This window comes from Schistocerca nitens, chromosome 10, assembly GCF_023898315.1.
Source record: "Schistocerca nitens isolate TAMUIC-IGC-003100 chromosome 10, iqSchNite1.1, whole genome shotgun sequence".
Classification (NCBI taxonomy): Eukaryota; Metazoa; Arthropoda; class Insecta; order Orthoptera; family Acrididae; genus Schistocerca; species Schistocerca nitens.
Window position 1 is genome coordinate 74,975,993 of NC_064623.1, and position 135,674 is coordinate 75,111,666.

At 39.6% G+C, this 135,674-nt stretch overlaps 1 protein-coding gene across 5 annotated transcripts; it reads right to left on the reverse strand.

The window, feature by feature from the left end:
* Window positions 1-23,100: 23,100 nt before the first annotated feature.
* LOC126210137 (zinc finger protein 235-like) lies at window positions 23,101-108,940 on the reverse strand. Of its 5 annotated transcripts, XR_007540617.1 has the most exons (9): window positions 108,071-108,919; window positions 88,568-88,630; window positions 69,169-69,228; window positions 62,760-62,861; window positions 55,575-55,624; window positions 45,771-45,976; window positions 45,548-45,664; window positions 42,164-42,224; window positions 38,504-38,637 (listed from the first exon to the last, which is right to left on the reverse strand). XR_007540617.1 is itself a non-coding variant. In XM_049939287.1 (6 exons), the coding sequence occupies exons 1-6, from the start codon at window positions 108,437-108,439 to the stop codon at window positions 23,638-23,640; spliced, it is 1,434 nt and encodes a 477-aa protein (XP_049795244.1). In that variant the 5' UTR covers window positions 108,440-108,940; the 3' UTR covers window positions 23,101-23,637. The 5 variants fall into 5 exon arrangements, 2 of the variants coding, with proteins under 2 accessions (XP_049795244.1, XP_049795243.1); XR_007540616.1 differs by having other exon boundaries at window positions 45,548-45,976; XR_007540615.1 differs by lacking the exon at window positions 45,771-45,976 and having other exon boundaries at window positions 108,071-108,910.
* Between the last annotated feature and the right edge of the window lie 26,734 nt (window positions 108,941-135,674).

Sequence of the window (135,674 nt, forward strand, 5' to 3'; positions counted from 1 at the left end):
TAAGACAAGTCGTAGGGTCAGTATTGCCTCACGTGTTCCAACATTTCTACGGAATCCAAACTGCTCTTCCCCGAGGTCAGCTTCTATCAGTTTTTCCATTCGTCTGTAGAGAATACGCGTTAGTATTTTGCATCCGTGACTTATTGAACTGATTGTTCGGTAATTTTCACATCTGTCAGCACCTGCTTTCTTTGGGATCGGAATTATTATATTCGTCTTGATGTCTGAGGGTATTTCGCCTGTCTCAAAAATCTTGCTCACCAGATGGGAGAGTTTTGTCAGGACTGGCTCTCCCAAGGCCGTCAGTAGTTCTAATGGAATGTTATCAACTCCCGTGGCCTTGTTTCGACTCAGGTCTTTCAGTGCTCTGTCAAACTCTTCACGTGGTATCGTATCTCCCATTTCATCTTCATCTACATCCTCTTCCATTTCAATAATATTGTCCTCAAGTACATTGCCCTTGTAGAGGCCCTCTATATACTCCCTCCACCTTTCTGCTTTCCCTCCTTTGCTTAGAACTGGGTTGCCATCTGAGCTCTTGATATTCATACAAGTGGTTCTCTTCTCTCCAAAGGTCTCTTTAATTTTCCTGTAGGCAGTATCTGTCTTACCCCTAGTGATATAACCCTCTACATCCTTACATTTGTCCTCTAGCCATCCCTGCTTAGCCATTTTGCAGTTCCTGTCGATCTTGTTTTTTAGACGTTTGTATTCCTTTTTGCCTGCTTCATTTACTGCATTTTTATATTTTCTCCTTTCATCAATTAAATTCAGTATTTCTTCTGTTACCCAAGGATTTCTACTAGCCCTCATCTTTTTACCTACTAGCCCCTCTGCTGCCTTCACTACTTCATCTCTCAAAGCTACCCATTCTTCCTCTACTGTACTTCTTTCCCCCTTTCCTGTCAATTGTTCCCTTATGCTCTCCCTGAAACTCTGTACAACCTCTGGTTCTTTCAGTTTATCCAGGTCCCATCTCCTTAAATTCCCACCTTTTTGCAGTTTCTTCAGTTTTAATCTACAGTTCATAACCAATAGATTGTGGTCAGAGTCCACATCTGTTTTGCAAAAGTCTTACAATTTAAAACCTGGTTCCTAAATCTCTGTCTTACCATTATATAATCTATCTAATACCTTCTAATATCTCCAGGATTCTTCCCTGTATACAACCTTCTTTTATGATTCTTGAACCAAGTGTTAGCTATGATCAAGTTGTGCTCTGTGCAATATTCTATCAGGCGGCTTCCTCTTTCATTTCTTAGCCCCAATCCATATTCACCTCCTACGTTTCCTTCTCTCCCTTTTCCTACTACCGAATTCCAGTCACCCATGACTATTACATTTTCGTCTCCCTTCACTACCTGAATAATTTCTTTTATTTCATCATACATTTCTTCAATTACTTCGTCATCTGCAGAGCTAGTTGGCATATAAACCTGTACTACTGTAGTAGGCGTGGGCTTCGTGTCTATCTTGGCCACAATAATGCGTTCACTATGCTGTTTGTAGTAGCTTACCCGCACTCCTATTTTTTTTTATTCATTATTAAACCGACTCCTGCATTACCCCTATTTGATTTTGTATTTATAACCCTGTATTCACCTGACCAGAAGTCTTGTTCATGCTGCCACCGAACTTCACTAATTCCCACTATATCTAACTTTAACCTATCCATTTCCCTTTTTAAATTTTCTAACCTACCTGCCCGATTAAGGGATCTGACATTCCACGCTCCGATCCATAGAACGCCAGATTTCTTTCTCCTGATAACGACGTCCTCCTGAGTAGTCCCCGCCCAGAGATCCAAATGGGGGACTATTTTACCCCCGGAATATTTTACACAAGAGGACGCCATCATCATTTAAGCATACAGTAAAGCTGCATGCCCTCGGGAAAAATTACGGCCGTAGTTTCCCCTTGGTTTCATCCGTCCGCAGTACCAGCAGAGCAAGGCTGTTTTGGTTAGTGTTGCAAGGCCAGATCAGTCAATCATCCAGACTGTTGCCACTGCAACTACTGAAAAGGCTGCTGCCCCTCTTCAGGAACCACACGTTTGTCTGGCCTCTCAACAGATACCCCTTCGTTGAGGTTGCACCTACAGTACGGTTATCTGTATTGCTGAGTCATGCAAGCCTCCCCACCAACGGCAAGGTCCATGGTTCTTGGGGGGGGGGGGCGGGGGATTTGTCTTTATCAATAGATAAATGTCACTTCACACAAAGTGAAGTGAAGTACCTTGGACATGTTGTAACCAGTGAAGGTGTTCGCCCTGACCCAAAATTAATCGAGGCTGTCAAAACTTTTCCTGAACCACAAGCAGTCAAAGAACTATAGTCATTTTTGGGTTTATTGAATTTCTATCATCGCTTCATAGCCCATTATGCAGATATCGCAAGGCCAATGACACAGTTACTTAAAAAAGGAGCCATATCCAATTGCTCAACAGAATGCAAAAATGCTATGGAAAAACTGAAAACTGCTCTAACCACAGCTCCAGTTTTGGCCTATCTGGATTTCAGTAAGCCCTTCCTTCATCCTCTCCACAGATGCTTCAAATTTTGCAGTTGGTGCTATTTTGTCCCAAAAATTTAATGGTCAAGAACGACTAGTATCATTTGCTTCCTGGCAATTAAATAAGGCGGAATGTAACTACACTACCACTGAAAAGGAACTTTGTGCTCTGGTCTTTGGTATCAAACAAAACAGATATTTCTTAACAGGAAGAGAATTCATTGTAATCACAGACCATGCCGCACTTAAATGGCTGTTGAGATTAAAGGATCTCAGTTCGAGACTAACAAGATGGGCATTAGAACTGAGCGCTTACCAATTCATAGTTATCCATCGTCCTGGGAAACAACATGTGAATGCTGATGCGATGAGTCATAAGGTTCGTGTTTGTGTCACCATAAGGCGTGAGGAGGCATTAAAAGCAGCCCAAGAAGAAGATCCATAATGCAAAATATGGAAAAATGATCAACGGCTCGTTGAAATAGATGGATTGCTGTACAAAGTTACAGGGGAATCACCTAGTTATTCCAGGAAGCATGAGAGAGCAAATCCTAACTGAACAACATGATTCCTTACTATCAGGACACTGCGGTAAAAAGGCGATAAATATCAAAGTAGCTGAAAAGTATTGGTGGACAAGTCGTAAGGCTGAGGTATTTGAGTTTGTCTCACAATGTGATTCCTGCAACAGACGGAATAATTCGGGAAGAACTAAGGCACCATTACAAGAACTGCCGGAGACTAGTGAACCTCTTGAAAGAATTGGATTAGACGTCGTCGGTCCCCTGCAGAAGACTATGGATGGAAACAAGTACATATTGACGATATCAGATCAGTTCTCCAGATATCTTATGATGGTACCAATACCTGGTCAAAGTGCTGAAACCATAGCTAAAGTTTTTGTGAAGGAATGGATTCTGAAGTTTGGATCACCATTAAGCATTATCAGTGACCAAGGGACGAATTTTATGAGTGATTTACTTAAACAAACATGTAAGCTGATACAAATAATGCAGTTGAGAAACACAACAGCACACCTTGAAGGCAATGGTCGCGTCGAGAGAGTACACAGAACCATCATTAAAATGCTTAGCCACTATGTAAGCAGCAAACACGATAATTGGGACGTCTGTTGTAAATGCCTACAACGCTAAAATGCACTCATCAACGGGCCTCAGTCCCTATGAAATTGTATATGGACGGAAGATGCATTCACCCTTGGATTTTGCACGATCGGCAGCTGGAATCAGCAATGAACACGTAAGCGCGTTGGCTCGCAAACTGAAGGATGGAGGGGAGTGAAACAGCGGAATCATCAGTCCTTCCTTCAGCAAACCAAGCAACATGATTGCCAAGCAGTCGCGCCACAGTATCGAGTGGGAGACTTTCTCTACCTGAGCAACGTAGTGCTAAAGAAGTCGCAGGTCAAAAAGTTTAAGAGGTTTCGGAAGGGACCATACCCGATATTGGAGTTGGTGTCACCTGTCACTCTAAAGCTCCAACTGCCTTTTCGTTCGGTTGTCGTCCGTGTCAACCGTGTAAAGCCCTACCCGGGTAGATTACCTGCAGCAATGCAGGACGACGACGGGGACTGACCGAGGGTCAGACCAGCTGCTCCAAAATCCAGGAGTCGAGCACTGCGAGTTCACAGTCCAGACTTCGAGCCCGAGGCGTCGCTGCCGCCAACCCAGCGATCCAGCCCAAGGCACACTTACAACCTCCGTAAGCGTGCGTAGTGTGAGTGAATGCAAGGTGTGTTGCATTATAGCCGAGTGCGTATGTGAATGTGCTGTGCAACATCAAATTGCAAGGTGCTCGAGTGTAAATAATATCTGTTCCACAGGTCGCCGAAGACGCATATTTCTTCTTATTCATTGTTTAATTCTAGTGTGTAGACTTTATTAACTATGTTTACATCCATCCTTTGTTATGTAGTGTGTTCCATTAATGCTGTAGACGTAGTATCACAGAATGCAGGTGTATGTTTGAACCACAATCAGACATGGCAGTCTCAACGCACAGTGCTACAATTGTGCTTAAATATAATTTGTCTGAGATTCACCAAAAATTTGATTCTGTTAAAAAACAAATTGATTTGATCCCTTCGATTAAGAATAATGATACAGTCTTGGAAACTGGAACCTCTTGGTATAACAACTGGATTACTGCAAAAATGCAAGAAGAATCCACTTTCACTAGCTATGAGCAAGAGCTAACTGTTTCTTAAAACTCTTGCCACATAGAAGCTTGATTAGGCGCAAACATGCCGGGTTTGATTTTGGAGGTAGAGTTCTTCGTACTGTATTTGGTGCCTTAACTAGCCAAGATCTATTGGACATAAAGGTTAAATACTAGCTCTAGAGCAGCAATCTAACACAAATTCAACTAACCTTTGTAATGAAATAATTGTGTTAAGAAATATGCAAAAGACCGTTACTAACCACGCATTGTTTATTGAACAAATTGTGAAAGAGTTCATTACACATTTTAACACAATTCGTGGTAAAATGAATGCAACCATCCGCGAATTATATGCAATTTTTCAAGCTGTGAGTGCACATTTAGATTTAAACATCCTACTGTTAAGAATTACTGACAGTTTATCGAACGCTAGATTTGATGCTCTCAATTTAAGAATAGCCTTATAAAGTAGTTCAAATGATTGCTTGAATAGTGTTTTATTGCATCCAGACCAATTTTTACAAATGTTGGCCTTGATTGAACATAAGCTAGATGATCCATCTACCATGATTTACCTGTCAATTCCTCAAATTATATGCTTATTTCAGATTAACTACCACATATTCTTTAACGGTTGACGATCAATTGACTGTAATTGTTTCTATACCGATTGCCAGATCCAAGCATAATTTTTAAATGTATAAAATTCATACTTACTCTGTGAAATGGAGCCAAGTAGGTATTCATGCAATGTATCAGCTAAAGGATTATTTGTTAATCAGTAAAGATAGAAGATATTTTGTATCCCTGAATGAGCATGATGTTCGTAAGTGTAAATGTAGTCATCAGCTAATTTGCCCAGAGACGGCAGTATTCTTAGATACTAGAGTGTACAGTTGTGAGAAAGATTTGTTTATGAACAATCCGCCTAGCGGTGATTGCCCTAGGATTCTAATGGATCTTCATCAACCATTCCTTAAAAGATGTTATGAAGGTATAATATATTCGTTTAACTCAACTCACGAAATCACATTTACCTGTAAAGCATTTGACTCACCTGAAGTACCTTTCACATTCAAATTAACTGGTAGTGGATTAATTCTGAACGTTACGCACTGTGATTTATCATGTGATCTGTTTGAAATGCCTTCTGTATTACCACCCACCTTTCATGCAGATGCAAAATTCCCTTTAACAAGGATGTTACCTGTTTATTACAATGAATCATACTTACTGACCTATGCAAATCATTCTCTGTCCAACTTACAATTTAATTGCAGATATACATGAAAGTGTAATAAATACTAATAATGAGTTAAATTTCTTAGAAGTAGCAACTAAAATTAAGTCTATTGAATCTTCCAATAATGCTATTCTATATTTGATTGTCAGTGTTGTGTTCTTTGTGCGTTTATTGATGTCTCTTGTATGTACAGCCTATGTAGTGTATGAAATTGTTGCCCTGAAAACCCGCTCGTTAGTGCCCATCGTCACTATGTCAGAAAACAGAATACATGTTGAAGTGCCCCCCAACGCCGTCATTGGCGAGACAAACGCATGACGCCCAGGAGGTCGTCTCGAGCAACCTTCGGTAGCTCATTTCCATGAGGAAGGGTAATTGTAACGGTAGAATTGTACGGCGTAGCGGACAGCGCCAAAGTCGCCATGCTGTTCCAACGCCACCTAGGTGGCGTTGGCTGTGCGCTTACGCCGAATGCTGACGGGAAATGCAATCCGAATCGCGCGCCGTGGGTGTACACATCCACCGGCTACGAAGAGCAGTCTGAGACCGGCCAGTTGCGAACATGTATCGCTCTCGACACAGTGATGACGGGTTACCAGACGCGCGTAATGCATTGTCGCACCGTCTTTATTAATAATGGTAAAACTAAGTTTTCCGTGTTCCACATTCTGCAGTACCCGGAACTACCGCCACGCATCACATCCTAACAGCAAATGGACGCAATAACATTTTACTTGGCCGTCCAAAAGACCCCGTTAGATCAAAGTAATTGGAGAGGGTGAAAGTGACTGCTTTTCTAATCCAAAGGTAGAGAACAAGCCGTGGGTGGCAAAATGGAGAAGGGAAGACGCAAACAAAACACTCCAGCCAGGCTATGCAGTTGACTGTTTGTAGTTTTGCACTCCAGAAATTTTTCCTACCATTAGATCTTTGATGCTAATCTTTTCTTCTCTTCCTGTGTCAATTTCAACAGCAGAAAGACCTTCTTGACACTCAGACTCATTAAGATTTGCTTGGGACACCCTAGTGGGCGAAAACCACTTGACAGTGCTTGCTTTGTCAACTGTCCAGAGAGACATCATTATTACGAAACAAAAAATAGATGGGTATACTGAGAAGGTCAGAAAGAAAAGAAAAGACATATTTTCCTAAGTACAGATAATATTAATGTAATGTCAGTTGTTCTTTTGTGATGTAAAATGATTGAGCAATTAGCACTCACACACTCGGATTACAATTTTGTATAAAAACTGAAAAAAGAGCGAGTCGGAGGTTAATATGCATGAATTATGCCAAATATACACTGTATGTGTAGAGAACTAAAATGAAAAATATAAAACCGATTGTTTTTTGTAAAAGATCTTTGCCAAATTTTAACCACATAGTTTATTAAAAAAACCATATTCGTTTCAAAACTATGGATTTATGTGCATGCAAGTAAGCTTTGCGCTATTGTCATGATGTAATATCATTCTCACTATTTACATCATACTTCTTTGGAGGTAGTAGTCTCAAATGCATTGTTTTGATAACATATTTAATGTTGATATTGCATTTTTATTCCAACTACGTTTCTTTAGAAACGAGTATCATTGTGAATTGTATTGAAAATAAAAATTCGAGAAAAATATTTGAGTATCTATTCAAGACTTACAAGCATTATTTTCAAAATATAAGAACATGGATAATTATGAACTAACCTGGCAAAAGAATACCTGTCAACAAATTAAGAACTACAGTTTTAAAAGTATTAGACTCTGATTTCAGTTTATTTGCTTTTAATTTGCTTATGAACTCTGTGTAAACAAAACACTTATGAGCTTGTTGCTATGTGTTAACAATTATATAAAAGAAGTTGCTCAGAAAAAGGATGTGAATGCTACACATTTCAAGAAATTTAAAACTTTTTTATCTAAAATAAAACACATTCTTGCAGTTGTTTGATATGAAAAAAGCTTGAAACAGTAGTTTTTGAAAATTTTATCCCCTCAGCTTCCAAGGAGAGCACCTCTGGATCTTCTTTCTCTTGTAGGTAACTCCCCCAGTCCGCAAAACTTCATTAATCTGCCTCCACGATGACCATTCATTGCAGCTTCGTCTTATGTGCTAGATTTATGGATACATAATTTTATTCGTTTGCATGGGACAATATATTGCTGTATGGCTCCCCCATTTGTGCGAAGGAACACATCTGTGACTGTACTACTTTCTATTCTAGGATTTACTTTGAATGTTGACAATTTAATAAATATATAGTTCACATCAATTACGGATTCAAAACATATTGGTATAGAATTTACATAAATATTGTATGCAGAAGCAGTCTTGTGAAGTTTTTCAAGTTTTAAGGTATATGTTTGGTTTGAACAGTTACTTTTTCTCGATATATACAATTGATTTTTGATAGATGGGACAAGAACAGTTACAACACTAAATGTTAGCAGTGATGGTTACACATCGGGAACGCAGTTCCAAGAACACCATACAATTGCTGTTCCACCAAATGCGTAACAATACCTTTTCTGGGTGCACATAGGTCTCCCTATGGGGAGTTGCTGCTTTATTTCGGCTCTTTCATTCCTTTCTTTTCCCGATATTAGTGTAAAGTCGCTATTTCTCCTCGCCTGTAACAATATAGTATAGGAATGGTCACTGTCATTCATGAGCCAATTAACGATGAGCAAGCAGAGATGCACATATGGCCACCTGCTGATTCTGTGAGTTTTCCTTGGAGAGCACTATGTACGTACACACACACACACACACACACACACACAAACACACACACACACACACACACACACACACACACACACACACACACACACCAGATTTTTGAACTTTTCCTGTTGCACGCAAATGTGGAATGATCACAGTTCATCACATCTGCCAGTTCTCGAGTACACTGATGTGGATCACTGTGGATTAAGGCATTTAAACAATCTTTGTCAAACCCTAAGGTCTTCCTGAACATAGATAGTTCATAATCTTAAAATGATCCTACTTGAAATGAGAGAACCATTTTCTTGCTATGCTCTGCCAAGTAGTGTTATCCCTGTACACAGCATAAATGTTTCTGGCTGCTTCCACAATTGTCACCCATCTATCTAACTCAAACAGAAGAATATGTTGGAAATGTTCAGATTTCTCCACTTGGCTCTCCATTTCCTATTGTCCACAGCTCCACTCACACTCTCCAAGGAACAAAATGACAGTGTGTAAATTCAAACAGCAACAGTGAACTACAAATAAAAAATGAAAGTTTATAAATAAATCTGTAGAATACCAACATGCAAACCAAAAGTGCTATGGCCTTATGCACCAACCTAATAAAATATCTTGGCGGAACTGTTGTACAAACCATAACTTTATAGATGTTATATGCTCACATTGCCACAGTATTGGCTCTATTTTCTTTCTTGTTGCAAGAAGCTGTGTATCTCGTTTTGTTGCGGTGACTGGGAAGTACGAAATTGGCTGGCTTACCACATGCCTGATCCCACACTCTATGGCTACGTTACACCAGGGAAATCACCTTTACCACTTTAGACATGGAGGATCATGAATGTGATGTGGAACTTTCCGTGGAAGAAAATTAAGAGACTACAGGGCCTTCTTTGAGAGGGCACACCCAATTTCCTTCCCCATCCCTCCCTAATCCAATGGGACTATTGACCTCGCTGTTTGGTCCCCTTCCTCCAAATCAACCAACTATCCAACTATAGGGCCTGACGATGCGGTAGGAAGTGCGGGATGATTGTTTGGAGAGTAAAGAAACCAGTTATGGTAATAGTAGCTGTACCAGTGATAGTGCGAATGATAATGTTATTTGGGGTGAAGGTACTATTTTCATTATTTTTCTCAAGGATATGTAAAAGTGATGTACTATTTATAGGAAACAATGATTCGCAGTACTGATTGCATCTAACTTGGAACTGTGTAACTGGATCAAAATTTAAGGGTGTTTCTTGTTGATTACCTCTGTGTACAGACAGGAAAACCATGAAAATGAATAATGCAAAAATAAAGTGAAATTAGTGGTTTTTAGAAAAATTGGCAACTTTAACAACATATTGCAAAATTTTTAATGTGCAGTGTATAAAAATGTTGTAAAAATAAGGATGGCAATTTACTAATATCCGTAAGTGATAGTTACCAAATCTTAAAACTGCATTTTGGCTTCTAATCCCCTCAAGGCTGTGTGTTTGTGTATGACCTTAAGCTAACAGTTCATCTCTTGCATAACAAACTTTTATTTGATGATATAAATCATACCAAAAAAAGCACCGCCAATGCCAAATTTGGAAAAAACACTGAATTTGGAAAGAAATGCAAAATTTGGCAAAAAAGAACCGAATTTGGTCATTAACTAGAATGATTTTTTCTTGTCTCTGCCTATGTATTTCAGTTAACTGCCAGATGCTGTCTGATGCTGTGAAACCAAAAGTATTTATTTTTATAACATTGCTTCTGTACTGGTTTTTCTGTAATATTCAGTACTGAAGGCAATACAAGATTGCATTTATTTTGCCACACACACACACACACACACACAAATATATATATATATATATATATATATATATATATATATATATATATATAATAGAAAGAAACATTCCACATGGGGAAATTATATTAAAAACAAAGATTCCATGACTTACCAAGCGGGAAAGCGCTGGTAGATAGGCACAATAAAAAAAAACACACAAACACACACACAAAATTTCGAGCTTTCACAACCCACGGTTGCTTCATCAGGAAAGAGGAAAGGAGAGGGAAAGATGAAAGGATGTGGGTTTTAAGAGAGAGGGTAAGGAGTCATTCCAATCCCGGGAGTGGAAAGATTTACCTTAGGGGGAAAAAAGGACAGGTATACACTCGCACACACACACATATCCATCCACACATATACAGACACAAACAGACAGTCAACCAGGGGATTGGAAAGTTTTTTGAGGTGGAGGGTGGCATGCTGTTCTAATTTGGGGTTGGCCTGTAGGAGTATGCTATGAACAGCCCCATTGTAGCTGGTTACCAAGCCCCCACAGAACATATCTCTGCCTATGTAGATCAACAACTTCAACCCATTACATGCAGTCTCCCATCCTTCATCAAAGACACCAACCACTTTCTCGAACGCCTGGAATCCTTACCCAGTCTGTTACCCGCGGAAACCATCCTTGTAACCATTGATGCCACTTCCCTATACACAAATATCCCGCACGTCCAGGGCCTCGCTGCAATGGAGCACTTCCTTTCACGCCGATCACCTGCCACCCTACCTAAAACCTCTTTCCTCATCACCTTAGCCAGCTTCATCCTGACCCACAACTTCTTCACTTTTGAAGGCAACACATACCAACAATTAAAGGGAACAGCCATGGGTACCAGGATGGCCCCCTCGTATGCCAACCTATTTATGGGTCGCTTAGAGGAAGCCTTCTTGGTTACCCAAGCCTGCCAACCCAAAGTTTGGTACAGATTTATTGATGACATCTTCATGATCTGGACTCACAGTGAAGAAGAACTCCAGAATTTCCTCTCCAACCTCAACTCCTTTGGTTCCATCAGATTCACCTGGTCCTACTCCAAATCCCATGCCACTTTCCTTGACGTTGACCTCCATCTGTCCAATGGCCAGCTTCACACATCCGTCCACATCAAACCCACCAACAAGCAACAGTACCTCCATTATGACAGCTGCCACCCATTCCATATCAAACGGTCCCTTCCCTACAGCCTAGGTCTTCGTGGCAAACGAATCTGATTCAGTCCTGAATCCCTGAACCATTACACCAACAACCTGACAACAGCTTTCGCATCCCGCAACTACCCTCCCGACCTGGTACAGAAGCAAATAACCAGAGCCACTTCCTCATCCCCTCACAGAAGAACCCCAAAAGTGCCTCACTTGTGACAGGATACTTCCCGGGACTGGATAAGACTCTGAATGTGGCTCTCCAGCAGGGATACGACTTCCCAAATCCTGCCCCGAAATGAGATCCATCATTCATGAAATCCTCCCCACTCCACCAAGAGTGTCTTTCCGCCATCCACCTAACCTTCGTAACCTCTTGGTTCATCCCTATGAAATCCCCAAACCACCTTCCCTACCCTCTGGCTCCTACCCTTGTAACCTCCCCCGGTGTAAAACCTGGCCCATGCACCCTCCCACCACCACCTACTCCAGTCCTGTAACCTGGAAGGTGTACACGATCAAAGGCAGAGCCATGTGTGAAAGCACCCACGTGGTTTACCAACTGACCTGCCTACACTGTGACGCTTTCTATGTGGGAATGACCAGCAACAAACCGTCCATTCACATGAATAGACACAGGCAGACAGTGTTTGTTGGTAATGAGGATCACCCTGTGGCTAAACATGCCTTGGTGCATGGCCAGCACATCTTGGCACAGTGTTACACCGTCCGGGTTATCTGGATACTTCCCACTAACACCAACCTATCCGAACTCCGGAGATGGGAACTTGCCCTTCAATATATCCTCTCTTCCCGATATCCACCAGGCCTCAATCTCCACTAATTTCAAGTTGCCGCCACTCATACCTCACCTGTCATTCAACATCATCTTTGCCTCTGCTCTTCCGCCTCGACTGACATCTCTGCCCAAACTCTTTGCCTTTAAATATGTCTGTTTGTGTCTCTATATGTGTGGATGGATATGTGTGTGTGTGCGAGTGTATACCTGTCCTTTTTTCCCCCTAAAGTAAGAATTTCCGCTCCCGGGATTGGAATGACTCCTTACCCTCTCCCTTAAAACCCACATCCTTTCATCTTTCCCTCTCCTTCCCTCTTTCCTGACGAAGCAACCGTGGGTTGCGAAAGCTCGAAATTTTGTGTGTGTGTTTGTGTGTTTTTTTTTATTGTGGCTATCTACCAGCACTTTCCCGCTTGGTATATATATATATATATATTCTGACATCTGGTTAATGTGCTCAGTATGGGGTGTGAACACCTCTGGAAGTAACACAGGCCTATCAGTGACAGGGCATGCTGTGAATATCATCATCACTCTCTTGTTGTGGGAATAACGCCCATTCTTCCTGCAGAGTTTCTCGCAGTGTGGGAGAGTTGGTGGATGCTGACATGATGCAAGCTGTCTGCCTAGTGTGTCCTAGGCTTGCTGCATGGGATTCAAATCAGGAGAGTGAGCAGGCCACGCAATATGTGCAGTATCTTCTGTTTCCAAGTAAAACATCAACGACACGTGTTTCGAGGTCTAGCATTATCGTCAACCAATACAAAGTCTGCGCCCACAGCACTTCCCTGAGAGTAGTTAAACCTTGCCAACTGACCCGTACAATTTCATGAAGATACGTTCGAGTAGTAAACATAATCCCTGCCCACACCATTAGGTATCCTCATCAGTACCAGTCTCTTTCTGTAATGTCCGGGTCCCAAAAGCGTGTTTCACGTTCCCTCCGAATGTGAATCGTTCGAGAATTACACTCCAGACTAAATTGGGACTCATCTGTAAAAAAAAAAAAAAGTTTTCCCATTGTTCAACCATCCAGGTGACTTGTTGATGACTCCATTCTAGACATTCTCTTCTGTGAAGGCGTGTCAGGGGTAGACATACGGCAAGTTTAAAGCAGACCAGAGATGGGAGTGTGTGCAGTGTTATGAAGAAATCATCCACCATTTTGAAGTGGATGAAGACGGCTTCCTTGCAAGGTATTTGATGATAGACATAATGTGGGTTCACCACTTTGATCATAAGACAAAACAACAGTCACAGCAATGGAAATATTCTTCATCCCCCACCCCAAAAAAATGCCAGGTACAAAACTCGGCCAGTAAGATGATGGCATAGGTGTTCTGGGATGCGGAAGGAATAATTATGGTGGTTTACTTGTAAAAGAGCATAACTATCAGTGCAGCATAATATTGCACCCTCCTGCTCTGTTTGAGAGAAGAGGTAAAGAAAAAAAGGTGCAGAAAATTGGTGCATAGAGTTCTTTTGCCTCAGGACAACGCACCAGCGCACAAAGCCCTCTCAGCACTGGAAACTCTGCAAGACTGCGGATTCAAATTGTTACAGCACCCACCATATTCTCCAGATTTGGTTCCGTCGGACTTTTTTCTTTACCCAAACCTAAAAACAGACCTCAAAGGATGACAATTTGACAACGATAGTACAGTGACTGATGCTGCGAACACTTGGTTGGACTCGAAATCAGAGACCTTTTATTTGAATGGTTTGCAGAAGTTATCTGAGTGTGCCCGCAAGTGTATTGGTGTACACAGGTATTATATTGAAAAATAAATTAATATTAATAAATTTCTGTCATTCTGTATATGTTAGACTAGAAACTTTTCGACCCCCTCATATAAGAGGCAGCAACTGCTGATGGTCTGGCGGTTACCGTTGACTAAGGGTGACAATGTTAAACTGGTCTGCAAGAGTCACACTCCCCCTTGGCTGTCGAAACTTGGAGTTGCTTCGCTAATCTTCTTTCAGGATAACCGGCTGCGGTATTCTGTTCCGCATCTTCTCTGAAGAATAGATGCTACTCTGGAGGAATTTTCTATACACTCTACACACTTTTCGATGCACTCGATATTACTTTAAACACTGTATTTTCATACCATGCAGCAGTTTTGATACACTAAACATTTATGTAAGATCAACACCTTCCGGAGCGACAGACTTTATTACAACCATCTTTCTATATGTACAGTTTATAAGTCTCTCCAAGCTAAATAAGACAACTATCCAGTCTTTATGACAGTAAGTGAGAGAATGAATAAAAGTCTTTTCTTTCAACACCCATCAAATGTTTTATACCAACAATGTTTTATATTTCACAGTGTATGATGCGTTTACTCCATGGGCGGTATGTGTAACTTCTTAGATGGGCTCATTGACTACCTGCTCGCGCCGATCGTCCGTCCGATACGCATCCATCCTGTACGCACATAATTGTGGGGCAGTAGACATAGTTCTAATTCACCACCCTTATCTCTAAAATAACGTGTGTTCGAGACAGTGAAAATACGAGTGTGTCTAGAATTTACTCCGAAATTCTCGAGGCACTACCATGGTCTGCTATTTGCTGCCACAGAAATATTGCCTTACTACTATATTTCACTGGCAGCCTTTTTGTGTTTTGTTGTATGCTGTTTATGGTCTCCCAGTTTCTTCTATTTTTTTTATGACAGCCACTGTGGAAGAAAAAGGTAGTTTAGTGAGCCATAGATGCTGCTGTCACACCCATGTTGTAAGCATGAAATGGCTGAGAAAATCCCACATTGGTGATGTTTTAATATAATTAAATTAAATGAGTATTGTGATGGAAGAAAACATTTCAGATTTTGCATCCACAGTGACAGTATTAATAAACTTCTGATACAGGAGTTTCTAACACACAGATGTGGAGAAGATAGCAGACACTATTCAGGACGTACAAGTACACCAAAGAGGTTAGAGAATGCAATATATTTCTGACACTCAGACCTCATACATTCCATCACGTTTCTATTGTTGATGTATTTGCATTCGTGAAAATGTTTTCAGAATGTTGCAGTGTAACCTGACCTGCACAGTTATTCTCAGAAGTGCTGAGTAATTAATGATTTGGTATGATCAATAAAGAGAACGACACACTAAGACTGTAAACTGAAGGTGGCGCTAGACAGTCACACTGAATTTTGCTGGATATCCAAACTTTTAAAGACATCACTTCTAACTTCTGTGTATTTTGGATGGTATATTGCTTGTTGAACGTGTAATTATTACTTCCCTGACAATATGGCACCATCTATATGGTCACAGTTTTGTTGTTAAAAGAAGAGGAAGAAAATAGCCACCATAGTAAGCCTAGTGTCTTTTGTTTCCACTGTTGTTTAGTTTATCTGGAATTACGGATACTTATATTCAGCTTGCTGGTGTTGCTCTAGTATTCACTGTCACACCATGATGGTACTGTATGTCCAGCAGAAGCTGAAGGTATCATTAAAAACAAAATTGTCATTAGTTGTGTCTTACTTTCCTGACAGTAACATGTGATTATTAAGAACAAGAGAGTAAAATTATGTCACATAGTCTAGGTACATCAAAGTGAGAGTATCTGTAGCATGTACTAATGCTTTCTATGCTTATGTAGTATTATTTTTTTACTTGTTAAAGCAAAATCTGTGATAATCACTTGTTACATGTTGCCTATTGCCCAAGTATCAAAGTGTTCACAGTAGCTACAAAGTGTTATGCTGTTTCCTGTGTGTTCTGTTGATTCTAACATGTAATGTTCGCCTTACTGTTGTAACTAAAACTTGATATTGGCTGTGGTTATAATGTTAATGTGTTAAGTTTGCTTTCTGTTTTATCAAAAGCTTTAGCAAGATCACAGAATATTCCAAGTGGTAATACCTTTGGATTTATTGATTCTAATATATCATCTGTGAAAGTGAATATAGTTTGATCAGTTGGCATTCCTTTCCGAACTCAGGGTGCATATGTGGACGAGGAAAAAAAATTCCCGGATTTCCCAGTTAAAAATACACTTTCTCCCAGATGAAAATACACTTTTTCTGTGTTAAGTAACAGTATACTTTTCCTTGGAACTGTAAAGCATATCAATCCTTTCAATGGTTGTGGTTTTATACACCAGTGTAGAATTTCCCGGCACTTTAGAAAATGAAACTCAGGGGGAAAAAACATGTTTTGAAAAGATGTCTGATGTACACTGCATATATCATATTACGAAAGTATAAGTTCCCGCATGAACCATGGACCTTGCCGTTGGTGGGGAGGCTTACGTGCCTCAGCAATACAGATGGCTGTACCGTAGGTGCAACCACAACGGAGGGGTATCTGTTGAGAGGCCAGACAAACATTTGGTTCCTGAAGAGGGGCAGCAGCCTTTTCAGTAGTTGCAGGGGCAACAGTCTGGATGATTGACTGATCTGGCCTTGTAACAATAACCAAAACGGCCTTGCTGTGACGGTACTGCGAACAGCTGAAAGCAAGGGGAAACTACAGCCGTAATTTTTCCCGAGGACATGCAAAAAAATGGTTCAAATGGCTCTGAGCACTATGGGACTCAACTGCTGTGGTCATAAGTCCCCTAGAACTTAGAACTACTTAAACCTAACTAACCTAAGGACATCACACACATCCATGCCCGAGGCAGGATTCGAACACGCGAGCGTAGCAGTCGCACTGTTCCGGACTGCGCGCCTAGAACCGCGAAACCACCGCGGCCGGCGAGGACATGCAGCTTTACTATATGATTAAATGATGATGGCGTCCTCTTGGGTAAAATATTCCGGAGGTAAAATAGTCCCCCATTCGGATCTCCGGGCGGGGACTACTCAAGAGGACGTCGTTATCAGGAGAAAGAAAACTGGCATTCTACGGATCGGAGCGTGGAATGTCAGATCCCTTAATCGGGCAGGTAGGTTAGAAAATTTAAAAAGGGAAATGGATAGGTTAAAGTTAGATATAGTGGGAATTAGTGAAGTTCGGTGGCAGGAGGAACAAGACTTTTTGTCAGGTGATTATAGGGTTATAAATACAAAATCAAATAGGGGTAATGCAGGAGTAGGTTTAATAATGAATAAAAAATAGGAGTGCGGGTTAGCTACTACAAACAGCATAGTGAACGCATTATTGTGGCCAAGATAGACACAAAGCCCATGCCTACTACAGTAGTACAAGTTTATATGCCAACTAGCTCTGCAGATGATGAAGAAATTGATGAAATGTATGACGAGATAAAAGAAATTATTCAGGTAGTGAAGGGAGACGAAAATTTAATAGTCATGGGTGACTGGAATTCGTCAGTAGGAAAAGGGAGAGAAGGAAACATAGTAGGTGAATATGGATTGGGGGGAAGAAATGAAAGAGGAAGCCGCCTTGTAGAATTTTGCACAGAGCATAACTTAATCATAGCTAACACTTGGTTCAAGAATCATAAAAGAAGGTTGTATACCTGGAAGAATCCTGGAGATACTAATAGGTATCAGATAGATAATATAATGGTAAGACAGAGATTTAGGAACCAGGTTTTAAATTGTAAGACATTTCCAGGGGCAGATGTGGATTCTGACCACAATCTATTGGTTATGAACTGCAGATTGAAACTGAAGAAACTGCAAAAAGGTGGGAATTTAAGGAGATGGGACCTGGATAAACTGAAAGAACCAGAGGTTTTAGAGAGTTTCAGAAAGAGCATAAGGGAACAATTGACAGGAATGGGGGAAAGAAATACAGTAGAAGAAGAATGGGTAGCTCTGAGGGATGAAGTAGTGAAGGCAGCAGAGGATCAAGTATGTAAAAAGACGAGGGCTAATAGAAATCCTTGGGTAACAGAAGAAATATTGAATTTAATTGATGAAAGGAGAAAATATAAAAATGCAGTAAATGAAGCAGGCAAAAGGGAATACAAACGTCTCAAAAATGAGATCGACAGAAAGTGCAAAATGGCTAAGCAGGGATGGCTAGAGGACAAATGTAAGGATGTAGAGGCTTGTCTCACTAGGGGTAAGATAGATACTGCCTACAGAAAATTAAAGAGACCTTTGGAGAGAAGAGAACCACTTGTATGAATATCAAGAGCTCAGATGGCAACCCAGTTCTAAGCAAAGAAGGGAAGTCAGAAAGGTGGAAGGAGTATATAGAGGGTTTATACAAGGGCGATGTACTTGAGGACAGTATTATGGAAATGGAAGAGGATGTAGATGAAGATGAAATGGGAGATAAGATACTGCGTGAAGAGTTTGACAGAGCACTGAAAGACCTGAGTCGAAACAAGGCCCCGGGAGTAGACAACATTCCATTAGAACTACTGATGGCCTTGGGAGAGCCAGTCATGACAAAACTCTACCATCTGGTGAGCAAGATGTATGAGACAGGCGAAATACCCACAGACTTCAAGAAGAATATAATAATTCCAATACCAAAGAAAGCAGGTGTTGACAGATGTGAAAATTACCGAACTATCAGTTTAATAAGTCACAGCTGCAAAATACTAACGCGAATTCTTTACAGACGAATGGAAAAACTGGTAGAAGCGGACCTCGGGGAAGATCAGTTTGGATTTCGTAGAAATGTTGGAACACGTGAGGCAATACTAACCTTACGACTTATCTTAGAAGAAAGATTAAGAAAAGGCAAACCTACGTTTCTAGCATTTGTAGACTTAGAGAAAGCTTTTGACAACGTTAACTGGAATACTCTCTTTCAAATTCTGAAGGTGGCAGGGGTAAAATACAGGGAGCGAAATGCTATTTACAATTTGTACAGAAACCAGATGGCAGTTATAAGAGTCGTGGGGCATGAAAGGGAAGCAGTGGTTGTGAGACAGGGTTGTAGCCTCTCCTCAATGTTATTCAATCTGTATATTGAGCAAGCAATAAAGGAAACAAAAGAAAAATTCGGAGTAGGTATTAAAATTCATGGAGAAGAAGTAAAAACTTTGAGGTTCGCCGATGACATTGTAATTCTGTCAGAGACAGCAAAGGACTTGGAAGAGCAGTTGAACGGAATGGACAGTCTCTTGAAAGGAGGATATAAGATGAACATCAACAAAAACAAAACGAGGATAATGGAATGCAGTCAAATTAAATCGGGTGATGCTGAGGGGATTAGATTAGGAAATGAGACACTTAAAGTAGTAAAGGAGTTTTGCTATTTATGGAGTAAAATAACTGATGATGGTCGAAGTAGAGAGGATATAAAATGTAGACTGGAAATGGCAAGGAAAGCGTTTCTGAAGAAGAGAAATTTGTTAACATCGAGTATAGATTTAAGTGTCAGGAAGTCGTTTCTGAAAGTATTTGTATGGAGTGTAGCCATGTATGGAAGTGAAACATGGACGATAACCAGTTTGGACAAGAAGAGAATAGAAGCTTTCGAAATGTGGTGCTACAGGAGAATGCTGAAGATAAGGTGGGTAGATCACGTAACTAATGAGGAGGTATTGAATAGGATTGGGGAGAAGAGAAGTTTGTGGCACAACTTGACTAGAAGAAGGGATCGGTTGGTAGGACATGTTTTGAGGCATCAAGGGATCACAAATTTAGCATTGGAGGGCAGCGTGGAGGGTAAAAATCGTAGAGGGAGACCAAGAGATCAATACACTAAGCAGATTCAGAAGGATGTAGGTTGCAGTAGGTACTGGGAGATGAAGAAGCTTGCACAGGATAGAGTAGCGTGGAGAGCTGCATCAAACCAGTCTCAGGACTGAAGACCACAACAACAACAACAAATTCGAATTCCACCAAACACTGCATGTTACTTTCCGAAGGATTGAGATCGAGATTGTGATGCGCTTTTGTAAGCCAGTCGTGGCTCATGTCAAGCGATCTCGCCAGCTGTTGACAGCGGATATTCAGAGCATAGGGCACGTGATGTAGTCAGCCAATAGCAACATCACTGTTAAGTAGCGTGAACAAACACATAGGGAAAGGTAATGGTTTAAATTAATATACATAGTGCTGCTAAAAGAAAAGAAAAGCTTTCATGTAACCTATAATATTTGCCTCTCAGATTAATAAGCTGCAAGAGAAGCTAAGCTTTCACACATAGTGTTGATCTTTTTTGCACGTGTTACACTTTAAGGTACATAACACCAATGTGCCAGTAACAGTTTTAACAACGACATAAATGTCTGATCTTCTGAGCTCGAAAATATTCTAAATGGTCGTTCTCAAAGATTGGAATTTTGGATGAGAGTCAAACGCTCTGTGATTTAAGAAATTCATCGGACATTGGCGGACAGAGTTCATCTTGTGTAAAAGGAAATTTATTTGAAAGGAACACTTTTCAAACAACCATGCGGCATATTTTCCCGCGATCTGCTAGAAATAGATTTGTTTCAGCAGTTGCGCCAGATGACAGGCGTCGCCGCGCTTGTGCACCTATGATGACGCAGGAAGCCCGTATGTTCATACGTGTAAAACATTAAAAGATCTTACGTTATGTCATAAAAGAAACAAGACTTTAGAGGATACTCCAAGAGCATGGGAATTTTGTGAACCCTACTAAAATGCATAATTTGGCTTAAAGTGCACATTCGTATGTCCAGATTCAGATGTAAATTTTCTTGGAGTACCAGTACCGCATTATCTCATGTTTGGTTCTTCATTATGGCATAATGCCATACGTACTAGACGATGAAAACGTGAACTTGAAATGTAGCGAACAGTAGAAACTAGTAATAGTATGGAATTAAACACTTTGTTTCAAATAAATTGACTGCCTCAGCAGAAAAGATTAATAACAGTCAAAATTCTTTAACAAACCGACAAAGATAACTTCATTGCTCTGCAAGGCCATTAACGCTTGACTGTCAGAAAGATAGAAACAAAATAAAATCTAAAACTAATAATTTATTTTAGCCTTCCGTAATTATGTGAAATTATTTTAATTCAGTTGATAGCTCCCAACCACAGAAATCCGTTTTGTTTTCATTTGACGTGAGAGCAATAAACGAAGAGGAAACAGCAAAATCACTTAACGTAAACACGAGTCACGTGGAGACTACCACCTCCCGTCTACAACTCAGACTACTCTGCGCATCAGGTCCGGATCTACGATATTTCCGAACCGGGCCAATATTAGATAGTGGCGCTATCCCTCCCTCGAGCGTTTGAGGTAGGAAGCCAAAAATTTAAAAAAATCGACTTTTCAAAAATATCTTCATATTGTAGCGCACATCTTTCTGAAGAGTCTGATACATAAAACATATATGATCGAGGGAACATAAGACATGTTATTTGGTCTTAAGTGTGCTGAAGGGCAGTGCCAGGCCTATTTGCTTTCATTAGTTTCTTAGGGCAGCAGTTTTCAAGGTGACCTTGACCATATTAGAGAAACAGTTATATTTTTCATTCATCCCTGGTGAATTGTATAGATCTTTCCAGTCTGTATTCCTCAAACAGTTTTTTATACCTTCAATTCATGTTTCATTTATCATTCGTATAGTTTCCCACTTCCTGTTATTAGTTGAATCAGACCCCACTATATTAAATGTAAGCAGCTGGGCATCATGATCTCAAAGGCCATTAAATATTGGATTTATACTACAATTTATCTATCTCTTATAAAAGATCAATGTGTTGGATGCTACTGCATGGTCCTGTTAGAAAGAGAAGTAAGATGTGTTAAATCAAGGTACTAAGTAGATGGGAAAATTTGCTTGTAGACTCCTTTCAGCTACGACAATGTCCTACCATTAATTTGTAGTACTGAATCATATTATGTGCCCTTATTTAGTGTCTGTGTCTTGAAATTAAAATGAGGAAATACTGTAGATCATTCGAACCCATCATCTAGTGTAGATTAAGCAGTGTTTATTTCTAAAGTTTTATGGTCAGACACAGAAGAAATGCCTGTATCTAGTTGTGTGCGTCACACATATGTAGATATAACCCATATTAACTATTATACAGCCTGTTAATTCAGTACAGTCCAAGATGAAACGTCAGTTTGATGCACCAGTAAGAACAGAATTTGCCTTGCTAGGGTATCCTGAGGAACTCGTATTAATATATTTTGCTTCTGAGAAATGTTTTGCTAAAAGTTTAGGCTTACATGAGGCATGTGTCATCTCTCCTCTTCATACATTATATCTATGGAGGCAATGAAAACCTCGTAACTCCATTTTGTTAAATTTTGCAGGTGAAGCAAAAATGGTTCCTTAAAAATAATATAAAGTGATAGAGAAAGATGCTAAATATGTAACTATATAGTAGAAACCTAGTTATTGATAGATTGGAAAAATCCATGCACTTTCAAATCTCTCTTTGATTATGGAGTTACTGGTTACTGAAATTAAGAGTTGTCACAGACAGATGGAGTTATGCATGTTTCTTTGCATACCAAGGGTATGCTTGGTATGATCAGAACCACTCATATGCTACACCACTTGTTCCTAAAGCTTCTTGCTTATTTAGTAGACTACTATAGTCAAAAAGTATCAAAAGACTTAGAAAGTTCTAGAAACGTACCTGTGATACACTGATACACTCATCTTTGTCAAGAGCGCAAAGTACTGCACAACTGAAGATATGTAAAAAAAAAAAAAAAATAATTACATAACTTTATTTTTAAGATGTGTTAGTGAAAACTTTATCACTATCCATCATGACTGTTCAGGAAAGACAGACATACCACCCTCACTAGATGTGAGATCTCACGTACACTATTGAGCCTATTCTGCTCTTCATCTTATAATGGCACAGTCATATCAATAGCAATATTCACCAATGTGCACTTGCAAATGAATTTTCAGACAGTTTTGATGGGTACTTGAGCAAAAATGACAATGATGATTGGTTTGTGGGGCACTCAACTGCATGGTCATCAGTGCTCGTACACAGTCCAATTCTTTTTACACAGTCCACTCTAACCACTGTCACAAATGAGTGTGATGATGAAGACAAAACAAACACTCAGTCCCCGGGCAGAGAAAATCCCCAACCAGGCTGGGAATTGAACCTGCGACTCCATGATTCAGAGGCAGCAACACTAGCCACTAGACCATGAGCTGCAGATGTGAGCAAAAATGAATGCATCTACAGTCTGTAACTCATTGCCAATCTTTATGAAAATACATAAGATGGGCATTACCTCATGAGAGAAACTATCCTCAGGTTGCTGCAATAACAGAAATCCTATTGACAAATGTTGCAACATTGTGGTTTCCACCAGTGTGCAGCAGCTGCGAGTGTTCCTTCAACTTGCTGATGCTCTTGAATCTCTTATGACACGCTTCACAGATTTAGCAGTTTTGTTAGTGTGCAACTGTGAATGCCTCTTCAGCTGACTATTTCGCATGAATGTCTTGTTACATATGCCACAGCTGTATGTGCATTCATCAATGTGTACCCGCAAATGCTCCTTCAGTTCAGTATTTTGGTCGAATGTCTTCTTGCAAACGACACATCTGTATGGGCGTTCATCAGTGTGCAACAGCAAATGCTGTGTCAGTTCACTGTTTTGTATGAATGACTTGTGACAAACATCACACTTGTATGGGTGTATGTTCGTGTGCAACAGCAAATGCCGCTTCATGTCACTATTTTGTATGAATGACTTGCTGCAAACACTACAGACGTAGGGACGTTCACCAGAGTGTAGCCTCGAATGCAGTTTCAGATGATAACTTTGTGTAAATGTCTTGCTGCAAATCCCACAGACGTAAGGGCGTTCACCAGTGTGTAAGAGGAAGTGCCTCTTCAAACTGCTACTCACTGTGAATGTTTTGTGACAAACACCACACAGATGCAGAAGCTCACGCCTCTCCAAGTGAGCGTGCTTCTTCATTTCCTGCAACTGTGCGAATGTCTTTTTGCAGATGCCACGTCTGTGGCCCACATGCACTGTATTACTCTTATTCCCAAAGGGTGTATCCTCCTTGGTGGTGCATTGTATCCTGTTGCCTGTTCCTGCACCCACAGAAACGTTGGAAACCAAACTGCTGCTGTCATCATTATGCTTGATGTTCTCCATGCCAACAGGGAGAGCACTGTAGAAAATTGGAGACAACTGTATTAGAAATTATTGTCGTAACAGTGCAACTATGCTACTACAGATGTGAGTAATTATACGAGGTGTTCAAAAAGTCTCTCTGCAGTGCCGTGTGATTGTTCACCTGCCTGGGTTACTTCCCTTCAAGTGGACTCTCCCAACATTCCATTGTTTCGTTTATCTCAGCCAGCGTCAATAGTACCGTTGGTGTGTGTCGTTACGTGTTGACGTGAACGTTTAAGTTTAGTTCCTTTGTTCGTTTGTTACGTTTTTGTCACTGTTAAAATACTAACCATTGAAGAACGTGTGTTTTTAGTCGAACAGGTGGTCAAAGCTGGCGGTAAATACACAGTTTCAGCTCGTCAAACATTTAATTCGGTTTTCCTGGAGACAACACTCCCACACCACGATACTGTGCGAGATTTGATTAACAAATTTCGAAGTACCAAGTACGGGTTCAGTGACAGATGCACCGAGAAGTGGTCGTCCTAGCGTTTTGTCTGAGGATAAACTATGCGATATTTCCGATAAAGTGTCCACGAGTCCGAACAAGTCAGAAAGAAAACTCGCCCAGGAAATCGATGTTGGTGTCGGAACGGCCCACACAACTGTAAGGAAATAATTAGAACTTTTCCCATACAAAGTGACGGTCGTGCAAGAACTGAAAAATACTGAACATGGCAAGAGACTGCATTACCGTCAATGGTTCAAAAATTTCGTTCAACAAAGTGGAAGGGATAGTCTTAATGAAAAGTATTTCACTGATGAGACGTGGTTTCATTTATCCGGGTACATGAACTAGCAAAATTCTCGTATGTGAAGTACTGCAAATCCATTGTGTATTAATGAGAAACCACTTCATTCCGTGAAAACAGGAGTTTTGATTGCAAATTCTAGACATCGGATTGTGGGTCCCATATTCTTCAACGAAACAATAAACGCACAACGATACTGCAGTGATATTCCGTACCCATTCATAGGAGAACTTGTGTTAAGTGAAATACTGAACGGTTATTTTCAACACGATGGTGCAACCGCGCATACAGCTTGCGTTTGAATGTCACTACTTGTTGATGTTTTTGGTGATCGCATAATTTCACAGGGACTTTGGCCTCCACGATCGCTTGACCTACGATCGCTTGACCTACCACCACCTGACTTTTTCTTCTGGGGTGCAGCGAAAGCAACTGTCTATAAAAACGGTCCAAAATCGGTAATTTCCAAGAACGATTGCCAATCGAAATCGCGGGGTCCAAATGATACATATCGAACGTGCGATCGTAAATCGATCATCGGACTTAGGTGGTGGGTGTTGTCAATTATTTGTGATCGTCATTTTTATCTGTTTTCCGTTGTTCCCTTAGTTGTTCTAAATTAGATACCTCCGCGAATTGTTTATGAGTTGCTAAGGAAACCCAGACGACGTATGTCCTTAGTGACTGGGGTGTCTGGTGTTCTTGACGTTTCTTCGGCGGATTCTCTCACATGGAAAAATCTAATTCCATGTTTATCCAGCGTAGAAAATTGTTCGGCTTTTCGTCGCAAATATGGAGTACTACCGGACGAGGAAAGATGGGACTGTGTAGACAGTGGTGGTGCGAAGTGTGTAAAACCTCGTATGAGCAGTTTCGATGCTGAAATACCGTTACAATTTCATTGCGGACTGTGTGAAAACGAACGCGTATCAGGAAGAATATATGGTTCGACTCATCCAAATTATCCATCCACACCACCGTAATGGACTTTCACATGACGACAACACCGGCACTTATGCAGTTTAGCAGGTACGGAAAAAATTTTTCATTTTTTTCCAAAATTTGATCGATTATAGTCAAATGTGATACGCCCCAGTCAATTATTTACATCAAAAAAATTGTTTTAAATTTTTTTTTAAAGTTTTTTTATTTTTCAATATTTTGTCGATTACAGTATACGTTCATTTTAACGGAACGGTAGGTATGTATTTTTACTAATTAGCCACAATCAAACGCCAGTGCAAAATTAACAAACTTTTAACTAAATTTAGCAAAATAAAAATAAAACGTAATCACTGTGCTGCTTCGGGATACACTAAACGAACGTGCTCAACCAAGTTATGAAATGCATCCTTTTGAAAACGCTGACGCCACAAAAATTCTGCCAAATAGTTATCTAGCATAGTACGATGGGTACCGAACCTGCGTTTGTTTTTTTCCTTGGCTTTCTGCCAAACAGATTCTACGTGATTGGTTGTAGCGTGAGTAAGGGAGTCAACGAAATTAATCGAATGGTTTACAGTCAAATGCTGATATCCCAGATTACCCACTGTGTTGTATGCTGCCCACAAATCCGAGACAACAGTAGTACCAGGGAGCACGAACTGTTGCAAAATAGGCAACAAAGTGCCAGCATCCCGTCTGTCTACAGTCACCATGAAACTTTCCTTTGTTTCCACATCGAAACCACCAAAAACCCATTGTTCTCTACCGCGATGACCACGTTCGTACTTTCGACGAACAAAACAACTTTCGTCGATCTCCACAATAAGACCTCTGCCTCCCAGAAGGATCGGATTGAGCAAAAAATATTCGTGACAAATGTCCCTACAAAATTGTTTCCAATCAACAATCGTATGGGCACTTCCGATTTCCAACTCCCTCTGTAAAAAGTCCTGCTTATCTATATCATAAGCCCACAGATACATCAGTTGCAAGATCTTGGAAACTTCAATATGGCTTCCTGAAAAGAATGAAAATTTTCGAATTGATGCTTGTTTCCTACAAACTCGACCTGCTGAACAACGCCAGATGACACCATCCATAGAATTATTGTTTTCTAATCGCATTTCGTTGTATCCCACGCACTTGCCATCACCAATCATCACACTTTTCAACAATCCGTGTTGTTGAGCCCACTTAATCGCCTCCCTATTAGTGGCCGATATTTCGAATAAATTTTTGAGGCGAAATTCCGTAAGATTTGGAAATCTATTTGCCATATTCAAATGAACCTTTCAGTATATTGTCGAATAGCAAATCGTGTTCAAAGCAACGAATTCGACACGACAGTTCATTTGTTTCAGTTTAAACCTTTTCTTAGTTTAAACCTTTGCTTAGCGTATCCCGAAGCTGTAAACTAATCCGTTTTGTTTTTATTTCTACTTATTTTCGTTTACAATTATGAGCATCATATTCTCATCATCAACTCATTAAATGAAAATGGATGTTATATGGTGAATGATCACCAGTTCAATATTTTCGAATCATAGGCGGCCGCTGCCGCGGCCGCATTCCAAAAAAGAAAAAAAAAAAAAAACTCCCAACCTAACCTCAAGTGGGCTACGCTACAGATGTGTAAATATACAGTGGGGGGAGTTTATTAAAAGTTTGTTAATTTTGCACTGGCGTTTGATTGTGGCTAATTAGTAAAAATACGTACCTACCGTTCCGTTAAAATGAACGTATACTGTAATCGACAAAATATTGAAAACTAAAAAAAAAAATTAAAAAAAATTTAAAACAAATTTTTTGATGTAAATAATTGACTGGGGCGAAAATAAATATCGTATTCGTAATCAAATTTTGGAAAAAAATGAAAAATTTTTTCCGTACCTGCTAAACTGCATAAGTGCCACAACACCGACGACGAGTAAGGTAAGTCGTCTCCTTTACAATTACAAGTATTTTTGTAACGCTCTTCTTTTGTCGTTGCTGTACTGACCAACGTAAAAATACTCGTAACAGCCGCCAACTCAGTCGCATGATCGATTTACGATCGCACGTTCGATATGTATCCTTTGGACCCCGTAACTTCGATAGGCAATCATTCTTGGAAATTACCCCAAAATCCATCGATGAATTGAAAACTGCAATATCCACTTTCACTGCTTCTGTTACAGAAGAAATGTTACGGCTAGTTTGTGTTTGGAAAAATGGAAATACAGAAGCGTCCGATCTTACCCGTCGGCTTTGACCCATGACGTCACAAATACCGCGGAAACGACCATAAACAACAATTCCAATATGGCGGATATAAAAACATCGAATACGTATTGTAAACACTGAAATACACAAGTTTCACAAAAAGCCTAATGACTGTAACGGGACAAGCGTGGGAAATTGGGGGTTTTTGGGTGGGGAGAAACTAAATATGTCGTTATGCGGTGGGGGGAGTCTGCAGTGCCCCTCCATAGGCTTCATTAGTGTCAAATCAATATTTTCGAATCATAGGCGGCCGCTGCCGCGGCCGCATTCCAAAAAAAAAACTCCCAACCTAACCTCAAGTGGGCTACGCTACAGATCAATATGTTCATCAAATTGCTTCATATTACGTATACATGTTCTTTAAACAAGAGTACATCAAACCATGTATTAGGTTTTCCGCGCCGTAATGACGTCACACACCACAACACGCTTACGTCACGGGTCAAAGCCGACGAGTAAGATCGGACCTTTCTGTTGACCCGGAAAAATGATTAGGCAAATTGAACTGTGTATTCAACAACAGGGGGGACACTTTCAACATTTAATGTGAAAATTTGTAAGTAAAAATGAATATTCAATAAATTAAAAATTTGTATTTCACTGAGTTTCATTTCGGTATTTTCACTTCGGCATATGGCTGCGGAGAGACTTTTTGAACACCCCCGTATTAATGAATACTTGGTCACAAGAGGTCTTTTAAACTATGCTATAAATTAGTAGCACATTGCCTTGAATTAAAATAATCCTTAGGCTTTTTTCGAGACACAACAGAAAGGGAGAGAGGGAGGGAGGGAGGGAGGGAGGGAGAGAGGGAGAGAGAGAGAGAGAGAGAGAGAGAGAGAGAGAGAGAGAGAGAGAGAATTTGGATTATTTAGTGTTTGTTGGATTACTGCAAAGTGAAACATCAGAAGGAAAAAAATCATTACTCATGTACATGTAAAACGTTAACTGATAGGGAGTGCAAAATTCTAATCCTACTGTGTGAACTACATCATCATCAATACTCCCAAAGTCACTTATTTGTAAGCCTTGCAGATGCCTGGAAAAATGTATTTAAATGACAATGGGTGGTTAGAACACCCTACAGTCCTGATCTTTTCCCATGCTATTATTAAGCCTTTGGTTTTCTAAAAATGGCCTTTTAAGGTTTGACGATTCCTATGAGACGTGTATGTGCAGAGGCAGTTACGAATTTCTTCATGCAGCGTGAAATAGTATTTTACCGAACGAGTATTTTAAACATGGTGTGTCAGCACGGTAATTGCGTCACTCCTCATGGCAAATTTGCCTGATTGGCATACCGATTCTCAACTGTATGACCTTCGAACAGAAACTTTTTGGTCGCCCCTTACCGTAACTGATCCAGTAGCTGGAGAAGTCTCTCTCATAACCCATACATCAATGATTCCATGTGGTTTATAGATTCAGTTTAAGCTATGGTAGTTAAAACTAACTGCAAAAAATAAAACGAAACCGCACATTTTCATAGCACAGCACAACTATTTCTGCCTCACAGTTGGTTTTAACAGAAAACTTCTACATTATTGTTTCCAAAATCTAATATATAACACTGTATGTTCATCTGCATGTTTATTAGAGTAATGTGTAAAAATTTTAAGTACACTGGTCAAGAGCTTTTCGACATTTCTGCTAACAATGTTCCCCATTATACATTAGTACGCATCTTAAGTATACAGCCTATGTCTATCCGAATGTTTATTGGAGCATCATGTAAAAATTTGTGGTAAATTGAACAAGACCATTTATAAATTTCTGAAACAACAATTGTCCTTTATCATTTTTAATTTTCTGACCTAGTTCCAATCTCGTTTATTCAAAATCTCTCCATATTTAACAATAATTCGAGGATTGCTATGTAATTCTTAGGTTCAAAGCCCCAACCTTGGCAAATTTGGAACCAGAGGAAACCCAAACATTTTGTACCATGCTAAGTTCCTTTTGCTATGCACATCACAGTGGTTTCCCGAGTATCTATGGACAAGTAAAATTGACATTTCTCTGTAATTCTGATGGCCAAGAAAGGTCTCATGAAGCTGAGTCTGAGTCTGCATGCTAGAACCATAGCTGACTACTGAGTGAAGCAGGTTTGTCTTGGTAATAGATGTAAATGTGTCTCTCCAATACTTAATCATTAATTAAGTAATATTAATGTAGATCTTCTACTTGCTTTCTGAACATGGGTCGTACGAAAAACTTGGTGAAGACTAATATTCAGCATTAGCAGATGAGTTCATATCTTCTTCTCTATTATGACGAAATTAACTGCCTTTTGTAAATACATAGGCTACCAGCTGCTGTGAACTTCTACATCTACCTCTATACTCTGCAAATCACTGTGAACTGCATGGCAGAGGGTAAGCCCCATCGTACCAGTTATTAGGATTTCTCCCCGTTCCATTAACGTATGGTGCAAGTGAAGAATGATTTTTTTAAATGCCTCCGTACTGGCTGTAATTAATGTAATCTTGCCCTCATGATCCCTACAGGAGCAGTACACAGTGGGTTGTAGTGTTTCTCCTTGCTATCAGCCATTTGCAGTACCGGCACAGCAATGCAGTTTTGATTCATGGCCATATCACTCCATCATCCAGATTGTTGCCCTGAACTACTGAAAACGCTGCTACCCATATTCAGAAATCACAGGTTTGTCTGCTTCTCAATAATCCCCATTTGTTGTGGTTGCATCAAACAGACACAAATTTATTTGCATTTAGATAGTGGGATGCATCTACAGTATGAAGTATCCCACATTGTGGAGGCATGCACCATAGACTTTAATGATATATTGTGTCATACTGCGTGACGTGACGAATGCCATGTTGGATGACATGATGCTATATATGACATGACATCATGTATCATGGTACCTTACTTGACACAATGCACTATATTACATTATGTGTACTAATACTGACAAGTAAAAAAGCATGAATATGTCAAGATGATTTGATTTAAATCTTCTTTCACATTGCTAAATCTGCCCAGGACATATTCACCTTTTTTTGTGCTATGATAGGAGCACTTTTCATTCTGGTTTAATATCTGTTCAGAGAATGTCTATCAATTATGTTGACGTATACACACTTTTGAGGCATTACCGAGTATGTAATGGCAGTACCAGAAAACATGACAGGCCGATGAAGTGCAAGCTCTAGATGGTGATTAATTCTTAAAATAAATTACGGAAGTGAGCGATAAGCTACACAATTACGATGCCTATTGAAACAGTCATCACCTTATGTTGCAGGGGGGGGTCTGAAGATGGTGGATTTTATCCCCTAAACTGGTTGCAATTAAACAAATAGAAACACCAACTAGTGTTGTTATTGTTTCTGTTGCTGCTGCATAATCTATAGCATGAAACTTATCCCACATATATATACTCCTTCTTTAATGGAACACATTTGCAATTGTGTACTTTGCATAAATTAATTTTCGTCTGTTGTCCTATTATCCATTACGAGATGGGCATAATGAAATTATGCTATAGTATGGCCATGATAAGTTGGCATCAGCCCATAAGTACTAATCATTAAACGTTGGCACTATTCAGAGCTCATCATGTAGACTGTGGTCTTGTTTGGGATTGTTGTCAGCCTCAGCGATCTGACAGTTGTGACACTATAGTTGCGAGATGAAATGTTGTCGGTTTCACTGTGTATGTGAATGAATGATTTTGATTTATTATAGGACTTCTTTGTACTCTTATTTAAATGTGACATCTTCACAAAAGCTTGATAATGTTTTAAATGTCAGTTGCATTGCATTACAACAGCTTTAACTAATTCAATATTCCTTGCTACAAACAAGTACTGCATTTGAAGAAGACAACCATAATGTGCATTCACAAATCCATATTTTTTCCATGTCAAAATTCATACCATACCAGCTGATTGGTATAAGTTGCACAAGCCCGTGTGTTCTGAGAACTGGGAGAGGAAAAAAAACCACCTCTCACATCCTCTAACCTGACAGTGGTCAAGCTACTTATTCCTTTGACCCTGATGTAATAGGCCAAATTTATTTACCTCATGGCTGAATCCATCGCTGTCAATTGAAATACAGCAAATTTTAAAATATTACTCTCTCTGAAGATATTTTTGCTTGTTACTGAGCACAAAAACTACACTCTTAAGAAGCCCTTAGCAATAACTGATGTTTCTGGATTTGGGTGGTTCCTGCTACGTGCAATGTTATAAAATACGGCAGACGACAGTACACCACACATATATGTGTCAAACAAAACTGGGCACAGAGTAAGATCACTTTTATATTTGTATGACAAAAAGTGTGCTGTACAGTGGGTTGTGTAACTCATCACTCACATCTGTAATTTCATTTAACAACTATTTGCCATTTAGAGATTGCATTTAATTCTCCTGCCACGTTTTTTGGTACTGTCGTTACATACTTGGTGATGTCTTGAAAGAGCATGTGTCAGTAGTGGCATGATGGTGCCTGAGGAAACTCTTGGCATCGAACTGAATTGCAAATTAATTAAACTGATTAATCAAGTGTCACCCCCTCATGATGTCATGTGTTTTCCACAGCTGGCATATGCATCATCGTCTGCTCCCCCCCCCCCCCCCCCCCCCCCCGTGCTGGTGGAAATTACAAATTTTGTTGGGAATTTCGAATTTTGGCGGGAATTTTATTGTCCTAGGGCTGTACTGACGTCCCACCCAATCCACACCCCCCCCCCCCCTTTCCCCCAACTCAGGAACTGACAGGAAATTAAAAATGGCGGTACTTCAGAATGGAAAGTCCATGTACATCCTGCAACACGTGGAAACTGTCCAGATGCAGGAGACTGTCCAGATACATGACATCATGTATCATGGTACCTTACTTGACACAATGCACTATATTACATTATGTGTACTAATACTGACAAGTAAAAAAGCATGAATATGTCAAGATGATTTGATTTAAATCTTCTTTCACATTGCTAAATCTGCCCAGGACATATTCACCTTTTTTTGTGCTATGATAGGAGCACTTTTCATTCTGGTTTAATATCTGTTCAGAGAATGTCTATCAATTATGTTGACGTATACACACTTTTGAGGCATTACCGAGTATGTAATGGCAGTACCAGAAAACATGACAGGCCGATGAAGTGCAAGCTCTAGATGGTGATTAATTCTTAAAATAAATTACGGAAGTGAGCGATAAGCTACACAATTACGATGCCTATTGAAACAGTCATCACCTTATGTTGCAGGGGGGGGTCTGAAGATGGTGGATTTTATCCCCTAAACTGGTTGCAATTAAACAAATAGAAACACCAACTAGTGTTGTTATTGTTTCTGTTGCTGCTGCATAATCTATAGCATGAAACTTATCCCACATATATATACTCCTTCTTTAATGGAACACATTTGCAATTGTGTACTTTGCATAAATTAATTTTCGTCTGTTGTCCTATTATCCATTACGAGATGGGCATAATGAAATTATGCTATAGTATGGCCATGATAAGTTGGCATCAGCCCATAAGTACTAATCATTAAACGTTGGCACTATTCAGAGCTCATCATGTAGACTGTGGTCTTGTTTGGGATTGTTGTCAGCCTCAGCGATCTGACAGTTGTGACACTATAGTTGCGAGATGAAATGTTGTCGGTTTCACTGTGTATGTGAATGAATGATTTTGATTTATTATAGGACTTCTTTGTACTCTTATTTAAATGTGACATCTTCACAAAAGCTTGATAATGTTTTAAATGTCAGTTGCATTGCATTACAACAGCTTTAACTAATTCAATATTCCTTGCTACAAACAAGTACTGCATTTGAAGAAGACAACCATAATGTGCATTCACAAATCCATATTTTTTCCATGTCAAAATTCATACCATACCAGCTGATTGGTATAAGTTGCACAAGCCCGTGTGTTCTGAGAACTGGGAGAGGAAAAAAAACCACCTCTCACATCCTCTAACCTGACAGTGGTCAAGCTACTTATTCCTTTGACCCTGATGTAATAGGCCAAATTTATTTACCTCATGGCTGAATCCATCGCTGTCAATTGAAATACAGCAAATTTTAAAATATTACTCTCTCTGAAGATATTTTTGCTTGTTACTGAGCACAAAAACTACACTCTTAAGAAGCCCTTAGCAATAACTGATGTTTCTGGATTTGGGTGGTTCCTGCTACGTGCAATGTTATAAAATACGGCAGACGACAGTACACCACACATATATGTGTCAAACAAAACTGGGCACAGAGTAAGATCACTTTTATATTTGTATGACAAAAAGTGTGCTGTACAGTGGGTTGTGTAACTCATCACTCACATCTGTAATTTCATTTAACAACTATTTGCCATTTAGAGATTGCATTTAATTCTCCTGCCACGTTTTTTGGTACTGTCGTTACATACTTGGTGATGTCTTGAAAGAGCATGTGTCAGTAGTGGCATGATGGTGCCTGAGGAAACTCTTGGCATCGAACTGAATTGCAAATTAATTAAACTGATTAATCAAGTGTCACCCCCTCATGATGTCATGTGTTTTCCACAGCTGGCACATGCATCATCGTCTGCTCCCCCCCCCCCCCCCCCCGTGCTGGTGGAAATTACAAATTTTGTTGGGAATTTCGAATTTTGGCGGGAATTTTATTGTCCTAGGGCTGTACTGACGTCCCACCCAATCCACACCCCCCCCCCCCCTTTCCCCCAACTCAGGAACTGACAGGAAATTAAAAATGGCGGTACTTCAGAATGGAAAGTCCATGTACATCCTGCAACACGTGGAAACTGTCCAGATGCAGGAGAGAAAGGTTAGGTTGGTGTACTTTATTTATTTTGGTTGGGTAAAGATTAGTCTTAACTACATAATTTATCATAAAGATCAGTCCTAATTCCACAACTATATGCACAGCGCTAATCAAGGTGTGCCAAAATCACAATTCAACTCAAAAATTGATGACTTACAACTGGCGTTATCCTGCTAGGAAAAGAAAATTTCACAATAGCACTCGAAACTAGTTGCAGACGTACTAAAACTCTACCCTTCACCTACAAGCTGGTGGGGAAAAAGGCTGCAGTGGAAAGTACTATCTTTATTTTTTGCCGAAAAATACATTCAACTCACTCACCTGTAAGCATACGGTCGAGGACTGTATCTATCGCAGTTTGATGTCAGAGTTCGCTACAAGTGCCTCCCTCTGCAGCCTTGCTCGACAGTCATGCTATCACAACTGATGGAAAATGGTTCACTATTCTAATCAAAAATTCAAATAGTCGTGAAAAAACCAACACTCGTAATCAACAGGTCATAGTGCAAGATGTACTGGGAACTAGGGACATTCATCGCACCAAAAAATTGCACCAGGAGGGAGGGGTGACGACTACACATATGTTCCCCTCGATGTGCGGTCATGAACTATCGAGCTTAAAGCCACTCATCCCTCCCTCTCCTCACTGTAGGTGGGTATACAGGCTTTTTCAAATGGCCAGTGCCACTACTTCTGTGCGGCTCATATGTTATCGCAACCTCCCGCCTTATCTGGTGGCATCCCTGAAGTTCAATCCAGTGGCTGTAAGTAAATTGTCATGCATGTGTGAATTACAAGGATTTTAGACATGTGAAATAACTTTGCAGAATGCAACCTTTTCACACCATTTGCTCGCATCTCGGAAAAAATACAATGATTTTTACATTCAACAACTACAAGCTATAATTCAAGAGGACAATGTTTTGTATACTATAACAGGCCCTGTTTTACCAATGTGATGCTATATTGCACTGGTGTTTATGAAACAAATCATGAGATTCTGTCTTGTACTAGAACCTCCTGAAGTCACCTAACAGAGAACCGTACAAGATTCCTCTGATACATCATAAACAAATACTGTATGCGTGGTGAAGTCTGATACTTTGGTCCATAACTCGCATCTGCGAGCTGTGTATAAAGTTTCTGCCATCAGGCAAAAAATCATTAGCAATAGCAGCAGATTCCTGTGTTGTAGTTTTGTAAGCAATTTGGTCATTTCAGAACAGCCTATTTCACATAATTTACTAACATGTCAGGAATAACACTATCATTTCTAGGTTCCATAATGAGCTATAATTCAAGTGATGTCTACTTTATCATTAGAGGTAATGAAGTAGGAAATAACATCTATTTTAAACACACAATCAAGATGATAATGATAAAAGCTTTCGTGATTCCATGAAAATAGATACAGCTGATTAGTTTTACAAGCAAAATTGATGCAGTTTGAGAGCATTCGACATTTTCAAATTACAAATTGTCATGCATGAGAGCATTACACTCAATTTCAGACATATGAAATACGGATACAGATTAGCATCTATACAGTCATTTATTACATTCGAGAGCACTCCTCACCATTATTTGTAACATCGGGAAGAGGCAAAGAACTATGAATTATCTGCATCCAAACTTAAACCACTCTTAACTCTCCTTGTAATGGAACCTACTATAAGACTTTACCAGGTTTCTCTATTCCGATATGTCGAAAATAAGTACCATATGCGTGTTGACATTGAGCATGTTGCGTATACATGAATTGCTCCATTGGAGCAGGTGACCAGTGGATCTAATTTGTTTGCACAGACCTGAGTAAAGTTTTGCCACCTGTGCTGGAGGAAGACCATATCCAACAGACTATCAATCACAACAGAGAGTTCCTGTGTTGTTCTTTAACAAGCAGTTTAATACATTGTTTTTCAGCTGTAACACCTCCAAGCAGTGTATGACTACAGCTTTGCACAATGCCATAAATTCTGTTTTTCTACCATGACTTAGAGACCTCTGTCAGGTGCTACACTGACATTAACACGTTTCAATCCATCGGCTCAAGCTGAACCTTGCATGGTGTCAGCTATGCTGGTCCCACAACACGCAGGACAATAGAAACAAAACACAGAGGTGATTTTTCTTATTGACAAAAATATGGAAGATATTGCAACAAATGGAAACTGGATCAGTTTGCTGCATTGTGGACCATTTCCAAACAGCTGTCTGAAGGTGGTGACCTGTACAACTAACCTCATATTTCACAGTGACAGGGTAATGGATGTCTAGTATTCCACCAAGACCTTTCTAGTGTTGTAAAACACAAGGGTCTGGCACTATATGATACAGACACCAAACGAAACATGTACTGTATTCCCAGTCAAGTGCCTTAACTACTATACCACAGAAACTAACTCCCAAACAGAGCAACATAACTGACATTCAGATCACATGAATTTGACGATCAGGGAGCAATCATCAAACAATAGTGAATTACATGATTAATGATCAATGTGTGTGTGTGGGTTGATGGATATCTGAAATGCATTGAAAAGTGCTAAAGCTCTGTTTACTAACTTCGACTGAAACAAGCATGGGCATTCACTATACTGGTCTGACTCTGTCTCATTACAACACATGGCACTGCACTCCTAGTGAAAGTGGAGGAGTGAACTTCAGAGTAAGGATGGTGCTATAAACGTATGCTGAAGAACCACCGAACGTCTTCAAATTGTATGACGGACAGACAAGTCCTTCGAAATGGGATCTGATGGTTGCAATACTTTGGCATAATTTTGAGATGGCAAATATGTGATTATATTCTCTCTCTGATTACAATACAGGTCAGTTGGTGAAGTGAACTAGCTCTCTGTAAAAAAACTCTATTACAATCCAAATACAAAGTATGCATGTTAATGTTGGTATAGCAGCTGAGAGTGGCATCAAAGTTATAGTGCAAATTGAGAACATATAGTAAGGTACGAAGGTGGGAATCATTCAAATAGATTGGGAGAAGCCGTGCAGCAAAGTGACACAAATATTGAAGGCACTTGGCAGCTAAGTAAGACACATTCTGTCTCGGCATTCCCGTTGTCGGCAGCAGCAGTGTTAGTAAAGCATTTACTTACTGTGCTTGCTGTTGCTATGATGAAATTAACAGCTCGTGATCCATTACATGATGTATTTCTAAAGGATCAAACACACATGGTTTGCAGTGGTGTACATTGTGGTCTCAGACTAATGTTGTAGAGGACGTTAGGTATGCGAGAGAGAGGTCACAAAAAAATAAAAGCTTTTTCTATAAAAATATTGTCCTTTTAATCTATTTTTACAACTTCACACAAACATTGTACATTATTCTCCTCATCCTCAGGCATTAAGTACCACCTTGGTGGTTCCTGTGGTGGCGGCAGTGGCGGCGACAGTGATACCGGACTATCTGGTAACGCTTCTGAAAAATAATAAAAATGTAATTAGTGCTCTCTCTCTCTCTCTCTCTCTCTCTCTCTCTCTCTCACACACACACACACACACACACACACAAAGCATAGCTATGTACTGAAATCCACCACGACTTTTCTGTGTATTTGCAAATACCACCACAGATAATTGGTCATAGAGTGTTAGACAATATAACTTTTATGATAAATCTGAATGGTACTCATAACTGCAAAGAGCACTAACAAATACTGCATGTAAGTGGTATAAAACAAGGCGTATGCACAAACAGGGGACATTGCTTGAGTGAAATACAGCATGGATGTTAATGAGAAGAAAGCGTGATTAATACACATCTGAAAGGCATTAAGTACATCACCAAGCCAGGAACTTGATGCAGGACATCGAATGCTCAACCAAAATGAAAGTAACTTGGGTATGCCATTAGTAAGCATAACACTGCAGGTAAGGTTATCTATCTCCATGAAAAATTTATATGACAGATCCAGAAGCGTAAAGTATTGCCTGCAGCCACAAGTGAACTAACATAACTGTTAGATTTTTTTAGGAATCAAGTGCTGTTGACATACATTGAAATAACAATGTATAACTTGATTGAATTTATTGCCAATAAGATGTGTAGGGAATACATACAGAATGTTTTTTATTTAGGGAAAATAATGATAGTATCAGTTTAACTATCCAAACACGTTTAAAAGATCGAATCAAGGCTCCGTAAGTCATTAGATGGCTATCATAATATTAATACATGAAACTGAACACTGAAGTGCAGATTTTTAATATGAATTACACAAGGGAGCCAATGACCTTATAGAATTTTAAACATACTTTGCCATAGACATGCACAAAGAAAAAAATTGTGTGGGTATGTAGCTGTTATGAGTCATAAAAGGAAATATATGCATTCATATTCATAACTGATAATATCTTCTCTATGATGCATTAGAATCACCACTACATGAAAACTGGAAATTCCTATATCTCAATTCGCTAATATTGGTACCAACACTAATCAGGTGCTGTGGTTGAAATGACACATGAACGTAACAACATTTAGTGAAATTGAAACCTTGGGACATACATACAGGGCAGTTACAGTGCAACATCTGTTAAGCCGATGAAGTTCCAGCACTGGAAATCAAAATATCATCGTAAAGAAGTCTGTAAGTAATGTTTTATGCTGTTGTGATTTCTATTGCTTTTCTGTAGGAGTAACCTTGAACACATTTACTTCCGTTACAAGAAAATTTAAAGTAAGTTTCTAATTTTCATTTCTTCATTTTGAATATCTGTGACTTCCATCTTCCCTTATTACATGGAAACCAAGGTTGTTTTAGACTATGCTTTGAAGGATAACAATGACGGGTTGGAGCTAGAGCGGGACGGGACAGAATGGCAGCTGGGTACTTGGAGATTACAAGGTCTGCCTGAAGGAGGGCAGTGACAGCGGTCTGCAGCGGGCCCAGGATGGGCCACATTTGCTTCCCACCTGGCGTACCAGGGTCTGGGCGAGGCGTACGTTGCAGGAGGCGTGACAGTGCTGTGGCAGCACCGGAGACGGCAGTGGGTGTTGCCATCCGGCAAGCACCACTAGCGGCAAGTTGCGGCACGGCGTCCAGGAGGGTGCGGGTTCGAGTCCGGTCCTATCCTGGGAGCAGGGGCGGCCTGAGGGCCACGAGTGACCAGTACATCCACCTTCATCGCCTGGTCGGACAGAGCAGGCTAAACGAGGCGGAGGGCGGTGGGGACCAGGGACTGTAACAGTCTCCGGAATCGCAGGCACCTACGCGGTGCAGGATGCGATGCCTCAGCAGGCGGCGACCGGGCAGAGCATTGCTGACTCCCAGATGAGCGACTTTGATGACGGAGCAGCAGCATCAGCATACAGGAGTTGCTGGACTCACGGGACAACGCTGCGGGTGGCATGACAACACTACGCTGCTCCCATCGAAGTACTGTAAATTATGTGAATAAAGCAATGCTGCCAAATACCGCTGTATCACTGCCCCTTGACGCTACTGAACTTGCTCAGCCTCCTGATAAGAAACGGCATGGTGGGTGCCAGCTTCAGCTCGGCCATCTGGAGTCCCGGGTTCGATCATTGACACCCCGCAACAAGTAACTTTGTGCTCATTTACCTCCTTTGCCATAAAATTTGAAGTAATTTCCCAATTTTCAATTCATGTACTCTGAATAGCCATGACTTCCCTTATTATTCAGGAACTATAAGGTGGGTAGATCACGTAACTAATGAGGAGGTATTGAATAGGATTGGGGAGAAGAGAAGTTTGTGGCACAACTTGACTAGAAGAAGGGATCGGTTGGTAGGACATGTTTTGAGGCATCAAGGGATCACAAATTTAGCATTGGAGGGCAGCGTGGAGGGTAAAAATCGTAGAGGGAGACCAAGAGATCAATACGCTAAGCAGATTCAGAAGGATGTAGGTTGCAGTAGGTACTGGGAGATGAAGAAGCTTGCACAGGATAGAGTAGCATGGAGAGCTGCATCAAACCAGTCTCAGGACTGAAGACCACAACAACAACAACAACCTGTTTTAGATTATGCCTCGAAGAAGAACACTAACAAGGTGGACTGAAAGACAAAGACCTAAAGATGCACAACTTTTGTGTAGACAAAGTAACAGCAATAATGTGGATGCTGTTAATAATAAATAATTCTATTGCTGCAATGAAAGATAAATTTAAATGATCACCTCAAGTAATTACAAATAATTTGTGGGTTATAACTGCTGTTTGATGAATTTACGGTGCAGATCCTGTAATGCATATAATTTTGCATCCAAGGTTACTTTAAAGATTAAATGGCATTCACACTACACTGTCATAAGGGAAATTTAATTTGTCAAAATCAGGTCCATTGAATCATTTGATCGAATGTCAAACACAATTGATACTACTCCTTATTAGTATGTGAAGCTCGGTGTTTCGTCCTCGAAATTTTTTTTAGACCTTTCATCACAGTCTAATATAAAGCAAATCAATAGAGAACTTACAGCAGCTGAGTAACATTTTGTGCTGTGTATGCTGATAATGCCACTGGACAGTGAATGGTAAGAAAATGGATTCTCATTTTCAGCATTACTGGCTTGTTAAGTTTTGACGAAGATTATTTTAACGCATTAATCTACGGTCATATGTGTCGGGGTACTCGAGAACTAGCACATGTAATGAACTGTGGTCATTCCACTATCATAGAACATTCCCTAAGCACCATGTGAAGCGGTCAAGAGCACAGGGACTGGGATCACTTCACAGATAGAGCAGAGTGCTGATGGTGATAGCTGGAAGTATGCAGTGCATCGTCAGTTGTCAATTGTGCTGGTGGAGGACAGCGAAGATTTTACACATGAATTTCAAACTAACACCGTGGACAGTCAATTACATGGGTGATGATGTGTGTGTGGAATATCACACACACATTCACTGTACCAATCTGACCATTCAAGTTCCATCTGCACCTCAAACATCTCTGCTTATGAACACTGTAATGCACTTACCATCTCCATCTCCTCTTCCATCTCAAGCTCTTCAATTATGCTGTCGATCTCTGCTCCTCATCTGTGGATAACATCAAAACAATGTATAAATCATTAAATTTATTGAAAAACTTGCATAATTCGAAATACCTAGAAGTATTTTCAACTACATGGAAAGCATGCAAGATCAAATTCTTTGGTATCAAACACTGTTTTGGTAACATTAAGAGTGCAACCGGGATTCCACTGTCAAATACAGAGGAGAGAGCAGATAGGTCGAAAGAGTACACTGAAGCCCTCTACGAGGGGGAAGACTAGTCTGATCTGATAGAAGAATAAACAGGAATTCATTTAGAAGAGATAGGGGATCCAGTATTAGAGTCAGATTTTAAGAGAGCTTTGGAGGACTTAATGGCAACAAATCGACTATTCACTTTAGCGTGTACAATGCACGAGTCTGGTGACATACCATCTGACTTTCGGAAAAATACCACCCACACACTTCTGAAGACTGCAAGAGCTGAAAAGTGCAAGAATAGGGTATTTGACTGTTTTAGGAAATCATCTTAAATGGTTAATTATGCCATTTTATGCTTGGAACATGTTTTTTTTCCTTCTGGAATTTCAGTACTCTTTTATAAAAATGGAAATGAAATTCAAATAATTTGAAAGCCCACTAAAATGCTCCTTTCGAGTCATGTGATATCTGTGACATCACCGGCTAGCTCGCTGCTTCTACTGTCATAAAGGTAATTCACTGTGGTGTCTTGTTTTGGAATTTACATTTCAGAAAATGGATTACAAATGGCATGTAGTACCACGCTGTACAAATACACCCATAAAAACTCTTGAAAAATTGTTTCCGAGTATTTCAGAGAATGAGAAGGTGCATAAAAATTGGTTGCACTGTACTGGCAAAATGCCACAACGTTGATGCTCTAGTTCTCTTACTTAGTTAAAAATGTCTTGTGCTCTAAAGTTAACATTAATTACACAGAAGGATGGTGTCAGTAGATGAAATTAAACTCTTATTAAAAATTATCACGATATCCATTTCTTTAATACTATTGGTAGCTCAGTTGGTAGTGTGGTGGACTGTTGGATATTAAAAGATGATATCCAGAAGTTCCCAGCTCAAAACTACATAGCAACAATATTTTAATTTATTTATAAAACAAAGTGACAGTACTTTCATATGAAAACTAAATCACAATTACAAAACTTCACTGCACCGATTAAAAAAAAAGAGTTTTATTGTGTTTTCCTTAGCATTTACATGCGCTTAAATTTTCTATAGCTGTTTTACAAATGTCATGTTTAAAAATATATTTTCTAGTTAATGTGACCACACACTTTTTACTTTATTAGAAACAATTTTTTATCTTTGTACAGTCGAGCTAGGATCCTTATTATATAAGATGGAGTTAAGTCTACTTCAGACACTGACATGAGTTTACACTCACAAACAGCACAGCCCTTTCCTTTATGTTACCTGCATGTTACACAATCCTCATCTGTCCATTTCACAGACTAAGATTAATGTAAAGCTACATACAATACATCCCACCACAGAAACAACTGCTACAATGAGTTCGAGTTCTTGCTAATGCTCTTTTCATATTACATGTAAACTTTCAAAAATTTAAGACCCTTGCAGGATTGGAACCTACGTTCCCCTTATCTGTAGTTACATGCACTATCTGTTGCGCCACAGCGCCCATGCTCCACTTCTGTCTCTGCTGAGTATCTTGTATAGCAGAAATCAGCACTACGATTTGCCAAGAAAAATTTTATTGTGTTTTGGGTCGTATTTCATGACTGATAGTCGACAATTTAGATATAAGATACAGATCCATTTGCAAAAGTTCTTCAATTCCTTGGTTTTGAGTGGATGTAAGGATTTTGCAGGGTGCAGGGAAAACAACAATATCCATCCTTGTACATATTTCCGCTATAATTAGTGGAGCATAAACGTACCAATTTTTGTAGGGTTTCCACTATCAGCACTCACAAAATTCCTTTGCATTGTTACTTAAAAGTTGTAAAGGCGTTTTCCAGCACTAAATAGCTAAATTATTTGCAGAAAAAGTATGTAAAAAGCTAGTAACTATGGCTAACACTCCTGTAACACTCCATACCTTCAGCTTACTCGTAGTTTGTGATGTCACCAAAGCATCAGCCAATAAAAGAGCATTTTCTATCATGTGGCATAATCTTTATATTTAATGATTTTTTAAGCTTGGATTACAAAAAAATTAGATATATTTTGTAAGAATATAGACCGTAAAAGCAACTTGAATCTTATAGTCACTCTGAATAACAACAATCCAAGCCATATTTCTAACATAGGAAAATAGCCTTTTATCAGACAATCAGCTTAACAGTTCATGCATCCAAGTTGCTAACAAGAACAATATACAGAAGAATGGAAAATAAAATTGAGGATGTGTTAGATGATGATCACCAGAGGCAACTCTGACCTTGTGACTGATAACAGAAGCATCACTAAAGTAAAATCAACACACATTCATAGGATTTGTCGACCTGGAAAAGTGTTCAACACTATAAAATGGTGAAAGATGTCCAAAATTCTGAGAAAAATAGGGGTAAGCTATAGTGAGAGATGGGTAACATACAATATGTACAAGTGTCAAGAGGGAATAATAAAAGTGGACAACCAAACACGAAGGACTCATATTAAAAAGGTTGTAAGATAGGGCTGTAGCCTTTTGCCCCTACTGTTCAATATATACATTGAAGAAGTAATGATGGAAATAAAAGAAAAGTTCAGAGGTGGAATTAAAATTCAAGGTGAAAGGATATCACTGATGTGATTCACTAGTGATATTGTTTAGTGAAAGTAAAAAAGAATTACATTATTTGCTGAATGGAATGAACAGTCTAATGAGTACAGAATATGGATTGAGAGTAAATTGAAGAAAGATGAAAGTAATGAGAAGTAGCAGAAGCCTAGGGAGGAAAGGAATATGTGGAAAACACTGACAATGAGAAGGGATAGGCTGTTAGGACACCTATGAAGACATCAGTGAATGACTTCCATAGTACTAGAGGGAGTTGTAGAGGGCAAAAACTGTAGAGGAAGACAGAGAATGGAATACATGCAGCAAATAATTGAGGACATTGGTTCCAAGTGCTACTCTGAGATGAAGAGGTTGGCACAGGAGACAAATTCATCAAACCTGTCAGAAGATTGCCAACTAATAAAAAATAAAAATGAGCTCACCATCAGTCATGTCTCCCTCCATTTCCACTTCTTCCTCCTCTGCCTGATATAGGAGCTACCCTCGCAGATAGCAACGAAAACACACAAAGTTACACTGCTACATGTTATTTATTTGTAATTATCTATCAGGTGACTGAAGATGCCACAACTAGGTTACTTACCTACATTGGATTCCACAATGTCTGCTGTGGAGATTACATCCCCATCCTCCTCCTCCTCAGCTACAACCATACACATAAAAGTGCGGGGAGGGGGTCTTTCATCTTCTTCAAATTGGGCTGTAACAAGATGAAAGAATCACTATCACAGTCTTTTGGACTACATACGTATGCGGATGAATAAACACATGGAATCCATAATAATTAAGGAGAAAGAGGGACTTACAGCAAATCCTGGGGCTCATCATAAGCTCAATGATAACGCCAATCACTGACTGAATCGTGGTGGTTATTGATGAGAGAGAGCCATGGATGGCCGGTTGGTTGGGGTAGGTTGAATACATCCCTATTGGACGAGTTGCCTTGAAACTACATGACTAGCTGCATGTGGGTGTGTTTCGTCTGCCAGAATACATCAAATGGACTTATATCCTGTAGCAGTACAACAGACCTTATTCACCAAATCTGAAGTGATAATACTAAAAGACAATGCGTACATTGAATTCAATGAAATGAGAAGCGTGCAATCGGGATGCCAACATGTAGAACGAGAATCTGCAGTTAGGGGCTGCTGCAATTGCTCCTACTTAACTCAGCATTAGAGCTACTTGTAACTGACAAGCACTCCATAACAAGTAAATTCACTCAATCAGAATGCCTGTAATTTACAGAAGCATTAAGAATAGTGTTGATGAACAGTGGAAATTGTATAATTCACAAGTTACGTAGTCTGCTTACTTATACACTTCTACACACAGGAGTCTCAAATGTTTCAGTGGTGAATTTCCTTTAGTGTTGAAAATATGTACAGAACACACAAGGCCCCGCCAACTACTGACCACAGGGAGAAGCATCACTTTCACACATGGAGTAGCCAAATAAGAAACAATCAGCTCATAGCTGTTCTAGTCCACCAACAATGAGCCCAGTGCTTTGCTCAAGGAAAACATTGTTTGTTTGGTGTCAGGTCATGTTAGAGAGGTCCACCTGTGATTCTTCACAGCTGACCAGAACAAATAGTCATCATTCTGCTGCTCCCCCACACAGCCAAGTGGTGGGTGTAATGCGGGCACCCGTGCTGATCATTAACTAAGACAGGGAAATGCATTCACTTCTCTCTGCGTCTACTGCCAGCCCATCATTTGGTGAACAGTCCTCAGCCATCGAATTCGCCTGATTTGAATCCCAGTTATGCTGCTCTGATTACAGCACCTGGAAATGCAGTGCACATTTCGTTCGGTTCCATATCATGTAGTGCCCCGACACTTGTGTTTCGGAACACTAGTTTGAGAAAGTCTTGGTGGAACACTAGACATCCGCTACCCCGTCACTGTGACAGATGAGGTTAACTGTATAGGTCACCACTGTCAGACGGCTGTTTGGAAACACTCCACAATGCTGCAAATTCTTCCAGTTTCCATAAGTTACAATGTCTTCTAAATTTTTGTGAATAAGAAACATAGCCTCTGTGTCTTACCATCCTGTGTGTTGTGGGAGCAGTACAGTTTACACCACATGATGTTCAGCTTTCTATGAGAGCCAATGGATCAAAATGTGATCACCTGACACAGACGTCGAAGTTATAGTAGAAAAACAAAATGTTCGGTGGAGTACAAAGCTGTAGTCATACACTGCTTGGAGGTATTACAGCTAAAAAACAATGTATTACACTGCTCATGAAAGAACAACACAGGAACACTGTTGTGATTGGTAGTCGGTTCGATACGGCTTTCCTCCAGTGCAGGCGACAAAACTTTACTCAGGTCTGTGTGCAAACAACTTCGACCACTGTCCACCTTCTCCAATGGAGCAATACGTGTATACGTAATAAGCTCAACATCAACACGCACACGGTATTTGTTTTTCGATATATCAGAAGAGAAAAACTTGGTAAAGTCTTATAGTAGCTTTTATTACAAGGAGAGATATGACAGGTTGAAGTTTGGATGCAGATAGTTCACAGGTTTTTATCTATTCTTGATGTTACAAATAATGTGAGGAGTGCTCTTGAATGTAATAAATGACTGTATAGATACTGATCTGTATCAGTATTTCATATGTCTGAAATGAATGTAATGACCTAATGCATAACAATTTGTAATCTGAACACGAAGAATACTCTCAAAGTACAACGATTTTGCTAAGTAATAGAAATCACCTGTATCTGTTCTCATGGAATCATGACTGCTTTTAGTATTATCATCACGATTGCCTGTTTAAAATAGGTGTTATCGCAAGTCTCATGTTATTTCATACTTCATAACCTCTAATTATAAAGAAGACACCACTTGAATTACAGCTCGTTGTGGAACCTAGAAATGATAGTGTTATTCCTGACATGTTAGTAAAATTATGTGAAACAGGCTGTTCTGAAATGACCAAATTGCTTACAAAACTACAACACAAGAATCTGTTGCTATTGCTAATGATTTTCTGCCCGATGACAGAAACTTTACACACAGCTCGGCAGATGTGAGTTATGGACCAAAAAGTGTCAGATTTCATCACGCATACGGTATTTGCTTACGAAGTATTGGAGGAATCTTGTACGGTTCTCTGCTAGGTGACTTTAGGAGGCTCTAGTACAAGACAGAATCTCATAATTTGTTTCGTAAACACAAGTGCGATATAGCATCACATTGGTCAAATGGGCCCTGTCATATTGTACAAAACAACACTGTCCTCTTGAATTACAGTTTTTTGTTGTTGCTGAATGTAAAATGATTGTGTTTTTTCAGAGCTGCAAGCAAATGGTGTGAAAGGTTGCATTCTGCAATATTAGTTTACGTGTCTGAAATGTTTGTAATACACTCGTGCATAACAATTTACTTACAGACACTGATTTGAATGAGAGGGATGCTCTCAAGGTGTGTAATTTGTCCGTTAAGCGGAAATAAATTGCTTAACATAGACTTTTTTCTTCAGAGTTTAAATTCTCTCTTTTTCTTTACTCTGATGATGGTTTCAAAATAACGAGGACATTCTGCAGTGATTGGTAGCTTTTGCAGCTAAATAGTAGTAGTATCTTTCCCTTTTTTCCGATTTTATGCAGGGTGGAGATGTATTGCAGATGTGTAGCCCGGCCTCTGCAGTTCGTAATCTGTAATTGGCGACATTTCTGTAGTGTTTTTCCACTTCATTGGATGTTGCAAAATAATGGGGTGCAGGGGGAGAGGGAGATGCAAATTGTATCCTTCAGTTGAAATTAGAAACCAGTTGAAATTAGAAACTATACAGTTTTTGTTAATAAAAGTAAAACAAAATGGACTGCACCTATTTCGTGGAAAGATGGCATTTATTACTGTCAGGATTGTGTTTTCTTTTTCTTAATAGATGATCACTTATAGGAGGTATGTTGACATTAAATAAAAGTGTTCTCTGCTGCAGATTGCCATGCAATTGTGGGTGGGAGACAGGCTGAGTGTGTGGTCACCCAAGGCAGCTGGGGGCTGTGCAGCGTGGCTGCATTTTATACAAAGAATTTGCTCTCAGGGTGGCCGTCATTTATCTTGCTTTGTTCAGTGGTCATTATGGCCTTTTGTGTATGCTGGTATCGTTAAAACAGAGTGGCTGGTAGGACAATGCAGCCATGTGCACACCGAGGACGGATGAGGATGGGGAGATCAACATAGGTGCCACACAGAAGTGGTAGCAGCTGGCGATTTGAAAAAGGCTGTAGCCTCACCCATGGTGAGTATGATGAGGAGAGGGATGAGTGGCTTTTAAGTTCAGTAGTTTGTGACTGCACATCACTGAGAACATACGGGTAGTTGCCACCTCTCTCTCCTGGTGCAATCATTGGGACAACGATTTTCCTTAGGCCACAGTACATGTGTTGCATTATGACTCCCCCCCCCCCCCCCCCCCCCATGACTATTTCAGTGTGTAATTTGAACAACGAAGCATTTCCTATCAGTTGTGGTAGAGTGTTGACTTTACTGAATTCCAATTACCTGAGCTGCAGGGTGATTGTCAAGCAATGCAGCGCAAGGCATCTGTAGGGAACTCTGACATCAAACAGCAATACATACAGTCCTCAGCTGCATGTTTACAGGTTATACACTTAATAAACTCCTTTCTGCCCAAGACCATCATCTCGTCAGTTGAAGATATTTCCCGCCAAAAAATAAAGGTAGTATCTTCCACTCTAGCCTTTTCCCCACCAACTTCTAGGTGAAGGACAGAGTCTGAGAGTATGTCTGCCACTAGTTTCGAGTGCTATTGCGAAATTTTTTCCCAGCAGGATAACACCAGTTGTATGGTATCTTCAATTTTTGAGCTGTATTGCAATTTTAGGCACTCCTTGTGTAACAGTACGCATACAGTTGTGTAATTAGGAGTGTTCTTATGATTCATTACATAGTTAAGACCGATCTTTACCCAACCGAAATAAATAATGTACACTAACCTAACCTTCCTCTCCTACATCTGGACAGTTTCCACGTGTTTGGGGATTCACTTTGGCATTCCATCCAGAAGTATCAGAGTTCAAGTCCTGGAAAGCTCACTGCCATTGTTAATTTTCTGACAGTTCCTGAGTGGGAGGTGTAGTGGGACATCAGACCATCCTGGGATAATGAAATACCCATCAAAATTCTAAATTCCCACCAAAATTCGAAATTCTCACTGATAGGGTATGTGGGGGAGGAGGAGGTGGAGAGAGAGAGGTGGAGGGGGATGGGAAGGAGGGAGGGTTGGGAGCGATAGCGGCTGGGGCCTCATGTGCCGGTTGGAGAAAACACAACATGTCTTCTGGGGAAGGGGTGGTAATTAATTGGTCAATTTAATTAATTTGCATATGAATTTGATATCAAAAGTTTCCTCATGCTGCCATCATCCCACTATTTATATCAACAGAATTGTTAGATGTACAATGCATAGATATTAAACCAAAATGAAAAATGCTCTTATTGCAGCACTAAGAAATGTCCTGGGCACATTTAGCAATGTGAAAGAATAACATACAGAAAAATGGAAAAGAATATTGAGGATATGTTAGACGAGGATCATTTTGGCTTTAGGAAAGGTAAAGGCACAAGAAAGGTGGTTGACAATGCAAGCAAGACTAAAAAAAATCAAGACACATTCATAGGATCTGTTGACCTGATGAAGAAAGTGTTTCACAAGATGTTCGAAATTCTGAGAAAAATAGGGGTAAGCTACAGGGAAAGATGAGGAATATACAATGCATATGAGAACCAAGAGGAACAATAAGAGTGGAAGACCAAATACGAAGTGCTCGGAGTGTAAGACAAGGATGTAGTCTCTCACCCCTACTGTTCAATCTATACATCGAGGAAGCAATCACAGAAATAAAAGAAAAGTTCAGGGGTGGAATTAAAATTCAGGTGAAAGGATATCAATGATAAGATTTGCTGATGACATTGCTACCCTCAGTGAAAGTGAACAATAATTACAGGATTTGCTTAATGGAAAGAACAGGTTAATGAGTACAGAATAGGGATTGAGAGCAAATCAAAGAAAGACAAAAGTAATGACAAGTATCAGAAATGAGAACAATGAGAAACTAAACATGAGGGCTGGTGATCACAAAGTAGATGAAGTTAAGGAATCCTACTACCTAGCCAGCAAAATAATCCACGATAGATAGAGCAAGGAGAACATAAAAAGCTGACTAGCACCTCAAAAAGGGCATTCCTGGGCAAGAGAAGTCTACTTGTACCAAACAAAGGCCTCAGTCTGAGGAAGAAATTCCCAAGAATGTACATTTGGCCTACATCATTGTATGGTAGTGAGACATGGACTATGAGGAAACCGGAAAAGAAGAGAATCGAAGAATTTGAGATGTGGTGCTACAGAAAAATGTTGAAAATCAGGTAAAGAATGAGGAGGTTCTCCACAGAATGGACGAGGAATGGAATATGTGGGAAACAGTGACAAGAAGAAGGGGCAGGATGGCAGGACATCAGTTAAGACATCAGGGGATAACTTCCATGGTACTAGATGGAGCTGTAGAGGGTAAAAATTATACAGGAAGACATAGACTGGAATAAACATAAAAAAGGCTAATGAAAGAGTAAGGGATATGTATCAAAGAAACATAGGTATTAGCTACCCCTGCCCATAACTTGCCGACCTTTCACTTTATGGTACTCAATGCAAGTAAAACCAAAACCAAAGGAGGTATAACGGAGCATCACTCACACCATTTCTCATAACAGGATTGCAGCCATATGGAAGTTAATTTGGTGAAGAGTGTGAGAGATGTGGTGTGTTTTAGCAATGCTTATCAAATATTGTTTGGCTCATAAGCACATTTGCCCTAACAGTCTACCGTCAAATGAAATCTTAAATTTTAGTGTGAAATATATAATTTGTGTCTATCTAATTACTGAGTAGTAATATTACAGATTTTTTTAGGATTAAAAATTGTACTTAAGTATATAATAAGTGACTAAATGTTGCAGAAAATATATCCAGGATATTACAATAAAAAAAACTGTATACTGATTTCTTTTATTTGTGAAGAAAAGAATTTTATTTACGGGTAATGAATTTTATTAATGTGTAATGTACCCCCATGTTCCTTTCTAATTCACAAATGCCATTCTTGCTATCAGTTTTTCAGCTGCTGCACCATCATCATAGGCCTATTATCAATTTCAAAATATCACGACGACTGTCAATAAAGGTAAGGAGTACGCAAAGTAATGAAGTTGTGTATAAACACTAGTGTATGCGTTTTTCCTCTTTGAAATCTGGTCAGACTACTTCTACATCTGTTGATGACTCCCCATCTGAGATAACATGCTGTATCCTCCCTATCAAAAAAACCATCAATTCACACAAATTTCATTCCTTACCCCATATGATAATACTTTCACGATGTACGTAGATGAGGTACCAAGTCAAATGCTTTTTGGAAATCTAGAACTATTTCATGTGGCTGACTGCCTCGATCCAAGGCTTTCAGTATACCATATGAGAAATATACAAGTTAGGTTTCACACAATTAATGTTTTCGGAATCTATGTTAGATGGCATGGAGGAGGACATTCTGTTCAAGATACTCAATTATGTTTAACATCAGAACATGTGCTAAGAGTCTATAACACACTGATGTCAAGGATATTGAATGGTAGTTTTGTGGATCACTTCTACTATCCTTCTTGTAAATGGATGCGGTTTGTGCTTTCTTCCAGGTACTGGATGCAGTTTCTTGTTCAAAGGCCCTACCGAGTGAGGTGGCGCAGGGGTCACACTGGACTCGCATTCAGGAGGACGACGGTTCAATCCTGTGTCCAGCCATCCTGATTTAGATTTTCCATGATTTCCCTAGATCACTTCTGGCAAATGCTGATTTCCTTACCAATCCTTCCCTAATCCGAGCTTGTGCTCCGTCTCTAATGACCTCGTTGTTGACAGCACATTAAACACTAATTTCCTCCTCCTCCTCAAAGACTCTACAATAGATTATAGTTAAAAGAAGGGCTGACAGCCACAAATTCAGTGATCTTCCGGGCAAACCAGAGAGAAAGATGGTAAATTGCACCTACTTAACTTACATAGTGATGAGGCGAGCCAAGTACGAATGAGTACATGGCGATCAATGTGGAAGAAATACGACACGGGTGGCAGACATATTTGCTACCATGATACGGTAGTGAAGGATGTTGTTTCACGATTCCGGTCAACTTGAGTACAGTACCATTGTCAACAAGAGTTAATTACTCCCAATGCCCGACTCCACACTCTGTCAAAATTAAAATCGTCATCACAATAACTTAACTCACTCATCAAATTTATTTTAATATCTTCCCTGAAAAATGAATCCCAGGAGGATGAAACAGATGTTGAAATCAGCATGTTCTTGCTCCACTGCATAGCTTGCTCAGTACAGTGCACAGCAGACTTCATCCTTGAACTATACATAAAGTAAGTCACAAATACAACAGAGAATTTTATATATGCTAGCCTTCTGTAGAATCCAGTCCTCCTTCACAGAGCCAAGGAGTGTGGCTATCTTTGTTATTGCCAGAAAAAATAAGCTTGACTATGTTTAGAGAGGATACAAACTATTTTAGAAGACAGATTCCCTGTGACCAATAGAAAGGCCATGGACATCAACCTTTCCTCTTCAGCCTCTTGAGGTGAGACATTGACCTTCCGTTTTAATTGCAAAGCCTTGTGGATCTTCCACAGTGGACAGGCACTATCTTCACTGACTTTTTTTGAGGTATTCGAGTTCTTCCTGTAGACAGCCCTCACCAGTAATCAAATCAAATGTGCACTGTGTTCAAGTGTAATGGAGTCTGCACTAGAAGATGAAAACTTTCTGCTATATGGTAAAGATCTGTATTACTAAATGCAGGAGCACTGTGTCCCAGGATGCTGCTGGTTTTATGGTGAACCAAGACACCCAAGAAAAAGAAGCATTCATCCTTTTCCAGCCACATAATGGATCTAGATCCTCCCATGAATGTAATTCGGATAGTCAAAAAGAACTGATGATGTTTCTCCTCACAGTGAGGCCACTCTACAACAGTGTCAACTGTGTACCTTCAACAGATGCAGAGTCCAACATCTGCCCCTCAGAATCTTCATGAAGATTCAAAGTTTTAGCAGAAGTTTGTGTGACTAATCTTGAAATGGACATGCTGCATGCTTCCGATGGTACAGGATTACACGGCTGAGCAGGCCACAGCAGATCACAAGTGTGAACATTATTGGAACTGGTCTCTAGCATTCAGTATTCCACGTGCCAAAACGTTATGACCACCTGTTTAATAATAGCGTGTTGTTCCACCTTTGAAACACAGTACAATAGGGATTCTGCACTGCATGGATTCTACAAGTCCTTCATATGATTCCAGAAGTATGTGGCACCAGATGTCTATGCACAGGTCAAGCAATTCCCACAGTATTACAGGATGGCGGTTAATGGACAAGAAGCTGGCACCCCATACGTGTTCCAGTGTGTACAGATCAGGAACTTTTGCTGGCCAAGACATCAATGTGAATTCACTACAATGCCCCTCAAACAACTGTAGCATGATGCTGATCTTGCAACACGGACAGTTACCCTGCTGAAAGATGTCATGACCACAGGGGCAGATCATGAAGTGAGACATGTGGTCTGCAATAATGTTCACATTGTTCACTGCTGTCATGATACTTTCAATTACCAATAAAGATCTCGTGGAAGCCCAGCTTAGTGTACCCCATACCATAATTCTGCCTTCACCAGCCTGTATCTGTTGTGTGGTGCATGTTTTGTGCAGCCATTCGCCTGGATGACGGCGTTTAAGGACCAAACTATCGACCTGGTGTAACAAGAAATGCGATTCATTTGACAGGTGACATATTTCTATTGATCCATGGTGTAAACTCAGTGATACTGTGCCCATTGCAATCATAAATGACAATGTTGTTGGGTCAACACACAAACACATAGGGGTCATGTGATGTGAAGCTCCATGTCCAACAATGACCTTTGAATGGTGTGCTCCAAAACACTTGCACCTGCAACAGACTTGTGCCTGCAACAAAATTGTACTCTGTTGTCAGATCTGCAACAGATTGCTGCCTATCCTGGATTACACAGTGGGGGAACCTTCGACCTCTATGTTTTGTGATGAGATGTGGTTGTCCAATATTATTGGGCCTACTTGTTATTTCACATCCTTCAACCACTTTTCATAGTGCTCATAGCAGCAGTTTGCCGACAGATGATCAATTATGCCATTTCAGAGATTCTCGTTTCCAGCCGCAATGCCACAACAATGTGCCCTTTGTCGAAACTGCTTATACCTGTGGATTTCCGCATTTGCCGCATTTGCTATAATGACTGCCCATTCATCTCTCTTCTGCTTACATTCTTTCCTTACTGCATCATGCAAACAACACAATCAGGAGGCATTCAACCTCCCAGTGGACAGTGGCCATAATGTTTTGACTCATCAGTATATGTCTAGCCTTACATTCTGGTGGACCATTTCATCAAACATGAAGCTCCGAAACAACCCATGCACAAAATGAAAAAGAAAAGACACAAACAACTGCACATTACCTTTCTTGTTCGCTGTCACTACCTACTGACTCCACTTCATGCTTGACCACCTGAAACAAGGATTAAGAGCATCTATAATGATAATAATGATAATAATAATAATAATAATAATAATAATATCATCATCAAGAACAACAGTAATATACAGTGATATATATGTGATGCCTTGTAAGAGCAGAGAGGAAGCGAACTAGTCTACAGGCAGAAGAGACATACTGCGAAAACACTCATGACCAAATTATAGCAAGTGGCAAAGTGGTCAGTGTCTGATCACCAGAGGTATGGCTGGTTTTCTTATTCTGGAACTAACAATACAGCCCTAAAAACTGGCCAGCACACTAAATACAAATAGACTTATGAGCAGGATTGTTGCATGAACTAGAACAAACCCTAAATGGAAAAAAATACAAATACTGGCACTCTAAGAAACAAGACTGACTGGCCAATGGATTTTGGGAACCACAGACTTTTCAAAAGTAAAGCAGATAATTGAATACTGAAAAAAAACACCACTTTTATGGGCCACTTTTGCAGTCAAGAAAGACACACTCACCTCCACAACAAACTTAATGCCTGTAAAATAGACTAATGACAATAACTCTGAAGTATGGAAATAAAACACGTTAAACAGTGAATACATACCAATCTATGTTGAAAATAGAACCAATAGTGAAAAGGTAGACAAAGCATGGGAAATGTTACCAGAAACAATATCTAAAATTCCACAAAATCAGGTCAGAATCTTACTAAGTGATATCAAAGCTCAGCTAGGCAAAAGAAGAAAGCACAGGAAAACAACCGGAAAATTCCCAGCACATAAATGGATCAACCAAAATACACGAAGATTAGTTGAACTATGCACGATATTCAACCTTAAAATTGTATCAAAACCCTTCAAAAAGAAACCATCAAAACACGTGACCTGGAGATCACTTAACACATTCATTGCTAAATTCGAAATTTACCATGTAGCAGTCTCTTATTGAAACCATAGAGAAATTATGAACGTCCATGTCAGAAACAGTGCAAACATAGACTATTAACTGACAAGAATACAACTATATTTAAAGCCTCAGAGGTTCACGAAAAAGAAGACATAGATCCCCAAATTTGAAATTAGTAGAATCTATCCACTTCTTACGGAAGAAATAGAGAAAAAGCAGTCAAACAATTGGCAATAACTCATAAGAAAACTGATAAAAACCACACATACTTCAATTCCTCTACATAAAAGGAAAATGCATCCTTCATGGAATGAAGAATGTGAATATGCACTTCAATCTCGACAGTATGCTTACAACAATTGGACTGGCAATAAGACAGGAAACAACTACAAAACATTATTGATAGTGATGGAAGGTACTGTGAAATTAATCAGAAAGGCAAAAGAAAATACGAAAACAGGCAGATAGTTGAAATGAAGAGAGACTTTGAAAAAAGCAGCACATGAAATTTCTGTGAGAACTTCATAGGCTATCAACCACAAAGTCTCCGCTACAAGAAAGAAAATGGGTGATTGGATCTACTGGATCTAGAGAATCAAGAAAAGTCTAAGGAACTTGCCAGGTATGCCAAAGAATTAGTTAACTGCCCAGAATCCACACAAATATATACTTGTGTACTCAGTGCAAGCTGCTTCATCTCTGAATAACTAGTGCAACCTACATCCTTCTCAATCTGCTTTCTGTATTTATCCCTTGGTCTCCTCCTACAATTCTTAACCCCCCCCCCCCTCCCCAACACACTTCCCTCCATTAACCAAAGTGACGATTCCTTGATGCCTCATGATGTGCCCTATCAACCGATTCCTGTTCTTAGCCAAGTTGAGTCATAAACTTCTTTTACCCACATTTTGAGTCAGTAGCTCTTCATCAGTTACTCAATCTACCTATCTAATCTTCAGATTTTTTCTGTAGCACCACATTTAGCTTCTATTCTGTTCCTGCTTCAACTGCTTATAATACACATTTCACGTTCATACAATATTGCACTCCAGACCAATAACTTCAGATAAGACTTCTTAACACTTTAGGCATTAACAAATTCCACTTTTACAGAAAATTTTGTCTGGGCATGGCATCTCCGTTTTATATCTCCTCCTCATTACTTTTGCCATTGTCAGTTTTTTGCGGCCCAAACACCAAAACTCATCAATGTCTAATTTCTTAATCTAATTCCCTCATCATCACCTGATTTAATTCGACTACATTCCATTGCCTCTGTCTTACTTTTGTTGTTCATCAGACAACCTCTTCTCAACACACTATCCATTCTGTTCAACTCTACTTCCAGGTCCTTTGGTGTATGTGAAAGAATTACAGTGTGAGTGTGACAAATCTCATAGTTTTTAATTCTTCTCCCTTAACTCTAATTCCCTTTCCAAATATCTCCTCGGTTTTCTTTACTGGAGTTAGGTAGCAACCCTATCTCGCTCCCTCTCCACTACGCTTCCCTTCCCAAGTCCTTCGATACTTATAACTGTTGTTTGGTCTCTATATAAATTGTAAATAACCTTTCATACCCTGTATTTTATCCATGCCAGCTTCTGAATTTTCAAAGGGTGTATTCCACTCAACATTGTCCAAAGTTTTCTGTAAAATCTACAAATGCTATAAATGTATAAGGGGCAGTCAAATGAAAACAAGACAGATGGAAAAAAAGCAAGAAAACTGTTTATTATTTCTAAAGTAACCACCTTAACTGTTAATACATTTATCCCACTATGAGAAAAGATGGAATTTATGGAAAAATGTTTGTTGCTGCCTAAGAAACCACGATTGTACCCAGGTGTCCTCTTTGTCCAAAGCAAATCAGTGGCCACAAATGTCTTACTTCAGGGCTCCAAAAATATGGGAATGTATGCAGAGATATCAGTACTGTGTGGAGGATGTGTAAAGGCTTCCTGGCATGACCACATGTTTCACAGCTTGTTTTGACTACACTGCACAAGTTCCGCTGGAAAGCCATAACACATGACATCCTTTACACAGTCCTGATCTCTCCACATGCAATTTCCATATTTCTGAAGTCCTGAAGAAAGACATTCATGGCCCTCAATTTTCTTCAGATGATGAGATGCTTGCCTTGGTTCACTCATGGTTCTGTACGCAACTGCAAAAATTTTTTCACGAAGGCACTGACCATCTTGTCTCACAATAGGATAAATGTAAAAGGGTTATTTTTAATGTAAGAACCGATTTGTAATGGAGTAAGAGCAAATTTATTTACAAATGTAAATTGTTTCACAAACTATGATATGCAAATTTTTCACTTTTTAACATAAGTCACCTTGAAAATTTTAACACTTCTCAGGTCGTGGACCAGCTTTCGGATCCCAGCATCAAAGAACTCTGCAACCTGACCATGAGACCAGTTAGTGCCAGTTACTTTCAACATGTCATCATTTTCCAATTGCTTTTCATGTTGGATCATCAGCCGCAATGTGACTCAAGAATGCATCACCATCCTTGTCACAGCACTCCAAAGTGGACAAAGAATGTTCCATTCGCTTTGTTGTGTGTTCTTCTGTTGACATTTTCGGCACCCATCTTGTACACATTTGTTTGTAGTGAAATTTGTCAGTAACAGTGTGATACACTACTAATCTTGAAACTTGTTGATATGTCTGATGCAGTTTGTCAATAGTGAAGCTGTCTGTTCTGGTGAACTACCTCATCAACTTTTTGTGTCAAGTCTTTATTCATAACAGTGGGCCGTCCAGAGCAATCCTCACTATGAACATTTTTCTTCCTTCATTAAACACCTACACCATTTATACACATTTCCACCATTCATTACACCAGCGCCATAAACTTCAATCAGCTGCCAGTGAATTTCAGCAGGACGGATTTGTTTTGCATTTAAAAACTGAATAACCAAGCACACTTCACAATCGGCAGGATTACTGATTGACATGGTGACAAAGGAAGCAGTTTAACCATGCAACTAACACTGGCAGAAATGTGAAACGTATTGGCAGCATAGTGAGAGACTGGCTAAGAATGGCTGACTGGGAATGGCTGTCATGTGACACGATGCGTGCACAAAATGAGCTGTCAGTTCTGACTTTAAAAATGACCCTCGTATTGAGTTATAGTGATTACTCTCGAAATAATAAACAGTTTACTTACATTATTTCTATTGGTCTCTTTTTTAATTTGATGCCCTTTATAGCTTTGCCTTACTTTAATCTATCTTCTAAGATAGGTCTTAGGGTTAGTACCCATTTGTGTGTTTCTATACTTCTCTTGAACCCAAACTGATCATCCCTGAGGTCGGGTTCCACCAGTTTTTCCAATCTTCCGTAAATAATTTGTATCAGTATTTCACAACTTAGATTTATTAAACTGATAGTCTGGTAATATTCACACCTGTCAACCACTGCCTTCCTTGGAATTTGAACTATCACACACTTCTCACCTTTCTCGTATATGTTGCAAAGAAGGTGGAATAGTTTTGTCATGCAGGGCTTTCAAAGGTTCTCAATAATACTAGGGAATGTTGTCTACTCCAGGGGCCTTGTTTCCACTTAGGTCTTGCAATGTTCCATCATAATGTTACTGCAATATCCATATCTCCCATCTCCTCTTCATCTACTTCCTCTTCTCTTTCTATAATACTGCCCTCACTTCCCTTGTATGAACTTCCATTTTCTGCAGAGATCTCTTTAATTTCCTATATGCTGCATCTATCTTTACCGTAGACATGTAAATTTTTACAGTCTGTCATTTAGCTATTCTTGCTTAATCGCTTGCACTTTCTGTCAATCTCATGTTTTAGACATGTGTAATCCCTTTCACCTGTTTCATATGCTGCATCTTTATATTTTTCTCTTTCCCCAATTTTTTTTTCCTCCTGTGTTATCCAGAGATCTCTACTGCAACTTGGCTTTATACCTAGTCAACCATCTTCTGCCTTCATTACTACTTCTCTCAAAGCTGCCTATTTGTCTTTTATTATCTTCCTTTCCTACGTATCTCGAAAGAAAATACAGTTATGCAAACAAGTCTCTTTTTTATCACCATTGTAGACCAGTGAAGATGCCATTTACCACTATTTGAAACATGTTTTGCAACACAAATACCGGTAGCAAAAATTCAGCTGCGAAACAGTAAGTTAATACTTATCCACAAGATAACAGCTTCTCCAACAGCAGAGGTAATCAATCACACACAAATTTGTAATAAACAGCACCTGTTGATTTGTCTGGTAAAGTGTCTGTCACTAACAATTCCTCCCCATACACTGATACTAAAGTGAACCTCGTACCTTGCTTCTACAATCACTCAAAGATTTGCAGATGCCCACACACGATTAATGTGGCAATTTATCATCTCAATGAAAGTGATTCTCTTCTCATCCATATATAAAATGCAAGCTGTGAACTGTAGACTGTGGCCTGGCGTGGTGGTCTTGAGGCCTGAGAGCTTGCACAGGACTTTCATGCAAAACTGACCATGCAAGAGCATGGTTTCAATTGTACACCCACTTGCCTCTGCATCATTTTCTCCTAATCAAAACATTTGCTCCTCCAAATCTGGTGTGTAAACTGAGAGGAGACTACAGCAATTCCTTATCCTTATTGAAAATGATCGCATGTCGGGAAGTCACTCAAAGAACCTGCCACACATTTCTTCAGATACAATGTGGTATCGAAAATGTCACCCGACATACACAAAATGTACCTGTTCGTTAACACAATTAGACAAACCATTCCAGAATACAATGTCTGCCATTTCTCACATTGAATAATAGGGTTCTATTTCAGTGTTTACACTGTTCACACTTCACAGGATCATTAATCTTATGCTGATGTCAATGGACTAATTTAGAAGGCAAGTGTAAGTGCCACTGCCTGACAACGGCATTACAATCAGAGCACTGACAAGTGGACCTAATGGTCATATTTTCTTTGATTGTGTTCATACCTATAGGCTTTATAGCTCAATACCAGTGCATTAATTTCCTGTAGTAGTATGCCACAATTCTCAAATAAACTAAAAAAATCTTTAAAAATTAGAAGATTTTTGAATTAAAGTAAAAAACATTTGTGATGTGTTAATTCAGTCATCAACAGTCAAGCACATAGTGCAAATTACTATAACTGTACAGTTGGTGGTTCAAATATTATTATTTTTAAATGTTTTTTAATTTTATTTAAATTTAAGTAGAAATACTTATGAACAAACACTGAATCATAATTTTTTAATAAAACTATGTTTTTATTTTAAATTACTAACTGCAAGAAAAAGCTAGTATTAATAAGTAATTGCAATTTTGTTCAAAAAATGAAAACATCAGATAGAAAATAAAAAGCTTTTATATTTATAGAGGCTGAAAAGTATTGTTGAAGTGTACAATAGTTTTTTTTCCATTTAAGAATAAGGCATTTTGCATGTCTGTGTAAAATTTAACTTATTTTTAGAATACCAGTAGTTAAATGTAATTAAATGTTAGTTTTTTATTAAAATGTTATTTAATACTTCATAATTAACATTTCTATTTGGTAACAAGTGAAGAATTTATTTAAAAGTTAAAAAGTATTTGCTAGCAAGATTTGAGCCAGGAACTCCACAATTTCTAGACTTATACACTATGCACTGAGCTACCACTGATTATGATAATCAATCATAGGTGTTTTGTGCTTAACAGCATTCACAAATTTTCTAGTCTTTAAAGATGATTTTATTGAGTTATTTCAGTACTGCTTTGGGAAACATTTCTGGGCAATGAGCTTCAAACCTTACACAAGCATGAAGCAAATTGAAAAGAGCCAATCTGGAAGCTGCCCTTTAAGCAAACAGACAGACTAAACCAATCAGAAATGAGCAATGAACATCAAAAGGGGGAAAGCCTGCACCACCGAGTACTGACTGCTCCAGGAACAAGTAAAATGGCTCATACTTAACAAGCATTTGTTTCCAGACATAGCTTTATAGGACCTTTCCTTTCTAGTATAGATGGTACTATCTACTGCAAGAATATAGAAATTTATTTTTTAAAACACAGTGTATACTTCTATATAAGGAGTATATGGCATTGGGTGGTGCACCTATTTGTTACTAAAAGTTCCTTCCCACTAGACTATCTTAGCCTAAAGGTTCACAACAAGCAAATCTAACATTCTACATGGCACTACTTGACTTTTACATGGCAGTCAACAACACATCAGGCCAGACAACTCACCACAAAGTCATCCTCACTCATTGCCTCCTCATCTTCGTCATCCTCTGTCTTTCCAGTATTGAGTGTTCTAGGCCCGAGACAATCATCTGAAGGTGAACATGCCTGGAACAGTTTTGAAAAATGCCGCATAAGACAAGATAGTAAAGCAAAAGTAATACAATGCACTATAATTCTATCGGGTGACCCCGAGGGAATTAGATCAGGAAATAATTCAGGCTGCAGTAGAGAGAATATAAAATGTACGCTGGCTACAACAAGAAAAGCATTTCTGATTTCTTTCCTTCTCATCCCATCTGGTAATCCTCCCCTGATCTGGGGTTCTGAGCGACTTTTAGTCTTCCCATTTTCTAAACCTTGCCAGTCCCTTTCTTTCATTCCTGTTCCTTCCCCTTCAATGCTTCTGCCATAAAAGAAGCCAATGGCACTGAGAACTTGCACATTTCTTTAAATGTGATGTCTGCTTTCTCCTATCACCATTTGATGTGCTGACTGACTGAAACATCATTGCCCAGCCCAAACTGCTAAGGACAGAAACTTAGAGAAAGTATGGATCTTATACTATAGGCATTGTTTACAAGGAGATTTTTCAAAATTCCAACCCTAAGAGGGTGCAATAGGGTGTGAAGCACTTTTTTGAAAAATATCACTATTAAGGCAATTCTGACACAAGATCTACGGAAATTGGTATTTGGTTTCTCAGTCAGAAATAAAGAAATAATTGAATTTTATCCATAGTGGATGCTGTTGAACTCAGTGACTATTCCTTTATAGGGTGTAGAAAAATTTCTGCTACCAGTCACAATAAAAGATTATTTATTCGTCACACGACCGGTTTCGGTCTTGTGCCCATCCTCAGGTGTTTATACTATCACATCATGCAAGATGTTTACATTTATTACTTTATTGCTATTAACTCTATTTGCAACACTTTTTGCAGACAACATCCACATATGCCACCGAATGTACCTACAAAAATATAGCATTGTACGACACGTAGTTCCGGAAATATGATGTCAAATGTGTGAAAAACTGCCGCACCCTGCACAACATGTAAATTTATTACTTCTTTGCTACTAACTCTGTTCAGGACACATTTCTCAAGTGGCATACATATAAAGTTGCTGAATGTACCTAGGAAAATATATCTTTTTATGACACACAGTTCTGAAGATATGACATCATAAACACTAAGACGCATCCGTAACTGCCACATCAAGCGTGATATTTAGTTTATTACTTCTTTACTACTGACTGTATTCACAACACGTTTTTCAAATAGTAGGCACATATAACCACTGGGTGTACTTGCAAAATTTTATCATTGTACAGCACATTGTTCAGGAGATATGACAGCATAAACATTAGGCTGCATAAAAATGGAACTGCACAGAGAAATTCCCTGGACGTACAGGTGAAATGTCTGTACAGATATGTGTGAAATTAGTTAAATATATCTGACAAGTGCATATGCAGCAACACCAGAGGTAAAATGTTCATCCTAAATCCCTGGAACATTTCCAATCAAATCTGGTGCATATATTAGTTGAAATCTGGATAGAAATACCGTAGGAGCCAGAACCATCAGCCTCTTATTGGAGGCATGATAATCTGGAAAGAGAAGGGCAAAGGAGGAGATGCACAGACAGCGAGGGGGAAGGAGAAGATGGCATAGATAGGAGGAGGAGAAGATGGGCTGAGATGATGATGATGAGTCCCATACTTCTTTACAGAGCGTAGGGGAGCGATGCGGGAGACTCGTGACGCCTTACTAGGCAAGGTCCTAGTGGAGGTGGTTTGCCATTGCCTTCCTCCGACCATAATGGGGATGAATGATGATGATGAAGACGACACAATAACACCCAGTCATCTCGAGGCAGGAAAAATCCCTGACCCCGCCGGGAATTGAACCCGGGACCCCGTGCTTGGGAAGCGAGAATGCTACCGCGAGACCACGAGCTGCAGACATGGGCTGAGATAGGAGAGGGGAGAATGGTCAGAGAGAAAGGACAGGCAGAGCTGGACGGGGAAAGGAAAGCAGTGAAGACGGAAAGAGATGGGAGAAGAAAGAGACAGGCAGAGGCATGGGGAATGAGGAGATGAACAGACAGAGGGAGAGGAGGAAACTGACATAGAAAGGGAAGAGGAGGAAATGGACAGAGAAAGGGAAGAGGAGGAGGTGGATAGAAATATAGGAGAGGAGGAGACTGACAAAGAGAGGGGGTGAAGAGATGGAATTTAAGGGGGAGGAGGAGATGGACAGAGAGGGGAGGAGGAGATGGAGACGGGAGGAGGAGATGGACAGAGAGGGGAGGAGGAGATGGACAGAGAGGGGAGGAGGAGATGGACAGAGAGGGGAGGAGGAGATGGACAGAGAGGGGAGGAGGATATGGACAGAGAGGGGAGGAGGATATGGACAGAGAGGGGAGGAGGATATGGACAGAGAGGGGAGGAGGAGATGGACAGAGAGGGGAGGAGGAGATGGACAGAGAGGGGAGGAGGATATGGACAGAGAGGGGAGGAGGATATGGACAGAGAGGGGAGGAGGAGATGGACAGAGAGGGGAGGAGGAGATGGACAGAGAGGGGAGGAGGAGATGGACAGAGAGGGGAGGAGGAGATTGACAGGGGGGAGGGAGATGGTCAGAGAGAGGGGCAGGAACAGACAGAGAGAGAGGGAGGGGTGGATTGATGGAGTGAGGAAGGAGGAGGGGTGCATAAAGATAGAGATGGATGAAAAGAGAGGGGATGGGTAGAGAGGAGGAAGCAAGAAGTGGATAGAAAGAGAGAGAGAGAGAGAGAGAGAGAGAGAGAGAGAGAGAGAGAGAGAGAGAGAGGAGATGGGTAGAGGAGGGGAGAGAGGAAGTGGATAGAGAGAGATTAGATGGGCCGAGAGAAGGGGGGGGGGCAGGAAGTGGATAGAGAGAAGAGGAAGGAGGAGATGGACAGGGATTGGAAGGGAGGGGGGGTTGGAGTGGGGGCCAGAATGAGGTCATGGACAGAGAGAGGAGGGAGGAGGAGATGGATTAATAGGAGAGTGGCATAAATAATTACCTGGGCAATGCCGAGTTTCTCAGCTAGTATATCGATAAAAGTGCTCAAATAATACAGAAATAAAATACAGAAAACAACACAGTACAAAAGCAATGAGAATTATGAATTCTTTTTGGTAGGACAAGAACATTTCCAGCAACAATAAGAAAGGGATGTGTTGGCTAATCTGTCCAAACCTATGGGTCACAACTATGGACTTTAAATGCTAACTTCAAAAGAAGACTGATAACCATGGAAGTGGATTATTTATGAAGGAGCAGCAGAATACCAAGAATCAAGATAAAAATTGGTGATGAAGTAAGAGCTAGAATGAAGACAAATGAATCAGTGATAAATAAAACTGAATGAAAATCATTAAACTGGTATGGAAATATTGTTGAAAATGCCATATTATTGGTGGTCAAAGAAAATTTTTGAATGGAAACCTTATGGTAGATGGAAATAATTGAGCATTGTGGTGTACACAGGGAGGAGGCACTGAATGGAGAGGCTTGGCTGAAGATACCAAAATGGTGGAATAATGTACTGTAGATCAGAAGGCTACTTACTAACAAATAGTTGTTGCAGGCAATTCGTTAAAGGAGATGGTGTGGCAATTTAATTTAGTAAACATACAGCAGCTTTAAAAAAAATAGCTTCTTGAATACCACACCATACCATAGAAGGATTAATCAAAATGACGAATGCTGTGCTCGACAGTAATGATCTTAAGTTAGCAGAGCATGACGTGATTGAGTTATATTTCTGACCAAATGCTGATGTAATGTGCTTCATGGGTAGACTTTGTAGTCGCACTGATAATACTGTATTCGAAGAATTTAATGTAGTTTAGCAAACATGAAATTCCCTGATCTATTAACCTCACATAGTCTTTTAAATATACTAAGCTCAGACACTAGAGGAGCAGGCACTTGCTACACTAGAGCTGTCTTCTTCAGATGCTGCAAGTTTGCCTGGACTTCAGGTAGATGTCACAATTATTTGGCAAAGGTTTCCATGTTTGGAAGTGTTCAAGTGCTATCAAGCATCAAATTTGTTTGTGATGGATGGTGACCACTTAAAGTGTGGAAATAGGGGTCAGTATAAGCAAGTTTTCTATATGCACTGTGACCTAGGGATCTGTCCATTCTTCTTTTAACATGTTGAAGAAAGATAGGTAGCCCTCTTTTTCAAATTCCACAGTGAATTTTATATTACAGTGGATGGAGTTTAAATGTCCCAGGAACTCTGAATACTTTTACAGTACATTTAGCCACACTGAGTAGCACCAGTGCATGATGGGAGTGGTGACTGGGTAAGAGTAAGGAGGAGGCTGGGGCGGGGAGGGGGAGCGATAGTGTGGTTGGGGTGACGGAGAGTGAAGTGCTGCTGATTAGACAGAGGGCAGGGGAGATTGTGTGTTTGGGAGGGGGGGGGGAGATTGTGTGTTTGGGAGGGGGGGGGAGATTGTGTGTTTGGGAGGGGGGGGGGGGGAGATGGCAGAAAAGAAGAGAAATAAAAAGACTGGGTGTGGTGGTGGAATAATGGCTTTGTGGTGCTGGAATGGGAACAGGGAAGGGGCTGGATGGGTGAGGACAGTGACTAACAAAGGTTATGGCCAGGAGGGTTATGGGAACATAGGATGTATTACAGGGAAAGTTCCCACCTGTGCAATTCAGAAAATCTGATGTTGGTGAGAATGATCCACAGAGCACAGGCTGTGAAGCAGTCACTGAAATGAAGGATATCATGTTTGGCAGCGTGTCCAGCAACAGGGGGGTCCACTTGTTTCTTGGCCACAGTTTGTCAGTGGCCACTCATGTGGACAGACAGCTTGTTGGTTGTTACTACTACATAGAATGCAGCACAGCAGTTGCCGCTTAGCTTGTAGACCAAATGATTGGTTTCACAGGTAGCCCTGCCTCTGATGGGATAGGTGATGTTATTGACCGGACTGGAGTAAGTGGTGGTGGGAGGATGTATGGGACAGGTTTTGCATTTAGGTCTATTACAGGGGTATGAGCCATGAGGTAAGGGATTGGGAGCAGGGGTTGTGTACAACACAAATCACCATTTTCCTTTTCTGAATAATTAATTAAGGCAGTAATGACAAATAGCAGCATGGATGTGAACAAATTTGCAGTTCATCACACTATACTATAGGAGATGGCTAAGGGATGAGCTATGAGAATATGCTCCATAGCATTAAGTGCAATTTTTGTTTTTTTTTTTTCTTTTTTAATATATAGTTTCATGCGGGATTGTACTCGGAGTAGCGAGAAACCATAGCCCAAAGGTCAAATTCTACAACCTCCAGCACCCCAGGAGTGTTGGCGCCCCAGGAGTGTTGGCACCGCCAGGGCGGCCTACAGTGGCAAGGCTTTGATGCCGCCCGACAGGCGGCAAATCCCCCACTACATATTTTTTGAGTGTAGGACGGAGGAGTGGAATGTATCCATTTAGACGCTGGTGACAAGGGAGCATCTGGAAAGTTCTTCAAATGAACAGCGACTCCCACAGGCGACCACAATTGGCCACATTGACGTGACATAAGCGGTGTTTCCCGTGCATTCACTGTCGAGTGGGAGCAGTGCTCATTGGTGAAAAATTTGTTAAAATGTTGCAATTGGACAACCACACCAGTGGAGTGGCATGCTGCACTAGGGTTTTGGTGGAAATGTAGCACAAGCATTTCAGCATCCGTCAAATAAGGACGGAGTACTATGTGCTGTGCGATACAGAATAATTGCGGAGTAGCTGTGTACCTTACCTGGAACTCCGGATAATTTCGCGGAATTGTGTCGCATTCGCGTGCCACTATGGTTGCAGACACATCGCACCTGATCGGCACAACAACATGACACGAACAGCCGGCTGGGGACCTTATCATTGAGCAGAATAGGTAATATACACTGCTCCGGTCGTAGCACAATCAGCCTTGCAGTAGATAGAAGTTAAACAGTTGGCCATTGACCTATTGGGCATAGCAGCACATTCTTGCATTATTTCTGTGATTAGATACAGATGTAAAGTACGTGACCTAGAACCTTGTGCTCTCTTTCAGTCAAGGGGAAGTGCCAACCTGCATCGCTAGGTTTTATAGTTGTAAATTAGTGGTGTACTCCTTTTTCTTTATTAAGAAATTAATCTGTCCACACTCAAGTGTCATCACTTTATTAATTGAATGTTAGTAAATGTAATTGTCAAATGGATTAAACCTGATTATTTTTCCTGATATTTCAGACTACACATATATCAAAAAGCCAAGCCTTTCCTAAAACCGAGTCACAAATTTTGGTGGGGTTAACTTCCTGTTAATAATTTACACAAAAGTACAAAAATATAATTATAGAATAATGCAAAAGTAAAGGTATACTCACCTCTTTAACGACATTTAGTGGCTCCTGTGTGCTAACGTGGCCATCAGGCACCTCCCAATCCTGAAAAGGAGTAAATGGAGTTACACTTGTGTGAGCATAAATGCTCAAGCCATAGTCACAACAACCACCCAACATTCTGCCCCTCCCCTTCAACAATGTGCAGCAAATGATGCATGTACAGCCAGCTGTAGGTAATCTGGTGCCCTTTGCTATTATTACTTTGTTTAAGTGAGGCTGGGGGGCTATTGAATGTAAGGTTTAACGTTGCGTTCCTTATACAGATAATATAATCATCTCTACCTCAACTGGAAGAAGAACTGAAGCTGTCTGAGCATGATGGCAAAGATACTTGCATTTTGTGGGTACCCTGTAGTAGTTAGACAAGAAACAGAATTTCACTCAAACATAAAAGAAAACTGCTACAGTTTAAAATTATATTATTATAAAAACTTCCATTAACTGTTTTACATCTATAATCTATACGTGTAAACAAATAAAATATCATGTAACATTTCACGGACCCACTGAATATGCCTTACTAGAGCGAAACGTGTTTAGGATCACAAATAAATTATATATTTACAAAAAAGTGCAGCATGCAAAGAGATTTGTCTTTTAAATTACTGTAGTATATATACACCTCCTGTGAAAAGGGCAAATACAAGGAACTTAGTGTAAAAGAAAATACTTTCAGATTCTGCACCCACATGTGCCTATTACATCAGATGTTCCAGAGTTCTGGCGAAGAACAAAATAAAGTGTTTTCAAAAATAGTGCAAAAAATAGTGTCAGTTCAGCTTCGTGATTTCAAAACTAGTGTGTGACCCAGTGACAGGCTGAACATAAAAAGCATTATATTTTATCTTCTCTTATGCTTTGCTGATTAATTCTACTGTCATGCAAAAACAATGCCACAGAAAGTGACAGAAATATAGAAATTATGTACTATAGGTATGTGAGACGTGCGGCACATCCTCAGACATCAATAAGAATGCAATAATCCCAATTCCAAAGACAGCAGGTGCTGACGGGTGTGAATACTATCAAACTACAAGCTTGATAAGCCACGGTTGCAAAATACCAACACGAATTATTTACAGAAGAATGGAAACAAGCCAACCTTATGGAAAATCGGTTTGAATTCTGGAGAAATGTAGGAACACACGTTGCCATTATTACTGACCCTGTGACTTAGAAGACAGATTGAACAAGGGAGAACCTTCATTTAACAGCTTTTGTAGTTTTGTAGGAAACTTTTGACAATGCTTATTGGAATACATTGTCTGAAATTCTAAATGTAGCAGGGATAAAATTCAGGAAGCAAAAAGATATTTACAACCTGTACAGACACTGTACTGCAGTTCCAAGAGGAGAAGGACTTGGAAAGGAAGCAGTAATTGAGAATGAGTGAGGCTGAGGTGTCACCTATACTCAGTTTTAGTCAATCTGTACACTGAGCAAGCAGCAAAGGAAACCAAGGAGAAATTTGGAATGGGAATTGAAGTTCAGTGGGAGGATATATAAACTTATAGGATTTACATTGGCATTTTAATTTTTTTCAGTGACAGCAAAGAACTTCACAGTGAGGCTGAATGGAATGGATAGTGTTTTGAAAATGGTAATAAGATGAACATCAATAAAAGTAAACTAGGAGATGCTAAGGGAATTAGTGTTGGAAATGAGACTTTAAAAATAGAGCATATGGAAAAGTGTAGCAGATATAAAATACAGACTGGCTAAAGCTAGAAAATTGTTTCTGAAAAACTGGAATTTGTTAATGTCTAATATAAATGTTAACCTCACAAAGTCTTTTTTGAAGATAAGAAGAGAATGGAGCTTTTCAACTCTGGTGCTACAGAAGAAAGCTTAAGATTAAACGGATAGACTGAGTACTGTAACTAATGAGATGGTACTGAAGCACACTGTGGAAAAAAGAAAATTTATGGAACAACCTGTCTAGAGGAAGGAATCGTCTATTTGGTAATGGAGCAGAGCAGAGGAGGGAGGGGTAGGGGTAGGGGTAGGGGGGAGGAGAGAGGGGGAGAGGGGGGGAGAGAGAGGGGGGAGGGGGTGTGTTTTGGGACGATGAGGGGTTATTGTACAGGGAGAGCAAGGGATGAATACAGTAAGCAGGTTCACACAGATGTAGGTTGCAATAGTTACTCAGAGATGAAGAAGCAGTATAGAGTACAGTGGAGTGCTGCATCAAAAGAGTCTTCAGACTGAAAGCCACAACAACCCTCTAACCAAACAACTAAGTACATGTAATCCATAAAATTAAGTGTGCCAAACAATGCAGAGGCCTCTTGAACAAAGCTGACATCATTTGCTCACACGTGTCACTACTGATGAAGAAAATGAATGACAAATGAACTAGATCAAGTCCTCCTTAAATGAAAACTGATGCTGGTATGAGCAAGATGCTCAATTCTCAGACTACAGTAAAATACTGTTTTACACAGTTGATATCTGTAGTGATTCACTGACTACCAGCATTTATGTTGCCACTCAGTGCCATAAACAGACATACAGTTTGTTCACAATGTCCTGATTAAGTCCTCAGCAGTGTGGGGAGAGCAGAGGAAGCAACCTCTGCCTACCAAAATGCATAACTGCAGGGGGTGTGGCAGTGTGTGTGCGTGGGGGGGGGGGGGGGTTAACTATGTGTTTACTTCTTTTACTTATGTAGTGTTCACATTACACATTTGCTTACTGGTTCAGTATGGACCGGCATGACATCCACTTTGTAATGGCTCTAGCACAGACAGATACTGTATTTTTAAGCTGGCAACAACCAGACACAAAACGCCCATGGCCCAAAGTTGACTGATTTCTACCAAACTTAGCCAATACAGAACTAGGGAGACCTAATTACATGATGTTCTGAACAAGCTATATTCTGAATGTGATGACATGTTTCTCTAAACGGGAACTGCACTTACGAATGACAAGTGGTCTACTTTGAAAGCACAGATACATGTAGATGACAACAGATATTGGAATTTGGAAATAGTGTTGCAAATAACTGTCAATGTCCTGCAGAATATACACAGTAAATATGCCTTCAAAATTTTAATGCAATAAGATGACCATAATTTTTAGTTACCATATGCAGGTACAAAATCACAAAAATTATTAGCTTATGTTGAAAAAAATCACATTTTGTGTGGCTAGGGCATCCTGACAGGTAGACCGGTCTCCTGTTCCCAGAATGAGATTTTCACTCTGCAGCGGAGTGTGCGCTGATATGAAACTTCCTGGCAGATTAAAACTGTGTGCCCGACCGAGACTCGAACTCGGGACCTTTGCCTTTCGCGGACAAGTGCTCTACCATCTGAGCTACCAAAGCACGACTCACGCCCGGTACTCACAGCTTTACTTCTGCCAGTATCTCGTCTCCTACCTTCCAAACTTTGGTCTCCTGTTGCAAGTCTGTTTAGGCAACACCGCTTCAGTGACGTGTGTTGCATTAGCTTACTTTAAAGAAATAGTTATTCTTGTTATGTGGGGGTTATCTAATGAAATATCACTATTTACTACCAATCCAATAAGTTCTGCCGATTCTGTAAGTGACGAAGTTTATACACAGAAGTAAATAAACAATGCCATGTAATGATGAAAATATAAATTACATGAAATTAGGCAATTCTTATCAGTTCCATTATGATGATAAAGAATACCATAAAGAAAATTAAAACTTAGTTGTGGCTTTTGTTTTACACAAATTTTTGTCTATAAAGGAAAACAGACGATATTTATTGCCAACATATTTACTTCTCCAGATTGGTAATGAGCTTGTTTCAGTTACAGTATGCTTATTCAGATGGAAGGGTCTAATGTAAATATGGAATGCTTACTTGGAGTCATCAAGTAGAGTGAAATTCAATGGCGGGTATATGGTGACCTTCAGCCTGTTGCACTTTTACTAGATATGCAACTGGTAGACACTAAAGTCTCTTGCAGCTCACTACACCAAAAGCAAATTACCTTAGAAAAAAATTCACTTCATCTCAGTGGGAAGAAAGCTTACTCGAGCCACTATTCGATCCTGCATCCTTTACACATAAAGTTAGGTCACATGGAAAATTTCATTAAAAAAGTGAACAATAATGCCAAAGTCTACAAGCATTTGAGGGAAAAATTCCCACGACTGAGTGAACCAAATATCAAAGGGGGTATCAATGTTGTTACTGATTTGAGAGCTTTTCAAAGACAAACAAGGTAAAGAAATATTATATGGTAATGCGAAGATTGCTTCGGACAGTTTTAAAAAATGTTTATTGAACAGTCCACGGGTGTACTGCTACTCCACAGTGTACAATGGGCACAATATTTCAGTGATCAGACATGTCACCATCATCAGGTGGGTTGACAAATTGAGCTCCCGAGGCTGACTTACACTCCTCCCACTGCAAGCCATTGCCTCTGCAATACACGCCCAAGGGTGCAAATCGGCAGTCGTACAGCCACGAGCGTCAGCATCTGTGGTGGCGTCGATGTAGGTGCTCTGTCTGCCCGTATTACCAGATCATTGTGTTTGCTGAGCATCATCTTACATAGACTCATTGCTGATTCCCATACCTTGCTATGGTTGCAAATTTTTATCACTTCTGTAACGACAGTAACCATTGACTTGTCAGGGTACATTAGTCAAGTGTGCTGCTGGTGTTCTTGGCATCGATCTTTGACTGTGCGCACTGTTTGTCCAATATACGTCTTGCCACACTGGCACAGAATTTGATACACCCTGATCTTCCACAAATCAAAGTCACCTTTAACAGCCCCAATAATGCCCGCATTTTATTGAGTGTGAAAAGGGCAACTCTTACACAGTGCTTTCTCAATATGCATATGACTTTTTTTGGTAGTGCACCAGTGTACGATATAAACGCTGTGGCTTCATCTTGCTCCATGGTTCCTCCCATCTCTACAGATTGTACTGTAGTGGTGGGGTGAATAGTGCACTTAATCAGCCATTCAGAGTATCTGTTTTTTTCAGAACAGTTTTGAGGTGTTCCAGTTCCTGGGGTAGACCTCTGTGTCCAAGATGGTATGCACCCTGTGTAGTAGTGTTTCTAGTACCCCATTGTGCACAGTAGTGGCAGCTATCAGCTTGCAAACACTGGTCAGTGTGCATTTTTTCTGTGCCAGTGCGACAAGATATATATTCAAAGAACAGTACTCACTATTGAACATCAGTGCCAAGAACACCAGTGGCACACTCGACTAATGTACCACTACAAGTCGGTGGTCACACACACAGCATTGTTTGTCAGAGAATCGTGCGATGGAATACAAAAGCACCAGGATTTTAGCATAAACTTTCTAATACTGGGACAGTGTCATTAGAGAAGCCATTGAAATTTGCATTGAAGATAATCTTATGACTCGGGACTGCAGCTATAATCTCAGCAAGGCTTGGGATCGAGCAGTGGGTCTAATTAAGAAGATGCTCAGCAAACAACAATCTGGCGACTAGGCCAGAGAGAGCAACTGTATCGACACTACCACAGGCAACAATGCAAGCATCTCCATGACTGCCGACATGCACCATAGAGGGTGGACCGTGGAGGGCACGGCCCGCAGTGGGAGGGGATACAAGTCGGCTGCGCACCCTCACGAGTGAAGTCTGTTGGACAATAGGGATTGGCAGCACACCAGTGGACTGTTCAATCAATAGATATGCCGGGAGAAGCTGAAGAATCATGTCAAAAATGTTTGTTTAAACCTGTTGGTAAATAAGAGCACAGAATTATATTGAAATTATAGGTGAAATCTTGTCATATTATGAAAACCTTGGCTGTAACACGTCTCTGAAAATACAATTTGTCCATGCTTACATCAACTTCCTGCCCGAAAACTGCGGAGCAGTTTGACAGACTTGATTGATTTCATCAGTATATTGCAATCATAGAGATGAGGTGTGCAAAAAGTGAACTCCTGTTCTGGCATAATACTGTTGGACTGTTGCTAGGGTGCTCCAAGTGCAACCTAAAAGCGACGAGCCAAGTGGAAACACACACCTCATTTATAGTTTGTTCAAAAATTCTTCAATAGGTCATGTCAGAAACAGCCAACGTAAAAAGTATTCATATTACTAAATAAAATAGTACCTACTGGTATTTTCTGTATTCGTTATAAATTATTGGATAGCTTGTGTATGTTTAACAATTTCTATAAGAAACTGAAAAAAATCCTGGAAAATTCTTACATTCATTTTGGTTTAATTTAGTAGTTTGGTGAGTTAATGTTTATCAGATCTTATCAGTATGAGTGACTTCACATTCATCACCACCTCCAGGGATTCAGAATCCAGAATTTCTTAAAATTTCTATTATTAAAGGTTTTGGGTATATTGCTAATCAAATAAGTATCCAGGCAATTCCATGTCAGTTCAAAGCAGAAGAGTAACATTTTCAAGTCAATCACAACAGATTTGATGCTGATGACAATATTTATAGTAACACTCTGGAGCAATGCAATATACTTTTTCAAAAAGCTTGAAGGTGGTGTGTTTTGAGATATTCAAGTTCAAGGTCAATGATCTTGCAAGCGAAAATTCTTAAAATCCCGCCACATTGCACGCCAATGTAGTAGAGCTCTACTCTTCAGTTTTACAAAGGTATATGTTACATTACTGTCTCTAGAGTGGAACCAGAGTTATCATCATTTGTATTGAGACAGATGAGCATACATTTCACACAGTTTCCAAACTTAGCCAGCCTGTAACTTTCTTTACAACTGTCATGTATCCATTTATCTGGAGCACTGAATGCACAAAATGTAAAAGGAATCTGAATGGGTCAAGCAGTGCATTGGACTGACAAGGAATTACCCATGCATTATATTAATGGTATAAAACTGAACACATTTCTTAAGCTGGAGCTAAGTATTTCATTCAACAGCTATCTTTCCATGATATTATATCTAAATAAATGCAGAAATCCTAAATTTAAGTAATTCACAAATTTTCAGGGAAAATTTGTTCCACAGTGTAATCCACACTCACATACAGACTGATCAAAGCTTTTTGCCTAATTGCTATATGGTGGACACTGCAGGTGACAGGAGTCTGCAGATGTGTGTGTGATGGTTCTGTCTGCACTCTGAAACCATTATTCTCCATCCAAGTTAATGCAGCATAGAAACAATTGAGCAGTTACATGCGTCACCAGTTGCTTTAACAATAACTTGTAAGATCTGATAACAAAAACAAGGAGGAACAGAACAATAGCAAAACAACAGACACTCAATTGTGGCAAGTCCTGTTGTAATAATAATAATAATAATAATAATAATAATAATAATCTCTGCTTAGTGATATCAGACTCTCTAAATTAACATACTTTGGCCGTTTGCATTTTCTAATTTGTTTAAGCTTAAGTTTCCGGGGCAGCATACCAATTACGAAGAAAACTGGACAGCCCAACACTATGACCACAACTCTTAAGTTCATATATTCTCTATGCAGTGAAGACATTAGATTTGCTTGCTACAGAAATTAATGTGCCCAACCGACAGTATCAGCATTTCTCTCACTGCAAGCGACATAATGGAAAGTGGAAAACATTACATATACCAATAAGTCCATATCTTCCATTTGCACATCCAGGAGGTCACTGAAATATTCTAAGATGGGCCACACAAATGTTTTACAAGCAATTTCCTTTGCAGGGTAGTTGTGCTTCCCTAACATTCTGCCAATAAAATGAAGTCTGCCACGTGCTTCACCTATGACTGAACCTATGTTACACCCAGGCATTTGTATGAGTCAATCAGTTCCAGCTGTGACTCAATGATATTGTAATCATCTTCATTCTTAAAGTGAAAATTTTTACATTTCTAAACATTTAAAGCAAGTCGCCACTCATTGCACCACTTTAAAATTTTGTCTGCAAAGAGTCATGTAACATCAACAGTAAGGATCCGAACATACTTAACTGGGTCACAGCTGAAGCTGTTTCTACATTTGTTGATAACTCTTTATCAAAGATAATATGCAGTGTTCTTCTCCCTACCAAGAAATTGTCAGTCACAAATTTTGTTTGTTACCCCTTTACGGGTGTACTTCAGAAAATAAGTGTAGGTGTGGTACTATGTAAAATATTATTTGAAAGTGAAGGAATACTACATCTTCCTCACTGTCTCAATTCATGGCTTTAGAATGTCGTGAGAGGCAAGCACGGCTCATGTTTCATGGATCAATGTTTACCCAATTCATGTTGGTCATCATAGAAGAGATCATTCAGTTTCAGACACCTCTTTAGATTTGATATGTTTTAAGATTCTGCAAGCAATGGGTATCAAGGATACTGGATAGTAGTTCAGTTCTCGTCTTTCTTGCAGGTGGGTGTGACCTGTGCTCTCCTCCCTGCATCTACCAGCTCTTAAGGTTAAAGCATAATGAAAATGGTTTTAAAATAGGGAGTTGTGTTTTCTCTACAACCTACTAATGTCACTGACCCATAAAGCTCTGCAACTGTATAGAGGAGTCAAAGTCTGAAGGCTAACGATTTAAAGGCTACAGATGCACACAAGTTGCTGATGAACCAACAATGAGTTACACATCAGCAGATTCACAAGAGACACAAATAAACCAGAATGAGACCAAAAAAAGATCAAGTTACATGTTGCCCAGCCATAAACTGAAACTCTATCAAATAACTCCACATTATACTGGCACAAAATTTATGTCAGTAGGGTGAAAGAGCCTGAAATACATTACACACTTAAAGCACAATATGGCACAGTGCCAAGCCATATAGGCATTTATGTGTGTGTGTGTGTGTGGGGGGGGGGGGGGACGTGCATGCTCTGGCAGGCATGAGGGTGGGTGAGTCTCTGTTGCCTACTTTTGACACAGGCCTTGTTGGACGAAAGATTATTGTGTGAAAGCTCTTTTGTTGTGCCTATCTGCAACACTCCGCATCTCTGCTATATGGTGAGTAGCAACTATCCTTTTCGTAATATTGTTGCATTCCAATCTGAATTTTCCACTGTTTTATTTACGCGAGGGCTGTCCAACCACACTGAAGCACAAAATTCAGCCACAGAAAACACAAAACTGAGCACCAAAGTTCAAAACATATCTGCTAATGCTCTCCAGTTAGTACTGCAGACTTCCTGGGTTAGGTTGTTTCATTTCCTTAATTTCCAAGACATTTTTTCAAGATGCTTCCTGAATATAGTGTCCTATCAAACGTAATTCCAAGATAATTACGGTGACTCTGATAGGGAAGTACTGTGTCATTCATATAGATCTCCAGTTTATTTGTTGTTTAAACTGATACTGCTGAGGGTTGAACTCTTTGCACTGAATCGCAAATACTAGATTGTCAGCACATCCAAACCTCTTTGCACCAGTTTCAGGTATGTCAGAAATATAAAGGTTGAAATGTACATGGAACAATACTGACCCCTGATATAGTTTTATTTAATTTCCTTTCTTTGCTTATGAATTTAGCTCAGACCATCTTTAAGTACATGTTCGAGAGCATGTTCCAGATAAGTCCCAACGCGATTTGACAAAGGATGACTTCAATATACTATATGCCGAATATCCCATGAAATCTATATCAATAAATTTAAGAATCAGTTATCAGGACAGAATGCACAAATACTTATCACATGCCATGTACATATGCTGCAGAGGCAGTGGAAATAAAAAAGCTAATAGCAGCGAAAGGCATATCTGCAACCATTTTACCCAAATTTCATCTGTGAATAGAATGAGAAGGAAAGCTCATGCATCACTATAAAAAGAATCTTTTACAACACATTTAATCATGTTTACATACAGATGTAGGTATAATTTTACAGCAAAGCTCTGATAGACTGTAAGTACCTTAGGAGTAAAGGAGATACAAACTGAAAAGCAGATATATAAAGTTGTTGACTGGCACACACAAAAAAGAAAGGAAACTTTCTACCTTTCAGAGTAATCCCTTTTTTTCCCCCTCAGCCAGAGTGCACTCATTTTTGTCTTTCGCTGTGTCATTCCTAAAGTATTTAGATGTAGATATACAGATATTTTCCTTTCACACTTCTGTGGGTCTTGTGACAACTCATTATGAGTACTGTATGTCCTGCATTTCGCAGTTGTCTACAGAGTATGTATATAGATGACTTTTCAGTAGGTTCACAGATAACACACACTTTGCTTACCCAGCCATGGTTATATGCTGACCATTTACATGACTATCTTTTTTTAATCTTAATCTACCATGAAATTTGAGAACTGTAAGCCAACCACATACAGACAATATCCATTCAGTTACCCATCTGTGGAGTGGACGGATTTGTAGGCAGAAATGATTTCAATTTGTTTATAAAGCTTTCATTAAATGTCAGTACCATTGATTCATAAGGGCAATGGTCAAATATTTTTGTTCTTAGTGTTATATTTATGAATGCTGCTGTTATATCCAAATGGTGCCTCAGTGAACTTTGTGACAGATTAAAAGTATTAAGGCCTAATCTTTTAAACAGTTGCCTACATGAAGTTTGAGGATGGACACCAGATGACATCCTTACAGCAAATCTAAGTGTAATGAATACTTTGTGTCTGTGCATGGAATTGCCACAAAGAGCTATTCCATTAGAAATCAGTGAATGAAAGTCTACAACATAAGCTAATTTTTTATTGTTTTCATCAGCAAATCAGCAGTTACACACGGAGCAAATGTTTCTAATGCAAGTATTTGAGAAATTCATTTCACATGGTCTCAAATACAGGTTCTTATCAATATGAAAACTCAGGAATATTTAAAAATCAGTTTCACATACTTGCTTTCCCAGTGCACTGTTGATTAGCAAAGTTGCTAAATTTCAGGCAAAATCTTTTATTAGCCAACTCTGAAACTAAACATTTGCAGACCTATGTTACATGAACTTTCTTCTTTAGTTTTACTTGTAGAATAACACATTAAACTATTTACATATCTTCCTGAATCACCCTGTATAAAACTTACATTGTATTATTCTTCACATTTCCTCATGTAGTGAAGCCTTGAGAAGTTCTTATTGCTACCCTTAATATTTCTCGATGAATGGAAAATCCAGGATGGAATAACGACAATGTTAGGAAAAGGATGGATTGCTACTCACCATACAGAGGAGATGTTGAGTCTTAGACAGACAGGCCTGTCTGCAACTGGACATCTCTGTTATATGGTGAGTAGCAGTCTATCTTTTTCATATTATTGAATATTTCTTAGGTATTCAGTCTGGTGCCTTTAAGCTGCAATATTTCGGCAAGCCACTTTCTCACCACCTTCAGGCATCCCTGACAACTGATGGATGCTGCACCAGCAGAGATATGCATTCACCACCAGCCACAGCACAACTGTGGACCCTAGATAAACTTCTTAATGTCGCAGTTCCCCAAACCGATGGACCAGGTTTGCACCTGGAGGCGGCCGGCTGGAGGCTGTGGCGAAGGGAAAAGGATATACAAGCAGAACCCAGCAGATATCAATCTACCATCAGGAATGCTTGAAGATGGCAAGAAATCAGTCAGCAGAAATATCATGTCTTCTGGGTGATGCCACCCAGATGAGTATCCGCATGAATACATACACACACAAAAAATAAATAAATAAAAAATAAAAAATTTGCAGCACCTCATTTCCAAAAGTTCCAAAACTGTACAGAAGATTGGAATAGAGATCAACATAAACATCATTTCTGCCCTTTTTATCATTCCTGAAAACTACACATTGCATGTTGTACCACCATACAGCGAGACCTCCAGAGGTGGTGGTCCAGACTGCTGTACACACTGGTACCTCTAATACCCAGCAGCACATCCTCTTGCACTGATGCACGCCTGTATTTGTCGTGGCGTACTGTCCACAAGTACATCAAGGCACTGTTGGTCCAGATTGTTCCACTCCTCAACGGCGATTCGGCATAGATCCCTCAGAGTGGTTGGTGGGTCACGTCGTCCATAAACAGCTGTTTTCAATCCATCCCAGGCTTGTTCAATAGGGTTCATGTTTGGAGAACATGCTGGCCACTCTAGTTGAATGATGTCGTTATCCTGAAGGAAGTCATTCACAAGATGTGCACGATGGGGACGCGAATTGGTCGAAGGACGGCATTCATGTATCATACAGCCATTACAGCGCCTTCCATGACCACCAGCTATGTACGTCGGCCCCACATAAAGCCACCCCAAAGCAGCAGGGAACCTCCACCATGCTGCACTCACTGGACAGTGTGTCTAAGGTTTTCAGCCTGACCGGGTTGCCTCCAAACACGTCTCCGACAATCGCCTGGTTGAAGGCATATGAGACACTCATTGGTGAAGAGAAAGTGATACCAATCTTGAGCGGTCCATTCGGCATGTTGTTGGGCCCATCTGTACCGCAATGCATGGTGTCGTGGTTGCAAAGATGGACCCCGCCATGAACGTTGGGAGTGAAGTTGCGCTTCATGCAGTCTATTGCATACAGTCTAAGTCCTGTGGCTGCAAGAAAAGCATTATTCAACATGGTGGCGTTGCTGTCAGGGTTCCTCCAAGCCATAATCCATAGGTAGCAGTCATCCACTGCAGTAGTAGTCCTTTGGAGGCCCGAGTGACGCATGTCATCGATAGTTCGTGTGTCTGCGTCTCCTGCGTGTCCGAACAACATCACTTTGGTTCACTCCGAGACGCCTGGAAACTTCCCTTGTTGAGAGCCCTTCCTGGCACAAAGTAACCATGTGGATGCGATCGAACAGTGGTATTGACCGTCTAGGCACAGTTGAACTACAGATATTCCAGCTGCGTACCCCCTTCCTGGCGGAATGACGAACTGATCGGCTGTCAAACCCCCTCCATTTAATAGATGCTGCTCATGCAAGGTTGTTTACATGTTTGGGCAGGTTTAGTGACATCTCTGAACAGTCAAAGGGACTTTGTCTGTGATACAATATCCACAGTCAACGTCTATCTTCAGGAGTTCTGGTAACTGGGGTGATGCAAAACTTTTTTTGATATGTGTAGGAAGATGCATTACATGTGACAAGGGACAAACACAAAACAAATTAAATGCACTGAAATTAAATAAACTGATCAATGGGAAGGAATTAATGCATCACATTGTAGGTCTGGCATTTGCCAATGGTTTTCACTTCATGTCACTGCATCTTCACCAATTTCATTCCCATCAATAGATTCAATCACATCCGTGTATTGAATTAATTCCACATGAAGAATATACAGACAACTCCTGAAACATGGAACCTGTTCAGTAGATGATTTACTCAGTGTTTTTCTGGAGAATAATTGAATGTCTGGACTTTGATTGTACACAGTCTGGCAGGGACAGCTGGATTACAGAGATACTGCACAGCTCTACAAAAACAGAGGTGTGTGGTGTTCACACAGGGACACTACCGAACTGTCTGCTTTCCATTCAATCATACCGTATTAAGACAATCTTTTTGTCTATCCCATTCATTGTTTTTCATGCAGTTCTTCAAATGCCATTATCCGCATCAACTTGACAGCTGCTTCCGATCTTTCAAAAAGTATAAATTTTTCTCCCCAGTCTACCAAACTACCACTCCAAAGAGAAATGTTGTTAGAGAGAGATTAACTGAAGAGTGTGATATCACTTTGCCAACTCACAACCTTACTCCATTTCAATCTACACACAGACCTCAGGCTATGCCACAGATAAATGGGCCAATACATCAAAGATTTTGTATTCACAGTCGTTGGCTTTGACAAAACATAACCAAATTGGCACCATTGCACCATCCTGGGCCACAGGCTCCATTACAGATGTCACCAAAATATATATTGCAAATACTGATAAAGACACAAAAGAATGAATGACTTCTGTTTTGTTTCTATTTGTGTGCAAATGACATCACACACGTCATCTTCATTATGTTACAGGATGTAACAAACACTGGTATCAGAAGGTTCATTTGACATGGGAGAACAGCACATCACATACCACTTTCCAACTGCTGGAAGAACTTTCCATGGTGAAGTGTACATAAAGAGGCCAGGTGGCTAGCTAATGCACACTGTAAGGAGCAATGTACCATTTGATGTTCACCCCACTAGCATTATTCTGCTGCATTTGTCTGTCGCTTGCGCTTCAGGGTCCATGTAGAACATTTAGCACTGATTTTTCCTGTTTGTTTAGGTATCATGAGGTACTCCACCACTGTAGTGATCATCATGGGCAGCATACAGTTAAAAGGAGAAGCACTGCATTAAAGCCCTGTACAGACAACGACATCTTGTTCCACTAATGGTGCAATAGGATGGCACAACTTCCTGTTTCAAGAGCTAGCATGCCATCTGGTAGCTATGTTTGTACATACAATGAGTAGCTATTTTTGTATACATAAGGACTGCAGATGGTGCAACATTATTTTAGAAAATGGCTGATGATGAACTGAGAGTGGTAGCTTCTGTTTATGCAGTCATTACTGCAGTAATACTTTCACAATGTCAACAAAGAAATTTACATCAGCATAAAAGAAGATGGTGGAGTAGACCTCGGATTTTAAGACGTGATGACGGCAGTCGGGCATTGCACTGTCTATTACACAATGAACTGAGGTTGGAGGACAGGGAATCGCACAAAATTTTCTGAGGATGGGCAACAAGGAATTCTTAACATTGCTCCATTTAGTAGGTACAAAAATAATGAGGCAAAACATAGTTATGTGAGACTATTTCATCTTCAAATATGTGAGTAGGTACCTTGATATAAGCCTAGTATTACTAAGCTGCTGGACATACAGCACATACTTGTAAGCTTGTCATGATTTCCATAATTTTATTTAGGTTAGTTCTAACACCGAGGCTCCTAGATACTGGAGAAAGCTACAGAAGCCTAATGTTTTCATTCAGAATAGCTATAAGCATGATTTCCTCAATTATGCCTGAAACCTGTAACACAGTTTACCAGTGCTTGAAGCATTCATACATGAAGGTATGTTGGTTTCATTACATTTCTTTAGAACATGACCAAAATAAGTTAATGTAATAACACATTTACATAAGCTGAGAAACACAATAAGTGAACCATTATTGTTGAGAAGTATTACTCTTTGCAAGAAACGCATTTCAGGGTGGGGGTGTATTCTCTGTGCCTCTGCCACAACCTTTTGCTGCAGTTTTATTTGTTACATTTAGTTAATTGTCAATCCCCTAGCATTCCCTTTATTCTGCTAAGTTTGGTAAAAATAGCAACGAATTCTTAAAAATGACATTCTTAACAATTTCCAAAAAGTATGTGGGGAAGGCAGCATCTCCAACCCAACCTTCAGCTATGCCTATGTGCAGGCATTATCACATATTTTTATAGTTTGGCAATTATATTCATATGTAGCTCCACATTGCAAAAGTTTATGTTAAGATTTGAACCTTACAATTTATAGGCCCAAACTGTCCCTCCCCTACCTCAGAAAGTTTCAGACAAAATCAGTGCACTTCATAACTTACCATTTTCAATTCTTAGGGGAAAATATGTCTGATACACAGTGATTCCAGAGTTTTAAGCTCAACTGTGTATGAAAGTCCCCTCGACATATTCACATAATATTTTCTGTCCTTCAGATGGCCTCAACAGAAAGTGAATGGAAACATATAACTGTTCCAAAACATGTGGAACTTTCCAAACTGCCTTGGTGCTTTAGGCGGGAGGCATGTGGAACTCCGACCCCAAAGATGTACGAGTTCACACTGTCACAATTACAAAGGAGGTATTGGCATTGTGTTACTGACACTTGATGCATATTATAAATTTACGCCTATGGAAGTGGGTTGTAATGGGAGGGTTAATGATGGAGGAGTGTTCCAGATTCAGTTCACACTGTGAAATTCTTACTGATGCTGAAAATTTAGTGAATATTCCTCAATCAGAGATGTTGTCGGGAACTCAAACTGCAGTGCCTTATTAGAGATTATAATGCACCAGCAGAAAATATTTAATTACTGTTTGAACAGGGCAAGAAGAACTTCTGAAAATTCTTTTGGAATACTGAGCAACAGGTTCAGAATTTTCCTTAAGGGGCTCCGGAACGCCCTATACTTGCAATGTTAAAATAACGCTTATAAATTACATCTTTCCTCACAAAGTATTTGAGGTAGGAAGTTGAACTTTTTACAGATTATTTATTGGAATATGGGCTACAACTTAACACAGGGATTTTACAAAATTTTAGTTCAGTTATTAAAGATGATTTTTTTTTCAATTGTAATGAAAATTCACAACATTTTTTTTGCAATTTTTTATTTATATATTCAAAAATATACAGTTTTTTGGAAAAAGGCTATGTTAAATTATGCAGAAGGTACTGTGTAACATTTACTGAAAGTTTGAAACAAATATGTTTGGAAGATCCTTAGAAAACATGTAATTAGTATGAGAAAATAAAAGTTTTGGGAATCGAGCGACAAAGATTGGATTAACGTTTTAGTGCATTCCAGGTCCATAGGATGGATTATCTTCATCCTCTGCAAACTCCTCCTCCAGCTTCCTCTTGTTCCTCCCCCTGTTTACTCTTGCTTGTATTTCTAGACTCTTTACAGCCCTGTCTGCAGCCCGAAGGCGTTCCTTGTCTAAAGCAAGCATCGCTCGTACCATGTTAGAACCTATCTTCATTCCCATATTTCTAAATACCTTGCACCTTACAATGTTGCCATCATTGAAAGTCGCAACAGCATCATACACACCAAAGTGAAGTGTTTCTATTCCAACAAATACAGTCTTGGGGATTCTCGACCATATAACACTATTTACACTTTGGGGTTTTGAGTTTTTCCGTGAATACACTTTTTCAACAGTTCAGGTGCTGCTAAGTCTCTGAAAATAGGTTTTATCACCTCCATTATTGCATGAGGCAGACTATGCTTATGAATGTACACTTCACCAGTTAGCAATCCTTTGTTATATTTACACCAACTGTCTTCTTCTTTGGGACACAAGCTATGTTGGGGATTTTCATCGTCTTTATTGTTTACAGTAATAACACATACCTTTGGCTTTCCAACATTTCTCCTTTTCTTAAAAGCCTTCAGAGGATTTCTAATAACTTTACTTTCACTCATTATTATACTTCAACAAAACAGAGACTCAAGAAACAGAATTAATTACGAATATTTTCGAGATAACGACAGAGTAAATAAACATGAAACAATCGACAATCACACCAGCGATATATACTGAACCATCGCAGGTTAGCCACAACACATACTTTATCTCACATCACTTAAATGTACCTGATGAACACGGACGTTAATAATAACACCATTCGACAGCAGTTTAACAGCGCCACAGTGGGTCACGCCCATGTAGAACACATTTCAAAAAAAATTTAAAAATAGTTGTAGTCTTCGGAATTGAATAAATTATATATCTATTAAAAGGTAATAGTCTGCAGATTCAGAAAACGCAAAAAAGTAAAAATTGAACTTTTCATGATTTTGAGCCTTTCCGGAGCCCCTTAAGAAAATGGAGCTACCAGTTAGAACTGTAGAGAAAATCACATTGTCTATTTGTGTGCTACATAGTTTTTTACTGGATACATGTGTGAAGAGTTATGTTGGACAATTGGAAAAGAAAGAGGACACAAATTTGTGTATCATCATCCTGGGGCAATGGCAGAAAAATAATCTGAGAGGCATAGGAAAATTACGTGATCAAGTCAGTTGAAGAAGCTAGGAAAGTGAGACACACTCTTCATTAATATTTCAACACTACTGGGCAAGTACAGTGTCAGTGGGAATCTGTAAAAAAAATCTCAGTAGTGATACAGAACCAAATCTTCAAAATAATTAATATAAATTATGACTGAAAAGTTAATATGGTATGCAGGAGAGAGTATGATATTCAAAGTTAACTCAATTGGTATTAGCAATAAATTTTGTAATTAGAATTTGCTATAATTACATTTCACATTCAAGGTAATGCACTGCATCAATTAGTATTTACACACTTTATGAAATTAAATTTTAATGAAAATAAAAAAAAAAACAGACTTGATACCAAGAAAAAGAATAAATAAATAAATAAATAAATGATCTTGTGACTCATTGTTGCCCAAGTCTTTCTCCTGTACATTACAAAGTATGTTAAATATCCCTATCTTTGCTTTCATCAGCAGATATTTATTCTTTCTTTGCTATAGCGTAGCAGTTACACATGAGTCAAATACTTCAACATCAGTTGGAGCAGTTTTTGGTTTATTTACGCTGATCTGTATATTGTCAGTTGTTGTTGTTGTTGTTGTGGTCTTCAGTCCTGAGACTAGCTTGATGCAGCTCTCCATGCTACTCTATCCTGTGCAAGCTTCTTCATCTCCCAGTACCTACTGCAACCTACATCCTTCTGAATCTGCTTAGTGTATTGATCTCTTGGTCTCCCTCTACGATTTTTACCCTCCACGCTGCCCTCCAATGCTAAATTTGTGATCCCTTGATGCCTCAAAACATGTCCTACCAACCGATCCCTTCTTCTAGTCAAGTTGTGCCACAAACTTCTCTTCTCCCCAATCCTATTCAATACCTCCTCATTAGTTACGTGATCTACCCACCTTATCTTCAGCATTCTTCTGTAGCACCACATTTCAAAAGCTTCTATTCTCTTCTTGTCCAAACTGGTTATCGTCCATGTTTCACTTCCATACATGGCTACACTCCATACAAATACTTTCAGAAACGACTTTCTGACACTTAAATCTATACTCGATGTTAACAAATTTCTCTTCTTCAGAAACAATTTCCTTGCCATTGCCAGTCTACATTTTATATCCTCTCTACTTCGACCATCATCAATTTTGCTCCCTAAATAGCAAAACTCCTTTACTACTTTAAGTGTCTCATTTCCTAATCTAATCCCCTCAGCATCACCCGATTTAATTTGACTACATTCCATTATCCTCATTTTGCTTTTGTTGATGTTCATCTTATATCCTACTTTCAGCTCTTTTCAAAATTGCATTTTCTTCTTCACTGTAAGCACTCTTCCTTTTTGTCCCCTTGATCATACCACTTCCACATGGACTGCTTCACAATGATGATAACGATGCTGTTCATTCCTCTATAATTACGAAATCCTCAATGGGAGAGTTTGGGATCTCGTTGACAAGACAGTCATCCAAGAAGATAATGAACAAGTGTACACACACACACACACACACACACACACACACACACACACACTCTCTGTATATGACTTCCTCTAATGTATTTTGTGAGGTCTGCCAAGACAAACAAGGATCTCAGCTTCCCCCCCCCCCCCCCCCCCCCACCTACTTTACTAACTACCGGTAGAGGGGAAACCGAAGTGTAAAAAATTACTTACTGTGACATCCATGCTTTCTTGTGCCAATAATAATGTCCAAATGATAACAAACAACATAAACTGCTTATATTAATATTACTCACTGGCTCATGTTTGATGACAGTCACACCACATACAGAACTTCGATGTTCTCCCTGTGCAGTCTTCTGGAACAAGAAAATGTGTAAGTGAAGACACACTACGGACAATAATCTGAAACTGAATCATGCACATTTAAAAAAAAGGTTTGTTAAGTTCTAGATTCGTGTATTGTATATTTGAAGGAGTATTTGTACTTCACTTGTCTGATGTTTCAACCAATTTATTATTGTTGAATGGAATATGAAATTAAGCCAGTCTTTGGAACTTTAATTTTCCTAAACAGACACACATTCTGTCAGTAGGTGCTAAGCTTGAATTACTATTTTCTGACTGCAACAATCTGGGAGCTTTTTACAATTTGTCCTTAGATGTAGGACTAGAAAGTGAAAATCTTTCAGAAATTCAAATCAAAATGGAAAGGATATCTAACTGGCCATTCAGTATATAAATTATTCATCACTATCAGTACAAACTTGCATAGTGGTGTTAGCATTGTAGCAAACACAAGTTCATTGGATGTAGCCTTTCATGGTACAGCATTAAGTACCATCTTTCAGTCAACACAAATCGTAATGGATATAGTACATGTAGTGTAGCAATTGAATAATCTAAGCAGGAGTCTTCTGTTAATAATGTTAAATGGTAGGCTGCCGCTTCATAAATGTAAATAGAGTATACAGCAAATGCTTCTAGATAATAAGAAAAGTTGTCCACCTATAGTTGTAGTTATTACCCCAATCAACAGAAGCAGTTATTCATAGCACCATATTATAGGAAAGTATATTTTACTTGTTTACATCCTTATAGATTCTACCTAATGAATGAGTCTTTAAGCATGATGTCTAAATGAACAATTTTCTAGCCCTGCTGGTGTTCAATCTCACTGTAATTTTTATAGTTTTTCATGTGAAATGTTTCACTCAGTCCCACCACTCCATTGTGCAGTGTGCTTAACTGTTGAGTGGTTGTGCTGTTTTTTATAACGCAAGTGGATGCATGGCATACTTTGCACAGATTTAAAGAATAGCTGTCTTTATGTTATCAAGGTAAACATGTATGATCAATAAAATCAAGTTCAATCTTATTTTAATTAAACAACAATAAAATCATCTAAATTACATAAGCTAAATCATTGTTTAATTAAATAATAACAAGATAAACTTTTGTTTTATAGCTCTGTTGCCATGTACAAGTGTTATGCCACAGTAATGACTGACTCGAAGTATCAAACAGTACAGTTGCATCAGATCCCAGCCAGCCACTTGTTTGATTGCTAATTGTCTAATAGACAATTGCCTCAAACTGGGATTGTGCTCTCGCCTTAGAATATGGATCATCTTCTTGCAAATGATAGTAACATTTTTTTCAACTACTTTGTTGTTTATTTTATATTACTGCTGCTCACTTGGACGTATAACAGTACAACTTATCACTGTGTTAGCTGAAGTAATAATGAAGGAATAGGTAGGGGCTCACAATTACAAAACAACAACGGAATGGCACAAGAGAATGTCATTTGTGGTTGGCGCACTTTATACATAGGTGCGTCCACTCAAGCATTAAGGTCAACAGCCCATCTTTCCTTACGTGTTGGTTTACCATGGAACACAGCTGAAAATCGATTACACAAAGAAGTGGCCAGTTCAGTGTCAATAACCAATAGTTATTTTAGAACAAATACTGATTCTATAGGGGAAGAGTTGACATAACAGTTCAGCACTAAGAATGGAATGTATTCAAGAGCAGATTCTCCAAATACTGAGAAGTTGCTTTTCTGGCTGTCAGAAGTTTCAGTTGTGAACAGAAATCTTTCCCTCCTAAACACAAACCACATTGCAGCAACAAGGTACACACTATGTGTGTCCACCACTTTGTAGCAAATTTGAAGAACACAAGTAGGGAGTAAACATAGAGATAAATTATAGAGTCTAAAAACTGGAAACAAACACACACAGGAACTGCAAGTCAGCTGAGGAAGAAACTGGAAACATGGAGTTTTTTACTTCTTGTAACTAAATCAGCTGAGATGATATAAACATTTCAGAGTCTTTCACAACAGTAGTTCACAGATGTATTTTCCATCCAAAATAAACTGCAGCTAGAGAGAATGTGGAAACTTTGTCAAGGAACAGCAAGTAATAAAAGGCTGTCATCATTACCACATAAAACCAACAACCTAACTTAAAATTTAAAATGTCATGCCGCTTTTCCTGATACAGATGTAAAAAGGTATTAACACATTATCTTGTAAACCACAAATAAAACTGCCAAGGTGAGCATAAAAGACATATTGTTGGGGGTTAGATCGGAATGGGCCTAATAATGAAGAAGAAAATATGGATATTGGTGAACTACTATAAACAGCCTAGTGAACAATATCGAAGCCAGGATATCTATATATCTACAGCTACACTCTGTGAACCACCGTGAAATTCATGGCAGAGGGTATGTCCCATTTTACCAGTTATTGGGATTTCTCTCCATAGCATTCATATATGAAGTGTGGGAAGAACAACTGTCTGAATGTGTCTGTGTTTGCATCAATTATTCTAAACTCATCCTCACCATCCCTGTGTGGGCTATGTTGGGGGTTGTAGTGTATTCCTAGAGTCATCATTTAAATCTGGTTCTTGAAACTTTGTCAGCAGAATTTCTCTGGATAGTTTACATCTACCTTCAAGAGCTGCCAGCTTTTTATGAATCTCTATGACACTTTCCGTGGATCAAACAAACCTGTGACCATTCACGCTGCCCTTCTCCGTGTGTGTTCAATATTTCCTGTTTGATCTATCTGGTACAGGTCCCCCACACTTGAGCAATATTCTAGAAAAGGTCAGACAACCAATTTGTAAGCAATCTTCTGTGTAAACTGATTGCACTTCCCCAGTGTTCTACCAATAAATCAAAGTCTACCACCTACTTTACCCACAACTGAGCCGATGTGTGCATTCCACTTCATATCCCTACAAAGTGTTACATCCAGGTATTTGTACAAGTCGGCCAATCCAAACAATGATTCACTGATATTATAGTCATAGGATACTGTATTTTTTTCATATTGTGAAGTACATATTTCTACATTTTTGAATATTTACAGCAAATTGCCACTTTGAAATCTTATCAAGAATTGATTGAATATTTACACAGCTTCTTTCAGACAGTACTTCATTTTAGATAACTACATCATCTGCAAAAAACCTGAGATTACTATCAATATCATCTGCAAGTTCATTAATATACAACACTAACAGTAAGGCCCTCGACACACTTCACTGGGGAAGTGTACAAATAAACGTATATAAATCCCTTCTAGGTCTGCAAGTTATAAGAACAATGAAAAATAAATACAATGAGATAAAGCTACATTAAGAAAGACAGCAGCTGAACATTAAGCACAAATGTAAGATAATGGTGCCAGATGGGAAAATAGCTGGAGAAACTTGAACTAGAAGGAACAAATGAAATAGGACGCTAATTGCTAGAATTCTGTACTGAGTTCAATTTAAACATTGCAGATAACTGATTTTAGAGTAATGAGAGAATGCTGCATGGATGGAGAAGACATGAGAACATTGGAAAGTTTCAGACTGTCACTCTGTTACGCAATATGAGATTTAAATATCAGGGTTTCAACTACAAAACTTCTACAGGAGCATGTATCAATTATGAAAGACACACTAAAACTTAGCAAATTGCAACCGGGTACAAAATTAATGAGATGGGATCTGCATAAGTTGAAAAACAGATACTAGAATACATGGTAGAGGTCACACACAGGTGGGCTGTGAACTGTGATGTCACCCAAAGTCCTCTTGCCATTGTGCACTCCACTGAAGCTTATAGGTGCACACAAGTTTAACTCAGTTGCAGATATTAATGTAATTGAGATTTTCCATGTTTTAGTGTATTATTATTATTAAGCTATACATTAGACTGTTTTTTTCTATGTTCAGTGAAATGCTCCTGTAAATCCTCTGAAGGATGTCAACCTCTTTCACCATCTAAGAGGGCGCTGGGGTAACGGCTCACACAGACTTAGACTACACAGATCCGTAGTATGGAGTAAGCCCCTATAATGTCATTTTAAACTATTAACTGTATTAACAGATTTTCTTTTTCTATTCTGGAAAGTTATGTTAGTTACAACTTTCTTTCATTTTTTGTCTCTCTCCATAGTTCACTTACTACCTCTGAATCCTGATGAAAGTGTGTTTCCTTACAAAAAACATTACAACAAAGTCCTCCATTCCTGGACACGTCTCAATTATAATGTCCTTTAACCTTATGAAACCTCTTGAATTACAATCAATGAAACTATCATGGAATTTCTGAAATTCTCTTTCCACTGTCAAAGCGAATTCCATAAAACTTCCAGTTGGCTTATTTACAGATCCTCTTAAAATTGTATGAAGCCAGTTCTTTCCTTACACGTTTATATGATCAGTTCATTTTCAGGAACTACCTGATAGGATTTCCCTCACATTACACCTCAAAATCAAAGAGTTAATATTTTGGGAGATGGTAGTAGGCAAAGAGTGGTCATAGAATCTCCCTAGTTCTCTTACGTTGGACAAGGAAGCAAATTATTAGTAGGTTTCTCCTCCTCCCCCCTCCCCTCTCTCTTTTCATTCTTTTTTTTTGGGGGGGGGGGAGGAGGTGGGGGATGGGAAGGGGGAGGTTCACTCTTTTCTGTTTTCTCATTTTTTTCTTTTGCTATAAGAAAAATATAATGGTCTATTTTTTTGTTCTTTTTTCCTATCCCCCTCTTTTCTTCTTATTACTTTCACTATGACAGTGACATCATACAGTACTCGTAACCCATTAGCTAGTTGTGGTAATTAACTTACACATGCACTGTTTAATCTGAATCCATCAACAAGAGTTCTTGAGTTCAGTGCAAAAAAGCCATTGCTTATGACTTTTACAGACTCATCAACATAACTGAACTCAACAAGGTTGTGACAAAGGCTTGCCCTACACTCGCAGAAACCAGCTCAGCTGTTTTCCTTACATTTTTTCTTTCCTTACCAGCAACAAGCAAATGGTTCATGGTTACTTTATGAGAATATTGTATATCTATGCCAGTGTTCTGAAGTTCAACGAATTTATGAATGGTTCTTTTGTGAATAAACTACCAGATTTTAGTCAATAAACAATGTCAAGTGGGTGATTCCATTACATTTTCAAACCTCAGATTTCTTTCTAATTTTGTGCATCCAATTAACCAGATAAGAGCTGGATAAATACCAATTTGCAAAAGTATCCAACAATAATGAAGAAAATTACAGGTCTGCAAAGTTTGTAAATTGTGTGAAATTTACATGTGTCTGTCTCAACATAAACGACTATAATTTTGATTCTAATCCAGAGACAGCAAGAAAACTTATATCACTGAAAATCTAATGAGTGGAGCTTCACATTGACATGCAAAATGATGGGTTTCTAAGAATTTTCACATTCAAGATCACTAATTGTGTCCTTTGACTTTGAATATCTCAAAACACACGTTTTTTCTCTTTTTTTTTTTTTTTTTTTTTTGAAAAAAAAATACTCTATTGCTCCAATATGTTACTATAAACATGGTAAACACCAAAGGTATCATGCCCAAAAATTTTAGTTCTAAGCATCAGTACATCAGCACATAGCAGGAATGAGCACATATACAGGGGCTGTTCAGAAAGTAAGGTGACTTTTCAAATTGCACAGGCAACATACATTCAACTATCGATTTTTTTTTTTTTTGTTATGTTGGTACACATGTCCTGAACATATGTTCACAGTTTAAGTATTGTTTTTGACAGATGGAAAGGTTAGACATGTTTTAGTGTGCTTGGCGATTTTCGATCATTATAAAAAATTGAGCAAAGAATTTGCATCAAATTTTAAGTGAAAATTGGAATCAAAGCTCTAAAACACTTGAAATGTTGACAGTGGCATACGGTGAGTCAGCTCTAAAAAAAATGTTTGTTAGTGGTACAAGCTCTTTCAAGATGGCCAAGAAGATGCCAATGACGAAGCTCACTCTGGACAGCCCAGCTCATCAACAACAGATGATAATGACAAAGCTGTGAAGAAAATTGTTTTGGAAAAACATCGAATTACTGTAAGAGAAGTTAGAGAAGTTGCTGAGGATTTTGACATATCGGTCGGCTTATGTCCTGCAATTTTTTTGGATGTTTTGAGCATGAGACAGGTGTCAGCGAAGTTCGTTCCAAAACTTCTCAATTTTGATCAGAAGAACCATTGGATGAGCGTCACTCAGGAGCTCTTGAATGACATCAATGATGATCCTGATTTGCTCAAAAGGAACAGGTGATGAAACATGGGTTTATGGTTATGACATCAAAACCGAAATGTAATCATACCAATGGAAGAATCTGGAGAGGCAAGACAGAAAACAGAATATCGAGTTCGATCAAATGTAAAAGTTTTGTTCACTGTGTTTATCAATTACTGTGGCATAGTGCATCACGAATTTTTGCCTCAAGGTCATATGGTCAATAAGGAGTATTACCTTGATGTTATGCACTGTTTGCCAGAAGCAATACGCAAAAAATGTCCAGAATTGTGGAAAAAGAATGCAAGGCTTTTTCATCACAACAATCCACCTCCTCATTCATCATTGCTTGTGAGAGATTTTTTTGGCCAAAAACGATGTGACAATCATGCCTCAGCCACCATATTCATCGGATTTGGCCCCCTGCGACTTTTTCCTGTTCCCAGAAATGAAGAGACCTATGAAAGGATGAAGATTTTCAACGAATGAGGAAATAAAAACTGCATTGCTGGAAGTACTCGAGGCTGTACCAAAAAGTGCTTATGAGAAGAGCTTCGAGGAATGGAAGAAGCATTGGCAAAAGTGTATTGTATCTGACAGGGATTACTTTGAAGGGGACAACAAGAATATTGATGAATAAATAAATATTTTTTCATAAAAATATAAAGTCATCTTACTTTTTGAACACACCTCATATATGAAACACAAATTATTAAAAAGTGCGGTTCATAAGAAAAGTTGCACAAAATATGGTTTATCTCAATGTAGTAGTATTATGAACCATTTTCTATGTACTTCGACTGAAAAGGTAACAAAAAGTGGTTAAATCTCGTCTCATCAGATCTGATGCACGGAGAGTTTAAGTCCTTCCACTGGTATCATTGGATACAGTTTTGTGAGAATGTTACATCTTCTGATAACACAAGTGGCCAGTTTGGCAGGAAACACAATAATGGAACTGATCCACGTGGATGCAAGAAGCAGGCCTGCACTTCATAAGTTTGCAAGACCAGTGACTGCCATATACACTGGCAACAAATCCATATATGTCTGTTAACAACATTTCATTCACCATAGCAATCACTGTCTCTACTCTGCTCACTACAGAAGTGTTCTGATCTGTTTTTGCTATACCTTTGTTAATAGGTATTACAATACAGAGCTTATGGGTACCTGGAATCATTCTTGTATTCTTGAAATGTTGCCACAGCTTGGCAATGTCTTAATCATGATGAGAAGCAAATGTATATTGGAAGGAATATAAAGGAATATTTTCTTTGTACCACAGAATACTACACGTGCATCCCAGGTAACGCTAAATTAGCTAGAATGAATCAGCAGTCAGATCAAATATTGGATGTACTGGATACAAACATGCAGGCAAATCAAAATCAAAAAGCCTCAAAAATGCACCTTCTCAGGAAAAACCAATTAAAAGACTTGGCCCTTCAGGTCGAGTATGCCATTTAAACACGGACGGCTGAAAGCGAGTATATATCCAAACTCCTAATAGATAATGATACTGGTGCAGTTCTGATATAGGAAACACATGCTCCAACTATGGAAGACCTGTGTGAAAGGGGTAGGATGCATGGCTACGATCTTCTGGGTGTTCCATATTGCAATGTGTATGGTGTTGCCACCTGCGTAAGGACCAATATCGAGTATGAGCGCCTCATTTAACAAACACAGAAAATAAGATCCATTATGTCTTGAACAGATGAAGGAGACCATTATAAATAATATTTACAAGCCACCAAATGTGCCTGGCCACTGGATATTATGCCAATTAATGCACACTCATTGGTTTTGCTGATGATCTTTATAGTCACCATGGTCATTGGGACTACCCACATGACAATGAATGTGGTACTGCACTCAACGACTTGGCTGAAAATGAAGATCTATACCTGGTTTATGGTTCCAAGGATTTGGGATCTTTCAGATTGGCCGCTTGGCAAAGGTATTAAAATCCCAGATCTCTGCTTTGTGTCCCAGGACTGAAGAGGGCACCCAGTGCCTATATCCAGAGAAGTTACACCTAGCATAGTCCATATCGATTCAGGCAGGCTAGGAAAAAATCTTACCTTCATAGTCTCGGATGTTACTGAATTTAGCATATGTTAAAATGAAAGACCAAGTAAGGAACATGTATTTTTTTGCTTTCTCCAAAAAATGTCTGCTCCGAGATACAGCCCTCCAAAGATGACACTGCTAATACCATTTCGAAGATATGAATTTTGGGAAAAGAAAAAAAATTGTTGGGTTTTTTAATGAAAGATAATTGCTTTAAAATTACAAAGAAATTCTCCATTTGGACTTACCTGTCAAATTTCTTTTACTATAGTGTTCTGAACTTAAATTATAATAAAAATGCCAATCCATATTTTTTTGTTTTTTTTGTTGATTAGCACCATATAGTTCTACATTCCCTGAAAATGAGACCTTCCTCTTTTAGGTCAAATAGGTTTTATAAACAACTGAAATTTTTGCCATACATAAAACATTTTTTATCATCACATAACAGGCTCATAAAAATCAAAACCTAGCCTTATTTAACATAATTTTAGTTTTGAATGATGAGCAAGAGACTCATTTTTGAAGCGTTTTAAATGGTTCCAAAATACATGTGAAAGGTCCAAAAACTTAAAAAGGTTTCAACTTGTACAACTTCTGTGCACTCTTTTTTGCACTGAAATTAGCCAGTCAATGAACTAAAAATATGTTCAACTGCTTCAGCATCTTCCTTTGTTATAGAGTGATGCCTTCCTGTTGATCCAATAGGAAATGGAGCACTTACAATCTTCAAAACATTGTGAACAGGAAGTGAGCTGGAAATCTATATCCAGCAGCTAGTCAATGTGGTAGCATTAAGTTCATTACAATTTCGTTTAATTCACAACTGATTTCTATAATTACTGCAATCCACCAGCCACAGTCACACACACACGCCACAAACATCCCGTTTCTCAGGTTGTGAATCCGAATATTATCATGCTGTTTCAGACTTGTTGGCTGAACGAACAAAATTTCTTCTTTCTTGCTCTTTAAAGTGCTTGCAATATGAGTTCACCCATCAATCTGAGTCCAAATATATGTCTTCTGAATTGCTTTCATAGTAGTAGTTTATTTGGACCATTCTTCTTTTTTCTGCACACAGAATTCTTTGCTTTCTTCTTTGGACAAAAGAACGAGAACTGTGGATATGTAAGATTTCATGACTCTGATAAAATCTTCACTATTCTGAATTGCAGTATTTGGTCTGGAAAGGTTATGTTTTGTAGCATGGTGCTTCAGCAGGCCTCCTACACCATCACAATGCACCTTCCCATGACCAGTAGCACTGTATACTTAGTCGGCTGGCACAAGTGACTTACTCAATTCAAACAGTTGGTAAGGATTTTTAAAATGACTAGGAGTACAATCAGAAATAATGACGATCTCTGCCCCTGTTTGCAGTCAAAGAATTTTGTGCATTGCTATCAAAGCATGTGCTGAGTCATGTCCGGGGTCATCAATTATAACTGCAACACTTGTAGTCTATTTTCAAAATACACTCCTGGAAATGGAAAAAAGAACACATTGACACCGGTGTGTCAGATCCACCATACTTGCTCCGGACACTGCGAGAGGGCTGTACAAGCAATGATCACACGCACGGCACAGCGGACACACCAGGAACCGCGGTGTTGGCCGTCGAATGGCGCTAGCTGTGCAGCATTTGTGCACCGCCGCCGTCAGTGTCAGCCAGTTTGCCGTGGCATACGGAGCTCCATCGCAGTCTTTAACACTGGTAGCATGCCGCAACAGCGTGGACGTGAACCGTATGTGCAGTTGACGGACTTTGAGCGAGGGCGTATAGTGGGCATGCGGGAGGCCGGGTGGACGTACCGCCGAATTGCTCAACACGTGGGGCGTGAGGTCTCCACGGTACATCGATGTTGTCGCCAGTGGTCGGCGGAAGGTGCACGTGCCCGTCGACCTGGGACCGGACCGCAGCGACGCACGGATGCACGCCAAGACCGTAGGATCCTACGCAGTGCTGTAGGGGACCGCACCGCCACTTCCCAGCAAATTAGGGACACTGTTGCTCCTGGGGTATCGGCGAGGACCATTCGCAACCGTCTCCATGAAGCTGGGCTACGGTCCCGCACACCGTTAGGCCGTCTTCCGCTCACGCCCCAACATCGTGCAGCCCCCCTCCAGTGGTGTCGCGACAGGCGTGAATGGAGGGACGAATGGAGACGTGTCATCTTCAGCGATGAGAGTCGCTTCTGCCTTGGTGCCAATGATGGTCGTATGCGTGTTTGGCGCCGTGCAGGTGAGCGCCACAATCAGGACTGCATACGACCGAGGCACACAGGGCCAACACCCGGCATCATGGTGTGGGGAGCGATCTCCTACACTGGCCGTACACCACTGGTGATCGTCGAGGGGACACTGAATAGTGCACGGTACATCCAAACCGTCATCGAACCCATCGTTCTACCATTCCTAGACCGGCAAGGGAACTTGCTGTTCCAACAGGACAATGCACGTCCGCATGTATCCCGTGCCACCCAACGTGCTCTAGAAGGTGTAAGTCAACTACCCTGGCCAGCAAGATCTCCGGATCTGTCCCCGATTGAGCATGTTTGGGACTGGATGAAGCGTCGTCTCACGCGGTCTGCACGTCCAGCACGAACGCTGGTCCAAATGAGGCGCCAGGTGGAAATGGCATGGCAAGCCGTTCCACAGGACTACATCCAGCATCTCTACGATCGTCTCCATGGGAGAATAGCAGCCTGCATTGCTGCGAAAGGTGGATATACACTGTACTAGTGCTGACATTGTGCATGCTCTGTTGCCTGTGTCTATGTGCCTGTGGTTCTGTCAGTGTGATCATGTGATGTATCTGACCCCAGGAATGTGTCAATAAAGTTTCCCCTTCCTGGGACAATGAATTCACGGTGTTCTTATTTCAATTTCCAGGAGTGTATGTCACTCCTGTAAAAACTGAAACCTGGTCATTACTCCAATTATACCCTTGTACTTCTTGTGGGAGAATTACACACCAGTTCCCCGCAAAATCACAGGGAATTACTAAACATAGTTCTTCAGCCTGTACACACCCTTTCACTTCTGCAGTTTGTTGTTGTTGCAATTTCTTCAGATACTGGTGTGTTACTGGTTTCACTGACCATTTACCAAGTTCATCAATGAAAATGTCAAAGGCAACAGTTTTCTTAATTGGTTTATTTTCCTCCCATGTTGCATATGTCATTTCTGCAGAGTTATCTGCTACGTCTTCTAGGCCAAGTGTCTGTAGAGACAGTCCTCCCTTTCCAGGGCAGTCACCACATTCTTGAAACAAACAACTCTCTCGCTTTACATCACAGACTACTAATGACTTCACATGCCCCGCCAAGGTGTCATATGTCACATGCTCCAGCAAGTTCTTCAAAGTCACCACACAAAGTTCAAAATTCACGCAGTGCACTCATAGAGTCATCTCTAGGTGGGTGTGGAACTACCCAGTTAGGTTGTATTGCATAAAATTTTGATCTTCCAGTATGTGAAGTTGCATAGTTGCTCTCATAAACTGCAAAAGTTTCTTTACTACTGTGAGTTGTGTACCTCTTCACTTCCAGAACATTTTGACCTTTAAGGTTATAGTGTCTTTTCTGTTGGTACTCTGGCAAGAACAGTCCCATTTATCTTCCAGATAAAATGACTGCACTATCTGAACTTGAGCTGCTTCAACAGGATGACCATAATAGGGATCTGGTCTTCCAAAGACTCCTTTTACAACCTCACATTTCTTGATTTGTCTACCATGTATTTTGATACTGATGGAACATGGTTCAAAATTATTTTCTTTGAAAACATATCTGGAATAATAGTTAAAACTTGCACCTTTTCACTGAAGGATGCACAATATTCAACAGCTGAATTGATATTTGTTAAAAATTCCTGACTCAAGGTGCAAGAGTGCTTTGGTAATTCTTCTTCTGAAGATGGAATTTCTACTTTGAAGAGTGTGGGCAATTTTGCTGTAATGTATTCATTCATAGCTTTAGTAATTTCTTTGCACTTTCTTGGTGCAAAGAGCTTACGACTCTACTTCTCTGACCACGGTTTCTTAACATGACTAACACCTACATATATAGTTGACTGATTCAGGATATTTAATTCTTCCTCAACTGATGAAAAATCTGCATCATCTGCACCATGGGAGGCTTCACCTTGTTCAGATACTATCACTGTTTTATTCTGTCAAAACATTTAGAACACAAAATGTCGTCACTGTAAACATCTTCACTTTCAGTCTTCAAATGAGAACACTTATTCCCAACCTGAACAGAGTCTGTTACAACTATTTTATTGATATACAAATAGTCAGCACACTTCACTCTCATGTGGCCCCAGTCAGAAGACATTTCAAACGGTCCTTTTCACAAAACACACTGCAACTATGTCAACTGGCAAATTCCTCATGAAAACAAAGAACTTACTAGATGGTCTCATATTCCTTAGAAGCCTCTTCAGTAAACAAATTAACACTGAACAACTACAATACAGAAACCTGCAATGAACAACCACGACAAAGACACCGACAAGAAACTACAACAAAGTGTAAGAAATATTTGCAACAATGAAAGTGAAAAGAAATAACTGCAACAAAGAACCTGGTAAGAAATAACTGCAACAAAGAAAATAGAAATAAACATTGTTACAAAGAAATTAGTAAGAAACAACTTCAGTGAAGACATACATTACCCTTGAAAGTAGAAAAAAATGATTCTTTTAAAATAAAACCTGTCCAACTTACAAGCGGAAGCTCTCCTTTACAGCAAATATAGTATTACATGGTACTAGTCAACAGAAAAAAACTAACTTTTCTGGATTGATATTTCTTTAAAAAAGTTTGTTCTGTAAATTATACAAAACATCCCAAAGGTGACAGTAAAAGAACTTTGAAAGATATGTCCAAGCAGAGGATACCACTGTAATCATAAAGCAATTATCTTTCAAACAGAAAAAAACTCTAACAAAATATCTAGAACTGTTATAGAGATACAGCATTTTAAAATTTTTTCGAAAATACGCGTCTTTAAAATGGTGTTCTCAGTGTCATGTTTGGAGGCCTCTATCTTGGGGCAGGATTTTTTTTTTTTTTGATAAAAGAAAAAAAATACGTGTTTCTTACTAACTCCTGAATTTTAACATATGCTAAATTCAATAACATCTGAGACTATGAAGGTAAATCCCCTCCCTGAAGTGATACGGATTATGCCACCTAATTTCCCACACAGCCAAAATAGGCCAGTAATCCTCAATATGGGGCGCTCTGTCCAAATAGCGAGATCTGTACCACAACCCACATCGAATTTCCACAGTGATGACTGGAGGAGCTTTGCCGACCACCTAGATAAGAGATAAATATTTCTGTTTTATTCCACCAGAAACTAAAAACTACCCTTGATTTGTTGGGACCGTTCTTACTGATGCTAAGAAGTTCATCTTTCGTGGATACAGAAAGGAATATATACCAGGGTAGAATGTGCACGGAGAACCACTTTATGAAGAATATAGAAAAACTGGCGACAGTGATATTGCAGATGACTTACTCCAATGTCTTGATACAGCTAGAAGAGCATGATGGTGCGAGACAGTAGAAAATGTATTTCAAACATTCAAGTAGAAAGGCACACAGACTTCTGTATAAGGTTGGCAGAGCCTCCAATAAACCCGTCACAAGCCTGGTTGCTCATGCACCCAAACTGCTAACCATTTAGTTGAGACACCTACATCATTCTGCGACAAACAACATACTTCCAAAATAAAATTCAAACTTACCTCTCTAAAAGCTCAGTGACCAAATGAATCCAATTTCTCTTCACCATTTACACTGACTGAATTGGATGAGGCCTTGAAACAAACTATACCTGGTAAAGCACCTGGTCAGGATGATATACACCCGGAATCTCTGATAAACACGGATATGTTTGTATTGGCACACAACAGCAAGGTCATTAGTGCCTGTGCAAAAATGGATTGAGACAAGTGCCAGTAAAATACAAAAAACACGAAGATATAACAGCACATAAAACACAGGTAACAAAAGTTGGAAAATTATGTGCATACCCACACAGAACCATGGAATGAAGTATTGCATCAGTAATAAAACATTAACAACACAGGAAGAAAGTGGTATAAGGAGCTAAAACAATATACCAGATGGATGTGGCTGGCTGATCACAATAATAAAGAACAGAGAAGCCAACCACTCTGCAACACACTAAAACCTCCAGCCTAAAAGTTTAGGCCAGTGTACAAACACATCACAAAACTTTTAAAACCTTAGTCACACTCGTCTCATCATCAGCTAAAATAGAGAGCAGCAATGTTTGCTTCTGGCCTCAAATCACGATACAAAATGCACTCCGTTAAAATATGGCGGTTAGAGATGTGCCTGCCACAAGCATCACAAAACGGGGGATCCTCTCGCCATAGTAAAAACCTATATGTGAGAGGGCGGTGTCCAAATCCAAGACATGTGAAGGTCATTTCATCCCGCCTGAGCAACTGGAAGAGGAATGCCACAACTGGGTTATTGACTTCACCATCCACAGCTTATTGACTGTCACCACCAGCAATTCCTCACCCCACAACTGCATGCACTTCCTGTCTAGTGTAGAAATGACAGCCTGCAAGGGAGTAGGACACAGTGCCACATCCTGTCCTCTGCAGGCCTTCTTGACAGCCCAATCGGCCTGTGTATTTCCCCATATCCCTACATGCCCTGGCACCCAAAAGAATGACACCTGCTTACTCTGCCGTTGGAGCAAATACAGTTGGTCACATATCAGCTGGACCAACTCCTCAGCTGGGTACAGGTTCTGTACTGATTAATGAGAAACCGTTTGCCACAAATACGACACATCTGCTCCAGTGCCTTCTGAGAAAACAGTATACTTGTCAGGAAGGCGAATCCCTGTGACATGGCTGGGAACACAACAGAGCAGCCAAGGGAATTCCCTTGCTTGGAGCCATCAGTGCACACTATTTTGAAACTGTGATGCATATCTAAAATATTAAAAAACAGACTGAAATGTAAAATCTGACGTACAATCTTTTTTAAAATTTGTCAAGTCTAAAATAAGTATGGGCCTCTGGAGAAGCCAAGGTGGAAATCTGCTCCAACCGTGATGTAAAATGTGAAGACCGACCACACCCATCTCTAGAAGGCAATTCTGTGCACGAATCCCACAGGGCCTCATTGACTGCTGCCAGTTACGAAAAAGCCTTTCGAGTGGAGGCTGAGCACCGGTATGGTAGGTGGGTGTGAACAGTGTTTTATATGCCTGGCACACCATAAGTAGCCGTCGCCTGACATGAAGTGGAGATTCACCAGACTATGCACAGAGGCTTGGGATGGGGCTTGTTCTGAATGCCCCAGTGGCCAACCAAATACCTTCAAGGTGCACTACGTCCAACATCTTTAAATAAGAGGGCCTCGCAGACCCATACACCGTGCACCCATAATCGAGCCGAGATCATATAAATGCTCTGTAAAACTGGAGCAGACAAGTCCTGTCTGCTCCCCATATACTATGGCTAAGACATTTTAAAATACTTACAGTCTTAAGTGACCATTTTTTCATATCCTTAAGATGTAACTATGTAAGCTTAGAGCCAAATATGAGGCCTTACTGTGTCTTTAAAAGTAAAGACAGTGTTACTGACCCTCAACTCAGGGAAGTTTAAAATGGAATGAGAATGGTTAAAAAGAACACACACAGACTTCTCGGTGGAAAACTTAAAACCACTCTTCTGAACCCAGTCATCCAAATGTTGAAGAGTTAATTGCAACTGACATGCTGTCACTGCGAGGCCTGAAGAAGAGCAAAACACAGCGAAGTCATCTACAAATAACGAACATTGGACAGGAATTTGCACTATCGACGTAATGCTAGTATGCTAGTAATAGCTATGGCAAAGACAGCCACACTTAAAACCTTGAGGGACACTGTTCTCCTGCTCAAAGCGATAAGACAGGACGTCACCGACTTGATATCTAAAATATTGTGGTGAGAGGAAGGACTGAATAAAACTGGGAAGACAACCACAAAAACCCCGTTCATGAAGCTGCTCAAAAATAATATGCCTCCAAGTAGTATCATAGGCCTTCCCGATGTCAAAAAATATACCTAGAAGGTGATGCCAGCGTACGAAAGCCTGTTGTACAGCAGCCTCCAGGAGGGCCAGGTTATCAAAGATGGAACGATACCTCCTGAACTCTCAGTCAAAGTGACTAAGGACTTGCCTGGACGTTAAGATCCACACAAGGCGGCGGTTGACCATTCACTCCAAGGTCTTCCCCATGCAGCTAGTGAGGGCAACACTATGGTAACCTGGGCATGTACAGTATTTTCCAGGTTTTAAAAGAGGAATTAAAATTGCTTCACACCATGAGTCAGGTAAGTGACATGATGTCCAAATGGCATTAAAAAGTGCAAGGAGGGTATCTTTGATTTGCATTGTGAGGTGCTACAGCATATTGTAGTGGATCCTGTCATGAACAGGGAATGTGTCACGAACTGCAGACAATGCAGAATTCATCTCCCACATGGAAACTGGGCTGTTGTAATTTTCGTCAGAGGTGGATCAGAAGTCCAAACTACACCTCTCAGCAACTGCTCTATGGCACTGGAAACCTGGACCCTGACTGGCTGTTGCAGTAACTGTGATAAAATATGCTGTCATAGTCTGGGCAATATCTCAGGGATTGGTTTGGAAATTCTCCTGATGGTCCCTACACAATGGAACTGTTGGTGGAATGATTAATGGTGTTTAGGAACCGTTGCCACGACCTCTTCTTGCTCTCTCGAATAATTCGGTGACTTTTTGCCCTCGCCACCTTAAAGGCTGCAAGGTTCTCTGCAGATGGCTGACACTTGAACCTACGCAGAGCCACACACCTGGCCCTGATTTCAGAGCAGCATTCAAAACTCCACCAAGGGACAGGTTGCCTTTTCTATTGTCCCACGGACTGTGGTATGGATGCTGCAGTGGCATCGTGGATCAATTTGAAATATGATCCACCCATTTCTCGACATTTGCAGAATGTTCGAACTGGGCCAACTGGCTATAACGTGTCCAGTCAGCTCTACTGAGCACCCATTGCGGAAGTTTGCTTTGCTGGCAGGTGAATCCAGATTGGGAAGTGATCACTTCTGAGCAAGACATCGACCACTTCCTGTTGAGCAGTGTGAGCAAGAGCTGGAGAGCAATGCAAGAGATCAACGGCAGAGAACAATCCAGTTGCTGTGCAAAAGTGAGTGCTCTGTCTCGCACTTAGCAAGTATTTGCATGACACTAGAAGCCTCTCAATTGCTCTGTCCCTGGGGCAGGTAGTTGTAGAGCCCCAAAGCACATTGTGTGTATTAAAATCACCACAGAGGATGAAGGGGAAGGGGAGCTGTGTAATAAAGATGGTTAGGGCCTCTTCATAACGTGCATCATATGGGTCCAAGTAAAGGGAACATATTGTCAATGGATGACGCATGTGCTCTGATAGAACAACTGCTTGTAAAGTCATCTCAGGTGAGAGAGGTGAGGAGTGGTAGGTGGTACTGATGAAAATACCAACACATCCTTTAGCTCTCTCTCCACCCAGGTCGTTCTTTTTGTAGTGTGCATAGCCTCGCAGCTCAGGGGTGTACAACTGATGGAAATGAGTCTCCTGGAGACTCAGACACAGTGGTCTACCCTGAGATAAGAGACTGAATTCCTCCACATGTGCCCTGAACCCCTGCAAGTTGTACTGTAGGATGGGAGCCATTACATCGATGTGGTTTAAATTTACCCCTATCTTTGCACTGTGGAGGTGAAGCACTTGTAGAGCATGGGGGAGTGGAGCGGCTGCCTGGATCCAAGGTATCTAACTCAATGATGTCCTCCTCATCGGTCGGATGCGAAGAATGATGTCTCACACCACTCGGGATAGATTTTGACTCAAATGTTATGAACCTATCCCTGCACCCCGTCCCTTCAAGGATGAGGGGGAAAGGGGACACTGAGAAGCACTCTGCTTGTTCTGTGTCTTCTTGACACAGTGCGGAACTGTTGTTGGTCTCTTCTGTGGTGGCTGCTTCGATTGCTTTATCCTTGCTCGTTTTGCCTTGGCCTGTACACATGGAAGTACAGATGCTGGTGGTGGATGGTTGTACACTGGACGATGTCTGCGCTGAGGCGTCAACCTTAGGAACACGATTCTGCACCACGGAAGCACAATAAATGGTCAAGACGGGAGCTTTCATCGCCTTAGATTCATTTTTGGCATCAGCATAGGGGATTCAACTGCTGACTTATAGTTCCTGAATTTTTCATTCCTTTGCACAAACAGGGCAGTCTCGGCTCCAGACTGGGTGGCTCCCAGAGCAATCACCACATTCTTGAAACAAACAAGTCTGTCACTTTATGTCATAGACTACTAATGACTTCACACTATGTGCTGCTGCAAAAAAAGGCCATTCTGCTGTAACATCAAAATCCTCCTGATGATTTTCGAATTCTGAGTTATGCAACCTTTAGGTTCCCTGTAAGATTCTATTTGATGGTCCCATATCATGCACAAATGATCTCACAATTAATTCAACATTTTCTATTACTTGAATCTTGTACTTCGTAATGGCTGTGTCGAAGTTATGATAAATGGGCCTACCAAACTTCTGATGACCAAAACTTGAGCATTTTGCGTGCTCCTCTGATAATCTCATCTGCCTGGTCAAAACATCAATTACTGTTTAATTTCACTTAAACAAAGGCAAGAACAACATATTTTTCAATTTCTGCTAATAACTTTGATCAAGGTTTCAAAATACTAACGTGTTTGAACGCTACATTGCTCCTCGAGTCGTCTTCTAACAGTGATCTCACTAGGAAGAGAATATTTCAATACGTCCCTAACAAGTGATAACGCTTCATAAAATAGCCAATGTGAAGTCACAGCTTCGCAATTACTTCAGATGACCAGTTGGTACTCCTTTCATAACTATCTCTAGTTGACAATCAGAAAAAGAGCCCTTAATCATTTTTGAACATTATATAATTTCAGTAACTGCATTTCTCTTATTTATATAATTTATAATGGTTGACATACGCAAACACTGTCGTATCCATAGTGGTGTTCGTTTTCACAGCTAACGTTTTAACCAGTACTAATTAGTTTTAATATATTTACCTGTACAATATCCTCTTGGCGGTAGCTTCGTTTCTGTGCCCGCACATCTCCCTCATCATTACGCTCATTACTAAACCCTATACCGGCACCGGAAGACGGTAGATTTAGTGTTGGAACAGCATCAGTCTTCAATTTGCGTTTCGAAGGAATGTTCAACAGTTCACTTTTCAAATCCCTTTCATAATCCGAATCAATAAAATGTATTGAGCAGACACGAGCATTTTCAACAGAAAACGAATCTGCACGTTTACATGCATTTATCCATTTTTGTTTCGTCTCACTCTTTTTGGGAAATATATGAAACTTAATTCCCAACTGATTTACTTGTCTGCTATGGTTAGTACAACCGGCAATCGCACAGCAAACCATTATTTTCCACTTAAAAACTTAATCTAAAAAATCTGTCCATACACTGATAATTAAGGCGTAACTCTGTACTCAATCGCGTCACTAATAAAACTTCACCCTGACATAAACAACATTGTTTTGGCTCATACGCAAGTACCACACAATGGGTTGTATGAATAAAAACGAGAACATTCTCCAGAGTTGATACTCAGAGCAAAAGAACATTCTCAAAGAAAGTTCTCAGTTTCGTATGAATAAAAACTAGGAAGCATAATGGGTCGTATGAATAAAACAGAGAATATACTTTATACTCAGAAGTTCGGAGAAAGTTCTCTGGTTGGCATGAATAAAGCGAGTCTGAGAATATACTTCACCCGAGTATGTTCTCAGTGTGGGGCGAAGGGTGGGGGAAGTTGCTCAAAGCAAAGTATATTCTCCGATTTCGTATGAATAAAGCCAAAGAAGTTTCTCTCAAGCGGAGAACATTCTCTGTTTTTGTGAGTGAGCTCCATAGCATACTTCGAGCTGAGTGAGTTGTGTTGTGTTGTGTTGTGTTGTTATTAAGCGTTACCGAGTGTTTTTAGCGAAAATGGCGGAATTTATGTTTCTTGGAAGGCAAAAAAAGATATACGTAGTACGCAGGAACACAGAAGAAAGGAACTGTAGAAGTTTGTATAGATTTAACAGTCAAAACATTAATTGGCTGGCGAATCATTTTCTTCCGGAAAATCACGAAAGAAGAGGAGGCGCCCTTTCCAATGAATGCAAAATGAAAATATTTTTGCGCTATTTAGCAGATCCAGGTTTTCCGATAGGTGTAGGAGAAGATTTGGGAGTACACCAGACTACAGTATCAATAACATTTTCGTATGTTCTGCAACAGGTCAACAGGAAAGCACCGTTGTGGATCAGATTTCCGAGAAACATTAACGAACTAGAAACAGCGAAAGTTAATTGGCAATCGAGATACAAGTTTCCATGTGCGGTAGGGGCCCTAGACTGCACTCACATACCTATAATGAAACCTTCTTCACATGGAGACGAATACGTCAATCGAAAGGGCTTTCCATCTATAAACGTGCAGGCGACGTGTGACAACAGTGAAATGTTTACGAGTGTTGATGCTTCATGGCCAGGGTCTGTACATGACGCTAGGATATGGAGAAACTCCGATGTCTATCGTATATTGCGTGAGAACCAGTGCAACGCCCTAATTTTAGGAGACGAAGGATATGGCATTGCACCGTGGTTAATGACACCCTTTCAAAATCCAGAAACACCTGATGAGAGGGCATACAACAGACTTCACTCTAAGGAAAGGGTGATAATCGAACGGTGCTTTGGACAGGTGAAAAGGCGTTTCCCAATTCTGCAAAATAAAATAAGGCTTGCCCAAACAAAAATCCCCAGTGTAATAGTAGCCTGTTTTGTTTTGCACAACGTAGCAAAACATGTAGGGGATGAGGATTTTGAGGCACCTAGTGATGACGACAACAATCTTCCAGTACTGGGAGAAGAGGAAGCAGCAAACGTACGTGTACGTGGAACAAATAGGAGACGGGAAATTGTAAATGTAATACGACAACTGTAATGTATGGGTGTCTGCCCAAAAATTGCATAGTTAAACCCAATTTGATATTTTTTGTAATTATTCCCTCATGAAAATAAAGCACAGTGCTCTGATGTTACGTAATAAAATGCTGTTGAGTGTTGTTTTTTTTTCATTCTCTATGATCGATTTTACTTTCAACAAAAATTGTTTAACATGTAACTATTTGGAACAGAGATACTACTGTAAATAGCTTTGGACACAACAGGTTAACATGAACTGCTGGAACCTTACTGTAATTTCTGTACTGTAACTTCAGCAGATTGATGGCACAAGTTTTTATATTACCTTACCAAAATTGTTCCAAGGATGTGGAGAAGGTATTTGCCACGTGCTAGAGTGAATAAGTGCACAACTGTCTAACCTGCAGCATTTAAAATACAAACAAGTTAGGGTGAAGTGGGGTAACTGTAACCACGTTTTGGCATAGTTCAACTTTGACACCAAATTGGCAACTTGTTATTGAAGATATGATTTTGAAATTTCTCATGCTTAAAGTTTGACTTACTGACTTTTAATAAATACACATTTTGTTTTTGAAAAAAAAAAAAAATAATATGGTCAAATAATTGTTTTCAAAATTTTGTGTTGTGAGATTACCCCATGGTTCAGGGCAAGTGTAACCCCGCATTGTTGTACCCATACAGAGCATTGTAAAAGAGACTTGGTATAAGTGACCTGATTACCCAATTTTTACTGAATTTGAAGGTTTTTAAATTATTAAAATATCTTAAATTTTACTCAAGATATGAACTTTTTAGCACACGCCTCTTTGTATATTATGAAATACACAGAAAATGTTTGCTAAACTAAAAAATAAGTGTTAGCCTAAACCATAAAACACTGAAACAGAATGCATCATAGATGATTTATTTTTGTTTTAGGCCAGTAATTTATTAGTTTAAATTCTACAAAAGTAATTTTTTTTCTTTACTAGGCAGTTTAACAAAAATAATAAAATATGTAGCCTCAAGAGAAATTCACTTTATAAGTTCACTTTCTATTATTTTTCATGGAAATTGAACTAAAGTTGTAGGCAATTTGTGTTTAAAGCTAAACTGCCCTAATTCAACTTATTATATTCACACTTAGGCCCTAACTATTATTTAGTCATTGAACGTTGTATGAATCAAACGTAACCCCAAATGTCAGGTCTCCCTTGTGACCCAAAGTAGGCTCAGGCAGCACTGAACTTTGAGTATGTTACTCTCTCGCAGAGTGAAAATGTAGACGTCCATTCAAGTCCAAAAATTAATTACCAATTTATGTCACATTTGACAACTTCTGGTTAAATATAACAAAGAAAGGAGTAAATTAACATGTGTGATAAATCAGAGGTAAAAATACAGCTTCTTTAAGGCGCCATAAGCCATGGTTACATTAACCCCATGGTTACACTTACCCCACTTCACCCATACTCTTTTTGCTTTACTTTACCAGAAATTGTTTCAAGGATGTGGTGAAGATATTTCCCAGGTGCTACAGTAAATAATAGCACAACTGTCTTACCTGCAGCATTTAATATACAAACAAGTTACTCTTTTTGCTTTACTTTACCAGAAACTGTTTCAAGGATGTGGTGAAGGTATTTGCCAGGTGCTACAGTAAATAATAGCACAACTGTCTTACCTGCGAAAGTTAATTGGCAATCGAGATACAAGTTTCCATGTGCGGTAGGGGCCCTAGACTGCACTCACATACCTATAATGAAACCTTCTTCACATGGAGACGAATACGTCAATCGAAAGGGCTTTCCATCTATAAACGTGCAGGCGACGTGTGACAACAGTGAAATGTTTACGAGTGTTGATGCTTCATGGCCAGGGTCTGTACATGATGCTAGGATATGGAGAAACTCCGATGTCTATCGTATATTGCGTGAGAACCAGTGCAACGCCCTAATTTTAGGAGACGAAGGATATGGCATTGCACCGTGGTTAATGACACCCTTTCAAAATCCAGAAACACCTGATGAGAGGGCATACAACAGACTTCACTCTAAGGAAAGGGTGATAATCGAACGGTGCTTTGGACAGGTGAAAAGGCGTTTCCCAATTCTGCAAAATAAAATAAGGCTTGCCCAAACAAAAATCCCCAGTGTAATAGTAGCCTGTTTTGTTTTGCACAACGTAGCAAAACATGTAGGGGATGAGGATTTTGAGGCACCTAGTGATGACGACAACAATCTTCCAGTACTGGGAGAAGAGGAAGCAGCAAACGTACGTGTACGTGGAACAAATAGGAGACGGGAAATTGTAAATGTAATACGACAACTGTAATGTATGGGTGTCTGCCCAAAAATTGCATAGTTAAACCCAATTTGATATTTTTTGTAATTATTCCCTCATGAAAATAAAGCACAGTGCTCTGATGTTACGTAATAAAATGCTGTTGAGTGTTGTTTTTTTTTCATTCTCTATGATCGATTTTACTTTCAACAAAAATTGTTTAACATGTAACTATTTGGAACAGAGATACTACTGTAAATAGCTTTGGACACAACAGGTTAACATGAACTGCTGGAACCTTACTGTAATTTCTGTACTGTAACTTCAGCAGATTGATGGCACAAGTTTTTATATTACCTTACCAAAATTGTTCCAAGGATGTGGAGAAGGTATTTGCCACGTGCTAGAGTGAATAAGTGCACAACTGTCTAACCTGCAGCATTTAAAATACAAACAAGTTAGGGTGAAGTGGGGTAAGTGTAACCACGTTTTGGCATAGTTCAACTTTGACACCAAATTGGCAACTTGTTATTGAAGATATGATTTTGAAATTTCTCATGCTTAAAGTTTGACTTACTGACTTTTAATAAATACACATTTTGTTTTTGAAAAAAAAAAAAAAAATAATATGGTCAAATAATTGTTTTCAAAATTTTGTGTTGTGAGATTACCCCATGGTTCAGGGCAAGTGTAACCCCGCATTGTTGTACCCATACAGAGCATTGTAAAAGAGACTTGGGATAAGTGACCTGATTACCCAATTTTTACTGAATTTGAAGGTTTTTAAATTATTAAAATATCTTAAATTTTACTCAAGATATGAACTTTTTAGCACACGCCTCTTTGTATATTATGAAATACACAGAAAATGTTTGCTAAACTAAAAAATAAGTGTTAGCCTAAACCATAAAACACTGAAACAGAATGCATCATAGATGATTTATTTTTGTTTTAGGCCAGTAATTTATTAGTTTAAATTCTACAAAAGTAATTTTTTTTCTTTACTAGGCAGTTTAACAAAAATAATAAAATATGTAGCCTCAAGAGAAATTCACTTTATAAGTTCACTTTCTATTATTTTTCATGGAAATTGAACTAAAGTTGTAGGCAATTTGTGTTTAAAGCTAAACTGCCCTAATTCAACTTATTATATTCACACTTAGGCCCTAACTATTATTTAGTCATTGAACGTTGTATGAATCAAACGTAACCCCAAATGTCAGGTCTCCCTTGTGACCCAAAGTAGGCTCAGGCAGCACTGAACTTTGAGTATGTTACTCTCTCGCAGAGTGAAAATGTAGACGTCCATTCAAGTCCAAAAATTAATTACCAATTTATGTCACATTTGACAACTTCTGGTTAAATATAACAAAGAAAGGAGTATCTTCACATCATTGAAACAATTTCTGGTAAAGTAAAGCAAAAAGAGTAACTTGTTTGTATTTTAAATGCTGCAGGTTAGACAGTTGTGCACTTATTCACTATAGCACCTGGGAAATATCTTCACCACATCCTTGAAACAATTTCTGGTAATGTAAAGCAAAAAGAGTAACTTGTTTTACTGTAGCATCTGGCAAATACCTTCACCACTAATTTTTGGTACAGTAAAGCAAAAAGAGTAACTTGTTTGTATTTTAAATGCTGCAGGTAAGACAGTTGTGCTATTATTTACTGTAGCACCTGGCAAATACCTTCACCACATCCTTGAAACAGTTTGTGGTAAAGTAAAGCAAAAAGAGTAACTTGTTTGTATTTTAAATGCTGCAGGTTAGACAGTTGTGCACTTATTCACTGTAGCACCTGGCAAATATCTTCACCACATCCTTGAAACAGTTTCTGGTAAAGTAAAGCAAAAAGAGTAACTTGTTTGTATTTTAAATGCTGCAGGTTAGACAGTTGTGCACTTATTCACTATAGCACCTGGGAAATATCTTCACCACATCCTTGAAACAATTTCTGGTAATGTAAAGCAAAAAGAGTAACTTGTTTTACTGTAGCATCTGGCAAATACCTTCACCACTAATTTTTGGTACAGTAAAGCAAAAAGAGTAACTTGTTTGTATTTTAAATGCTGCAGGTAAGACAGTTGTGCTATTATTTACTGTAGCACCTGGCAAATATCTTCACCACATCCTTGAAACAGTTTCTGGTAAAATAAAGCAAAAAGAGTAACTTCTTTGTATTTTAAATGCTGCAGGTTAGACAGTTGTGCACTTATTCACTGTAGCACCTGGGAAATACCTTCATCACATCCTTGAAACAGTTCCTGGTAAAGTAAAGCAAAAAGAGTAACTTGTTTGTATTTTAAATGCTGCAGGTAAGACAGTTGTGCACTTATTCACTGTAGCACCTGGCAAATATCTTCACCACATCCTTGAAACAGTTTCTGGTAAAGTAAAGCAAAAAGAGTAACTTGTTTGTATTTTAAATGCTGCAGGTTAGACAGTTGTGCACTTATTCACTGTAGCACCTGGCAAATACCTTCACCACATCCTTGAAACAGTTTCTGGTAAAATAAAGCAAAAAGAGTAACATGTTTGTATTTTAAATGCTGCAGGTTAGACAGTTGTGCACTTATTCACTGTAGCACCTGCGAAATATCTTCACCACATCCTTGAAACAGTTTCTGGTAAAGTAAAGCAAAAAGAGTAACTTGTTTGTATTTTAAATGCTGCAGGTAAGACAGTTGTGCTATTATTTACTGTAACACCTGGCAAATACCTTCACCACATCCTTGAAACAGTTTCTGGTAAAGTAAAGCAAAAAGAGTAACTTGTTTGTATTTTAAATGCTGCAGGTTAGACAGTTGTGCAGTTATTCACTGTAGCACCTGGCAAATACCTTCACCACATCCTTGAAACAGTTTCTGGTAAAATAAAGCAAAAAGAGTAACATGTTTCTATTTTAAATGCTGCAGGTTAGACAGTTGTGCACTTATTCACTATAGCACCTGGCAAATACCTTCACCACATCCTTGAAACAATTTCTGGTAATGTAAAGCAAAAAGAGTAACTTGTTTTACTGTAGCATCTGGCAAATACCTTCACCACTAATTTTTGGTACAGTAAAGCAAAAAGAGTAACTTGTTTGTATTTTAAATGATGCAGGTAAGACAGTTGTGCTATTATTTACTGTAGCACCTGGCAAATATCTTCACCACATCCTTGAAACAGTTTCTGGTAAAATAAAGCAAAAAGAGTAACTTCTTTGTATTTTAAATGCTGCAGGTTAGACAGTTGTGCACTTATTCACTGTAGCACCTGGGAAATACCTTCATCACATCCTTGAAACAGTTCCTGGTAAAGTAAAGCAAAAAGAGTAACTTGTTTGTATTTTAAATGCTGCAGGTAAGACAGTTGTGCTATTATTTACTGTAGCACCTGGCAAATACCTTCACCACATCCTTGAAACAGTTTCTGGTAAAGTAAAGCAAAAAGAGTAACTTGTTTGTATTTTAAATGCTGCAGGTTAGACAGTTGTGCACTTATTCACTGTAGCACCTGGCAAATATCTTCACCACATCCTTGAAACAGTTTCTGGTAAAGTAAAGCAAAAAGAGTAACTTGTTTGTATTTTAAATGCTGCAGGTTAGACAGTTGTGCACTTATTCACTGTAGCACCTGGCAAATACCTTCACCACATCCTTGAAACAGTTTCTGGTAAAATAAAGCAAAAAGAGTAACATGTTTGTATTTTAAATGCTGCAGGTTAGACAGTTGTGCACTTATTCACTGTAGCACCTGCGAAATATCTTCACCACATCCTTGAAACAGTTTCTGGTAAAGTAAAGCAAAAAGAGTAACTTGTTTGTATTTTAAATGCTGCAGGTAAGACAGTTGTGCTATTATTTACTGTAGCACCTGGCAAATACCTTCACCACATCCTTGAAACAGTTTCTGGTAAAGTAAAGCAAAAAGAGTAACTTGTTTGTATTTTAAATGCTGCAGGTTAGACAGTTGTGCACTTATTCACTGTAGCACCTGGCAAATACCTTCACCACATCCTTGAAACAGTTTCTGGTAAAGTAAAGCAAAAAGAGTAACTTGTTTGTATTTTAAATGCTGGGGGTTAGACAGTTGTGCACTTATTCACTATAGCACCTGGGAAATATCTTCACCACACCCTTGAAACAATTTCTGGTAATGTAAAGCAAAAAGAGTAACTTGGTTTACTGTAGCATCTGGCAAATACCTTCACCACTAATTTTTGGTACAGTAAAGCAAAAAGAGTAACTTGTTTGTATTTTAAATGCTGCAGGTAAGACAGTTGTGCTATTATTTACTGTAGCACCTGGCAAATACCTTCACCACATCCTTGAAACAATTTCTGGTAAAGTAAAGCAAAAAGAGTATGGGTGAAGTGGGGTAAGTGTAACCATGGGGTTAATGTAACCATGGCTTATGGCGCCTTAAAGAAGCTGTATTTTTACCTCTGATTTATCACACATGTTAATTTACTCCTTTCTTTGTTATATTTAACCAGAAGTTGTCAAATGTGACATAAATTGGTAATTAATTTTTGGACTTGAATGGACGTCTACATTTTCACTCTGCGAGAGAGTAACATACTCAAAGTTCAGTGCTGCCTGAGCCTACTTTGGGTCACAAGGGAGACCTGACATTTGGGGTTACGTTTGATTCATACAACGTTCAATGACTAAATAATAGTTAGGGCCTAAGTGTGAATATAATAAGTTGAATTAGGGCAGTTTAGCTTTAAACACAAATTGCCTACAACTTTAGTTCAATTTCCATGAAAAATAATAGAAAGTGAACTTATAAAGTGAATTTCTCTTGAGGCTACATATTTTATTATTTTTGTTAAACTGCCTAGTAAAGAAAAAAAATTACTTTTGTAGAATTTAAACTAATAAATTACTGGCCTAAAACAAAAATAAATCATCTATGATGCATTCTGTTTCAGTGTTTTATGGTTTAGGCTAACACTTATTTTTTAGTTTAGCAAACATTTTCTGTGTATTTCATAATATACAAAGAGGCGTGTGCTAAAAAGTTCATATCTTGAGTAAAATTTAAGATATTTTAATAATTTAAAAACCTTCAAATTCAGTAAAAATTGGGTAATCAGGTCACTTATCCCAAGTCTCTTTTACAATGCTCTGTATGGGTACAACAATGCGGGGTTACACTTGCCCTGAACCATGGGGTAATCTCACAACACAAAATTTTGAAAACAATTATTTGACCATATTATTTTTTTTTTTTTCAAAAACAAAATGTGTATTTATTAAAAGTCAGTAAGTCAAACTTTAAGCATGAGAAATTTCAAAATCATATCTTCAATAACAAGTTGCCAATTTGGTGTCAAAGTTGAACTATGCCAAAACGTGGTTACACTTACCCCACTTCACCCTAACTTGTTTGTATTTTAAATGCTGCAGGTTAGACAGTTGTGCACTTATTCACTCTAGCACGTGGCAAATACCTTCTCCACATCCTTGGAACAATTTTGGTAAGGTAATATAAAAACTTGTGCCATCAATCTGCTGAAGTTACAGTACAGAAATTACAGTAAGGTTCCAGCAGTTCATGTTAACCTGTTGTGTCCAAAGCTATTTACAGTAGTATCTCTGTTCCAAATAGTTACATGTTAAACAATTTTTGTTGAAAGTAAAATCGATCATAGAGAATGAAAAAAAAACAACACTCAACAGCATTTTATTACGTAACATCAGAGCACTGTGCTTTATTTTCATGAGGGAATAATTACAAAAAATATCAAATTGGGTTTAACTATGCAATTTTTGGGCAGACACCCATACATTACAGTTGTCGTATTACATTTACAATTTCCCGTCTCCTATTTGTTCCACGTACACGTACGTTTGCTGCTTCCTCTTCTCCCAGTACTGGAAGATTGTTGTCGTCATCACTAGGTGCCTCAAAATCCTCATCCCCTACATGTTTTGCTACGTTGTGCAAAACAAAACAGGCTACTATTACACTGGGGATTTTTGTTTGGGCAAGCCTTATTTTATTTTGCAGAATTGGGAAACGCCTTTTCACCTGTCCAAAGCACCGTTCGATTATCACCCTTTCCTTAGAGTGAAGTCTGTTGTATGCCCTCTCATCAGGTGTTTCTGGATTTTGAAAGGGTGTCATTAACCACGGTGCAATGCCATATCCTTCGTCTCCTAAAATTAGGGCGTTGCACTGGTTCTCACGCAATATACGATAGACATCGGAGTTTCTCCATATCCTAGCGTCATGTACAGACCCTGGCCATGAAGCATCAACACTCGTAAACATTTCACTGTTGTCACACGTCGCCTGCACGTTTATAGATGGAAAGCCCTTTCGATTGACGTATTCGTCTCCATGTGAAGAAGGTTTCATTATAGGTATGTGAGTGCAGTCTAGGGCCCCTACCGCACATGGAAACTTGTATCTCGATTGCCAATTAACTTTCGCTGTTTCTAGTTCGTTAATGTTTCTCGGAAATCTGATCCACAACGGTGCTTTCCTGTTGACCTGTTGCAGAACATACGAAAATGTTATTGATACTGTAGTCTGGTGTACTCCCAAATCTTCTCCTACACCTATCTGAAAACCTGGATCTGCTAAATAGCGCAAAAATATTTTCATTTTGCATTCATTGGAAAGGGCGCCTCCTCTTCTTTCGTGATTTTCCGGAAGAAAATGATTCGCCAGCCAATTAATGTTTTGACTGTTAAATCTATACAAACTTCTACAGTTCCTTTCTTCTGTGTTCCTGCGTACTACGTATATCTTTTTTTGCCTTCCAAGAAACATAAATTCCGCCATTTTCGCTAAAAACACTCGGTAACGCTTAATAACAACACAACACAACACAACTCACTCAGCTCGAAGTATGCTATGGAGCTCACTCACAAAAACAGAGAATGTTCTCCGCTTGAGAGAAACTTCTTTGGCTTTATTCATACGAAATCGGAGAATATACTTTGCTTTGAGCAACTTCCCCCACCCTTCGCCCCACACTGAGAACATACTCGGGTGAAGTATATTCTCAGACTCGCTTTATTCATGCCAACCAGAGAACTTTCTCCGAACTTCTGAGTATAAAGTATATTCTCTGTTTTATTCATACGACCCTATACGTCATAGCAACTGCTGCTCCTGCTGGCTACTGACAAGTGAGCGCTGGTTGGGTTCACTCTGACGTCAGCAGCGCAGCTTGCTACTGCGCCTACAGCTCGTGAAAATAGCATATCCGTGAGCTGAAACAATGTAAGATAGTTAAAATCATAAACAAGATAGATTGCGAGGCCAACGAGAAAGGCAGTCCGCGACACGTATGTCTCTTAGGTAGGCCTTCGCTCGCTTAGCTCAGCAGACAAACTACTTTTCTATACCTGTAAACTCATAACTACGAGTGTGCGTAACAAACGAGAATTGTATCTTCTACTCGAATCCGCTATTATGGGGTCTTACTGTTGTTAGTCCTACAATGATCGGATGTCTATAGGCCTACATATAGTTTGTTACGACTGTACTGGGGTACAATAAAATTGAAATCATGCCAAAATAATTATCAACTGCATAAGGCACCACTTCTTGTATGAACTGAGGACTGTTAAGCAGAAGACACTAAATGCTATAAACAAGTTGTTATACCATTTATATCGAGCACTGATCTTGAATTAAATTTTGTTGTAGTACTGTTAATCAGTAAGACTTCATAATGCCAGTTTCCAGTAGAAGATGCAATTCTCGTTAGTACGTATACGCCCAGCTGCGAATTAACAGGTTTTGCAACGCATTTTGTCTGCTGAGCTGAGCTACCATTGCGATTTTAACAAGAAAACAATGTGCCTTATTGATGTTACACACGTAGTAGGGCAGTTAACCTGATTTCTGCGAAGTTCCTAATATTAATGCAATGATTACCGTTTTTGCATGTGGCCTGAAGGCATTCTGGCACGTCTGTTTACAAACTTACATACGTACAGACACTAATACTTGTTCCATAGATCATGAATACGACATTTCGTAATGATGTGGAACAAAATTACAGTTCTGCATGAATACTTCCAGAATGAGATTTTCACTCTGTGGAAGTGTGCGCTGATATGAAACTTCCTGGCAGATTAAAACTGTGTGCCGGACCGAGACTCGAAGGAGACGAGCTACTGGCAGAAGTAGAGCTGTGAGGACGAGGCGTGAGCCGTGCTTGGGTAACTCAGACGGTAGAGCACTTGCCCGCGTAAGGCATAGATCCCGATTTCGAGTCTCGGTCCGGCACACAGTTTTAATCTGCCTGGAACTTTCAGTGAATACTTGTTTTTGTTGCAGTGCGAGTCTTTTGGTCCACCGTTTCCACAGGAGTGGAACACAAAACATCAGTTTGGTAGGCAACATTACTTTTTTGACGATTCCTCAACAAAAGGGCGAAATGTTTTGTTATGCTTTTGTTGTTGTTGTTGTTGTTGTCTTCAGTTCAGAGACTGGTTTGATGCAGCTCTCCACACTACTCTATCCTGTACAAGCTTCTTCATCTCCAAGTACCTACTGCAACCGACATCCTTCTGAATCTGCTTAGTGTATTCATCTCTTGGTCTCCCTCTATGGTTTTTACTCTCCATGCTGCCCCCAAATAATAAATTGGTGATTCCTTGATGGCTCAGAACATGTCCTACCACCTGATCCCTTCTTCTAGTCAAGTTGTGCCGCAAATTCCTCTTCTCCCCAATTCTATTCAGTACCTCCTCATTAGTTATGTTATCTACCCATCTAATCTTCAGCACTGTTCTGTATTACCATATTTTGAAAGCTTCTATTCTCTTCTTGTTGAAACTATTTATTATCCATGTTTCACTTTCATACATGGCTACACTCCATACAAATAAATTCAGAAAAGACTTCCTGACACTTACATCTATGCTTAATGTTAACAAACTTCTCTTGTTCAGAAATACTGTTATAAGATATAAAATCACTTTATTACAATAAGATCTGGTTTTTCCACAAAATATGTGTTTATATTTTATGACTTTTGCTGTAACATAAAGCAAGTAAAAGATTGTCAGTTTACATTAAAAGAATCTCCTGATGGAGATAAGAACAGATTTTATAGGTATAATGAGCAGTCTACAATTCATCTTTAGTTGTGTATGATGCTGTCAGAAACAGATCCCCACCACGAAGGACTTCCGCACTGGCAAATAAACTAACTCAAGACCTCCTGGAAGTGGTTTTTAATGCTGTGATAAGTCGTGGAGGGGCACAATATCAATCCAGCAGTCTGAAGCAGTTTCCAAGAGAGGTTTGGTACACATTCAGATTGGCACATCTAATACTGCTAATTGCTCTGCCACTGTAATAAATAACAACTATGATCACATACCTCATCCAGTTTCTTACACTTTGTATTTGGCTAGGAAAATGAACAAAAAGCTGCAGTGCCACATTTGGCAAATTTCACTATGTTCTAAAATTTCTAGTACCAGTATATTGAACAGGAAAAACAGAGGTGGCTTATCTATTAGTACCAATGATCATGTTGATTTGTGCAAAATGGACCAGAAAGTATTAAACAAATGTCCATTATTTATGGGGAAAACCCTTTTAAAAATTTAGTTAACTCAGCTTTGCAGGACATAAGGAATGATATTTTCCTTCAATTGAACAAAAGTGTTTCAATCAGTGCTCCCCTTGGTAATCCCAATCTTCTACCAAAAAAAGGCTGTACTCATTGAGTATTGTAAAATAAGGCTACATGACGAAGCGAGACTCCACAGGAAGAAGCTACAGCATGCTCTGATTAGAAGTGTCCACACAAAAATAGTTTTGCTTAACAATCAATGATTTTGTGATTGTTTTGGGAAAGAAAAAAAAGGAAATCCATTCACATGTGGTGGCACCTACAACTACAAAAGTCAAATCACCTACATCTCAATTGTAGTTTTGTGTTTGTTTGTGTGAAATAAATTAATGAATTTGAGTCCCATTCTGTAAACCTTCTTTATATTTTTCTTAAACTCTGTTGCTGACAAGTGAGAAATATAATGCCTTATATTTGTTTCAGTGTGTAATTCAGAATATCAGTCTCCACATTTCTTTGCCATAAAACTGTGTTATCATCTTAATTTTTAAGATGACTGAACTATTTTTTTTTCATCTTCCCCCTCATACAAAGTTTCTGCTGCAGCAAAAATTGGATTAAATAAAGTTGCTTCTAAAAGATCTGTGTTAAGTGATGCAGTAATAAATTCTACAGTACAACAATATAAGGTTTGGGGGATTACAGAAGCGTCCAATCCCACCCGTCTGCTTTGACCCACTATGCCATCAGCATGGTGGAAATGACCATTCTCAGCATCTCCAATGTGGCACCTATGACGTCACTACATACACAACAACAAACAAACACTAAAATACATATAAATACTACAATAACATCACCACCAACAAATTCTGGCACTACACACAAGGTTGGTCACCCCACCAACCCCAATCACAATCTCACAATCTCTCTCTCTCTCTCTCTCTCTCTCTCTCACACACACACACACACACACACACACACACACACACACACACACACACACGAAAAACACAAAAAAAAACCTCACAAACCACACACAACCTACCAATCCCAATGCTCCCCCCCCCCCAAAAAAAAAAAAAAATAAATAAATAAATAAATAAATAAATAAATAAATAAAAAAAACCACCAAATTAACAACACTCAATCACACATTACAACTCAAAAACAACTGCAACAAAAAAGATCCTCGGCAACATAATTATACAACAACCCCCCCCCCCTCAAATCCACAACCATTACCCTCCCTCCACATACCAAACACCCTCAACTAACCACCCTTGGCCTGTACATCTTACTCACTGCCCTCAAAAAAATGCGAAAAATACAATAATCCCCAGGGACGCTCTGCCGCCAGCAATACTCATCTAAATGAGATTGCAGGTTAGAAGAGTGCCTCTTCCCCTTCCCTATGACAGAGTTAACCGCGCCCCCCAAAACCCCCCTATTGTATTAGTACACACCCCAGTTTCTTAATTTTTAAACTCTAAACTATGGTTTATAACTAAATGATCATAACCTCTCTTCCCCAAACCCCTGTATGACGAAAAGGCATCTGACACTACAGTATTCCCCTCCTCTACATACTCTTCAATTAACCCCACCAGTTCCCTCTTAGAAAGCTCCTCCAAAATCCTGAAAACACAATCAGCAGCATACTCCCCCCTCCCAATATAGCAGCCCCCCACACCCATAAACCAACCGGAGGCTTACCACTCCCATACTTCCTCTTCCCAAGCTGTGATTCGTCTATCTCAACCACCACCCCAGTCCACCCAACTTACTCCTATACTTCACATACTCAGAACACACTGCCCTACAAAAAGAAAACCAATCTAACACCGTCCTCTCGCTCACTCCAGCCTCACGCACACAAAAACTGATAGAGGACTGATAACAAAAATAGTAAGTTATCAAAACAATCTCTCTCGTGGCCAACCTACATTCCTCGAACCAGGTACCGCATCTAATGGAGTGCCAAAGGTTGTCCTTTTGATACTGCCACATGTACCCGTCCCTGGTCCGAGGCGCCTGAACTCTTGCCAACCTCATATTTGCTCTGCGGACAGTACATTTGACAGTCTCTGCTATCAACCCAAACATCTGGAGAAACTTAATCGACATCATGTCCTCCCCAATCTCTGCACGCAATCTCATGCTATTGAACTTCATGGTCATATCCATACCTAACAAAAGAAGCCACACCGCAAACAGCAAACCAATAACGCCTACCAAAAAGAAAGAGAGAGAGAGAGAGAGACATTGATAACTCACTGAAACCAATTTCAATCCTTCAGTCACAGGCACCGCCAACAACTCCGCTCTACCAACACCAAAGCTCAAATGAACCCAATACACCACATAAACTTGGACCATACACATACACACCACCAGAGGGCACCATCAACCACAACAAGATGACATCTAAAAACACAACCAACTTATAAACTAAACTCCGTGCCGTAACACAACAGGACAACATCTACAAACACAATCAACTCATAAACTAATCTCCACGCCACAATGACATCACACACCATAACACCCTTACATTACGGGTCAAAGCAGATGGATGGGATCGGACACCTCTGTTGACCTAAGTTTTGAGTAAATGCTGTTTTTCTGTGATAAATCAAGTGCTTGTATTACTACCATCAGTACTTTCATTCTTCTCTTACATTAAATGCTGATTTTAGAATTCTGTCCAACTACTTGGCACTATGTGAGGAAGTGAAAATGTTGTCATCAGAAATGGACTCCCCCCTGTCTTTACCAGAAAAAGCTGCAACCTTAACCCACATAATATAGCCTACTGCACACCCTACAGAAGTTATGAAACTGATAATGCTAAAAAAGACTGTTTGCCTTATTCTTCCCAGATAGTAGTTCTTCTATAAGAAATATACAATAATATTAAAACAAACACAATGGTATTAAGCTTGATTAATGTCTGTATAAAGTGTTTAGTATGTATATTACTTTCCATGCAAATGATGACCTTTTTTTTGGGGGGGGGGGAGGGGTGTTGGACATTGGTGTTGGTATATTTTCACTCTACTGTAAATGACTCCTCTGGGGTATGGCACTTTAACTAAATAGAGTGTTTGGGCATGTGTAGTAAATAGTGTCTATTAACCAGAAGTGAGCAGCAAGATTATTGTGTAAATCAGATAACCACACATTATGCAGAATGCTTTTTAAGCCCTTGGAATTCTTACTTCCCAACACTTGTACTCAGTGGTTTTTCTTGTTGACAACAAAAAGAAGTTTCAGCTGAACTGTAATGTACTGTACTTAACACAATACAAAGCAATCAAACTAATTTTCTTGCCCAATGTTCCAAGAGAAGTAATGGATTCTGCTGCAGACGTATGGTATTCAGCAGGTTTCCATCTAAAATAAAACAACAAAATGTGCATTTTTACTAATTCAAAAGAAAACACTCTTTTTATTACTTGAAGATCGACATTCAATAATTACAATGTTCTGTTGTTACTTGGTAGGTACGAATGTGTTTGTAAAGCTATATCTTGAATAGTAATCCACTGCAAGCAAGACTCAGTTTTTGCAGATATAAGTAACTATTTTGCTTCAAAAATTCAGATGTAATCAAGTTAGTATTAAGCTACCAGTGAGAGGCAAACAGCTAGTATTCAGTGTAAGTGTAGCAACTTTTTCCAAAGCAGCAACTTCCTTTGTACTTTAATTAACTGGCCGCTGCAGGTATGAATATAACTACAGAGTATAGAGATAGGTACATTAATGTTAATACAGCTTATCTACAATTTTCTTGCTGTTACTGTAGATATTCAATCATTCCATATCCCTGAGGGTTCTCGATCTATGGAGTAGTTTAGTTACAGAACAAATTTTGTGCTTTGTATTAGCAGCATAATTAATGACCTTCATATATGCCCAGAGAAGTCTTCTTTTGACCCTACAGGCTTCGCAAATGCATGAAAATCTCAGTTTTGAAAGAGAACTATTTCAAAATTCTTGCGCAGATATTTCCATGAGTTGAAAGTTATGATGGATGTTGGCCCCTTGATGTAAAACTTAATGAATAACTGAGATTTTAATAGAAGTATCGTTCATATCTAGCTCACTACACAAGTTTAATCAATGTTTTGTAACAGACTACACTAGCTATCTTGATATTGTTTTGGTACCTGTATTGGATTAAGCAAAAGTCAGAAAATATGTGCACTTACTTTGTGTAAATATCTGACATTTTGCACATAAACGAATTTCCTTTTTGACAAAAGCATATTACAACATTTCTATTCTTGTGGAATCATTAGAAAACTAATAACTTACTGCATGCAATATTGTTATTTTGACTTCCAGTCTTGTGGAAGCAATGAACTACAAGAATTCACATAGTGTGTGTGTGTGTGGGGGGGGGGGGGGGGAGGGATAGAAAAAAAAGACAAATTCACTAAACAACAATCATGCAGCAGAAAATCCAGGATGGAATGTACCAATATTATGAGAAGGGAAGTTGCTACTCACCATATAATGGAGATGCTGAGTCGCAGATAGGCACGACGAAAGGACTCTCACAGTTATAGCTTTCAGCCATTAAGGCCTTCTTCAACAAACAAGAGAATACGGAGATGACAGATGAATAAAACTGCGGAGGGAAAAAAAAAATAAAATAAAAATAAAAAAAAATAAAAAAAAAAATAGAAAATGCCTGGTTTGCTTGGAGAGTGAAATATGGAGGCTGTGCGAAAAAAACGTAAAATAGAAAAGGGCTGGGTAGCTTAGAAAGTGAAATGTGGAGGCATACTGGGTGTCTTCAAGACATGGAGAAAACACAAAAGGCAAAATGGAATATACTGGCAAATGCGAAAAAAATGAGATTGACAATAACTTCAAAATCGAAGACCAGGAAGTGCTTGACGAGAAATGCATTGGTGTAGAAGCAGGCATGACAGAGAATGGCAGTGCTATGTACAGGAAAATTATTTAAACTTTATAGAAAACAGAACCAGCAGCATAAATATCACGAGCTCAGATGGCAACCCAGTACTAAGCACAGAAAGAGACACTGAAATGTGGAAGGAATTTACAAAGGGACTTCACTTGAAGACAAAAATGCAGAAAGGATATAAGACATGAGGAAGATGAAATGCAAGTTGTGATACTGCATGAAGAACTCAACAGAGTAGTGTAAGACTTATTCCTAAACAACACACCTGAAGTACATCGCATTTCCTCAGAATTACTGAGACCCTTGAGAGAACCAACCACGAAAAAACCATTCTACATCTGTATAGATACTCCATAAGCGACCGTACTGTGCGTGGCGGAGAGCACCCTGTACCACTACTTGTCATTTCCCCTCCTGTTCCACTCGCAAACAGAGCAAGGGAAAAACAACTGTCTGTGTGCCGCCTTATGAGCCCTAATTTCTTATATCTTATCTTTGTGATCCTCACGCGCAATGTATGTTGTCAACAGTAGAATTGTACAGCAGTCAGCTTCAAATGCCAGTTCTCTGAATTTTCCCAATAACGTTTCTCGAGAAGAATGTCCTCTTCCCTTCAGGGATTCCCATTTGAATTCCCAAAGCATCTCCGTAACATTTATGTGTTGTTCGAACCTACCGGTAAAAAAATCTAGCCCTGGCTCTGAATTGCTTTGATGTCTTCCTTCAATCCGACCTGGTACAGATCCCAAAAACTCGCCCAGTATTCAAGAATAGGTTGCGTCAGTGCCCTGTATGCAGTATCCTTTACAGATGAACCACTCTTTCCTAAAATTCTCCAAATAAATTGAAGTTGTCCATTTACCTTCCCTATGACAGTTCTCATATTCTCGTTTCACTCCATATTGCTTTGCAACATTATGCCCAAATATTTAAACGACTTGACTGTGTCGAGCACTAGTCATACTGTACCCAAACATTACAGGTTTGATCTTCCTACTCATATGCATTAACTTACATTTTTCCACATTTAGCATTAGCTGTCATTGATCACTCTACCTGGAAATTTTGTCTTCTTTCTTCCTACAGTCACTCAACTGTGACACTTACCATGCGCCACAGCATCATATTAGCAAACAACTGCAGATTGCTGCCCATCCTGTCAGCCAAATCATTTACATATATACAGAACAACAGAGGTCCTATCATACTTCCCTGGAGCACTCCTGACGATGCCCTGGTCTCTGATGAACACTCGCTGTCGAGGACAAAATACTGGTTCCTATTATTTAAGAAGACTTTAAGCCATTCACATATCTGTGAACTTATTCCATATGCTCATACTTTCATTAACAGCCAGGAATGGGGCACCGTGTCAATGCTTTCTGGAAATCTAGAAATATGGAATCTACCTGTTGCCCCTCATCCACAGTTATCAGTATATCATGTGAGAAAAGGGCAAGCTGAGTTTCAAACGAGTGATGCTTTCTAAAAACTTGCTGATTCATGCATGTAAGCCTCTCATTGTTAAGAAAGTTTATTATATTTGAACTGAGAATACATTCCAGTCTGTCCTATGGTCAAATGACGATATATTTGTACGGCTCTCCTGTGTGAATGATTTCTCGGACATGAAATTTAAAACTTCAGCTGTCATTTTACTATCTTCAACTCCTACACCAGACTGGTCAACAAGGGACTGAATGGAAGCCTTACCCCCACTTAGCAATTTTACATATGACCAGAATTTTCTCAAGTTGTCTGGTAGTTGTTATATGCTTCACACATAGGTCTTTCCACAGACACATGAATTTCTACTAACCTTCACTTGTCGTCATTTCTGAGCTCCCTTTTGAACCGAGAATGCAACAGCCTCTGCTTCCTCAGCATCCACCAAATTTCGTTATTAAACCATGGTGTGTCTTTTCCACTAACTATACACATAACTCTCCAGACCGTGGTTTACAGTCTGCTTAAACTTTGCCCATAATTACTCTACATTCATCTTACTGGAATTAAGCAATGCCAATTCACTAACTGAGATCTTAGTTACTGCTTATCTGCTCTATCTTGCAGAAACATTATCCTAACCTTCTCAACTGATTTATTATCTTTCATAATCATAATTGCTATAATGGCATCACGATCGCTAATCCCTGTTTTATACTGATATTGTCAATAAGGTCCAGCCCCTTTGTAACTACAAAGTCTACAGTATTTCCACTGTGTGTTGGCTGCCTAGCTAGTTGCTCAAGACAATTTTCAGAAAATGTGTTCAAGAATATTTCACATGACTGTCTCTCTGCACCCCTTGCAATGAATCCATAGACATTCCAGTCTATACTCAGCAGGTTAAATTAACTTCCAACCAGTATTGCATGACCTGGGTATTTATGTGCTATTGACTGTAGACTTTATTTGAATGATTCTAGGACTGTCACAGCAGAATCAGGTGGCCCGTAAAATCATCCAATAATTAACATGGTTTCATCTACACCTGTTATACATGACCAGATGACTTCACTGACACACTCAACTTCGACCTCAATAGAGACTATATTTTTGTCAAACGAAATGAATGCCCCCCCCCCCCCCCTCCAATGGCTTCTAATCTGTCTTTCCGATATACATTCCACAACTTGCTAAATATCTCAGAGCTTTCCACTTTGGGTTTCAGCCAGCTCTCGGTCCCAAGAATAATTTGAGTGTGAGAACTTTCCTGGATGGCAATAAATTCGTAACTTTACTACAAATACTTCGACAGTATACTTATAAAACTGTGACAGTCGAAGTGTCTTTATTCTGAACACCGTTCGACTTCATTGGCTGCATATCGACTGGTGAGTGTTCATTAGAGCACTTCAAACTACTGCCTATTCCACCTGTCAAGCGAGATCTATAAGACAAGTGAGATACTCTCAGACTGGAAGAAAAAATGTAAGAATCCCAATTACAGATGAGGCAGATTTAGTTTTATGAACAATGATGCAGGTTATGAGCTTTACTGAAACTGACGTTCTCCATCTTATCTGGCAGTCACCAGAATGAAAATTTAACCTTGGAGTCCAGACAAGTGGCATATTTTGCTGCAATATGCATGACACTCTGAAAGTGGTTGCATCCTGATCCCTCAATGCCTTCAGCATCTTAAACCTTTTGAACAACCTTCCCTCCATGTATACACATTGGGTGCACAAAATGATACCGCATATCCCTTTCTGTCATTTCACTAAGGGTGTATCATCAGTTGCAATAGACCTACATTCCATTAACAGATTGCTACCCATTTGCACATCCTTTCCCCCAATACAGCAGGCTTCCTAACATGTGAAGTTTGAAACATTTGCCCACTTTTAGTACAGGGTATGACAATTCAGGGTATGGTGTATGCTTCCAACATACTGGGGCCTACACCTACCACAGACTAGAGTGGTTGTAATTTTACCCGAGCTGAAGAAACCTATGCGGTTAAAAAAATAAATCAGTGCCAAAAAACCCAACTACATCTAATTATGAATATTTAATTAATGTGCAAAATGCTACATAATTAGCCTTACACAGATTAAAATGAGCCATCATATTTATTGAAGACAACTATTTACTGCACCAAGACTTTATTTTAATACTGTTTTTTAACATTTCCTGCAATATAAGAAACACAGCTACATAACAATTACACTCCAGAAAAAATATTTAACTTTATGATGAATTGTAATGACTAAATTACAATTTACTATTTTTTTGGAAACATGCATCATTTTAACTCCTAAATTATTTCTTCAGTTTGATGAAATAAGCTTGTAGGTGGAGCAGATTCTCTCAACAGATGCAGTACTGGCAGGTCAAGAACAGAAGCATGAAAGGGCTAGTGTTTAGAATAAATTGATCACAGGAATTTAAATTAAACTACTTCAATGTCAATATGAAAAAAAATTAAAAAACAATAAAACCCAGTTTCTGGGTTTTTCTCAATCCTGCTACAGACTCACCAAACAGTCAAGTCAATGAAATGTGATGGGTAATGTACTTCCTGGAGAGGAGTATCTACGGGAGAGAATAAAAGTACCTCTGGCATGTCTTTGGTACTTCACCCAACACACCAATTCACAGCAGCTTCTATCATTTGACAGCAATCTAAACAATTACAACTGCTTACAACGTACAATGAACTCATCCTATGCCTGAGACCAGCAATCACAAAAGTGCTGTATCGCTTGTATAAATATTTACTCTTTACTTTGAGAAATGAAGATTATAGAGACAGACTTGAACTGATGTAAAACTCGAGATTTTGGATAGATGGAACAGTTATCTGATTTTAAGCTGGTGAAGTCAACAAATGCAACATGGTAAAAATGCAACTACCAAATTCTGATAGCCCCTAAATCAAGTTTACATATTTCTCTCGAGGTGGTTTTTCAGTATAAAAGCTCACTATTTCCTTTAGCAATAAATATGCTTTGAAAATTCTGTAGGTGAAAACTAGCAACCAAAAATTGCAAATAACAAACTACACTGGAGAAGATTGTGATATGAACAATAGTATGTGCTGGTTAGTAAAAATAAATGAAAATATTTTTTGTTCACCAAGGACATTCCTAGCATATTTGAAATTTACACAACTGCGCTGATACAAGATACCTTATTTTAAGTAGCTTATAAAGTTCCACTTTGTGGGATATCAGTAGGGGTTCCGTACAAACATTCTACAAATTAATGACTGGTAGTATGATATCGTGTTCAGCAATTTTTTTCCAATATCAAATTAGCCTATATGCATCACATTTTGCATGCAACACTACTTACAAAAAGGGAAAGCTTGGGAAATTACTGCTCATTTAGTGACTACAATGCACAAATACGTGATCACGTAAGATATGATATTCTGGGGCAAATGTCCAGGTGCCCTTAGCACTTTGAGAATCCAAAAGAGAGCCACAAGGATCGTCAAAGGAAGCAAAACTAGGGACTGATGCAAAACCCTTTTCAGAAAACTGAAGACCCTAAAACTTGCTTACATATTTTCGAGAACATAAAAATCATTAAAAAACCACACAGTGCCAACAGAATGTACAATGAAGAAAAACGCTAAAAATAGGAAACAATACGCTAGAGCAAATTCAACCTGCAAGTTTTTAGTGCTAATACACACCTCTCTCTAAGGTGAGCCTCCCACATTGGCCTTCACCGATTCAATATGCTACCCACAAATGCGATATAAAATCTACTGAAAACAATACAGAATTTTGTAAAGTCATTAAGTTTTAAATGCTGTGTCACTGTTTGCACTGTAAAATGAATTGCAAAACAGATAACCTAGTCGGCGAAGTAATTCTTATATAAACCAGTTTCAATGTATTGTAAACCATTATTTATCAAATATAAATATTAGCAAAATTTTGACCGGAATGTATAGCGCATTGTGTATAATCACATTGACTAAGTAAATAAATGTAGACATGCAACACGTATTGTTACGATAAAACTAACCATTTCCAGCGTGAATGTTCCGCGGTTCAGTTCAGATTATTTCTTTCACAAACACTAAGCGACAACTAGATTAAAAATCCGCCTTAAAACCGCGTTTGTTTGTAAACTGAAGAACGAACAGTAGATGTACGCTGTTGATTGCAATTAATCGATTAGTCGATAAATCAAATGTCAAGTTAATCGACTCTGGATACAGCGATTTTTCTTTCACGTCTGTGGCGTCTTCTGTCATCGTCCACCGCAGTGACATTCGCGGGTGTTTACAAGTATAGTGCCGCGAAACTTCCTCGCTGAACGCCAGAGACGCTATACACATGCGACATTTGTTCTGTGATTTACTCTTTGATTGTGGTTTTCTGTTCCACGTTCTACTCCTCGACGTAAAGCGTGAATCCAAGTGTTAGATATGGAATAATTTACCGTACTGAACTTTCCTCACGCCTGCGCACGAGTTATTGATTGCAGTGTATTATTGTCTGTTCTACCCTCAGGGCTTCGTTAATAAATTGTTACATCAAGCTGAGTCAAGCCTACTGCGTTTATTCAGCCAACAAGTACACACAGATGCTACAAGTACACACAGATGCTAAACCGTCGATCGTGGTAAATCAAAACCGGTGCCGACTAGGTGGTGACCCCGACGGGATCACCTGCGTTCACGCTGAATTTACGAGAAGTCCTTGCAAGAAATTGATATGGCGAATCCGCCAGAGCCGACAAATACGTCTGTGGCGCGTCTAGCGGTGCGACCACCACCCTTCTGGCCGCACAATCCATCCCTGTGGTTTGCGCAGGTTGAAGCAAATTTTTCCTACGCGGGTATCACGGTCGACGCCACGTAATTCGCGCTGGTGGTCAGCCAACTAGATCACTAGTACGCCGCTGAGGTTCAAGACATAATTAGCCCGCCGGGAACGAACAGCTACGATCGATTGGAAGCAGAACTAATTCGGCGCGTGTCCGCATCGCAAGAAGAACGAATCCGGCGGCTGCTTACCCAAGAGGACATCGGCGACAAGAAACCTTCACAGTACCTACGTCATCTGCGGAGTAAAGTAGACGCAGGTACAGTCCCGGACAGCTTACTGCGCACGATCTGGAGCAGCCGGTTGCCTTCACTGGTGTCGCAGACTGACGCGTCTTTAGATGCAGTGGCCGAATTAGCCGATAGGATCCAAGAGGCAATGACGCCCTCAATAGTTAGCTCGCCACCGCGGCGTGTGTCTGCGCTGCGTTAACTGTTTCACGAACGGATTATGATGTTCTCGCCAACAAAGTGGACTTGTTATCACGGCAAATCAGCGAGCTGTTACACTGTCGCAACACGGACAACAGGAGCCAACATCGAATCTGTCGTCGCTCACGCAGCCGATCATCGACAGCTTCGTCTACGACAGGGACAGAACAAGCAGTCTGTTGTTACCACCGCAAGTTTAGCGAGCAAGCACGTAAGTGTACGACGCCCTGCGCCTACGCAAACGGCAGCGGCGATCGGAAGTGAGCGCCTCCTCCGGTTGCTGTCCTACATCCAGGCGCCTGTTTGTGCGTGACCGACATTCGAGTTGGAAGTACTTAGTAGACACTGGTTCCGATTTGTCAATCTTTCCTCGAACCATGCTACGTCAGAAGCGACCTTCTACGCCCATTTGGCTCACAGTTGCTAATAACAGCCGGACACAGACGTACGGCATGATGCGCTTGGAACTCGACCTCGGGTTGTGGCGAGCTTTCGCGTGGGACTTTACCGTCGTGCACGTCGCCGAACCAATCATCGCAGAGGACTTCCTCGCCAACAACAACCTGCTGCCTGACATGAGGAACTCTCGCCTGGTCGACAACACCACCGGCCTAACAACTTCCGGATTCCATCGAGATGGCCCTGTCCATACTGCGAAGGTAATCCAGGTAGTGGATGGCGTGTACGCGGAGCTGCTGCGAGAATTTCCAACCCTGATGCGACCACCCGGGGCACCTAAGGAGGTAAGACATGATACCGTCCATTATATTGAGACTGCTGATGGACCCTACCTCTCGTAGGCCGCGACGTTTAGCCCCAGATCGCCTCAAAATAGCAAAGGCAGAATTTGACTGAATGTTGCGCGAAGGTGTAATCCGGCCTTCCCGCAACCCTTGGTCCTCACCATTACATCTAGTGCCAAAGAAGGAGGGTGCATTGAGACCGTGCGGCGATTATAGAGCCCTGAATGCCTGTACAATACCCTTGTTGCCCGATTACAATTACACACTGAGTGATTCAGTAGTGTTCACTGTGTTAGACTGTGCAAAGGCCTACACACACATACCTGTAGCCGAAAGTGACATTCCAAAGACTGTCACCATCACTCCTTTTGGTTTATTCGAGAGCATGGTCATGACTTTTGGACTGAGGAATGCCGCACAGATACGGCAGCGCTTCATAGATTCTGTGCTACAGGGTTTACCTTTTGCGTTTGCATACCTGGACGACATTTTGGTTTTTTCGTCGTCGCCTGAGGAACATCGCCACCATCTAACCGAAGTATTTAAGCGATTGGAACACTACGGAATCGTGCTCAGTACCTCAAAATGTGTCTTTGGCCAACCTGAAGTAGACTTTCTCGGATATAGAATTTCTGCGGCAGGGTCGCTACCACTACCTGAGAAGGTGGAAGCCATTTCGCGCATTCCGAGGCCCGCTACAGCCAAGGAACTACGGCGTTTCCTCAGTACGTTAATTTTTTTCCGCCGCCATTTGCCACACTATGCTGAGCTACAGGAACCTTCAGTCACAGCGCTGACTGGTCTGAAAGCCAAGGGTAAGGCGTCCATAACTTGGACTCATGAAATGACTGTCGCATTTGAAACGGCCAAGAAAAGCATCGCCGATGCAGCCCTGCTGGCACATCCAGATCCTACTGCCATGTGAGCACTGGTAGTCGATGCTAGCCAGATCGTAGTCGGCGCTGTGTTGCAACAACAATGTGGTGACACCTGGCAGCCACTCGCATTTTTTTTCACGCAGGTTGACAACCTCACAAAGACTTTGGAGCGCATACGACAGAGAACTTCTGGCCATTTACGAATCTGTCAAGTACTTCAGACCGCAACTAGAAGCACGTGACTTTGTTATCTTTATGGATCACAAGCCACTAACATATGCATACCGTCAGAACAACGTGAACTGTTCCCCCAGACAACACAACCAGCTTATGTTTTTTTCTCAGTTTACCACTGATATACGTCATATGTCTGGGATCGATAATGTAGTGGCAGATTGTTTGTCCAGAGTCGGCGGCATCACCAATATGATCGATTACCCCAACCTCGCTGCAGCACAGCAAGCTGATGTGGAATTACAAGCGATTCTGTCAAATGGTGAATCAGCGCTGGACCTGCAGCTGGTAGACATTCCTGGAGCGGCGTAAAGCTCTATTTGTGATATGTCCACATCGAAGCTGAGACCCTTCCTAC

Bases quoted from the DNA above. Each gene is read 5' to 3' on its own strand.
- LOC126210137 (XM_049939286.1), bottom strand. From the start codon at position 108,439: ATGGTTTGCTGTGCGATTGCCGGTTGTACTAACCATAGCAGACAAGTA. The intron at 88,631-108,070 runs GTAAATATATTA...TTCTTGTTCCAG, and splicing joins GCCAAGAGGATATTGTACAG to AAGACTGCACAGGGAGAACA. The intron at 69,229-88,567 runs GTGAGTAATATT...ACTCCTTTTCAG, and splicing joins CTGTCATCAAACATGAGCCA to GATTGGGAGGTGCCTGATGG.